Source organism: Gymnoscopelus microlampas, assembly GCF_963454915.1.
Source record: "Gymnoscopelus microlampas genome assembly, chromosome: 3".
NCBI classification, from domain to species: domain Eukaryota; kingdom Metazoa; phylum Chordata; class Actinopteri; order Myctophiformes; family Myctophidae; genus Gymnoscopelus; species Gymnoscopelus microlampas.
The window spans coordinates 5,017,783-5,161,961 of record NC_139940.1 but is presented as its reverse complement, the minus strand read 5'-3'; the positions used below and the strand labels follow the sequence as shown (position 1 = coordinate 5,161,961).

Genomic DNA, 144,179 nt, shown 5'->3' with positions numbered 1-144,179 from the left:
GTATAACATATGAAAATAGCAGATCTACAAGCTCACAATGCGTAGTGATGCGACACATTGTGAGCTTGTAGATGGGCTATTTTCAAATGGCCGAAATGTATATAGGGCTGAAGTGGATGTATTTTGTAATAATAAAAATCGAAATGAAAGCTAAAGTAAAGTTAGTAACTAAAGCTAAAGTAAAGTTAGTAACTAATGTTTTCAAATAATTATAGTGCAGTAAAAGTACAATATTATTTGCCTATCACACAAAGATTTGGCGGACCCCCCGTAGTAACTCTGAGGACCCCCTAGGGGTCCCGGACCCCCTGTTGAAGACCTCTGCTCTAATGGGTTTATAAATATGCACACATGTGTGCACCGATGGATGCCTGTTGATGCTGTTTGCCTAAACCTTGTACGGCACTTTGCACAGCTTCTGATGTTTGGAACCCATTAAGACCTGGAACGCATCTGTGTCACTTTTTCATTTGAGCTTAAAAAGCATCATTTTACACTTTGGCTATTCAAAAATAGCAGATATACAAGCTCATAGCGTGGCACCGAGTGCCGCGCTATGAGCTTGTAGATCTGCTATTTTAGAAAAATCGTGAAAATGTGTGCAAGTCTTTGTGTGTATGTGTATATATATTCTTTTAAAGCAAACATTAACTCAAATCTTTGCTTCTGGGGGGTCCCTGGAACAAAATGTTTTGAGGTGTGTGTGGGGGGGGGGGGGTCCGCGGCCAAATTCATGTCATTTTGGGGGTCCTTCACATGAAAAGGTTTCACTGATATAGAAACATACGTTTTTCAGAGAACCGTTTTTTGCAGAATCGGAACCTCAGGCTTCAATGGGTTAGATGTGCTGTGTGTAAGGGCATGCTGGTGTTCCGTTATGCAGATTACGCATTATTTGGTGTCAGGCCTGGTACCATTTGCAGGCAGGTGTGTGCCAGGCACAGGTGTGTGTGTGCCAGGCACAGGTGTGTGTGTGTGTGTGTGTGTGTGTGTGTGTGTGACTGGCACCTGAGCATGGGTCCTGCAACTTTGACATCTGTCTTTGGTACCGTTGTGCAAATCTTGCCTGTAAATCTATGGTTCCTCAGTGAAGCAATTAAGGGGTCTTTGGTTGTTGTCTTCCTTGTTGACTTCACCAGTCTCACAGAACTTGGTCCTAAGTTTGGAAATGACATTTACTTGTAACTTGTACATTTAGTCCATGAGCCAGAGCCCCAAAATTGAGCAATGATTATCGAAAGAGTGGGCAAAACCATACCTATATTAAATTGTTTATAGGGTCAATATAAGTAAATAAATATATGATAACCTTTCCACAGGAGCAGCTTTTTCCTATTTATCACACATTTTGTTATTTTCCCCATACGTACATAACAGGAGAAAAAATGACAACATTTAAAAAATAGTTATCATAATGAAACTTCCCCAGTTGATTACTTACATGAAGACAATGATTTATTGTACTACAAGTTTTCTGAATTTGTATATTTAAATATGCAAATTGGGCATTTAGTCCATGACCCAGAGCCCCAAAATTTTGCCAGATATTGAATATTCCCTCGTTAAAAACCTTTGACTCCAACATCTTAACAAAATTAAATAAGAATGTTGACTCTGGCTTTGTCCAATGTTGATTCTGGAAGGTTATGCAAATTCGGGCATGTTTTCCTAATGCATAACTTGTAATACGATAAATCATTGTCTTCATGTAAGTGATCAACTGGGGAAGTTTCATTATGATAACTGTTTTAAATTTTGACATTTTTTTCACATGTCATGTACGTATGGGGACAATAACAAAATGTGTGATAAATATGAAAAAGCTGCTCCTGTGGAAAGGTTATCATATATGTATTTACTTATATTGACCCTATAAACAATTTATATAGGTATGGTTTTGCCCACTCTTTCGATAATGAAATCTGGCTCATGGACTAATTGCAGTATTGAAGTGTGATGACATGAAGGCATGAATGCAAATTTGACTTGATTTTAGCAACGTTCCTGAGCTGGAAGAAACATGATTGTACAAACACCTGTCACTTGACCGTTGAAGGACAAAGTGTGCAGTGGTGTAAACCATGGGTCTTCAACGTTTTCAGGCCAAGGACCCCCTAGCTGAGAGAGAGATGAAGCAGGGACCCCCTACTCTACATTGTATAAAATTGTGTTTTAGAGTCAACTTTTTTTGTTTACGTTTACTGTTCTTTTTTCCCTCTACACCAAACAACTCTTTGCCAAAAATACTGCGAGGCGTTGTGAGCTTGTAGATCTGCTATTTTTGGCTAAAGTTCTCCTCAGAAAAGGGATGTTAGGGTTCAAACGGTTATGGTGAAAAAAAAAATCATATCACAAAGATTTGGCGGACCCCCTGTAGTAACTCTGAGGACCCCCTAGGGGTCCCGGACCCCCTGTTGAAGACCCCTGGTGTAAACTAAGTACAAGCTCACAATGCACACAGCGTGTTGTGAGCTTGTAGATCGGCCATTTTTGGCGAATCGATTTGTGTAGAGTGCAAGAAGAGCATACCAAATAAAATGCAGTCTTTACAGGTCTGTGTTATCAAGTACAGAGGGTTTAAGTGGTACTGGATTTGATGCTCAACAAAAGCGAATTCATCCTTGTGTATGACAGAGGACAATTTCACAATAAATTCAAATCTCTACGACTATTGTGAGCGTTTTTAATGATAACGATTATCGCCCCATGCTTTGATTTGATTTTATTAGACGTTATACAGGAAAAAACACATGTTACATCATGTTCATTGTAGAAACGTCAAGGATACAGACACATAAAAGTATTTTCATTGTGGTCCTTGGTCTGAGACAAACAGACAGCACTGCAACAGAATACATACAGTTAGACAGTACAGTAATAAATAAAACGATCAAAAGCTACACTACCTACAGCATAAATACATATAATCGCATTGCTAACACATAGGTGACCCTACTATTCGGCAACATTTTCTAAAAGCCATGCTTTGACCCTTTTCTTAAAAAGGGTCAAAGCGACTCCCTCGCCACTCAACGGTCCTTCTGGTCGATCGACACGGTCACGACTTTTTTCTGTTCTGGCCCCACAGTGGTGGAATGAACTTCCCACTGATGTCAGGACAGCAGAGTCACTGCCCATCTTTCGCCGCAGGCTGAAAACCCACCTCTTCAGGAAACACTACCCTTCCTCTTTGCCTGGCCTACTTGTTGTTAATTAGTTGTACGAATGCTTGTTTTATTGTTGAATTGTTTATTGGATCTTGTTTAGTCAATACAATTATTTGTTTTAGCTCCTGCTCATTTGATTTAGCTATTTTGTCTCATCTGTTTAAGGAAATAGGTAGCTGATATATTGCACTTTTACCTTGGCGCTAGGTATGCTCTTGGTTGCTTGTTATTGCAGAAAATGCACTTATAACCTCTGGTGATTAGTAGCTTTCGTTCCCTACCTTTGTTGATTGCACTTATTGTACTTATTGTAAGTCGCTTTGGATAAAAGCGTCTGCTAAATGACTGTAATGTAATGTAATGAGATGGCTGCTGGTGCTTGTTATAGTCAGGGGTAGAGGGTTCCAGTTGACTGCTCCTCCAAATCTAAATGAGCGTTTTCCCATTTCAGTGGTGAACGTGGGCATGATCAGGTCTGCTATGCTGGCTTTGGTTAGGTTGGAATGGGCTTCGCTACGCTTCTGAAAGAGCTTACATAGGTACACAGGGGCGCTGTTTATGTAGATGTTATGCACCAGGTTCAGCTGTAGTTGAACTGACCTGGCTACCAGAGGGAGCCAACCCAACTGCTGGAAATTATGTTTTCCAACATGGTCCCTTGCAGACAGCCCCAAGACAAGCCTGACCAACCTATTTTGAGAAACCTGCAACTTCTCTTTTAGGGCTTTGGTTAGGCCACTGTACCATGAGCCAATAGCATAGTCGAAACAACATAAAACCAGTGAGTTTGCTAATATGCGAAGACTGGCCGAGTCCAGAAACTGCGATTTCCTGGCTAAGAATTTGGTTCTGCCATTCACCTTACTGATGGTCTTAAGAGCCATGGTTTCACCACCCAGCCTGCGATCTAGCTGACAACTAAGGTAGCTGACTGAGGGTTGGAAAGCTGGAAAGGACAGGCCCCAAGAGTGATACTAGGTGAGGCCAGTTTGTGCGACCTGGGCTGAGAACCAAGTTGTGACAGGATACAGTATATGTATTGCACTTCACTGGCTCCCTGTAAATTTTAGAATTGATTTTGAGGTCCTTTTTATTTGCTTTTAAATCTTTAAACGGGTTAGTAGTAATAGCTCTGCTGAGCTCCTGGAACCATTACACCCTTAGCCAGGGCTCTGAGGTCTTGCCGCTCAGTCGTTACTGGGCGTTGGCAAAGACTAGCAAAAAGACCAGTGGTGGCCGCACTATGAGCTTGTATATCTGCTATTTTTGAATAGCCAAAGAAATCTAAAATGACACAGATGCTTTCCCGGTCTTAATGGGTGAAAACCCACCTATTCTCTTTGGATTTTAATGTCACTAGATCTTCTAACGCAGGGGTCTTCAACATTTTCAGGCCAAGGACCCCCTCTCTGAGAGAGAGGGAGAGATGGAGCAGGGACCCCCTCTATATATAGCATAAACTTGTGTTGCAGATTAAAGCTTTTCATAGATGTTTCATGTCAATGTGTATTTTCAGACATTTAACAACTTAAACCATCAACACTAAGTAAACTTTCACTCTGTACTTAGTCTGCTCTTTTCCCCTCTTCCGGTCTACAAGCTCACAACGCCTCGCAGTGCGAGGCGTTGTGAGCTTGTAGATCGGCTATTTTCGGCTAATGTTCCCCTCAGAATAGGGTTGAAGTGGTTAATGTAAAAACAAAAATCCTATCACAAAGATTTGGCGGACCCCCTGTAGTAACTCTGAGGACCCCCCCCCCTAGGGGTCCCAGACCCCCTGTTGAAGACCTCTGCTCTAATGTGTTAACTATGCACAAATGTGTGTTGATGCTGTGTTTGTCTCAACCTTGTACGGCACTTTTCTCAGCTTCTGTTGTTTATTAAATGTGCTCTATAAATAAAGTTTGATTCCATATACTAGGCTGTATATGTTGTGACAGGATACAATCTACGTATATATCTGGCTCTCGTCTCTCTTGAATTAATATTTGTTACTTTCTTTCTCAGAGTGGAGACGGACTGTGCCGAGGTTGTCCTTGTGCCATAAATGCCTAGAAGACTGAGGCTCTCACCTACAGTATAACACCCTCCCAGACACCAGGAGACTGAGGTTCTCGCCTACAGTACAACAACCTCCCAGACACCAGAAGACTGAGGTTCTCGCCTACAGTATAACACCCTCCCAGAACATCCACCTCTAATGACTCACTATCTGGTGAAGCTACAATGTGCAGGTGAGATCTTTGTGACTACCTGAGGAAATCATGTGTGTGTGTGTGTGTGTGTGTGTATGTATGTATGTATGTATGTATGTATGTATGTATGTGTGTATATATATATATATATATATATATATATATATATATATATATATATATATATATATATATATATATATATATATATATATATATATATATATATAATTTTTATTTTTTTAAGGGTGTCACGATACGTACCGAAATTGAAAGCCGTATCGCGATTCTCACTGTCCCGCGTCCAAGGCAGTGTTGCCAAGTCTGCTTATTATAATCTACTTTGGGCTCGCTTATTTTGGACTTCTTTTTATAGACCTGGTTGCTTGTTTCTCTCACAATATCTTGCAACGCTGGTTCAAGGGAAGCCATGCGTTCGCTGTTGTTTTTTCTGTACATTCCTCCTTCCGACGGAGCAAAGGGAAGCCTCACAGCCGGGTTGACAGAGAGAGAAACCGCGTGTTTCTTCCCAAACTCTCACATAGTTCGACCCGCGGATCTTACTCAAGAAATAACGAAACGAGCGCAGTCTCGTGACATGCAAACCTTTTCAGTGGTGGAGAACGCTGGATTTGAATATTCAAACAGTGTATCTAGAATGTTACAAAGGGCCATGGCAGCAGTTCACATTTCAGCAAAAGTGTGTTCCCTGCGATGTATGAGAAATTAAGGCAAGAGTTACTAAAGGGCTGAGCCATGTAGAATTAATGGACTGTCTTAACTAGAATGCTCCTCCTCAGAGCAGAGATCTCCGCCAATCTCCGCCAGGCCGGGTTGTCTACCCAGGGCCCACAAACTTTGGAATGGGAATAAATCTTAACTTTTCAAAGAATGTTAACTAATCTTCTTAAGGAATAATCAGAAAATGACAGTTGATAAAACCCAAAGTTTATATTGTAACGCTGGGGTACTATTACACATGCGTGTCCTTTTGCTTTGATCGAGGGAGGTGTCACTGATTTGGGTTTTGGCTACATGTGTGCCGGGGAGGGAAAAGAGTTAAGTTGGGCTGTTCTGGGGTGCTTTAAGCGGGACTGAGTGAACTGAGAGACGGCACACGTCCTCATTATTACTAGCCTTGGGCTAGCCACCCTCTTTATTGTTTTATGTCCAGTGACCCTCAACCTTGGGTTAACTTTGTGCCGCGGCAAGGGAATAAATCTGGGCTGGCAACTTGCACATCGTCTCCTCGCCTCGTCTTTCCAGCTGCCCCGCAACGTTACAATATTATTAATATGTTAACAAATTTGTTATTCTAGATTCTCATTTTGAATATCGAATCGTGAGCTTAAAATCTAATTGTGGATTAGGCGTATTGTGACACCCCAAATACACAAATATATATGTGTATATATATATATATATATATATATATATATATATATATATATATATATATATATATATATATATATATATATATATATATATATATATATATATATATATATATATTATTTTTTTAATGTGTTTGACCAAATTTGACTGGGAGACGGTCATCTAGCATTTTTTCTTTTTCATATATGAAAGCAGGGAATCATAGCAAAACAATGATTGGTTAATAAATAAGATTGAGTGAATAGTTTTGAAACTACAGCTTATAGAACTGAAATCAAGTTAAAACTCTTAAGTAGAGAAAACACCATTTCAATGGCTCTCATTCAGAGTAGCACTACTGGGCTATCAATCCCATCATGCATAGCGGGGGATGCAATGATTTTGTTTCCAAGGCCCCCTTTGTTCTGTATGCTCTCTGAGACCAAGCATTTGCTACTGCCCCCTGCTGGCCTGGGTCTTCAGTGGTCTCCGACAGTTTGTAAGTTGCTTGATTCAGTATTTAGATATTGATATTCATTTAATCAGACACGCCCCTTCCTATACAAACCCATTGTAACTTCAAACTCCATTTCAACCATGATAGATTCATGGTTCAACACCCGTCCTTGGTCCTGGTGACTGATATTGACCATCTAGTGTGCGAGTAGACCGGGTTTTTGCAATACGTTTTTTCATGTATTTACTTTTTTTTTTAACCGTTTTGTTCTTTTTGAGAAAAGATTTTGTAAATACATAAAAAAAGTAATTGAAAAAACACGGTCCCACACATTAGAAGGTCCACTTCAGTCACCAGAACCAAGGACGGGTGTTTTCAATGAATCTATCATGGTTAAAATGCAGTTTGAAGTTACAATGGGTTTGTACAGGAAGGGGGTGTGTCTGATACAATGAATATCATTAATATCTAAATACCGAATCAAGCAATTTAAAGTGTCTGGGGTGAATCACAAAAGCAGAGTGGACGTTAAGATGAGCTCAAAGAAGTTTGTAAGTGAAATATCCCCTTACGGTTATTTGTCATGTGCAATTTGTTTTATTACGAAGCCTGAAAGCCAAACAGAAATGACATTTTTATCCATATGCAGTGGTGGGAAAAAAGTACTCAAATGTTTTACTTAAGGAAAAGTATCAATACTGCAGTTTAGAAATACTGTTACAAGTAAAAGTCCTGGAATTCAAAATGTACTTGAGTAAAAGTACAACAGTATTGGCATCAAAATATACTTAAAGTACCAAAAGTAAAAGTACTAAAATGTTTGAAAATAGCAGGTCTACAAGCTCACTACAGCTTGTAGATCGGCTATTTTTAGCGGCGCTAGCCGATCCTGCTCTATACCTGACTTTGTCCGTGTTCACCGTCAACGCTCTGATTGGTCAGACACGTCAACGCTCTGATTGGTCAGACACGTCAACAAAGTGATTGGTCAAGCCTCACGTGACACGTGGCTATAAACACATATCTATGACAAAATGTATCAAAGACGCCGCTACCTTCACACATGGTGTGATTTTTTAAAATATTCTAGGTATAAAATATGGATAAAGCAGTTAATGTATGTTTTATGACATAATAATTTATATATGTAAAGTAACTAGTAAACTAAAGTTTTCAAATAATTGTTGTGGGGTTAAAGTACAATATTTTCCTCTGAGATGTACTGGAGTAGAAGTAAAAGTACTGAAAATTGAAAATACTCCAGTAAAGTAAAAATACCTCGCAACTGTACTTAAGTACAATACTTTTATTCTGTAAAGCACTTTGAATTGCCCTGTGTATGAAAAGTGCTATATAAATAAAGTTGCCTTGCCTACTTGAGTAAATGTACTTACTTACTTTACACCACTGTCCATATGTTCCAATGCCAAAAAACACAACTAAATGGTTAATCACATGTATTTGTATGACAGTCGTCAACTTAAATGTTTTAATTGTCACAGCCCGAGGCATAGCCTACGCCAGGGGTCTTCAACGTTTTTCAGGCTGAGAGATGAAGCAGGGACCCCCACAGCAGGGACCCCCCACTACATATTGTGTAAAATTGTGTTGCAGATTAAAGTTTCTCCATAGATTTCATAGATTCATTGACTCTCAGTGTTTTGTAAATTAGTGGCAGACATTTAACCACTTAAACCGTCAATAGACCATTTTCAAACATCGGCCATATTGCCATTAAGTTAACCCTTTCAGTGCCAGACTTATTTCTGGCTGTGTTTGCCCACTGCCAGCGATTTTTCAATTTTGTTACCGTTTCAAGTAGTCACAGAATATTTATCTCCAGTATGATCGATCCCCTGATGTTAAAACCAGGATACAGTATACGTATCCTAAATGTGGCTCTAGGTCACTTGAATAAATCTTTATTTCTTTGTTTGTTTTCTTTCAGATACTCAAGAATACATCCTGGCAGAGGTGTTGCAGGGGGGGGGGGGCACCCTTCCTCTTCCTTATAAGCTAGAAACTGGAGTGGAGAGAGTTTTGCCGAGGTTGTTCTTGCCTGCACCCTCCTGTGAAACTACCCAGGCTGCACCCTCCTGTGAACCGACCCAGGCTGCACCCTCCTGTGAACCGACCCAGGCTGCACCCTCCTGTGAACCGACCCAGCCTACAAAGTCTTTTGAAGAGGAGCTTCAGTCTGCAAAGTCTTTTGAAGAGGAGCTACTGTCTGTAGACAGAGGATCCTCTTCAAAAGACTTTGTAGACAGAGGATCCTCTTCAAAAAAGTCTTGTGAAGAGCCTCTGTCTACAGTGTAGACAGAGGCTCTTCACAAGACTTTGTAGACAGCGGCTCTTCACAAGACTTACCTTAGTGTAGACTCTACACTAAGGTAAGTCTTGTGAAGAGCCGCTGTCTACAAAATCTTTCGAGGAGGAGCCGCTGTCTACAAAATCTTTCGAGGAGGAGCCGCTGTCTACAAAGTCTTTCGAGGAGGAGCCACTGTCAACAAAGTCTTTCGAAGAGCCGCTGTCTACGTTGTCTTTCGAAGAGCCGCTGTCTACAAAATATTTCGAGGAGGAGCCGCTGTCTACAAAATCTTTCGAGGAGGAGCTGCTGTCTACAAAGTCTTTCGAGGAGGAGCCGCTGTCTACAAAGTCTTTCGAAGAGCCGCTGTCTACGTTGTCTTTCGAAGAACCGCTGTCTACAAAGTCTTTGGATTTAGCTGTCTACAAAGTCCATGGATTTAGCTGCATGGGGGTTTCCTCTGAAGACGCCTTAAGGTAGGAACCTCTTTAGGACTGTCACGATTATGACATTTAACTTGACGCTTGATTGATTGTCGCTCAAATAGTTGCGATTAACTATTTTAATTGCGTCGTAGTAACATTTTGAATAAAGCTTTGTCCGGCTTTTTTAGGCTTCGTAAACAAAAGCCGAACTACAAGCTCAAAACTACAAGCTTTGAGCGTGTAGGTTGGCTATTTCCACTATGATTGGAAAATGTTTGAAATTGTATGAACATTTTTCAACATGGAAACGATTATGACTTATCCCCAAAAAAGTATTGCGATTATCTCAAATACTTGCGATTATGTAATAATTGTGACGGTCCTAAAGACAATGACAATTTTCCTTTTCCTTTGCTGGATGCTGCAGTTGCTTAATGCTGCAGTTTGTAATGGATGCTTGTGGTGGATGCTGCAGTTGCTTCATGTGGCAGTTTGTAATGGATGCTTGTGGTGTATTTCATACTGGTTGGATGTATGAAATACGAATTGTCGGCGGTCTGTTGATGTGGTTAAAGATGTGTGCTCTTTTTTTCAGATTTCAAGGCTGACGTTGAATCTAAGACTATGTTGGTAGTGTAGTTTGTTTAGTTTGCATTCAATATTTATTTTGATGTGGCAAATCCAGGATTTGGACCTGGTGGTCCATAAGACCAAAGGTCACTTTTTGGTAGGTACCAAAAGGACACTGTTTGGTAGGTCCCAAAAGTCACTTTTTGGTCGGTACCAAAGGTCACCTTTTTCTGGCTGGGATGGGGGGGAACTGTATAAATCCGGGCCTGGACCTGGTCATCTTAAAGATCACGTTGTTCAATTTGTAACCAATGCCACTCGCCCACCCGTGGAGTGACATCACAGCAAGGTAACTATAACACACACACACACACACACACACACACACACACACACACACACACACACACACACACACACACACAATCTAATAATGAGCATTTTTCTTTTTTATGTTTGGTAGCTTTCTTTCAGACGAGAAGAAGCCATTCCGGTACACTTCGGCAAAAAATAGAAGGCACATCCTTGGATGTATTCATCACACTGTGAACCGACCCAGGCTGCACCCTCCTGTGAACCGACCCAGACTGCACCCTCCTGTGAACCGACCCAGGCTGCACCCTCCTGTGAACCGACCCAGGCTGCACGCTCCTGTGAAACTACCGCTGGCTCCGCCAAAGACCTCGGCCCGCCGGGGGTTTCCTCTGAAGACTGCTAAAAGTAGGAACCTCTTTAGGGCTGTCATGATTATGATTAACTTGACGCTTGATTAATTGTCGCTCAAATAGTTGCGATTAGCGTTTTTAATTGCGTTGTGGTAACATTTTGAACTATTTTCTGAATTCGTAAACAAAAGCCGAACTACAAGCTCAAAACGCATCACGTGGTGATGCGTTTTGAGCGTGTAGTTTGGCTATTTCCACAATATTTTGAAAATATATCAAAATATTTTTCAACATGGAAACGATTATGACAATTATAACTATTATCCCCAAAAAAGTATTGCGATTATCTGAAATACTTGCGATTATGTAATAATTGTGACGGTCCTAATTTTCCTTTTCCTTTGCTGTATGCTGCAGTTGCTTCATGCTGCAGCATACAGCAAAGGATGAAGTGTTTGTGTTGGATGCTACTTGTGGCGTATGCTGTTCTAACCCTAACCCTAACCTGCTGGGTTTTTTTCCCAGGTTTTTAGACATAGGCCTTTGTAAATCCGGGCCCCTACCTGGTCATTTGAAAAGGTCCAAAAGACCTGGTCATTTGAAAAGTCACTTTTTTTGGGTGTTAAGTCGGGGTGGGGGGAACTGTCTAATTTCTTGCCCAAAGAAGAACAAGAATCACATGAAGCTGCTACATTTTAATCAAGATGATCTATGTTTTTCCATTTAAAAGTTTAATTTCTTGCCCGAAGAAGAACAAGATCAAGATCAAGAACATCATGTCGATGTGTCCCAACATACCTGAACTGAGTCAACGAGATGTACATTTTGAATGACAAATGTCTAACCAATGGAGCAACTATTTTGTATTTCTTGCCCACCTTTGGAGTTACATCATCGCAAGGTAGCTATACAATCCAATAGCTATACAAGTGATCAGCAGTTTGCTCAAGCATACTGTGCTGTCTACCAGGCCCACTTCTTCATGTATGTTTTGAAGTGTCCAACCCCAGTACGCAGTCTGTTCAGCTAGGTCAATTTCCAGCATAGCAGATCTCCCTCCTTTGATGCCGTCTCCTGGGTCCCAGATGTAGCGGTGACAACGTGTGGGCCCATGCAGAAGAGTCCCACTCCTGCTTCCAGGATGCCTCCATCCATGCCTTTGTAGACAGGTCCTCAGGGATAGAACTGAGCATCTCTTGTTGTATGGGTGGCGGGACTTGAGTCTGTTTTGAAGGCAATGCTGTCATAGTGTTGTCATGCAGGATATGCCAGTCATGTTTCTGGGCTATCCTTGGGGCGAGGATGTGAGGGTAGCAGCCTCTCGTTTGAGGCCGGTTGAGGCAATTCCTGCTAGAATTGGGAAGTAGAATATAGGGGTGGGATTCAGGCAACCAGTTATAATCCGGAGAACATTGTTAATGGCAGCATCAACTTTTTTGGCATGTGGGCTTCTACACCGAGCTGAGGCACAGTGTTTGGCTGCAGCAAAGACCAGGGCTTGCGTGGGGATTCGTAGTACTTTGGCAGAGGAATCTCAGGACGTACCAGCGACACATCAGATTGGCGAGACCTTTGATGACACTTTGGCCTCTGGGTGTTGCTTAGAAGACAGTGTCCTATCCAGGTACCTTGGGGCTTGCTGGAACTCCAAGTGATTGTGGTCCATGAACACGTCCAGTTCCCGTTTTGCTTCACTGTTGTTGACGTGATATGCTGCCAACACTGTCCTCCCAATGCTGAGCTGCAGGCGCCACCTACGAAGGTAGGCTCCTAAGATGTCCATGTGGACATGATGGAAGTCATTTGGGGTAGAGCGGCTGAGTTGGATTTGACAGACCAGGAGTGTTGGTATAGGTCGAGGCATGGCCGAAGAGCTTTGCCCATCACTCACTTCTTGCTGATGCCGAGTCAAAACACAGTATTTCCCTCATTGTCATAGCTCTAAGTCTGCAGTAAACCTGACTGGTGGCAATAGCCTGGTTGTGATGCGTATATGTGATCAATCAGGGTAAGCCCTTTGGTCGTTCACAAATAAATCACCACAAGTGCCACAAAATGCCTCAAAGTTAATCAAAAAGACCACAAATGCCGCAACAAATATCTCAACTGTGGTGAGGTTTTAAAGGGTTTAAGGTTTTTAAAGGGTTTAAGGTTTTTAAAGGTTTAAGGTTTTTAAAGGTTTAAGGTTTTTAAAGGTTTAAGGTTTTAAAAGGTTTAAGGTTTTAAAAGGTTTAAGGTTTTAAAGGTTTTAGAGGTTCTAAAGGTTTGAAACATGTAAAAGGTTTAAGAGGTTCTAAAGGTTTGAAACATGTAAAGGTTTGAAAGGTTTAAAGTTTTAAAGGTTTTAGAGGTTCTAAAGGTTTGAAACATGTAAAAGGTTTAAGAGGTTCTAAAGGTTTGAAACATGTAAAGGTTTGACAGGTTTGAAAGGTTCAAAAGGTTTAAAAGTACAAATGATTAAAAAAATTCAAATGGTAGCCGACATGTCCTAAGTAGGCCAAACGTTGTAGAGTTGGAACAGAGTTTGTAGCTAAAATAATTAAGGGCTAGTTTGCCGTCAAAACGGATGGAACGGGTGGAAAATCCCATTCCTTTCAATGGCGAAATTCAAAGTGAAATATCTCTAAAAATTGAAATCAGATTAAAAAAAAATGCAACAACAAATTAGCTTATATCCACTGCAACGGCCAAAGAGCTTACCCTGATTGATCACATCTACGCATCACAACCAGGCAATTGCCACCAGTCAGGTGTACTGCAGACATACAGCTATCACAATGAGGTATATACTGTGTTTTGACTTCGGCATCAGCAAGAAGTGAGTGATGTGCAAAGCTCTTCAGCCATGCCTCTCCCTATACTAACACTCCTGGTCTGTAAAATCCAACTAAGTCGCTCTACCCCAATGACCTCCATCATGTCCACATGGACATCTTGGCAGCCTACTTTTGCTGGTGGCGCCTGCAGCTCAGCATTGGCAAAACGGTGTTGGCAGCATATCACCTCAACAACAGTGAAGCAGAAAGGGAACCGGATGTGTTCATGGACAACAACCAGCTGGAGTTCCAGCAAGCCCTAAGGTATCTGGGTAGGACACTGTCTTTTAAGCAACACCCAGAGGCCAAAGTCTCATCAAGGGTCTCGCCAATCTGATGTCTCGCTGGTACGTCCTGAGATTCCTCTGGCAAGGTACTACGAATCCCCACCCAAGCCCTGGTCTTCGCTGCAGCCAAACACTGTGCCTCAGCCTGGTGTAGGAGCCCACATGCCAAAAAGGTTAATGCTGCCATTTAGCTATGTTCTCCGGATCATAACTGGTTGCCTGAATCCCGCCTGAATGTTCTACTTCCCAATCCTAGCAGGAATTGCCTCAACCGGACTCCAACGAGAGGCTGCTACCCTCACATCCTTGCCCCAAGGAAAGCCCAGAAACATGATTGGCATATCCTGCATTACACCTCTATGACAGCGTTGCCTCCAAACAGACTCAAGTCCCGCCGCCCATTCAACAAGAGATGCTCAGTTCTATCCCTGAGGACCTGTCTACAAAGGCATGGATGGAGGCATCCTGGAAGCAGGAGTGGGGAGTCTTCTGCATGGGCCCACACGTTGTCACCGCTAGATCTGGGACCCAGGAGACTGCATCAAAGGAGGAAGATCTGCCACGCCGGCAATTGACCTAGCTGAACCGACTGCGTACTGGGGTTCGACACTTCAAAACGTGCATGAAGAAGTTGGGCCGGCAGACAGCACAGTATGCTTGAGCAGACTGCTGATCACATAATCACCTCTCTGTGTCCTCTACAGATCACCATCGGAGGCCGGTCTCTTTGATGTGGGACCTGAGACGAGAGCGTTGCTGCACGTGATTGAGCTGGACATCTGATGATGATACACGAAAGAAGACGCCCAAGTCTCATACAATTATGAAATATCTGTTTGATATGTTTGTAATAAATGTTTCATGTTGTCTCGTCCCAATTGTGGATCGCCCCCCTCCCCCCCACAACGGGGGGGGGAGGGGGGTCCCCACTCTCGGCCTGCACCTTGTCGTGGTGAGTGGGCTTTAAACCAAGACAGGCCATTTAACCACAGTTGTAAGGTTTTCACTAGTTTTTCTTCTACTCCACTACATCTCAAATGTAAATATTACATTTTTACTCCACTGCAATTATTTGAAAGCTTTAGATACTTGTTAATTTGTAGATTTTGATCCATTACAAAACATACATTAACCACTTCAGCCCTATATACATTTTGGCCATTTGAAAATAGACGATCTACACGCTCACAATATGCATTGTGAGCTTGTAGATCCACTATTTCCATAATGATTTTATATATTTCATACATTTGAAAACTTGTGACATTCTGCATAAATATTTTCAATAATTTCTATTTTTGGTACTTTAAGTAGATTTTTATACCAATACTTTTCCTCAAGTAAATGTTGAATTCCGGGACTTTTACTTGTAACAGTATTTCTGCATTGCAGTATTGATACTTTTATTTCAGTAAACAATGTGAGCAATGGGCACTTAACCCATTAAAACCCAGAAAGTGTCTGCGTCATTTTGATGATAGATTGATAGACCACCACCTCCTTCCACCACCACCAGAAAACTCTTAGGATTTAGAACGGTGGTTCTCAAAAATGGCAGATATACAAGCTCGCACACATCTGCTATTTTTGAAGATTTAAAAAAAAAATCTTTAAAGTGTTTGAAATATTTTCAATAATTTTGAGCTTTTTAACACATCTCTTCTGGGTGGAGCTCACTACGAGCTCACGTGTCGCAAGCTTGTAGCTATAGCCAAATAGAGCTGAAGTGGATAATGTATGTTTTGTAATGTTTATCAAAATCTACAATGATAATCAAAATCTACAAAGTAACTAGTAACTAAAGTTTTCAAATAATTGCAGTAGAGTAAAAGTATAATATTTGCCTCTGAGATGTAGGGAATAGAAGTAAAAGTATTGAAAATTGGAAATACTCCACAAGTAAAAAATACCTCAACATTGTAGGCCTACTTAAAGGAGGAGTTCACCCAAATAAATGACTTATTTTCTATCAATTGCACACCCCATGAAGCCTTGAATTCATGGATTTATTTTTGTTTTTGTGGCATTCCTAAGCCAATACTTTGATGACCGGGTGTCCTCAAAAGGACAACTTTATTTTCCATCCTCGATGACAAGCCTACTATTATTGCATGTGGAATAACTGCAAGCCAATGTTCAGAGGCATCGTCAGTATTTGTCTTAATTTCTTGAGTTCCTATTTATTTTATTGCCAATAATTCAACTCTAAGCCAGTGTTTTTGAGACATATTGTCTTTTATTGCTATGCAATAAATAGTAAAAAGAAATTCTACATGCATAAATAATAATACAAAATCTAATAATAATCAAATGAAAATAGAAAAGTTAATGTCGAGACCTGTCTTGTTTTAGTAGTGCTGATGATGTCATGATAAACTGTATTTGGTTAGGTCAAAGCTATGCTAAATCCACCCTTGCCCACTATTATAAAAAAACAAACGCAACAAACCAAAACAAAAGGCACTGGTCTGGTTCTCCTGGTTTTACTAAGACGGGGTTCAAATCCCTGTGGTGCCCTGCTCATGGTTTGCGTTGCATTTCCATTTCCATGGTGGATTAGAAGCGACTATAGTTCACATAGCACTTCAAACCTATTTGAGAATAGCCGATCTGTAGATCGGCTAGCTATTTTCACACAGCAATGCAGCGCTCCGGGGAAAAGCTCATTGTGCGTATATGAGCACGAGCGTGAGAAATGTGTTTAGATTAGGGGTTGTAATATTATTCATTTTAAATTGTATTTCTATATGCTGTATTTACTTTGCTCATTTCTTTTCTTGTGTCCCTAATTTTTAATTAAAAATGTATATTCCATTCCGTCTCCCTTTGAGAACGGTGAGAAAGCACTATACTGTTGGTTGACGGTGAGAAAGCACTATACTGTTTGTTGACGGTGAGAAAGCACTATACTGTTTGTTGACGGTGAGAAAGCACTATACTGTTTGTTGACGGTGAGAAAGCACTATACTGTTTGTTGACGGTGAGAAAGCACTATACTGTTTGTTGACGGTGAGAAAGCACTATACTGTTTGTTGGCGGTGAGAAAGCACTATACTGTTTGTTGACGGTGAGAAAGCACTATACTGTTTGTTGACGGTGAGAAAGCACTATACTGTTTGTTGACGGTGAGAAAGCACTATACTGTTTGTTGGCGGTGAGAAAGCACTATACTGTTTGTTGACGGTGAGAAAGCACTATACTGTTTGTTGACGGTGAGAAAGCACTATACTGTTTGTTGACGGTGAGAAAGCACTATACTGTTTGTTGACGGTGAGAAAGCACTATACTGTTTGTTGACGGTGAGAAAGCACTATACTGTTTGTTGGCGGTGAGAAAGCACTATACTGTTTGTTGACGGTGAGAAAGCACTATACTGTTTGTTGACAATGAGAAAGTACTATACTGTTTGTTGACAATTAGAAAGCACTATACTGTTTGTTGACGGTGAGAAAGCACTATACTGTTTGTTGACGGTGAGAAAGCACTATACTGTTTGTTGACGGTGAGAAAGCACTATACTGTTTGTTGACGGTGAGAAAGCACTATATTGTTTGTTGACGGTGAGAAAGCACTATACTCATTCATTCAAGATTTTTTTATTCTCGAAATTGCAGTGTCGTCGAGTAATACAATGCAGTGCAAATTCAACAACATCACAGTCTAAAAATACATTACATCTGGGAATTGGGAAAGAAAAAAAGGCATACAGTACATGTGAGATATAAAAGGTTACAAAAAGAAATCAAGACAGCATTTTCAGAGTTCTAAAAACAATTACACATTGTGGTGACCTGTTTGGTCACCAGAGTTCTAAAACGACTGAAGGGTACTAGAGTGGTTAATTTCAATGTAGTCTGCAGGTCATTCCATGTGGTAGGACCACAGAAGCTAAAAGTAGATCTAATCAAATTCAGAGTTGACCTTGGGCACCTTAAATGTGAGAAAACTACTTGAACGGGTGTGATAGGGTCCAGCGGGGGCCCATTCCAAAAATGATGAGATGTAGCTAGGACAATCTCCAAGTATGGCTTTATATAAGAACAGATGCCAATGCAGTTCTCGTCTCTCTGCCAAGGAGAGCCATCCAACCTTGTTATATAAAATACAATGTGAGTACCATAACTATCACCCGTGAAGAATCTGATTGAGTGGTAGACAGAGTCTAAGGATTTAAGAGTTGATGCTGCTGCATGTCTATAGATTATGTCTCCATAATCCAAGACAGACAGGAACACTGCCTCAACAACTCTCTTCCTGCTGATGATAGGAAGGCTGGCTCTGTTTCGATACAAGAAACCAATTTTCTGTCGCAACTTGCCAGCAAGAACCTCTACATGGTGTTTAAAAGTAATTCTCTCATCTATCCAAACACCAAGGTATTTATACTCTGTGACTCTTTCAATGTCAGCTCCATTCATAGACAATATGTGAAGGTCATTATATGAAATATTTTTGGCTCTGGAGAACAGCATAAATTTAGTTTTACCTATGTTCAGCATCAATCTGAGATCAATGAGAGCATCCTGTAAGACATTAAAAGAAAGTTGTACAATTTCCATTGCGACTTGGATAGAGTCTGCAGTAAAATAAATGACTGTGTCATCCGCATAGAGATGACAGCTACAGTTTCTTAAAAATTAGGTGATATTATTAATATATATATATACTAAACGGGATTGGGCCCAGTATTGATCCTTGTGGGACACCTTTTTTGACTGTTAAAAACTCAGACTGGGTATTTCCCGTTTTTATACACTGACGTCTTTCAGACAAGTAGCTTTGAAACCAATTGCAGACATTTGTGTCAAAACCAATACTATATAATCTCTGCAACAGAAGGGGATGATGAACAGTGTCAAAAGCTTTTGATAAGTCTATAAACAGGGCAGCACAGTGCTTTTTCTTATCTAGGGCTGATACTAAGTCATTTACTACTACGATGGTGGCTGAGATGGTGCTGTGTTTTTCTCTAAAACCGGATTGATGTGGGCTTAGAACAGAGTGTTTTGAGAGAAATATTTTTACCTGATTATTTACAATGGATTCCATAATTTTTGCTAGGCAGGATAGCTTGGAAATCGGTCTGTAATTATTTAAATCGCTTCTATCCCCTCCTTTGTGTAGGGGGGGGTTACATGGGCTGTTTTCCAGGAAATGGGGAATGTGCCTGAAAGTAGAGAAAGATTAAATGTACGTGTTATTTGTTCAAATATTAATGGTACAGCTAGTTTGGGAAAAACAGGATCCAGTCCATCCTCTCCAGTTGCTTTCCTGGTGTCAATCGATTGTAGTGCTTCAAGAACAGCATTACAGGACAAAGGCTGAAAGTGGAATTTGAGGCCATGTCTTACCTCCTGCACCTGATGATTTCCACCAGCAGGGGCCCCCGAGTAGTTAGTGTCAAATAAGTTGCCTGCATTTACAAAATGCTTGTTAAAAGCTTGGTGGATCTCCTTCTGTTCAGTTAATAAGTTATTGTATTTAATTTGTATGGGTAAGGTTGTAGTTGCCTTGCCTTTTGTCAGAATTCACAGCTTTCCAGAATTTTGAGGGGTCAGAGTATGAACTAGTGACCAGGTCTAAATAATAATTTGACTTAGCACTTTTCAATGCAGAAGTGCATTTGTTTCTGATTCGTCTAAATGAGGCCCAATGTGATGGATCTTTAGTTTTCCTTGCATGTAACCAGGTTCTGTTTTTCTCTTTGAATAGAGAAGATAACTCTGGTGTAAACCAAGGTGAAGACCTATTTTGTATTCTTAGTTTCTTTCATGGGGCATGCTAGTCAATAATGGCAATAAGGGTTTTGTTTAAAAAGATCCAGTGCCAATTCAACATCTGGGATTTCTGATGTATAGCGAATATCACTGTGGTGGAGTTCAGCTAAGAAAGCTTGATCATCAAAGTGTTTTCCTTTTGATAATCATATGAGGTTGTGTTTTCTTTAAATTGGTATGTCTAATGCATGCTGTAGGACAGTGGTCGCTGATGCCGACATCGAAAACACTGCAGGAAACTATTTTTTCCCTTCTATTTGAGAAAATCAAATCAATTAATGTAGATCTAGAGCTATTTTTCAGGTTTGGTCTGGTGGGTTCTGTAACCAACTGAGATAGGTTGAGGTTTCCACTAACCTCCTTAAGATATTTGGAGGCATCAGTCAACCAGTCAAGGTTCAGATCCGACATTACAATAGTTTCAGTATTTGAGTGTTTAGAGAGTAAGCATGCTAATGTATCTATAGAGCCAACATCAGGGGTCCAATTCCACCTTCAGTGCAAGATATTCAAAATATTTTGGAACAGAACTAGCAGTCACAATCGTAGCAGAGAGCCAGGTTTTTGTATATATAACAACGCCACCTGCTCGACCAATTCTATCTATTCTAAAAACATTACAATTGTCTAAAGCTAGATCAGAGTCAATATCTGTCTGTTTTAACCAGGATTCTGTCAACACTAAAATATCTGGATCAGCCTGAGAGACCAGAATTTTCAAGTGATCTCATTTATGGCGCTTTAATATGCTTCTGATGTTTAAATGAATTAGACCCAGGCCCTTCCTGTTTTTGAAGCTGTATGGGTCATTTAGAATTGGTGTGGGTAGGCCTACCACGGCAGGTGGTAGAGGTAAAGTAGGTGGTTGTGAAGTGATATTTATAAGATGATTTGCTATAACCCCATGTGGCCTTGATATATGCCGAGGCAGGCGTGGTAAATATGAATCAAGTACAGCAATGCAGGGGTGAGTATATAGTTCAGACATAGCAGATTTCTGATTATTACATAGAGGTATACTGTTTGTTGACGGTGAGAAAGCACTATACTGTTTGTTGACGGTGAGAAAGCACTATACTGTTTGTTGACGGCACACCCCATGAAGCCTTGAATTCATGGATTTATTTTTGTTTTTGTGGCATTCCTAAGCCAATACTTTGATGACCGGGTGTGCATCCGGTAGGAGACGCAAATAATCTACTTTGTGTCTCCTACCGGATACATTAGCCGGTAGGAGACGGGAATCAAATTATTGGCTTAGGAATGCCACAAAAACAAAAAAATATCCATGGATTCAAGGCTTCATGGGGTGTGCAATTGATAGAAAATAAGTCATTTTTTGGGTGAAGAGAAGTTCCACTGCTCCTCAAAAGGACAACTTTATTTTCCATCCTCGATGACGAGCCTACTATTATTATTGCATGTGGAATAACTGCTAGCCAATGTTCAGAGGCATTGTCAGTATTTGTCTTAATTTCTTGAGTTCCTATTTATTTTATTGCCAATAATTCAACTGTAAGCCAGTGTTTTTGAGACATATTGTCTTTTATTGCTATGCAATACATAGTAAAAAGACATTCTACATGCATAAATAATGATACAAAAGCTAATAATAATAATAAAATCAAATGAAAATAGAAAAGTTAATGTCGAGACCTGTCTTGTTTTAGTAGTGCCGATGATGTCATGATAAACTGTATTTGGTTAGGTCAAAGCTATGCTAAATCCACCCTTGCCCACTATTAGCTAATATCCGACGACTAGGTCACTTGTGTTGCGCCATAAAAAAACAAACGCAACAAACCAAAACAAAAGGCACTGGTCTGGTTCTCCTGGTTTTACTAAGACAGGGTTCAAATCCCTGTGGTGCCCTGCTCATGGTTTGCGTTGCATTTCCATTTACATGGTGGATTAGAAGCGACTATAGTTCACATAGCACTTCAAACCTATTTGAGAATAGCCGATCTGTAGATCGGCTAGCTATTTCCACACAGCAATGCAGCGCTCTGGGGAAAAGCTCATTGTGCGTATATGAGCACGAGCGCGAGAAATGTGTTTAGATTAGGGGTTTTAATATTATTAATTTTAAATTGTATTTCCATTTTTGTGTAGGGGGGTTACATGGGCTGTTTTCCAGGAAATGGGGAATGTGCCCGAAAGTAGAGAAAGATTAAATATATGTGTTATTTGTTCAAATATTAATGGTGCAGCTAGTTTGAGAAAAACAGGATCCAGTCCATCCTCTCCAGTTGCTTTCCTGGTGTCAATCCATTGTAGTGCTTCAAGAACAGCATTACAGGACAAAGGCTGAAAGTGGAATTTGAGGTCATGTCTTACCTCCTGCACCTGATGATTTCCACCAGCAGGGGCCCCCGAGTAGTTAGTGTCAAATAAGTTGCCTGCATTTACAAAATGCTTGTTAAAAGCTTGGTGGATCTCCTTCTGTTCAGTTAATAAGTTATTGTATTTAATTTGTATGGGTAAGGTTGTAGTTGCCTTGCCTTTTGTCAGAATTCACAGCTTTCCAGAATTTTGAGGGGTCAGAGTATGAACTAGTGACCAGGTCTAAATAATAATTTGACTTAGCACTTTTCAATGCAGAAGTGCATTTGTTTCTGATTCGTCTAAATGAGGCCCAATGTGATGGATCTTTAGTTTTCCTTGCATGTAACCAGGTTCTGTTTTTCTCTTTGAATAGAGAAGATAACTCTGGTGTAAACCAAGGTGAAGACCTATTTTGTATTCTTAGTTTCTTTCATGGGGCATGCTAGTCAATAATGGCAATAAGGGTTTTGTTTAAAAAGATCCAGTGCCAATTCAACATCTGGGATTTCTGATGTATAGCGAATATCACTGTGGTGGAGTTCAGCTAAGAAAGCTTGATCATCAAAGTGTTTTCCTTTTGATAATCATATGAGGTTGTGTTTTCTTTAAATTGGTATGTCTAATGCATGCTGTAGGACAGTGGTCGCTGATGCCGACATCGAAAACACTGCAGGAAACTATTTTTTCCCTTCTATTTGAGAAAATCAAATCAATTAATGTAGATCTAGAGCTATTTTTCAGGTTTGGTCTGGTGGGTTCTGTAACCAACTGAGATAGGTTGAGGTTTCCACTAACCTCCTTAAGATATTTGGAGGCATCAGTCAACCAGTCAAGGTTCAGATCCGACATTACAATAGTTTCAGTATTTGAGTGTTTAGAGAGTAAGCATGCTAATGTATCTATAGAGCCAACATCAGGGGTCCAATTCCACCTTCAGTGCAAGATATTCAAAATATTTTGGAACAGAACTAGCAGTCACAATCGTAGCAGAGAGCCAGGTTTTTGTATATATAACAACGCCACCTGCTCGACCAATTCTATCTATTCTAAAAACATTACAATTGTCTAAAGCTAGATCAGAGTCAATATCTGTCTGTTTTAACCAGGATTCTGTCAACACTAAAATATCTGGATCAGCCTGAGAGACCAGAATTTTCAAGTGATCTCATTTATGGCGCTTTAATATGCTTCTGATGTTTAAATGAATTAGACCCAGGCCCTTCCTGTTTTTGAAGCTGTATGGGTCATTTAGAATTGGTGTGGGTAGGCCTACCACGGCAGGTGGTAGAGGTAAAGTAGGTGGTTGTGAAGTGATATTTATAAGATGATTTGCTATAACCCCATGTGGCCTTGATATATGCCGAGGCAGGCGTGGTAAATATGAATCAAGTACAGCAATGCAGGGGTGAGTATATAGTTCAGACATAGCAGATTTCTGATTATTACATAGAGGTATACTGTTTGTTGACGGTGAGAAAGCACTATACTGTTTGTTGACGGTGAGAAAGCACTATACTGTTTGTTGACGGCACACCCCATGAAGCCTTGAATTCATGGATTTATTTTTGTTTTTGTGGCATTCCTAAGCCAATACTTTGATGACCGGGTGTGCATCCGGTAGGAGACGCAAATAATCTACTTTGTGTCTCCTACCGGATACATTAGCCGGTAGGAGACGGGAATCAAATTATTGGCTTAGGAATGCCACAAAAACAAAAAAATATCCATGGATTCAAGGCTTCATGGGGTGTGCAATTGATAGAAAATAAGTCATTTTTTGGGTGAAGAGAAGTTCCACTGCTCCTCAAAAGGACAACTTTATTTTCCATCCTCGATGACGAGCCTACTATTATTATTGCATGTGGAATAACTGCTAGCCAATGTTCAGAGGCATTGTCAGTATTTGTCTTAATTTCTTGAGTTCCTATTTATTTTATTGCCAATAATTCAACTGTAAGCCAGTGTTTTTGAGACATATTGTCTTTTATTGCTATGCAATACATAGTAAAAAGACATTCTACATGCATAAATAATGATACAAAAGCTAATAATAATAATAAAATCAAATGAAAATAGAAAAGTTAATGTCGAGACCTGTCTTGTTTTAGTAGTGCCGATGATGTCATGATAAACTGTATTTGGTTAGGTCAAAGCTATGCTAAATCCACCCTTGCCCACTATTAGCTAATATCCGACGACTAGGTCACTTGTGTTGCGCCATAAAAAAACAAACGCAACAAACCAAAACAAAAGGCACTGGTCTGGTTCTCCTGGTTTTACTAAGACAGGGTTCAAATCCCTGTGGTGCCCTGCTCATGGTTTGCGTTGCATTTCCATTTACATGGTGGATTAGAAGCGACTATAGTTCACATAGCACTTCAAACCTATTTGAGAATAGCCGATCTGTAGATCGGCTAGCTATTTCCACACAGCAATGCAGCGCTCTGGGGAAAAGCTCATTGTGCGTATATGAGCACGAGCGCGAGAAATGTGTTTAGATTAGGGGTTTTAATATTATTAATTTTAAATTGTATTTCCATTTTTGTGTAGGGGGGTTACATGGGCTGTTTTCCAGGAAATGGGGAATGTGCCCGAAAGTAGAGAAAGATTAAATATATGTGTTATTTGTTCAAATATTAATGGTGCAGCTAGTTTGAGAAAAACAGGATCCAGTCCATCCTCTCCAGTTGCTTTCCTGGTGTCAATCCATTGTAGTGCTTCAAGAACAGCATTACAGGACAAAGGCTGAAAGTGGAATTTGAGGTCATGTCTTACCTCCTGCACCTGATGATTTCCACCAGCAGGGGCCCCCGAGTAGTTAGTGTCAAATAAGTTGCCTGCATTTACAAAATGCTTGTTAAAAGCTTGGTGGATCTCCTTCTGTTCAGTTAATAAGTTATCATTGTATTTTTATTTGTATGGGTAAGGTTGTAGTTGCCTTGCCTTTTGTCAGAATTCATAGCTTTCCAGAATTTTGAGTGGTCAGAGTATGAACTAGTGACCAGGTCTAAATAATAATTTGACTTAGCACTTTTCAATGCAGAAGTGCATTTGTTCTGATTCGTCTAAATGAGGCCCAATGTGATGGATCTTTAGTTTTCCTGGCATGTAACCAGGTTCTGTTTTTCTCTTTGAATAGAGAAGATAACTCTGGTGTAAACCAAGGTGAAGACCTATTTTTTATTCTTAGCTTCTTCCATGGGGCATGCTAGTCAATAATGGCAATAAGGGCTTTGTTTAAAAAATCCAGTGCCAATTCAACATCTGGGATTTCTGATGTATAGCGAATATCACTGTGGTGTTCAGTTAAGAAAGTTTGATCATCAAAGTGTTTTCCTTTTGATAATCATATCAGGTTGTGTTTTCTTTAAATTGGTATGTCTAATGCATGCTGTAGGACAGTGATCGCTGATGCCGACATCGAAAACACTGCAGGAAACTATTTTTTCCCTCCTATTTGAGAAAATCAAATCAATTAATGTAGATCTAGAGCTATTGTTCAGGTTTGGTCTGGTGGGTTCTGTAACCAACTGAGATAGGTTGAGGTTTCCACTAACCTCCTTAAGATATTTGGAGGCATCAGTCAACCAGTCGAGGTTTGATTGATTGATCAGATCAGACAATACAATAGTTTCAGTATTTGAGTGTTTAGAGAGTAAGCATGCTAATGTATCTATAGAGCCAACATCAGCAGATGGAGGTCTATAGATCCCAACAACAACGAATGAATCATTTGGGCCCAATTCCACCTTCAGTGCAAGTCAAGATATTCAAAATATTTTGGAACAGAACTAGCAGTCACAATCGTAGCAGAGAGCCAGGTTTTTGTATATATAACAATGCCACCTGCTCGACCAATTCTATCTATTCTAAAAAACATTAGAATTGTCTAAAGCTAGATCAGAGTCACTATCTGTCTGTTTTAACCAGGATTCTGTCAACACTAAAATATCTGGATCAGCCTGAGAGCCATGGAAGATAGCAACCAAACAGGTTCATTGGGTTGACTGATGTCTCTGCTATTGATGTGTTGATCAGTCAAACACTTTAAGTGTCCTGACCATTGTGTTAAGTTGAAGAGCTCAGGTCTAGGTGTGAATCACAACAAGTCCCCAGAGAGCTCCAAGTCAAACCTATTGTTCTCCTGTAGACGCATTAAGGCTGAGACCATTGTTCTCTTTGAGTTAATTATCACATCAATGTTCAATCCTATTTTCTTCCGTCAGGAGCTGCCAGTCTATGACAGTCACACTCAAAGTTCACAGGTTTCTCTCTGTGTCACAAACACACATTTAACTGCAGTCTGCTCAAAGCAGGCTGATTACAATTACTATTGTCTTTATGCAAGGGTGATCAATGAAGTGTATGCATCTGTTTCCTCCCTCTCTTCCTCTCTTACAAAATCCTTAAAGCTAATAGACCCAGGTGGAACATATAGTTTGCATGTTCTTTTTACATAAATACACAAATCTAAATCATTCACATACATGTTTGGGCTAATTTTGAAGCTAATACGATGTAATAATATGAGCTTGTGTGAGACTACAGTTTTATAGAGGTTAAAGAAAATTGTCACATGTCAGTGTAAAGGACACATGTGCGTGAAAGGCTGGCCAAGAAGTATTTTGTTCTTAAAGGACGACTTCACACACTCATGATAATATGGTACCATTTTTTTCTACTTGGTCTGTGGTAAATCTCATAGGAGGGCTGTGGACAGTCCAAAAAGCCGTCTACCAGTGATCGCTCTGGACTTAGTATATTTATTTTTTCACCATAGTGACTTTTTTTTTGGTCCCTAACATTCATCGAGCTCTGGACTTAGTCTTTTTTTTTTTCGTTTCGGTAGTGACACTACCGAAACGAAAAAAAAAAATGTTCCCCCAAAAACCTGTTAGGAGTACGTTTCAGGCAATTTAAAGTTGATTGGTAGTGACTTTTTTTTTGGTCCCTAACATTCATCGAGCTCTGGACTTAGTCATTTTTTTTCCGTTTCGGTAGTGACACTACCGAAACGGGAAAAAAAAAGTCAAATCAAATAGGTATTATTAGGAGTGAAATGGTTGTGTTTCTTCACCCCAACTGCACATGACAGCAGTTTTATATCAGTTTACATGTACGTTATTTTCAGTGATGAAGACAAACCGCACAGACGTTCACTGTACTTTAGTACATTTTGTAAACTTATGACTCTGAGTAGAGTATAGCCTGACTTAAACAAACAAATAACAACTTAGTATAGTCAGATTATTTTTTACACAACTTACATTTTGTAATCAAACTGCCGAAACGAAAGTTGGTCACCACCGAAACGAAAGTTAAATCCGAAAAAATCACTAAGTGTGGAGGCCAAAATACTCCCCCCAAAAACCTGTTAGGAGTACGTTTCAGGCAATTTAGAGTTGATTGGTTATTTTCGTTTTGGTAAAATTTATTTTACAGAAACGAAAGTTAAATCCGAAAAACTCACAAAGTGTGGAGGCCAAAATTGTTCCAAATTTTTTTTTCCGTTTCGGTAGTGACACTACCGAAACGAAAAAAAAAAAGTTCAATTTTTTTTTCGTTTCGGTAGTGACACCATTGTGTCACTACCGAAACGAAAAAAAAATTGTTCCCCAAAAAACCTTTTAGGAGTACGTTTCAGGCAATTTAAAGTTGATTGGTAGTGACTTTTTTTTTGGTCCCTAACATTCATCGAGCTCTGGACTTAGTAATTTTTTTTCCGTTTCGGTAGTGACACAATGGTGTCACTACCGAAACAGAAAAAAAATGTTCCCCCAAAAACCTGTTAGGAGTACGTTTCAGGCAATTTAAAGTTGATTGTTAGTGACTTTTTTTTTGGTCCCTAACATTCATCGAGCTCTGGACTTAGTAAATTCACCATTGGGTCACTCACTACCGAAACGAAAGTTGGTCCCTACCGAAACGAAAGTTAAATCCGAAAAAATCACGAAGTGTGGAGGGCAAAATCGTCCCCCCAAAAACCTCTTAGGAGTACGTTTCAGGCAATTTAGAGTTGATTGGTAGTACTTTGTAGTGACTTTTTTTTTGGTCCCTAAAATTCATCGAGCTCTGGACTTTCGTTTCGGTAGTTTGATTACAAAATGTAAGTTGTGTAAAAAATAATCTGACTATACTAAGTTGTTATTTGTTTGTTTAAGTCAGGCTATACTCTACTCAGAGTCATAAGTTTACAAAATGTACTAAAGTACAGTGAACGTCTGTGCGGTTTGTCTTCATCACTGAAAATAACGTACATGTAAACTGATATAAAACTGCTGTCATGTGCAGTTGGGGTGAAGAAACACAACCATTTCACTCCTAATAATACCTATTTGATTTGACATCCTGACTTGCTGCTGTAGCAGAGGCTTGAACCTGTTACCTGCGGCTCACTAGTCAGTGACTCTATCCATTCACCTACAGCTGTTTCCTTGGCATCTGTGGTTCTGAAACGCTTTGTTGTCAACCCCCCAAATTGACATGTATTTGGGCAGTGGACCCCAATGTGAAAAGATGTAGTGTCAGGGCCCCCCATGAAAAAGATTTATATTTATGCTGTAACACATTTTTTTTAAAGTTATTTGTCTTGTTTGTTGTTCAAGTCAAAGCACCAGGAAGGCTGTACTTGTCAGCCATCTGTTAGCTCAATGGGTTGAGACGCAGTATTCATGATCCAGAGGCCATGAGTTCAAATCCCATTGATGTCTTTCGTATGATTCTTTCCTTTGCAGACTGGCTTCCAGAAGATCAACTGAAAACTACCAGGAAGGCTATATTTGTCATCCAACTGTTAGCTCAATGGGTTGAGACGCAGTATACATGATCCAGAGGCCATGAGTTCAAATCCCATTGATGCCTTTCCTATGATTCTTTCCTTTGCAGACTGGCTTCCAGAAGATCAACTGAAAACTACCCGGAAGGCTGTACTTGTCAGCCATCTGTTAGCTCAATGGGTTGAGACGCAGTATTCATGATCCAGAGGCCATGAGTTCAAATCCCATTGATGTCTTTCCTATGATTCTTTCCTTTGCAGACTGGCTTCCAGAAGATCAACTGAAAACTACCAGGAAGGCTGTACTTGTCAGCCATCTGTTAGCTCAATGGGTTGAGACGCAGTATTCATGATCCAGAGGCCATGAGTTCAAATCCCATTGATGTCTTTCCTATGATTCTTTCCTTTGCAGACTGGCTTCCAGAAGATCAACTGAAAACTACCAGGAAGGCTGTACTTGTCAGCCATCTGTTAGCTCAATGGGTTGAGACGCAGTATATATGATCCAGAGGCCATGAGTTCAAATCCCACTGGTGTCTTTACTGTGATGCTTCCCTTTGCAGACTAACTTCTAGAAAACAAGTTAAAACCACCAGGAAACCTGTAACTCTCAGCCAACAGCATAGCTCGACTGGTAGAGCGTCTGTCCAATAACATGACTTGACTTGACTGGGTTCGATTCCCACTCGAGTCAAGTGTCCCCGGTAACTTGGGGCAACGGATAAATTGACTGATATCCTTAGTGATGCTTCCTTTTGCAGACTAACTTCTAGAAAAACAAGTCATAACCACCAGGAAACCTGTAACTCTCAGCCAACAGCATAGCTCAACTGGTAGAGCGTCTGTCCAATAACATGACTTGACTTGACTTGACTGGGTTCGATTCCCACTCGAGTCAAGTGTCCCCGGTAACTTGGGGCAACGGATAAATTGACTGATATCCTTAGTGATGCTTCCCTTTGCAGACTAACTTCTAGAAAAACAAGTTAATTCCCAAAAAAAACAAAAACAAGTTATAACCACCAGGAAACCTGTAACTCTCAGCCAACAGCATAGCTCAACTGGTAGAGCGTCTGTCCAATAACATGACTTGACTTGACTTGACTGGGTTCGATTCCCACTCGAGTCAAGTGTCCCCGGTAACTTGGGGCAACAGATAAATTGACTGATATCCTTAGTGATGCTTCCCTTTGCAGACTAACTTCTAGAAAAACAAGTTAATTCTAAAAAAAAAAAAAAAAAAAGTTATAACCACCAGGAAACCTGTAACTCTCAGCCAACAGCATAGCTCAACTGGTAGAGCGTGTGTCCAATAACATGACTTGACTTGACTTGACTGGGTTCGATTCCCACTCGAGTCAAGTGTCCCCGGTAACTTGGGGCAACGGATAAATTGCCCCAATTTACCGGGAACTTGACGTTAGTGGGAATCGAACCCAGGACCACTCAGTCCTGGGTTGAACTGGATTTGAACCAGCACACTCCTACAAGTTATTCTACGGATATCTGTCAATTTATCCATTGCCCCAAGTTACCGGGGACACTTGACTCGAGTGGGAATCGATCCCAGTCAAGTCAAGTCAAGTCATGTTATTGGACAGACGTTCTACCAGTTGAGCTATGCTGTTGACTGAGAGTTACAGGTTTCCTGGTGGTTATAACTTGTTTTTTTTGTTTTTTAGAATTAACTTGTTTTTCTAGAAGTTATTCTGCAAAGGGAAGCATCACTAAGGATATCAGTCAATTTATCCGTTGCCCCAAGTTACCGGGGACACTTGACTCGAGTGGGAATCGATCCCAGTCAAGTCAAGTCAAGTCATGTTATTGGACAGACGTTGTACCAGTTGAGCTATGCTGTTGACTGAGAGTTACAGGTTTCCTGGTGGTTATAACTTGTTTTGGTCTTTTTTAGAATTAACTTGTTTTTCTAGAAGTTATTCTGCAAAGGGAAGCATCACTAAGGATATCAGTCAATTTATCCGTTGCCCCAAGTTACCGGGGACACTTGACTCGAGTGGGAATCGAACCCAGTCAAGTCAAGTCAAGTCATGTTATAGACGCTCTACCAGTTGAGCTATGCTGTTGGCTGAGAGTTACAGGTTTCCTGGTGGTTATAACTTGTTTTTTTTTTGGGGGGGAATTAACTTGTTTTTCTAGAAGTTAGTCTGCAAAGGGAAGCATCACTAAGGATATCAGTCAATTTATACGTTGCCCCAAGTTACCGGGGACACTTGACTCGAGTGGGAATTGAACCCAGTCAAGTCAAGTCATGTTATTGGACAGACGCTCTACCAGTTGAGCTATGCTGTTGGCTGAGAGTTACAGGTTTCCTGGTGGTTATAACTTGTTTTTTTTATTTTTATAGAATTAACTTGTTTTTCTAGAAGTTAGTCTGCAAAGGGAAGCATCACTAAGGATATCAGTCAATTTATCCGTTGCCCCAAGTTACCGGGGACACTTGACTCGAGTGGGAATCGAACCCAGTCAGGTCAAGTCATGTTATTGGACAGACGCTCTACCAGTCGAGCTATGCTGTTGGCTGAGAGTTACAGGTTTCCTGGTGGTTTTAACTTGTTTTCTAGAAGTTAGTCTGCAAAGGGAAGCATCACAGTAAAGACACCAGTGGGATTTGAACTCATGGCCTCTGGATCATGTATACTGCGTCTCAACCCATTGAGCTAACAGATGGCTGACAAGTACAGCCTTCCTGGTAGTTTTCAGTTGATCTTCTGGAAGCCAGTCTGCAAAGGAAAGAATCATAGGAAAGACATCAATGGGATTTGAACTCATGGCCTCTGGATCATGAATACTGCGTCTCAACCCATTGAGCTAACAGATGGCTGACAAGTACAGCCTTCCTGGTAGTTTTCAGTTGATCTTCTGGAAGCCAGTATGCAAAGGAAAGAATCATAGGAAAGACATCAATGGGATTTGAACTCATGGCCTCTGGATCATGTATACTGCATCTCAACCCATTGAGCTAACAGTTGGATGACAAATATAGCCTTCCTGGTAGTTTTCAGTTGATCTTCTGGAAGCCAGTCTGCAAAGGAAAGAATCATAGGAAAGACATCAATGGGATTTGAACTCATGGCCTCTGGATCATGAATACTGCGTCTCAACCCATTGAGCTAACAGATGGCTGACAAGTACAGCCTTCCTGGTAGTTTTCAGTTGATCTTCTGGAAGCCAGTCTGCAAAGGAAAGAATCATAGGAAAGATATCAATGGGATTTGAACTCATGGCCTCTGGATCATGTATACTGCGTCTCAACCCATTGAGCTAACAGTTGGATGACAAATATAGCCTTCCTGGTGTTTGACTTGAACAACAAACAAGACAAATAATTTAAAAAAAAATGTGTTACAGCATAAATATAAATCTTTTTCATGGGGGGCCCTGACACTACATCTTTTCACATTGGGGTCCACTGCCCAAATACATGTCAATTTGGCGGGTTGACAACAAAAGGTTTCAGAACCACATATGCCAAGGAAACAGCTGTAGGTGAATGGATAGAGTCACTGACTAGTGAGCCGCAGGTAACAGGTTCAAGCCTCAGCCACAGCAGCAAGTCAGAATGTCAAGTCAAATAGGTATTATTAGGAGTGAAATGGTTGTGTTTCTTCACCCCAACTGCACATGACAGCAGTTTTATATCAGTTTACATGTACGTTATTTTCAGTGATGCCAAAAATAGACAATCTATTTTTGGCAATCAGCTTTAAATTGCCTGAAACGTGCTCCTAACAGGTTTTTGGGGGAACAATTTTTTTTCTGTTTTCGTCACTCCCGAAACGGAAAAAAAAAAATCACAAAAAAGTCACTACCAATCAGCTTTAAATTGCCTGAAACGTGCTCCTAACAGGTTTTTGGGGGAACAATTTTTTTTCTGTTTTCGTCACTCGTCACTTTTCGTCACTACCGAAACGGAAAAAAAAAATCACAAAAAAGTCACTACCAATCGGCTTTAAATTGCCTGAAACGTGCTCCTAACAGGTTTTTTGGGGAACATTTTTTTTTCTGTTTTCGTCACTCGTCACTTTTCGTCACTACCGAAACGGGGAAAAAAAATCACAAAAAAGTCACAACCAATCAGCTTTAAATTGCCTGAAACGTGCTCCTAACAGATTTTTGGGGGAACATTTTTTTTTCCGTTTCGGTCTGTGAGTGAGCATCTGTGTGTCCAAGTGAGGCAAAGGTTTCCTTTGAAAATTATGTTTGCCAAGCTGGGAACATTTTTGGAAAATGACATGTAACTCAACAAATATTGCAAATGTCATGTTTTATCGAAACGGGGAAAAAAATTCACAAAAAAATCACTACCAATCAGCTTTAAATTGCCTGAAACGTGCTCCTAACAGGTTTTTTGGGGAACAATTTTTTTTCTGTTTTCGTCACTCGTCACTTTTCGTCAATACCGAAACGGAAAAAAAATCACAAAAAAAGTCACTACCAATCAGCTTTAAATTGCCTGAAACGTGCTCCTAACAGGTTTTTTGGGGAACAATTTTTTTTCTGTTTTCGTTACTCGTCACTTTTCGTCAATACCCAAACGGAAAAAAAAAATCACAAAAAAATCACTACCAATCAGCTTTAAATTGCCTGAAACGTGCTCCTAACAGGTTTTTGGGGGAACAATTTTTTTTCTGTTTTCGTCACTCGTCACTTTTCGTCACTACCGAAACGGAAAAAAAAATTCACAAAAAAGTCACTACCAATCAGCTTTAAATTGCCTGAAACGTGCTCCTAACAGGTTTTTGGGGGAACAATTTGTTTTCTGTTTTCGTCACTCGTCACTTTTCGTCACTACCGAAACGGAAAAAAAAAATCACAAAAAAGTCACCACCAATCACCTTAAATAGCCTGAAACGTGCTCCTAACAGGTTTTTGGGGGAATAATTTTTTTTCTGTTTTCGTCACTCGTCACTTTTCGTCACTACCGAAACGGAAAAAAAAATTCACAAAAAAATCACTACCAATCAGCTTTAAATTGCCTGAAACGTGCTCCTAACAGGTTTTTGGGGGAAAGATTTTTTTTCTGTTTTCGTCACTCGTCACTTTTCGTCACTACCGAAACGAGAAAAAAAAATCACAAAAAAGTCACTACCAATCAGCTTTAAATTGCCTGAAACGTACTCCTAACAGGTTTTTGGGGGAACATTTTTTTTTTCGTTTCGGTAGCGTCACTACCGAAACGGGAAAAAAAAAATCACAAAAAAGTCACTACCAATCAACTTTAAATTGCCTGAAACGTACTCCTAACAGGTTTTTGGGGGAACAATCTTTTTTTTCGTTTCGGTAGTGTCACTACCGAAACGAAAAAAAAAAATCACAAAAAAGTCACTACCAATCAACTTTAAATTGCCTGAAACGTACTCCTAACAGGTTTTTGGGGGAACAATTTTAAGTCCAGAGCTCGATGAATGTTAGGGACCAAAAAAAAAGTCACAGAAAAGTCACTACCAATCAACTTTAAATTGCCTGAAACGTACTCCTAACAGGCTTTTGGGGGAACAATTTTTTTTCTGTTTTCGTCACTCGTCAAAAAAAAAGTTCGTTTCGGTAGTGTCACTACCGAAACGGAAAAAACATTTCTAAGTCCAGAGCTCGATGAATGTTAAGGACCAAAAAAAAAGTCACAAAAAAGTCACTACCAATCAACTTTAAATTGCCTGAAACGTACTCCTAACAGGCTTTTGGGGGAACAATTTTTTTTCTGTTTTCGTCACTCGTCACTACCGAAACGGAAAAAAAAATCCACAAAAAAGTCACCACCAATCAGCTTTAAATAGCCTGAAACGTGCTCCTAACAGGTTTTTGGGGGAACATTTTTTTTTCTGTTTTCGTCACTCGTCACTTTTCGTCACTACCCAAACGGAAAAAAAAAATCACAAAAAAGTCACTACCAATCAGCTTTAAATTGCCTGAAACGTGCTCCTAACAGGTTTTTGGGGGAACAATTTTTTTTTCGTTTCGGTAGCGTCACTACCGAAACGGGAAAAAAAAAATCACAAAAAAGTCATACCAATCAACTTTAAATTGCCTGAAACGTACTCCTAACAGGTTTTTGGGGGAACAATCTTTTTTTTCGTTTCGGTAGTGTCACTACCGAAACGAAAAAAAAAAATCACAAAAAAGTCACTACCAATCAACTTTAAATTGCCTGAAACGTACTCCTAACAGGTTTTTGGGGGAACAATTTTAAGTCCAGAGCTCGATGAATGTTAGGGACCAAAAAAAAGTCACAAAAAAGTCACTACCAATCAACTTTAAATTGCCTGAAACGTACTCCTAACAGGTTTTTGGGGGAACAATTTTTTTTTCGTTTCGGTAGTGTCACTACCGAAACGGAAAAAAAATGTCTAAGTCCAGAGCTCGATGAATTTTAGGGACCAAAAAAAAGTCACAAAAAAGTCACTACCAATCAACTTTAAATTGCCTGAAACGTACTCCTAACAGGTTTTTGGGGGAACATTTTTTTTTTCGTTTCGGTAGTGTCACTACCGAAACGGAAAAAACATTTCTAAGTCCAGAGCTCGATGAATGTTAAGGACCAAAAAAAAAGTCACAAAAAAGTCACTACCAATCAACTTTAAATTGCCTGAAACGTACTCCTAACAGGCTTTTGGGGGAACAATTTTTTTTCTGTTTTCGTCACTCGTCACTACCGAAACGGAAAAAAAAATCCACAAAAAAGTCACCACCAATCAGCTTTAAATAGCCTGAAACGTGCTCCTAACAGGTTTTTGGGGGAACATTTTTTTTTCTGTTTTCGTCACTCGTCACTTTTCGTCACTACCCAAACGGAAAAAAAAAATCACAAAAAAGTCACTACCAATCAGCTTTAAATTGCCTGAAACGTGCTCCTAACAGGTTTTTGGGGGAACATTTTTTTTTTCGTTTCGGTAGCGTCACTACCGAAACGGAAAAAAAAATTCTAAGTCCAGAGCTCGATGAATGTTAGGGACCAAAAAAAAGTCACAAAAAAATCACTACCAATCAGCTTTAAATTGCTTGAAACGTGCTCCTAACAGGTTTTTGGGGGAACAATTTTTTTTCTGTTTTCGTCACTCGTCACTTTTCGTCACTACCGAAACGGAAAAAACAATTCACAAAAAAGTCACTACCAATCAGCTTTAAATTGCCTGAAAGTGCTCCTAACAGATTTTTGGGGGAACAATTCTTTTTTTCGTTTCGGTAGCGTCACTATCGAAACGGGGAAAAACATTCACAAAAAAAGTCACTACCAATCAGCTTTAAATTGCCTGAAACGTGCTCCTAACAGGTTTTTTGGGGAACAATTTTTTTTCTGTTTTCGTCACTCGTCACTTTTCGTCAATACCGAAACGGAAAAAAAAATTCACAAAAAAGTCACTACCAATCAGCTTTAAATTGCCTGAAAGTGCTCCTAACAGATTTTTGGGGGAACAATTCTTTTTTTCGTTTCGGTAGCGTCACTATCGAAACGGGGAAAAACACTCACAAAAAAAGTCACTACCAATCAGCTTTAAATTGCCTGAAACGTGCTCCTAACAGGTTTTTTGGGGAACAATTTTTTTTCTGTTTTCGTCACTCGTCACTTTTCGTCAATACCGAAACGGAAAAAAAAATTCACAAAAAAGTCACTACCAATCAGCTTTAAATTGCCTGAAACGTGCTCCTAACAGGTTTTTGGGGGAACAATTTTTTTTCTGTTTTCGTCACTCGTCACTTTTCGTCACTACCGAAACGGAAAAAAAAAATCACAAAAAAGTCACCACCAATCAGCTTTAAATTGCCTGAAACGTGCTCCTAACAGGTTTTTGGGGGAACATTTTTTTTTTCGTTTCGGTAGCGTCACTACCGAAACGGAAAAAAAAATTCTAAGTCCAGAGCTCGATGAATGTTAGGGACCAAAAAAAAGTCACAAAAAAATCACTACCAATCAGCTTTAAATTGCTTGAAACGTGCTCCTAACAGGTTTTTGGGGGAACAATTTTTTTTCTGTTTTCGTCACTCGTCACTTTTCGTCACTACCGAAACGGAAAAAACAATTCACAAAAAAGTCACTACCAATCAGCTTTAAATTGCCTGAAAGTGCTCCTAACAGATTTTTGGGGGAACAATTCTTTTTTTCGTTTCGGTAGCGTCACTATCGAAACGGGGAAAAACATTCACAAAAAAAGTCACTACCAATCAGCTTTAAATTGCCTGAAACGTGCTCCTAACAGGTTTTTTGGGGAACAATTTTTTTTCTGTTTTCGTCACTCGTCACTTTTCGTCAATACCGAAACGGAAAAAAAAATTCACAAAAAAGTCACTACCAATCAGCTTTAAATTGCCTGAAACGTGCTCCTAACAGGTTTTTGGGGGAACAATTTTTTTTCTGTTTTCGTCACTCGTCACTTTTCGTCACTACCGAAACGGAAAAAAAAAATCACAAAAAAGTCACCACCAATCAGCTTTAAATAGCCTGAAACGTGCTCCTAACAGGTTTTTGGGGGAACAATTTTTTTTCTGTTTTCGTCACTCGTCACTTTTCGTCACTACCGAAACGGAAAAAAAAAATCACAAAAAAATCACTACCAATCAGCTTTATAAATTGCCTGAAACGTGCTCCTAACAGGTTTTTGGGGGAACAATTTTTTTTTTCGTTTCGGTAGCGTCACTACCGAAACGGAAAAAAAAAATCACAAAAAAGTCACCACCAGTCAGCTTTAAATAGTCTGAAACGTGCTCCTAACAGGTTTTTGGGGGAACATTTTTTTTTCTGTTTTCGTCACTCGTCACTTTTCGTCACTACCGAAACGGAAAAAAAAAATCACAAAAAAGTCACTACCAATCAGCTTTAAATTGCCTGAAACGTGCTCCTAACAGGTTTTTGGGGGAACATTTTTTTTTTCGTTTCGGTAGTGTCACTACCGAAACGGTAAAAAAAAAGTCACAAAAAAGTCACTACCAATCAACTTTAAATTGCCTGAAACGTACTCCTAACAGGTTTTTGGGGGAAAATTTTTTTTTTCGTTTCGGTAGTGTCACTACCGAAACGGAAAAAACATTTCTAAGTCCAGAGCTCGATGAATGTTAAGGACCAAAAAAAAAGTCACAAAAAAGTCACTACCAATCAACTTTAAATTGCCTGAAACGTACTCCTAACAGGTTTTTGGGGGAACAATCTTTTTTTTCGTTTCGGTAGTGTCACTACCGAAACGGAAAAAAAAATTCACAAAAAAGTCACTACCAATCAACTTTAAATTGCCTGAAACGTACTCCTAACAGGTTTTTGGGGGAACAATTTTTTTTCTGTTTTCGTCACTCGTCACTTTTCGTCACTACCGAAACGGAAAAAAGAATTCACAAAAAAGTCACTACCAATCAGCTTTAAATTGCCTGAAAGTGCTCCTAACAGATTTTTGGGGGAACAATTCTTTTTTTCGTTTCGGTAGCGTCACTATCGAAACGGGGAAAAACATTCACAAAAAAAGTCACTACCAAACAGCTTTAAATTGCCTGAAACGTGCTCCTAACAGGTTTTTTGGGGAACAATTTTTTTTCTGTTTTCGTCACTCGTCACTTTTCGTCAATACCGAAACGGAAAAAAAAAATCACAAAAAAGTCACTACCAATCAGCTTTAAATTGCCTGAAACGTGCTCCTAACAGGTTTTTGGGGGAACAATTTTTTTTCTGTTTTCGTCACTCGTCACTTTTCGTCACTACCGAAACGGAAAAAAAAAATCACAAAAAAATCACTACCAATCAGCTTTATAAATTGCCTGAAACGTGCTCCTAACAGGTTTTTGGGGGAACAATTTTTTTTTCGTTTCGGTAGCGTCACTACCGAAACGGAAAAAAAAAATCACAAAAAAGTCACCACCAGTCAGCTTTAAATAGTCTGAAACGTGCTCCTAACAGGTTTTTGGGGGAACATTTTTTTTTCTGTTTTCGTCACTCGTCACTTTTCGTCACTACCGAAACGGAAAAAAAAAATCACAAAAAAGTCACTACCAATCAGCTTTAAATTGCCTGAAACGTGCTCCTAACAGGTTTTTGGGGGAACAATCTTTTTTTCGTTTCGGTAGTGTCACTACCGAAACGGGAAAAAAAAGTCACAAAAAAGTCACTACCAATCAACTTTAAATTGCCTGAAACGTACTCCTAACAGGCTTTTGGGGGAACATTTTTTTTTTTCGTTTCGGTAGTGTCACTACCGAAACGGAAAAAAAAAGTCACAAAAAAGTCACTACCAATCAACTTTAAATTGCCTGAAACGTACTCCTAACAGGTTTTTGGGGGAACATTTTTTTTTTCGTTTCGGTAGTGTCACTACCGAAACGGAAAAAACATTTCTAAGTCCAGAGCTCGATGAATGTTAAGGACCAAAAAAAAAGTCACAAAAAAGTCACTACCAATCAACTTTAAATTGCCTGAAACGTACTCCTAACAGGTTTTTGGGGGAAAAAACATTTCTAAGTCCAGAGCTCGATGAATGTTAGGGACCAAAAAAAAAGTCACAAAAAAGTCACTACCAATCAACTTTAAATTGCCTGAAACGTACTCCTAACAGGTTTTTGGGGGAACAATCTTTTTTTTCGTTTCGGTAGTGTCACTACCGAAACGGAAAAAAAAATTCACAAAAAAGTCACTACCAATCAACTTTAAATTGCCTGAAACGTACTCCTAACAGGTTTTTGGGGGAGCAATTTTAAGTCCAGAGCTCGATGAATGTTAGGGACCAAAAAAAAGTCACAAAAAAGTCACTACCAATCAACTTTAAATTGCCTGAAACGTACTCCTAACAGGTTTTTGGGGGAACAATTTTTTTTCCCGTTTCGGTAGTGTCACTACCGAAACGGAAAAAACATTTCTAAGTCGAGAGCTCGATGAATGTTAAGGACCAAAAAAAAAGTCACAAAAAAGTCACTACCAATCAACTTTAAATTGCCTGAAACGTACTCCTAACAGGCTTTTGGGGGAACAATTTTTTTTCTGTTTTCGTCACTCGTCAAAAAAAAAGTTCGTTTCGGTAGTGTCACTACCGAAACGGAAAAAACATTTCTAAGTCCAGAGCTCGATGAATGTTAAGGACCAAAAAAAAAGTCACAAAAAAGTCACTACCAATCAACTTTAAATTGCCTGAAACGTACTCCTAACAGGCTTTTGGGGGAACATTTTTTTTTCTGTTTTCGTCACTCGTCACTTTTCGTCACTACCCAAACGGAAAAAAAAAATCACAAAAAAGTCACTACCAATCAGCTTTAAATTGCCTGAAACGTGCTCCTAACAGGTTTTTGGGGGAACAATTTTTTTTTCGTTTCGGTAGCGTCACTACCGAAACGGGAAAAAAAAATCACAAAAAAGTCATACCAATCAACTTTAAATTGCCTGAAACGTACTCCTTCCTAACAGGTTTTTGGGGGAACAATCTTTTTTTTCGTTTCGGTAGTGTCACTACCGAAACGAAAAAAAAAAATCACAAAAAAGTCACTACCAATCAACTTTAAATTGCCTGAAACGTACTCCTAACAGGTTTTTGGGGGAACAATTTTAAGTCCAGAGCTCGATGAATGTTAGGGACCAAAAAAAAGTCACAAAAAAGTCACTACCAATCAACTTTAAATTGCCTGAAACGTACTCCTAACAGGTTTTTGGGGGAACAATTTTTTTTTCGTTTCGGTAGTGTCACTACCGAAACGGAAAAAACATTTCTAAGTCCAGAGCTCGATGAATGTTAAGGACCAAAAAAAAAGTCACAAAAAAGTCACTACCAATCAACTTTAAATTGCCTGAAACGTACTCCTAACAGGCTTTTGGGGGAACAATTTTTTTTCTGTTTTCGTCACTCGTCACTACCGAAACGGAAAAAAAAATCCACAAAAAAGTCACCACCAATCAGCTTTAAATAGCCTGAAACGTGCTCCTAACAGGTTTTTGGGGGAACATTTTTTTTTCTGTTTTCGTCACTCGTCACTTTTCGTCACTACCCAAACGGAAAAAAAAATTCACAAAAAAGTCACTACCAATCAGCTTTAAATTGCCTGAAACGTGCTCCTAACAGGTTTTTGGGGGAACATTTTTTTTTTCGTTTCGGTAGCGTCACTACCGAAACGGAAAAAAAAATTCTAAGTCCAGAGCTCGATGAATGTTAGGGACCAAAAAAAAGTCACAAAAAAATCACTACCAATCAGCTTTAAATTGCTTGAAACGTGCTCCTAACAGGTTTTTGGGGGAACAATTTTTTTTCTGTTTTCGTCACTCGTCACTTTTCGTCACTACCGAAACGGAAAAAACAATTCACAAAAAAGTCACTACCAATCAGCTTTAAATTGCCTGAAAGTGCTCCTAACAGATTTTTGGGGGAACAATTCTTTTTTTCGTTTCGGTAGCGTCACTATCGAAACGGGGAAAAACATTCACAAAAAAAGTCACTACCAATCAGCTTTAAATTGCCTGAAACGTGCTCCTAACAGGTTTTTTGGGGAACAATTTTTTTTCTGTTTTCGTCACTCGTCACTTTTCGTCAATACCGAAACGGAAAAAAAAATTCACAAAAAAGTCACTACCAATCAGCTTTAAATTGCCTGAAACGTGCTCCTAACAGGTTTTTGGGGGAACAATTTTTTTTCTGTTTTCGTCACTCGTCACTTTTCGTCACTACCGAAACGGAAAAAAAAAATCACAAAAAAGTCACCACCAATCAGCTTTAAATAGCCTGAAACGTGCTCCTAACAGGTTTTTGGGGGAACAATTTTTTTTCTGTTTTCGTCACTCGTCACTTTTCGTCACTACCGAAACGGGAAAAAAAAATCACAAAAAAATCACTACCAATCAGCTTTATAAATTGCCTGAAACGTGCTCCTAACAGGTTTTTGGGGGAACAATTTTTTTTTCGTTTCGGTAGCGTCACTACCGAAACGGAAAAAAAAAATCACAAAAAAGTCACCACCAGTCAGCTTTAAATAGTCTGAAACGTGCTCCTAACAGGTTTTTGGGGGAACATTTTTTTTTCTGTTTTCGTCACTCGTCACTTTTCGTCACTACCGAAACGGAAAAAAAAAATCACAAAAAAGTCACTACCAATCAGCTTTAAATTGCCTGAAACGTGCTCCTAACAGGTTTTTGGGGGAACAATTTTTTTTTCGTTTCGGTAGTGTCACTACCGAAACGGTAAAAAAAAAGTCACAAAAAAGTCACTACCAATCAACTTTAAATTGCCTGAAACGTACTCCTAACAGGTTTTTGGGGGAACATTTTTTTTTTCGTTTCGGTAGTGTCACTACCGAAACGGAAAAAACATTTCTAAGTCCAGAGCTCGATGAATGTTAAGGACCAAAAAAAAAGTCACAAAAAAGTCACTACCAATCAACTTTAAATTGCCTGAAACGTACTCCTAACAGGTTTTTGGGGGAACAATCTTTTTCGTTTCGGTAGTGTCACTACCGAAACGGAAAAAAAAATTCACAAAAAAGTCACTACCAATCAACTTTAAATTGCCTGAAACGTACTCCTAACAGGTTTTTGGGGGAACAATTTTTTTTCTGTTTTCGTCACTCGTCACTTTTCGTCACTACCGAAACGGAAAAAAGAATTCACAAAAAAGTCACTACCAATCAGCTTTAAATTGCCTGAAAGTGCTCCTAACAGATTTTTGGGGGAACAATTCTTTTTTTCGTTTCGGTAGCGTCACTATCGAAACGGGGAAAAACATTCACAAAAAAAGTCACTACCAATCAGCTTTAAATTGCCTGAAACGTGCTCCTAACAGGTTTTTTGGGGAACAATTTTTTTTCTGTTTTCGTCACTCGTCACTTTTCGTCAATACCGAAACGGAAAAAAAAATTCACAAAAAAGTCACTACCAATCAGCTTTAAATTGCCTGAAACGTGCTCCTAACAGGTTTTTGGGGGAACAATTTTTTTTCTGTTTTCGTCACTCGTCACTTTTCGTCACTACCGAAACGGAAAAAAAAAATCACAAAAAAGTCACCACCAATCAGCTTTAAATAGCCTGAAACGTGCTCCTAACAGGTTTTTGGGGGAACAATTTTTTTTCTGTTTTCGTCACTCGTCACTTTTCGTCACTACCGAAACGGAAAAAAAAAATCACAAAAAAATCACTACCAATCAGCTTTATAAATTGCCTGAAACGTGCTCCTAACAGGTTTTTGGGGGAACAATTTTTTTTTTCGTTTCGGTAGCGTCACTACCGAAACGGAAAAAAAAAATCACAAAAAAGTCACCACCAGTCAGCTTTAAATAGTCTGAAACGTGCTCCTAACAGGTTTTTGGGGGAACATTTTTTTTTCTGTTTTCGTCACTCGTCACTTTTCGTCACTACCGAAACGGAAAAAAAAAATCACAAAAAAGTCACTACCAATCAGCTTTAAATTGCCTGAAACGTGCTCCTAACAGGTTTTTGGGGGAACAATTTTTTTTTCGTTTCGGTAGTGTCACTACCGAAACGGGAAAAAAAAGTCACAAAAAAGTCACTACCAATCAACTTTAAATTGCCTGAAACGTACTCCTAACAGGCTTTTGGGGGAACATTTTTTTTTTTCGTTTCGGTAGTGTCACTACCGAAACGGGAAAAAAAAGTCACAAAAAAGTCACTACCAATCAACTTTAAATTGCCTGAAACGTACTCCTAACAGGTTTTTGGGGGAACATTTTTTTTTTCGTTTCGGTAGTGTCACTACCGAAACGGAAAAAACATTTCTAAGTCCAGAGCTCGATGAATGTTAAGGACCAAAAAAAAAGTCACAAAAAAGTCACTACCAATCAACTTTAAATTGCCTGAAACGTACTCCTAACAGGTTTTTGGGGGAAAAAACATTTCTAAGTCCAGAGCTCGATGAATGTTAGGGACCAAAAAAAAAGTCACAAAAAAGTCACTACCAATCAACTTTAAATTGCCTGAAACGTACTCCTAACAGGTTTTTGGGGGAACAATCTTTTTTTTCGTTTCGGTAGTGTCACTACCGAAACGGAAAAAAAAATTCACAAAAAAGTCACTACCAATCAACTTTAAATTGCCTGAAACGTACTCCAAACAGGTTTTTGGGGGAACATTTTTTTTTTCGTTTCGGTAGTGTTACTACCGAAACGGAAAAAACATTTCTAAGTCCAGAGCTCGATGAATGTTAAGGACCAAAAAAAAAGTCACAAAAAAGTCACTACCAATCAACTTTAAATTGCCTGAAAGTGCTCCTAACAGGTTTTTTGGGGAAAAAACATTTCTAAGTCCAGAGCTCGATGAATGTTAGGGACCAAAAAAAAAGGCACAAAAAAGTCACTACCAATCAACTTTAAATTGCCTGAAACGTACTCCTAACAGGTTTTTGGGGGAACAATCTTTTTTTTTCGTTTCGGTAGTGTCACTACCGAAACGGAAAAAAAAAATCACAAAAAAGTCACTACCAATCAACTTTAAATTGCCTGAAACGTACTCCTAACAGGTTTTTGGGGGAACAATTTTAAGTCCAGAGCTCGATGAATGTTAGGGACCAAAAAAAAGTCACAAAAAAGTCACTACCAATCAGCTTTAAATTGCCTGAAACGTACTCCTAACAGGTTTTTGGGGGAACATTTTTTTTTTCGTTTCGGTAGTGTCACTACCGAAACGGAAAAAAAATGTCTAAGTCCAGAGCTCGATGAATTTTAGGGACCAAAAAAAAGTCACAAAAAAGTCACTACCAATCAACTTTAAATTGCCTGAAACGTACTCCTAACAGGTTTTTGGGGGAACAATTTTTTTTCTGTTTTCGTCACTCGTCACTTTTCGTCACTACCGAAACGGAAAAAAGAATTCACAAAAAAGTCACTACCAATCAGCTTTAAATTGCCTGAAAGTGCTCCTAACAGATTTTTGGGGGAACAATTCTTTTTTTCGTTTCGGTAGCGTCACTATCGAAACGGGGAAAAACATTCACAAAAAAAGTCACTACCAATCAGCTTTAAATTGCCTGAAACGTGCTCCTAACAGGTTTTTTGGGGAACAATTTTTTTTCTGTTTTCGTCACTCGTCACTTTTCGTCAATACCGAAACGGAAAAAAAAAATCACAAAAAAGTCACTACCAATCAGCTTTAAATTGCCTGAAACGTGCTCCTAACAGGTTTTTGGGGGAACAATTTTTTTTCTGTTTTCGTCACTCGTCACTTTTCGTCACTACCGAAACGGAAAAAAAAATTCACAAAAAACTCACCACCAATCAGCTTTAAATAGCCTGAAACGTGCTGCTAACAGGTTTTTGGGGGAACAATTTTTTTTCTGTTTTCGTCACTCGTCACTTTTCGTCACTACCGAAACGGAAAAAAAAAATCACAAAAAAATCACTACCAATCAGCTTTATAAATTGCCTGAAACGTGCTCCTAACAGGTTTTTGGGGGAACATTTTTTTTTTCGTTTCGGTAGCGTCACTACCGAAACGGAAAAAAAAAATCACAAAAAAGTCACCACCAGTCAGCTTTAAATAGTCTGAAACGTGCTCCTAACAGGTTTTTGGGGGAACATTTTTTTTTCTGTTTTCGTCACTCGTCACTTTTCGTCACTACCGAAACGGAAAAAAAAAATCACAAAAAAGTCACTACCAATCAGCTTTAAATTGCCTGAAACGTGCTCCTAAAAGGTTTTTGGGGGAACAATTTTTTTTTCGTTTCGGTAGTGTCACTACCGAAACGGGAAAAAAAAGTCACAAAAAAGTCACTACCAATCAACTTTAAATTGCCTGAAACGTACTCCTAACAGGCTTTTGGGGGAACAATTTTTTTTTCGTTTCGGTAGTGTCACTACCGAAACGGAAAAAAAAAGTCACAAAAAAGTCACTACCAATCAACTTTAAATTGCCTGAAACGTACTCCTAACAGGTTTTTGGGGGAACAATCTTTTTTTTCGTTTCGGTAGTGTCACTACCGAAACGGAAAAAAAAAGTCACAAAAAAGTCACTACCAATCAACTTTAAATTGCCTGAAACGTACTCCTAACAGGTTTTTGGGGGAACAATCTTTTTTTTCGTTTCGGTAGTGTCACTACCGAAACGGAAAAAAAAATTCACAAAAAAGTCACTACCAATCAACTTTAAATTGCCTGAAACGTACTCCTAACAGGTTTTTGGGGGAACAATTTTTTTTCTGTTTTCGTCACTCGTCACTTTTCGTCACTACCGAAACGGAAAAAAGAATTCACAAAAAAGTCACTACCAATCAGCTTTAAATTGCCTGAAAGTGCTCCTAACAGATTTTTGGGGGAACAATTCTTTTTTTCGTTTCGGTAGCGTCACTATCGAAACGGGGAAAAACATTCACAAAAAAAGTCACTACCAATCAGCTTTAAATTGCCTGAAACGTGCTCCTAACAGGTTTTTTGGGGAACAATTTTTTTTCTGTTTTCGTCACTCGTCACTTTTCGTCAATACCGAAACGGAAAAAAAAATTCACAAAAAAGTCACTACCAATCAGCTTTAAATTGCCTGAAACGTGCTCCTAACAGGTTTTTGGGGGAACAATTTTTTTTCTGTTTTCGTCACTCGTCACTTTTCGTCACTACCGAAACGGAAAAAAAAAATCACAAAAAAGTCACCACCAATCAGCTTTAAATAGCCTGAAACGTGCTCCTAACAGGTTTTTGGGGGAACAATTTTTTTTCTGTTTTCGTCACTCGTCACTTTTCGTCACTACCGAAACGGAAAAAAAAAATCACAAAAAAATCACTACCAATCAGCTTTATAAATTGCCTGAAACGTGCTCCTAACAGGTTTTTGGGGGAACAATTTTTTTTTCGTTTCGGTAGCGTCACTACCGAAACGGAAAAAAAAAATCACAAAAAAGTCACCACCAGTCAGCTTTAAATAGTCTGAAACGTGCTCCTAACAGGTTTTTGGGGGAACATTTTTTTTTCTGTTTTCGTCACTCGTCACTTTTCGTCACTACCGAAACGGAAAAAAAAAATCACAAAAAAGTCACTACCAATCAGCTTTAAATTGCCTGAAACGTGCTCCTAACAGGTTTTTGGGGGAACAATTTTTTTTTCGTTTCGGTAGTGTCACTACCGAAACGGTAGTGACCGTTTCGGTAGTGTCACTACCGAAACGGGAAAAAAAAGTCACAAAAAAGTCACTACCAATCAACTTTAAATTGCCTGAAACGTACTCCTAACAGGCTTTTGGGGGAACATTTTTTTTTTTCGTTTCGGTAGTGTCACTACCGAAACGGAAAAAAAAAGTCACAAAAAAGTCACTACCAATCAACTTTAAATTGCCTGAAACGTACTCCTAACAGGTTTTTGGGGGAACATTTTTTTTTTCGTTTCGGTAGTGTCACTACCGAAACGGAAAAAACATTTCTAAGTCCAGAGCTCGATGAATGTTAAGGACCAAAAAAAAAGTCACAAAAAAGTCACTACCAATCAACTTTAAATTGCCTGAAACGTACTCCTAACAGGTTTTTGGGGGAAAAAACATTTCTAAGTCCAGAGCTCGATGAATGTTAGGGACCAAAAAAAAAGTCACAAAAAAGTCACTACCAATCAACTTTAAATTGCCTGAAACGTACTCCTAACAGGTTTTTGGGGGAACAATCTTTTTTTTCGTTTCGGTAGTGTCACTACCGAAACGGAAAAAAAAAATCACAAAAAAGTCACTACCAATCAACTTTAAATTGCCTGAAACGTACTCCTAACAGGTTTTTGGGGGAACATTTTTTTTTTCGTTTCGGTAGTGTCACTACCGAAACGGAAAAAACATTTCTAAGTCCAGAGCTCGATGAATGTTAAGGACCAAAAAAAAAGTCACAAAAAAGTCACTACCAATCAACTTTAAATTGCCTGAAACGTACTCCTAACAGGTTTTTTGGGGAAAAAACATTTCTAAGTCCAGAGCTCGATGAATGTTAGGGACCAAAAAAAAAGGCACAAAAAAGTCACTACCAATCAACTTTAAATTGCCTGAAACGTACTCCTAACAGGTTTTTGGGGGAACAATCTTTTTTTTCGTTTCGGTAGTGTCACTACCGAAACGGAAAAAAAAATTCACAAAAAAGTCACTACCAATCAACTTTAAATTGCCTGAAACGTACTCCTAACAGGTTTTTGGGGGAACAATTTTAAGTCCAGAGCTCGATGAATGTTAGGGACCAAAAAAAAGTCACAAAAAAGTCACTACCAATCAACTTTAAATTGCCTGAAACGTACTCCTAACAGGTTTTTGGGGGAACATTTTTTTTTTCGTTTCGGTAGTGTCACTACCGAAACGGAAAAAAAATGTCTAAGTCCAGAGCTCGATGAATTTTAGGGACCAAAAAAAAGTCACAAAAAAGTCACTACCAATCAACTTTAAATTGCCTGAAACGTACTCCTAACAGGTTTTTGGGGGAACAATTTTTTTTCTGTTTTCGTCACTCGTCACTTTTCGTCACTACCGAAACGGAAAAAAGAATTCACAAAAAAGTCACTACCAATCAGCTTTAAATTGCCTGAAAGTGCTCCTAACAGATTTTTGGGGGAACAATTCTTTTTTTCGTTTCGGTAGCGTCACTATCGAAACGGGGAAAAACATTCACAAAAAAAGTCACTACCAATCAGCTTTAAATTGCCTGAAACGTGCTCCTAACAGGTTTTTTGGGGAACAATTTTTTTTCTGTTTTCGTCACTCGTCACTTTTCGTCAATACCGAAACGGAAAAAAAAATTCACAAAAAAGTCACTACCAATCAGCTTTAAATTGCCTGAAACGTGCTCCTAACAGGTTTTTGGGGGAACAATTTTTTTTCTGTTTTCGTCACTCGTCACTTTTCGTCACTACCGAAACGGAAAAAAAAATTCATAAAAAACTCACCACCAATCAGCTTTAAATAGCCTGAAACGTGCTCCTAACAGGTTTTTGGGGGAACAATTTTTTTTCTGTTTTCGTCACTCGTCACTTTTCGTCACTACCGAAACGGAAAAAAAAAATCACAAAAAAATCACTACCAATCAGCTTTATAAATTGCCTGAAACGTGCTCCTAACAGGTTTTTGGGGGAACATTTTTTTTTTCGTTTCGGTAGCGTCACTACCGAAACGGAAAAAAAAAATCACAAAAAAGTCACCACCAGTCAGCTTTAAATAGTCTGAAACGTGCTCCTAACAGGTTTTTGGGGGAACATTTTTTGTTCTGTTTTCGTCACTCGTCACTTTTCGTCACTACCGAAACGGAAAAAAAAAATCACAAAAAAGTCACTACCAATCAGCTTTAAATTGCCTGAAACGTGCTCCTAAAAGGTTTTTGGGGGAACAATTTTTTTTTCGTTTCGGTAGTGTCACTACCGAAACGGTAGTGACCGTTTCGGTAGTGTCACTACCGAAACGGGGAAAAAAAGTCACAAAAAAGTCACTACCAATCAACTTTAAATTGCCTGAAACGTACTCCTAACAGGCTTTTGGGGGAACAATTTTTTTTTCGTTTCGGTAGTGTCACTACCGAAACGGAAAAAAAAATTCTAAGTCCAGAGCTCGATGAATGTTAGGGACCAAAAAAAAGTCACAAAAAAATCACTACCAATCAGCTTTAAATTGCTTGAAACGTGCTCCTAACAGGTTTTTGGGGGAACAATTTTTTTTCTGTTTTCGTCACTCGTCACTTTTCGTCACTACCGAAACGGAAAAAAGAATTCACAAAAAAGTCACTACCAATCAGCTTTAAATTGCCTGAAAGTGCTCCTAACAGATTTTTGGGGGAACAATTCTTTTTTTCGTTTCGGTAGCGTCACTATCGAAACGGGGAAAAACATTCACAAAAAAAGTCACTACCAATCAGCTTTAAATTGCCTGAAACGTGCTCCTAACAGGTTTTTTGGGGAACAATTTTTTTTCTGTTTTCGTCACTCGTCACTTTTCGTCAATACCGAAACGGAAAAAAAAAATCACAAAAAAGTCACTACCAATCAGCTTTAAATTGCCTGAAACGTGCTCCTAACAGGTTTTTGGGGGAACAATTTTTTTTCTGTTTTCGTCACTCGTCACTTTTCGTCACTACCGAAACGGAAAAAAAAATTCACAAAAAACTCACCACCAATCAGCTTTAAATAGCCTGAAACGTGCTCCTAACAGGTTTTTGGGGGAACAATTTTTTTTCTGTTTTCGTCACTCGTCACTTTTCGTCACTGCCGAAACGGAAAAAAAAAATCACAAAAAAATAACTACCAATCAGCTTTATAAATTGCCTGAAACGTGCTCCTAACAGGTTTTTGGGGGAACATTTTTTTTTTCGTTTCGGTAGCGTCACTACCGAAACGGAAAAAAAAAATCACAAAAAAGTCACCACCAGTCAGCTTTAAATAGTCTGAAACGTGCTCCTAACAGGTTTTTGGGGGAACATTTTTTTTTCTGTTTTCGTCACTCGTCACTTTTCGTCACTACCGAAACGGAAAAAAAAAATCACAAAAAAGTCACTACCAATCAGCTTTAAATTGCCTGAAACGTGCTCCTAAAAGGTTTTTGGGGGAACAATTTTTTTTTCGTTTCGGTAGTGTCACTACCGAAACGGTAGTGACCGTTTCGGTAGTGTCACTACCGAAACGGGAAAAAAAAGTCACAAAAAAGTCACTACCAATCAACTTTAAATTGCCTGAAACGTACTCCTAACAGGCTTTTGGGGGAACAATTTTTTTTTCGTTTCGGTAGTGTCACTACCGAAACGGAAAAAAAAAGTCACAAAAAAGTCACTACCAATCAACTTTAAATTGCCTGAAACGTACTCCTAACAGGTTTTTGGGGGAACAATCTTTTTTTTCGTTTCGGTAGTGTCACTACCGAAACGGAAAAAAAAATTCACAAAAAAGTCACTACCAATCAACTTTAAATTGCCTGAAACGTACTCCTAACAGGTTTTTGGGGGAACAATTTTTTTTTTCGTTTCGGTAGTGTCACTACCGAAACGGAAAAAACATTTCTAAGTCCAGAGCTCGATGAATGTTAGGGACCAAAAAAAAGTCACAAAAAAGTCACTACCAATCAACTTTAAATTGCCTGAAAAGTACTCCTAACAGGTTTTTGGGGGAACAATTTTTGTTTCGTTTCGGTAGTGTCACTACCGAAACGGAAAAATAAATTCTAAGTCCAGAGCTCGATGAATGTTAGGGACCAAAAAAAAAGTCACTACCAATCAACTTTCAATTGCCTGAAACGTACTCCTAACAGGTTTTTGGGGGAACAATTTTTTTTCCGTTTCGGTAGTGTCACTACCGGAACGGAAAAAACATTTTTAAGTCCAGAGCTCGATGAATGTTAGGGACCAAAAAAAAAGTCACAAAAAAGTCACTACCAATCAACTTTAAATTGCCTGAAACGTACTCCTAACAGGTTTTTGGGGGAACAATTAGCTGATGTGTTATGGAAATAATCTACACTAAATTATGATTGTGTGTGTTTTCATACCAGTAAATAATGTACAATAAATGATTGTGTGTGTTTTCATACCAGCAGTTCTTCTTCACAGCAACCAAACAAAACCACCTGGCAGGAAGTGAAGCTTACAGAACAGGAAGCCGTTCCTGAATATATAGAGAGTGTATCAGTGTATTGTCTGTGTATTGCCTCCAGTGGAAACAACATGCAACTACACCTCTAATATGTTACACAAAACAATGATTACCAGTGGTGGAAAGTAACTAAACTTACTCAAGTACTGCACTTAAGTACAATTTTGAGGTACTTTTACTTTACTGGAGTATTTCCAAGATGCTTTTACTTTACAATTTACAATTAAAATTACTTGAAAACTTTAGTTACTAGTTACTTTTGATTATCATTACAAAACATACATTAATCACTTCAGCACTATATACATTTTGGGCATTTGAAAATAGCCGAATCTACACGCTCGCAATGCAACGCTTTGTGAGCTTGTAGATCTGCTATTTTCAAAAGATTTTTATACATTTTGTATATTTGAAAACTTGTGAAATGGGACATTCTGCACAATGACTACTTTCTCCTTTTGGTACTTTAAGTACACTTTGATACCAATACTTTTACTCAGGGAAATGTTGAATTCCGGACTTTTACTCGTAACTATTTCTACATTGCAGTATTGATACTTTTAATTAAGTAAAACATTTGAGTACTTTTTCTACCACTGATGATTACTATCACAAATTCATAATATAGAAAGTCAAAATAAAAGGACACGTTTTAGCTTGTAATTAAAGTAAATAAAAGGTGTTACATTTTTTTCATTTACTGCTTTCTATAGTTTAAGCAATTTTCGTGATCTATTTTACAGTGGGCGGGGGCATTCGGGCAGGTGGCTAAATATGATCTACAAGCTCACACGGTGCGATGCAACGCGTTGTGAGCTTGTAGATCGGCTATTTTCAAATAGCCTATAGGTACAAAATAGGGCTAAAGAGGTTAATTTATGTTTCATAATCTCATCATTTATATCTGAAAAGTAACTAGTAACTAAAGTTTTCAAATCATTGCAGTGGAGTAAAAGTACAATATTTGACTCTGAGATGTAGTGGAGTATAAAGTAAAAGTACTGAAAATGGGAAATACTCCAGTAAAGAAAAAAAAATCCTCAAAAGTGTACTTAAGCACAGTACTTTAGTAAATGTACTTAGTTATTTTACACCACTGGTTGTGATTGGTCGAAAAAGATTGTTTCCGGGAAGTCCGTTATAGGTCGTGACCAGGCTCCGAGGAGGAAAAGTGGGTAAAGTGAGTAAACTGGTTGCCTCGTCGTTCAGTGGTCCTTCTGGCCGATCTACACGGTCACAGCTTTTTTCTGTTCTGGCCCCACAGTGGTGGAATGAACTCCCCACTGATGTCAGGACAGCAGAGTCACTGCCCATCTTTCACCGCAGGCTGAAAACCCACCTCTTCAAGAAACATTACCCTTCCTCTTCACCTGGCCTACTTGTTGTTAACTAGTTGTACGAACCAGGGACGTCACAAGCTCTCAGAAGATGGGGGGGGATGGACTTTCGGTGGACTATACCCCTTACTTTACACTTTGGCTATTCAAAAATAGCAGATATACTAGCTTATAGTGCGGCGCCGAGTGCCGTGCTATGAGCTTGTAGATCTGCTATTTTTGAAAAAGCGTGAAAAACATTTGTAACTGTCAAATGTAAACAAATTCTGTATTTAAAAATGTTAGTGTTTTTTTTTTTTTTGTGTGTTTTGGTTACTTTATTTCGGGTTTAGGGTTAGGGTTAGGTTATTTAATTCATATTTTTGCCTGATCTTACCGATTTATTATCATTATCATTTTTTTTTTTTTAAAGTGGGGGGTATGAAATCACGGATCTGTGAGAGTGAGGGTGTCGCGTCGTACGCACAGTGAATGGCCGTGACGCCCCTGGTACGAACTCTTGTCTTATTGTTTTATTGGATCTTGTTTATTCGATACACTTATTTGTTTTAGCTCTTGCTCATTTGATTTTCCTATTAGTCTGTTATCTGTTTATGAAAGTAGGAAGCTGATATATTGCACTTTTACTCTTAGTTGCTTGTTTTAGAAGAGAATGCACTTAATGCTTCTGGTGATTTGTAGTTTTCTTGCCTACTGTACCTATATGTTGAATGCACTTACTGCTGGGAACGAGGCTAAGGTGGAACCAGTCCCTCAAATCAAGGCACACAGAGGGGAGGGGAGGGGAGGAGAGAGGAGAGGAGAGGAGAGGAGAGGAGAGGAGAGGAGAGGAGAGGAGAGGAGAGGAGAGGAGAGGAGAGGAGAGGAGAGGAGAGGAGAGGGGAGGGAGGGAGTATAGTGGGAGGGGGAGGGGGGAACTAGAGAAGAGGTCAGGAGGGACCGGAGAGAGAGATGTGTGGGGAAGGCCCATACAGGGTCAGGGACACCGAGGGAAGGAATGGGGAACACTAGCCAAGGGAGGCAGGACTCACACAAGGATGCCAGGGGGAGGGCAGCCTGGCAGGACCCACTGGGCATGGGCAGAGGTTCAGCTCATGTTATCATCATCATCAGCATTCTATGAGCCACTAGATCTCTGCGCACAGCATCTGTGTCATTTTAAGATTTCTTTGGCTATTCAAAAATAGCAGATCTGCAAGCTCATAGCACGGCACCGTGTGCCGTGCTATGAGCTTGTAGATCTGCTATTTTTGTTTGAAATCGTCAAAACTTTGTGCAAAACTTTGAACATATGTTTTAAGACTTTTTAACTCCGATCTGTGCTTCTGGGGGGGGGTCCCTGGAATAACATATTTTGAGATGGGTTGTCCACGGCCAAATACATGTAATTTTGGGTGGTCCTTGACATGGAAAAGTGATATAGCGACATACGTTTTTCAGAAAACTGTTAGGATTTAGTTGTAGAATTCCCCAGAAGCAAAGATTTGAGTTACATATGTTTAAAAATACATATTCAAAGATTTGCACACATTTTCACGATTTTTCAAAAATAGCAGATCTGCTATTCTTGAAGAGCCAAAGAAATCTAAACATGACACAGATTATTTCCCGGTCTAAATGGGTTAACGGTGTCAGATTTGCGGTGTGAGCTTCGGAGGACCCCTTGATGGAACGTGCCAACATGGTCATTGAGAGGGGGCTTGCGGATCCCGAGAAATCAAAAAACAAACCTGAGGAGGTGGAGGCACATGCATGCAGGATTCAAAACGCGGGTCTGGGGAGGAGACTCTGGTTCTAGGTGGTACCAGTAGGTCTATCAGGCACCATGAGTGATCCCGTTTCTACAACATGTGGTCAATGACAGAAGCGGCCCGACTAGGCCCGGCTCCGTCCTATGCTTACAATAAAGCATTATGAGTACTTTCGAGTCCTTATAACTGTATTTATATCGTGTTATCGAGCAGATTATAATGCATTATATCTATCTATAGAATGATAACCATATACCACATGGGTTCTAATGCTGGCCAGAAGACAGTGAGACCCCACCCGGTTCGAATCCCGGCTGGTCGGACCATTTGCAGGGACGTGCACAGATAGACTCTAGGTGGTGCTACAGCACCTGCCCTTTGCCCTCTTGACCAGAAGTGCCTGTTTTTTTTTTTCCAGTTTACAGCAGGGGTCTTCAACCGGGGGTCCGGGACCCCTAGGGGGTCCTCAGAGTTACTACAGGGGGTCGGCCAAATCTTTATGTGATATATGATTTTTCTTTTTACCATAACCACTCGAAACCTAGCATCCCTTTTCTGAGGAGAACTTTAGCCAAAAATAGCCGATCTACAAGCCCACAACGCCTCGCAGCGCGAGGCGTTGTGGCAGAGGTATATGTGTAGAGGGAAAAAAGAGCAGACCAAGTAAACAAAAAGTATAATTTACTTGAGCACCTGCCCCTCAAAATGTCTGTGCACGCCACTGACCATTTGCTGCATGTCACTCCCGTCCCTCTGTGCTTCCTGTCTCTGTTACCTGTGTCTTAGAAAAATTCAAATACTCAAGTAAAGTACAGATACTCGGAAAAAATATTACCTAAGTACAGTACTCAAGTAAATGTACTTCACGTTATACAGTCCATCACTGGTACTGTACTGCTGTGAGCACGCAGAGACAGTGTGCCTCCACACGTGCACAGCTCTCCCCAGCCAATGAGAGCAGGAGTCAGCTCTCCCCAGCCAATGAGAGCAGGAGTCAGCTCTCCCTAGCCAATGAGAGCATGCAAGAGTTGTCCCAACATAACAGCCTGCTCACCGAGGTTAATTTTAACACCATCACAGTTATGTGTCTGGCCTGCTTCTGGAGGCATCTCTGACTCCACTACAATGTCAAATCCTCTGAGGTAATGTATACATTTGTAACTCGGAGAATGTCACAAACCATTTGGTCACGTTGAGATCCTACTAAGCAAAATATGTTTAACCCATTAAGACCTGAGGCCGGGGTAAAAAATGTCTTCTAAATCCGACCCCCCATCTCAAAATATTTAGTTCCAGGGACCCACGGAAGCAAAGATGTGAATTCAAAATGTTCGCTTTAATATTATATTCAAAGATTTGCACACATTTTCAGGGGGAAAAAAAGCAGATCTACAAGCTCATAGCACAAAGTGACGCACTATGAGCTTGTATATCTGCTATTTTTTAATTGCCAAAGCATAAAGTCTGGTTAAAGTGGTTAAAATGATTGTGATGCCATATTAACTATTTTAGCTGGGGACCCCCTGGTACTACTCCCCTAAGGACCCCTGGGGGTCTAAAATGACACAGGTGCTTTCCCGGATTGAATGGGTTGACACTGACTGATTTTACTGTGTAGATCAGCATGTCCAAATCCAACACATTCCAGCAAATCACACACTTCATAATTGCATTTATAACATGTAGAATACACCATAGGCCAGGGGTGATGCAACTTTAATGATGGAGAGGGCCACTATTATTTCCACTCTCACTCCAGAGGGTCACATTGCATACACTGTCGGGCAGACACCTCTTATGTTCGTATTCTAACTTTTTAAAGGAGTAGTTCACCCCCAAAAAAATATTTATTTTCTATCAATCACACACTCCATGAAGCATTGAATTCATGGAGATTTTTGTGTTTCTGTCGCATCCATGAGCCAATAATTTGATTACCGGTGGAAAGATGCTAATGTATGCGGTAGGAGACTCAGAGGAGTCACTTTGAGTCTCCTACCGGAAATACATACAGTCATCAAATTATTGGCTCAGGAATGTGTCAAAAACAAAAAAATCAGCATAAATTCAAGGCTTTATGGGTTGTGTAATTGATAGAAAATAAGTAATGTTTTGGGTTGAAAATGCCATTCTATGTCACACAAAAGTAGCAAAAATAGCCGATCTACAAGCTCAAAACGTTTTGAGCTTGTAGATCTGCTATTTTTGATGTTCTAATTAGAATCCTGAAAACTAACAGTGTTATTTAATTTCAAATGCATTTAGTTATTAAATGCAATTACTTCATAATTGCATTTATAAAGTGTAGAATACACCCAGTGTTGCATTGCTGAATTGGAACGTGGTTGCACGTCACTTAACACCTACACTACAAGTCACACAATGGACAATTGATATGCATCTAGGCTCATTCCTATGTTAAAGGACGACTTCACCGATTTTCAACCTATCTTCATATAATTGGTCCTCACTAATACTCATGATAAAATGCTAAAAGAAAAATCTACTTGGTCTGTGTCTCAGAGGAGGGCTGTGGACAGTTCAGAGTCCCGTCTACCAGTGACATCATCAATGGGGAATCCAAGCTAATAGAAACTGCAGGCTTTCTATTCCTGGAAAGTTGCAGTGCAATAAAAGAAGCCATTGTTCTCGTGTTAATAAAAATCGAAATAAAAAAGTGAAATCTTGTTGGAAAAAAATCATGCCTAACGATGATGTCACTGGTAGACGGGTTTCTGGACTGTCCACAGTCCTCCTATGAGACACAGACCAAGTAGAAAAAAATGGTACCATTTTATCATGAGTATTAGTGAGGACCAATTATATGAAGATAGGTTGAAAATCGGTGAAGTCGTCCTTTTTAATCCACCTGGTGTGAGTCGGGAGCCTTTGTAAACTTTGTTGAAGTGTGAATTTAAAGTAATGCTAGGTAACTTTTTCAATAAAACTAAAGTTAAATTGTATATCTTTTGTGAGTGGCAAATGTTTCACAACACCCACTCCATGAATTTCACCCCCGAAAGCCTTTTATTTATATATTTTCTATTGAACGTTGTCGGGGTTGACTGTCCCGCGAAAATGACGTCATCTGGCCGGAAAATGGAAGCGGAAATGCACCGGTTTCCTGTTTGGCCAGGAACTACTGCACCGGTTTCCTGTTTGGCCAGGAACTACCGCGCTAATAACAAAAAGGAAACTCACGCTGATTTTAACAGATCGTATAATTTGAAGAACGAAAAAAAAACAGAAAAAGAAAACACAGCTCACAGTAACTAAAGCTCCACTGGCTAAGAGAAACGATCCACAGATCGTATAAAACAATTAAAAGAACGCTTTTTGAAACGCTTCCGTCTTCCGGTGAAAGCGAATGGAATTCTGGGTAACGCAGTAATAAACAAACGGCCTGCAGTGACGGTAATGACCAGCAGAGGCTGCTAAAAATCGTTTTTTTGACATTTGCACTGTACAACTTTAAAGTTGTTTTAAATCTATGCATGCATGTGTGCCTGCACGTGCTCCTGGTCAAAAAAGGTTGTTGCACGGCGTGTTAGGCCGTCCCATGAGCAACGCAACCCTGAATACACCATAGCCTATATATGATAGGGTACGTATGTGACCTATATCATGGATACCGCCGCTCCTCCGGCAGTGTGTATGTGTGTCAGTAGACTCACGTGAGTCTGCAGACAGCTGCTGCACCGCTTCTACAAAATCTCTCCCAACCCGAGCTGTGAGTAATAAGGTCAGCGATAACACAACTCTATGATCTAAGCGATTATCTGAATCAAATAATTTAAAAAAAACGTTACATTTCATATTTAACAGGGGTAGAGAGATGATAAGACTGCTGACTGCTGTTCTCCATTACTGTATACACACTCACTCACACACACACACACACACACACACACACACACACACACACACACACACACACACACACACACACACACACACACACACACACACACACACACACACACACACACACTGTGTGACGCACTCACTCACACTAAGCACTCTGCTGCAGCCTGCCTCACACCATTCCCTCAGTAAGGATTAAGTTATCTTTTCTTAGCAGTGGGTCATGATAACAGCTGCAGCCGGCAGTAAACATGGGCTTGTGTTTCTACTTGAGCCTGCTGCTGCTGCTGGACCCATATCACCCATAGAACCATGGAAGGTTTGTGGAGTCGTGCGGTCCCATCGAAATGGCACAAAATACCAAAGCCTTAAGGGCAAGACAGAAAGAGCTCAAAGAACTGTCTTTTACCAATAAACGATTAGACGTTTGAATAAGGACAAGGGATAACATTCCGATATACAGTACACAAATGTGATGTTTTGGTGAATAATATGAAGATACAGATATAGGCTTTTTCTTTTTAGTACCTTACACCTTTTTGTAATGATATAGTTGTATTCTGTCTATTAATTATCTGCAAGTCTTGAGGAGCCCTGGTAATAATGTCACCCTTCTTTTACTGTAAAGTATTTTTAAAGTGATCTTTAAGGTGATTTTTGGGTCATGATAGCAGCTGCATACAGGCAGTACACACATGGGCTTGCGTTTCTACTTGAACCTGCTGTTTCCTAACTTGGTTTGGCTTTAAGCGTGTCCACACAGTGCATGATGACCTCAGCCAGCCTGGGTTTGTCATTCTACTAGTCTACAGTGTGTAGTTTCCCAAACAGTGGGCCGGGACCCATGTTTGGGTCGCGGACCAATTTCAGGAAATACATTTTAATAAAAAAAGAGTAAATATCTCCTTTTTTCAGTTTCCTAGATGTAAAAGAAACTATTATTTCAAACGATGTAAAAACGTTTAAACAAAATAATTCACAGCTTTTCATCAATTAAAAACAATTCAAATATTTGTCTTAAGTATTTCATAAATAAAATATACTTTTAATAATTTCCATAGATAGACATAAACAACGTTAACGTGGTGAAAATGGCAGATCTACAAGCTCACAATGCGATGCGAAGCGACACGTTGTGAGCTTGTAGATCGGTTATTTTCACTAGTTTGGGTTAACTAATTTCTGTTTTGGGTCTTGAGCTAAAACCTTTGGGAACCCCTGTTCTACAGTACACACATAGTATACAGTACTACAAGTAGAACCCCTGTTCTGTACACACACAGTATACAGTACTACAAGTAGAACCCCTGTTCTACAGTACACACACAGTATACAGTACTACAAGTAGCGGGGAACGCGCGTGGTCCAAACGCAAACGGACAGAACATTGGTTGGGGTCCCTGAGATTTCAACCTCCGCTCTTCAAACACTAACCTCCTAAAACCCCCCAAGACCAACCTACGTAACAAAGCTTTTCTTTTTTGCTACACTGGTCTTACCTCTAGGCTTTATGCCCTCATGTTTTAAATGCTTTGTTTCATTTTCTTAGATGCATTTGCTTATTGTTGCACTTTGAGATTTTCACAATTTTAAAGTGCATTATTATAAATCAAATCCATTATTATTATTAAAAAGGTTCAGAAGCACTGAACTAAACTCTGCTCCGCAGTGCTTATTTAACTCAGAGAGTGTAAATGGAACCAAAAAGGACCCGTAATTTGGTTCCATTCGTAGACTCTCTGATTTATAGACTCGGAATGGTCCATTTGGACTGCTGATGGTCCCCGCGCACCAGACGTTGAGAAACGGTCCAGTACAGAGATGTGCCGTGCTTTGCCGTGACAATCGTTAGGAATCCTTTTCCATAATAGGGTGCCAACATGTCTGCTGGTGCTGGACTGTTTGGAGTGAGGCCAAGCCAAGAGACAGGTTACATTCTACTGGCCTGTGATTGGACTGTCAGCTGTCACACGAGGAAGACGAAATGGTGACAATTTTGACATCCGCTTTTACAATAAAAAATTAAATAAAATGGGGCTATATTTATATAATCTTATTTATACACATATGTATAGCAACAAATACCCTAATGCAGTGGTTCTCAAAGTGGGGTCCGGGGACCCCCAGGGGTCCTTGAGGGAGTTCCAGGGGGTCCCCAGCTAAATGATAGATAGTTAGGAACCAAATGGACCCTTATGAGTCTATAACTCAGAGAGTGTAAAAATGGAACCAAATGGACCCTAACGGGTCCATTTGGTTCCATTTGTACACTCTTTGAGTTAAATTAACATTGATTTTACAATATAAATTGGGGTCCCAGAGATAGAAACAGTACCGCGGGAAGTAGGGGTGAGGGGGGGGCGGCCGCCCCCCCTCCCCCCATCATTTTTTTTATAATAAATCGGTAAAATCAGGCAAAAATATGAATTAAATAACATAACTCTAACCTAACCCTAATCCTAACCCTAAAACCGAAATAAAGACACCAAAAACTGGGGAAAAAACGAACCCAACCCGCCCAGAACCACGTAAAAAATGTGCGCGCGCAATGCGCGCATACCGCACCCCTAACCTAAAAGGTCTTCCCGCGGCTATGGATAGAGATGCCATTAAATGCGGATTCGTAGCCTAATACAGGTCAAACTGGGGGTCCTTGAAATTAAAATGGTTGAAAATCACAGCTAGAGCCATAAAAATCTTCTCTTATTGGGGGCCTTGGCATATCTTCTCAAATGGGGGTCCGCGGGGGTAATAAGTGTCAATTTTGGGGTCCTTGACATGAAAAAGTTTGAGAACCACTGCCCTAATGTATAGGAACAAATGCATTTTCAAAACCTATATTGTAACAATTTGTGGTATTTTGAGTGATGTGTGGGATATGTTGATGTTTGTATTCCACACCTTGAGCGACATAGAGTATGTTTTAGACTGGAATATAAAAGACATAAAACAAGAGGTTAATTTGAAATAATTTATTCTCTGAACGAAAAAAAGCCACAAGGGCATCATATAAAAAACTATTCTTCTGTACAACTTGAATATACAAATACATTTCCTTCATATTGAACAGCACTGTTGTGTCTTTTTCACATGAGTTGCTGACAAAAAGATAATTACACAGCAAAGAAAAAAAAAAGCACAAACAATTTTAACACAGAACTGTGTTAATCTAGTCTAGTCTTCAGCGAGGTGTGTACAATACAAGGACGCACTGATGACAGTGTTACTGAACTAACTAGACCAGTGGTTCTCAACCAGTGGTCCTTGGGGGGGGGGGGGGGGGGGGTACCAGGGGGTCCCCAGCTAAATTAGTTAACGTGGCGTCACAATAATTTTAACCACTTAGCTTTGGCTATTCAAAAATAACAGATCTACAAGCTCATAGCGCGGCACCGAGTGCCGCACTATGAGCTTGTAGATCTGCTATTTTTGAAAAATCTTGAAAATGTGTGCATATCTTTTAATATATATTTTCAAAAGCGACATATTTTAACTCAAATCTTTGCTTCTGGGGGTCCCTGGCACAAAACATTTTCAGATGGGGGTCCTCGGCCAAATATATATCAATTTAGGGGTCCTTGGCATGAAAAAGGCCTAGACCCATGGAATGACTAACATTGTGCACTATCAACTTCAGAAGTACACAGTCTTCCTAAACGCATGTGTGTGTGTGTGTGTGTGTGTGTGTGTGTGTGTGTGTGTGTGTGTGTGTGTGTGTGTGTGTGTGTGTGTGTGTGTGTGTGTGTGTGTGTGTGTGTGTGTGTGTGTGTGTGTGTAGGGGAATGCACGTGTGTCCTCAAATGCCATGGACAGGTTGAGTTCTGCATCTCAGCTCTTCATCGACCTATAAAGACATAACGGACACAGGCAGTAGGTTAATTATACAGTATATATACTGTATCATCACATAGTCTAATAAAACTCACAGTCTTTAATATTCAATATCATAGTTTTTAAAGGCTTGGCCCATCTGATCGTTTTATTTATTCCTTCTACATCACAGCTAAATAACTTTCTAATACAAAGTCTGATGAACTATTGGTCTATCTATCCAAGTGAGGGGTCCTCAACGTTTTTCAGGCCAAGGACCCCCTAGCTGAGAGAGAGATGAAGCAGGGACACCCTCTATATTGTATAACATTATGTCGCAGATTAAACTTTTTTTCCCCTCTAGTCACCATACGCTGCGAGACGTTGTGAGCTTGTAGATCGGCTATTTTTGGCAAAATTTCTCCTCAGAAAAGGGATGCTAGGGTTCAAGTGGTTAATGTAAAGACATATATAGTATCACACACAGATTTGGCCCTATTGTAACTCTTGAGGACCCCCCTTGGGGTCCCGGATCCCTGTTAAAGACCCCTGATCCAAGTTCTCAAAGTGGGCTCCGCGCAAAATATTTTCAGATGGGGGGGTCTGCGCCCTTTAGGTCCTCACCTCTGAGTACGGTGGGGGTGGAGGCGGGTAGGGGGCCACGGGGGGTCTCATGAAGAGCCCCTCCTCCTCCTCCTCCTCCTCGCCTTCCTCGTAGTCGTCCAGGAGGGGCGTGAGGCCGTTGTCCGCCCCCAGCTCTCTGTGGATGTTGCTGTAGCTAGGGGGCGCCGCAGGGAAGGAGACGCAGCTCCCGGAGGCGGACGACGCGTGGCTGACCATGCTGTTGGTCCGGCTGTTGAAGCCGCAGTAAGGGATCGTACCGATCACCAGCGGCAACTCCACCGCCAGCTTCTCACTGCCAGGGATGTGGACGTAGATCTGCAAGGAAGGGTTGTGTTTTTTCCATTTATTTTAAAGATATTTTTGTGACTTTTTCTGCCTTTATTGATAGGATAGTGGGCTGTCAGGAAATGGGGAGAGAGATGGGGGGGGGGTGACACACAGTAAAGGTCGTCGGAATCGGGAGTCGAACCCGCGACACGCTGTCAAGCTGGATTACCGGCATATGTGGTATGCGCCTGGACCGCTAGGCCAGCGGACGCCCCAGGAGTTATGTTTTTAATACATGGAAATCAGAGCTTTTAACCACATGAACCCTAGCATCCCTATTCTGGGCAATAGGAGAATAATACTCCAAAGAAATTTGGTGTAGAGGGATAAAGGACCAAGTATAAAGAGCCCCGATGAACCCGGTCAACAAAGTATTTAAGTGTCTTTTAAATCGACAGATTTATATAAAAATGATCACACATACTGTATAGCCATATTGCGATAGGGTCATAATATAATGTGCCATAAGTAGGGCACGGTCATTTTTCAGATTTAGTTTTGACAGATTATGAAAGTGCAGATCTATCCTATCGTGTACATTGAAAACTGTGGGGAAATAAACTCCCACACTTCAAATAAATAAATAAAAATCAAGGTGTGTTTATTGGGAAACGTTTCAGTTCCGAGACCTTCCTTGAGGTCCTTTAATAACAAAGATTTAGATTTCACACCATACAAGTGGCTCAAACACTACTCATATTATGTACAATAGTCCATACCCGTGGGGGGATACGTGCACATGATCTGGCCACCTGGGAGGCAGTTCGTCCCATAGCTCGTGGGGCCATCCCACAGCTGGGCAGCCGTAACCATGGCGACATTCTTTTACACAAAAACGCTAACAAACAGCTGAGAAAAACGGGCTTCGCTGTTCCGTGCACATGGTGATGGTCAATGGCTGTGTGCAAATTCAGATCAATTGCTCCAGCCGCTGAGGAGAACCGGGCAGAAGAGATTTTGGCCTCATCACCACCCACCACAGAGGTTTCTCGAATTATAGGAGGATATATGAATAGTCTACTAATATCAGTATTCTGTATTAGTAATAGTGTATATACAGATGTGCCACTTCAAAACTTCACACGTTACTGTTCTTTCCCTGAAAGTGCCCTGAAAATGCATTTTTCCTCCCTGTTTTGCCCTTAAAAATGCACTGTTTTGCCCCTGGAAAGAAGTTGTCACTACACACCCCCGTTTTTCCCTTCAACAGACATCCATATACATGAGAACAAAAGAATGTGTGTTGAAGAAGGTGTCAGACTCATTATGAGGCGAAAGGTGATTTGAAGAGGTCCTTGACCAGTTGCTCAAATTAATTAGCATCATAAAAGCAGTGATCATCAAAATAATTCAGCATTTTAAATGCCCTTCTTTGTCCCTCTTATTGCCCTGGGAATCCCCTGAAAATGTACTGTCTTGGCGATGGCAGGACATTTGAAGTTTTGAAATGGCACATCTGTATATATATATATATATATATATATTTTTTTTTTAAAACAATAAGGTGGCTTACAACTCACAACAATTGAGTTTAAAAGTTGAGAGCCCCCTTCTTGTTTTGTTTTTTTGCATAATTCTGCTGGCTCAGCACAAAAGACGGAGGATGTCTGTTATTTATTTTTCTTTTAATACTATATTCCACTCACCATTAGAGCGTAGTCTGCAGTGATGATGTCACAGCCCTTCAGGGAGGGCTTGAGCTTGGGGACGCGGATGGTCTTGCCCTGCCAGATGTCCCCCATCCCCGAGATGATGTGGTCCCCCCGCACCGAGCACAGCTTCTGCCGGAGCACCTTATTCCGCCCGTTGGCCAGGTAGCTGTGCTTGGCCACGATGGCCGCCTTGGGCACCACGATGCGGGAGCACGTGTTCTCGAACTTGGCGTCGATGGTGATCTCCTCGCCCTCGCAGAAGCCCTTCCGGTCGATCTTGGCGGTGATCGACACCTGTCCGTCGGGGATGAACATGCAGGTGACCTTCTTCACCGTGTTGGCAGCCGCCGGAGCCTGGAGGAGAGGAGAGGAGGGGATTTGTTGTTAACAGTGGTGTATAGTAACTAAGTACATTTACTCAAGTACAATTTTTGAGGTACTTTTACTTTACTGGAGTAATTCCAATTATCGGTACTTTTACTTCTACTACACTACATCTCAGAGGCAAATATTGTACTTTTACTCCACTATAATTATTTGAAAACTTTAGTTACTAGTTACTTTGTAGATTTTGATTATTATTACAAAACATGCACTAGCTACTTCAGCCCTATATATATTTTGGCCATTGGAAAATAGCCGATCTACAAGCTCACAATGTGTCGCGATGCGACACATTGTGAGCTTGTAGATCTGCTATTTTCAAAAGTTTTTTTTTTTTTTAACTTATGAAATGGGACATTCTGCATAATGAGTACTTTTACTTTTGGTTCTTTAAGTACATTTCTATGCCAACACTTTTGTATTTTTACTTAAGTCATTTTTTAAATTCCGGACTTTTACTTGGAACACCAGTACTTCTACATTGCAGTATTGATACTTTTACTTAAGTACAACATTTGAGTACTTTTTCCGCCACTGTATTTAATATATACCAGCAGATCAGGGGTGTTGACATCCAGAGGTTCTTCCACGTCAAAGCGCTTCTCACACTGCAGGGTACAGTGGGAAGCCGTCTCCATGACGGCCTTCACGTAGTAGCGAACGTACCCGAACTTCCCCTCGTGGGACGAGGCCAGCCGCCTGGACAAACAACACACACACACACACACACACACACACACACACACACACACACACACACACACATCATCAGTGACACACAAACTCACACCTGCAATGGATTGTGTGTTATGTGTCATGCAGTGTTAATTTCGTCGACAAAAACTATGACAAAAAATGACAATTTTGTCAACAAATAAAAACTAGACTAAAATGTTAGTTACGGACTATAGTGGAGAAGAGATCCAGTAGAACTAAAAGACAAGTCATTTTATGGTTGGTTGCGCTCGGGTGTTGCGCTCTGAAAATAGCAGATCTACAAGCTCACAACGCGTCGCGCTGCGACGCGTTGTGAGCTTGTAGATCGGCTATTTTCAGCATGCAACCAAGTGTAAAATCAGACATTACAACGCCATCAAGACAACGTCAAAATACACATTAGTCGACTAAATCAACTGTAGATTTAGTCGACTATAATCTACTGATATTTAGTCGACTAAAATAAATCAAAACTAAAACCTTTCAGATGACAAAAATATGACTAAAAACTAAATTAAATTGTATTCAAAAGACTACGATTAAAACCATTTCAAAATGTGCTGTCAAAATCAACTCTGGCGTCATGGAGAGTCACGGAGGAAATGCATTCACTGCGTGTGATGTTTGTTATGGATTGATTGTCAATGTATTGATAATGTGATGCCTGTCATTCTCACCCTGGTCCTGGGAGCTCAAATCCAAACAGAAACTCATATTTCTTTCCAGGCGTGAGAGTCGCACTGCCGTTACCATCTGCAGATAGCACAACAAAACACATTTGTATTCATCCAGGTGTTAATTATAAATGCATTTATTCATTATTAAATCATGTCATAGCATGGACAAGGACAGCAGAAATATTAAAGGAGTAGTTCACCCAAAAAATGACTTATTTTCTATCAATTACACACCCCGTGAAGCCTTGAATTCATGGAGATTTCTTTTGTTTTTGTCGCATTCCTAAGCCAATCATTTGATGACCGGCGGTCTCGTCTCTCCGGCAGGAGACTCAAAAGAGTCTCCTTTGAGTCTCCAACCGGAGACATTTAGGTGAACTACTCCTTTAACATGCCATTTGGCTCCGAGTGCCGCGCTACGAGCTTGTAGATCTGCTATTTTAGAAAAAAACTTGAACATTTGTGCAAGTCATTGAATATATATATATATATATATTTTGTTTGAAAGCCAACATTTGTAACTCAAATCTTTGCTTCTGGGGGTCCCACAAAAACATTTTCAGATGGGGGTCCTCGGCCAAATATATATCATATTTCAATATATATATATAATATGAGGTCCCTGGAACAGCATATTTGGAGATGGGGATTATTTTAGTGGTCCTTGACACGAAAAAGTTTGAGAACCGCTGATGAAACAACATCCAAAGACCTTCACAAATTCTCATAATTAACAAAAAAATAGCAGATCTACAATTTACTATTTTTGAACAGCCCAAAGAAAAAAAAAAAAATCACACCCCGTGTGAAGAGAGTGGTGCCTTTGATGAGCCCAATATAGTATTGATGTTGTCATCAATGTTTGTTTATTGGACATACATACATACGGACACACGGACAAAGTCAGATATAGGAGTGGTTGGCACCACTCAAAAATGACACACACGGCTGCGTTCCCGGTCTAAATCGATTAAGAGTAGAACCCATGCTTCATTCCTCTCTCAACCCACCTCTCTTGTCGAGATGAACCTCCTCTTCGTACTTCAGATATTCCACCTCTTCGCGGCACTTCTGCTTGCCTTTGTTGTACGCCACTTTGGCACAGCCCACCCCCAGCACCCTGATGGCGGACACGGCCGTCGCCTCCGCCACCTCCACCACCACGTTGCCGGACACCTTGTCCCCGCTGCAGTAGAACCTCTTGTTGGGGTCGTGGAAGACCACCTCGAAGGTCCTCGGCCTCCTCGTCGTCACAACCATCCTAAAGTCAAAGAAGTCAAAACAGACCCTCTCTTGGATGCGTGTCGGTAAACATTTTGGTTTTTATATAGGCCCCCGCTGACCTCCCCCGCCGGTGTCCCGTTACGGGGGGTGCACGCGTCCGGTGAATGAACACCATGTTTTCAATTGGGGGCAGAAGCGCCGCTTGTTTGTGTGTCGGCTTCAGCCAATCGCTGTCCTAGTGAGAGCTAGTGCACACCTCGTGCACACACAGTCCCCCCTCCAGTGAAATGTTTTGAGAGCGAGTTGGACATAGCTGGAAATAAAGAGTAGAGACTATAAATACAACTGGTAAACGGAGCCTCAAAGGCCGCTGTATACTGACTGCTTCTTTACAGAGCCACTGTCTAAATAATGATCCTGAAATAAACCACAATGACTCAGCAATACAACCAGTATAGCAACGAAAGCGCTGGACTTCGAGTTTCCCCTCGATAATGGGAAACAAAAATATGAAGCAGGTCAAGCTATCGATCTATATATATCTACAGTACAGCTATCACCATCTCTTTATCTAAACAAAACTGTGATTTGGTTGGCTCAGTCAGTACAGCAGGGGTCTTCAAAAAGGGGGTGCGGGACCCCTAGGGGGTCCTCAGAGTTTCTAAAGGGGGTCCGCCAAATCTTTGCGTGATATGATTTTATTTTTTACCTTAACCCACTTGAACCCTAGCATCCATTTTCTGAGGAGAACTTTAGCCAAAAATAGCAGATCTACAAGCTCACAACGCCTCGCGCTGCGAGGCGTTGTGAGCTTATAGATCGGCTATTTTTGGCAAAGAGGTATAGGTGTAGAGGGAAAAAAAGAGCAGACCAAGTAAACAATTTAAAAAGAAATCTGAAACACAATTTTATACTATATAGAGGGGGTCTCTGCTTCATCTCTCTCTCAGCTAGGGGGTCCTTGGCCTGAACACATTGAAGACCCCTGCAGTAGAGTATTTATTTGACTTTGAAACCACAAGGATGTGTGTTTGATCCCTGGCACCGGCCAACTCATCATCGCATCAGTAGCACGGCCTGGGTATAACTACGATGTGCGGTAAGTACCGGGAGCTGATGGTAGGTGTTGAGCTCCACCTCAGCAATCCATCTCCGAGGGGTACAGCCCACCCCTAACCCTGAAAAGGGTTGGGGCTGTTATCAGAGGTGGAAAAAGTACTAATTCTTTTTTTACCTAAGTAAAAGTATCAATGCTGCAATGTAGAAATACTCCGTTACAAGTAAAAGTCTGGCATTCAGAATTTACTTGGGTAAAAGTACAAAAGTATTGGCATCAAAATATACTTAAAAGTAAAAGTACTCATTATGCAGAATGTCCCAGTTCACAGTTGAAAATAGCAGATCGGCTATTTTCAAATGGTCAAATGTAATAATAATCAAAATCTACAAAGTAACAAGTAACTAAAGTTTTCAAATAATTGTAGTGGAGTAAACGTACAATATTTGCCTCTGAGATGTATAGTGGAGTAGAAGTAAAGTACTGGAAATTGGAAATACTCCAGTAAAGTAAAAAAAATACCTGAAAACATTACTTAAGTACAGTACTTAAGTAAATGTACTTGCCACTCTGACCTTATTTACTTTACATGGGTGGAGGTGGATTACAACATCAACATTAGACACACTTAATTTAAAAATGTATGTAACTATAATATGTAATATGCAAATTAAGTGTAATTATTTAAGCAGGCATCCCTATTTTGGCAAATTTGACAATATTTGTCAAACTTTGTCAATTTCTTTATAAAATAAAAAAGTTAATACACAAGCTCACAGCGTCGTGAGCTTGTAGGTCGGCTATTTTCACTATTTTTTGTACGAAGTTTATAGTACTTAAGTGGTTAAGAAAATCTTATATATATATAAATAATGCTACTGTATATAAAAAAGATATATATATATTTGTTCTGTAGCATTCAAAACCTTGGATGAGGCACTTTATTGTTGCTGTCATATTATAGGCCATTGGGTCTTGTGTGAACCTCTTGGTGCTGTTAAGTGTTAGAATTGCCATCGCTGTCGATGGCTGTCACATGTTCTGAAAGGGCAATACATGAATAAATAAATCCATAAATGCAGTAGGCTACTATATATAGTGTTTTATATAAAGTGGGCGGTTTCATGGTGATGCACCAGTTTTCGTGGTGGGTCACAAATGCGTATGAAATCATCCATCATTTTAAATGTATTCAAGGAATTGTTTTTTGCCACTTGAGCCCTATTTTAAACTCCGTATGAAAACAGCCTATATACAAGCTTATAATCTCTCACATCACTCATAGATTGAATTCTTATTGAGCGTTTTCAGAATTGTTTTTCTTTTTTACCTTTTTCTTTTCCCTTTTAAAATCATTATTTTTTTCTGCTCATAATGACATGCCCAGAACAGGGACACCCTGGTTTAAAGTGGTTTAGTTCAAAATGTCCCTCTTCATGATAACAGCCGGCCGTGGTTAGGAAAGCCCACACTTGAGGTAGAGAGCAGAAATCAAACTGATCGCGTTTAGTCTCACAAACCGTTATGTTGGAGGAGGAGACACAAGTATCATATCTAATCATCATCACTTAAAAGAGAGACAGAAAGAGAGAGAGAGAGAGAGAGAGAGAGAGAGAGAGAGAGAGAGAGAGAGAGAGAGAGAGAGAGAGAGAGAGAGAGAGAGAGAGAGAGAGAGAGAGCATGTGACAGCGTGGGAACGCTTCTGTAGGAATCCACCAAGTCAGTTGCCATGGAAACTGTGGTCCATAATAGCAACAGTCAGTGAATTAGTGTCCTCTCTCCATCTCCACGACAACCAACGCACATGAGAGCAGCCCCACACACACACACACACCATGGGTCTATATGACAATGTTGTGTGTAAATGATGGGATAACAATTTGTACACACACACACACACACACACACACACACACACACGCAAGTGTGCACACACACACACACACACTCTCCTCCTTGTTAATTCTGAGAAGTGTGAACGCATCCCCTCCAGCCTCCTGGTGGCGCAAAGGAACCTGAAGGGAGGGGGAGGCGCGCGCGCACACACACACACACACACACACACACACACACACACACACACACACACACACACACACACACACACACACGATAGGATGGTCTTCATGCACCAAGTGGATGCGAACGCGAGACATCTGTGGTAAGGATGCTGCTTTATATTCAGTTTGAATCAAATGTCTTCAATATTATTAACATTATAATGGACTGTCTTAGTGCCTTATATTCTGTGTTATTGCTGCCAGTTGCCACACTGATGACAAAACACATGAAAGAATAGGATCACTTTAGATTATGAAAGCAAGCTAGAATTATTTGAAATTGTTCTTAATTGTGGGTGTCTTTTGAAAGCCAGAGGCTGCATTATAATCCATGATGGGTATTTTATTTTATAAAGCGAGCTCACTGTCTTCTCTGTCTGGGATGCACTCTGAAGGAATGCGACATCAAATCCACAGAACCCATGTGACATTTACCTACAGTACACACATAGTGACGGTTATTACAGCTTCATCGTCTTCAAAACATTGTCGTTTCAACGGTAGAGAAAATCTGTTTCTTCGCAACTCGTGTAATCGCGGAAAGTCCGTGAATTATGGAAATTGTGACACAAAATTATTTTGTTGATGATTTTATGAACCAAAGAACAAATGTTTATTTTAATGATTGTTTCGCTGCGTAGCACGTTGTGATTTTCTCATTTTATCTGCTAGTTTAGGCTGGTTGACAGTGTTTATGTGTTGAATACTAGAATTACATAACTCCATGTGTGACATCATCACAACTTCAGTCAGAGCATAGTGATGGAAGAGGACAACATTGGCTGCGTTGTCATCGATAGAAACGTTTGACAGGATTGCGTCACAACCAGTGTTGCCATGTCGCGAGAGAAATGAGCAATCAGGTCTATGAATACGAGCCTGAAAGAAGCGACTGTAGGCCGCACGAGTGCTTAACCAGTGTTGTGTTCTATTTTTTTTCGGAAGGTATACGCTACGATACGATGCGCGTGGTCGTGGGTATACGCTCTCGCGTTTTCAATGGATGAAACAGTTTTTGAAGGTATACGGTAGTGCCGAAAAAAAATCTCAAGGTATACGCCGTACACAGCATCTGACGGTAGAACACACCACTGTGCTTAACCTATATATAGCCTCCGCGTCGGCCATTTGAAAATAGCCTATCTACATGTGAGCTTGTAGATCTGCTATTTTCAAAGAAAAATCTCGGGGGAAAAGTGAAAATTGTGGAATATCTTTCAAATCCACACAAATCTTGTATGGGGGGTCTCTGGCACAAAACATTTTCAGATTTTTCTGCGGACAAATACATGAATTTGGGGGGTCCTTGACATGAAAATGTTTGAGAGCCACTGATTTAAACAACATTAGGAAAAACAAGCCTAAATAAGCAACCACCAATATTTAAAAGCAACTTTACAGAAAAACAATCCCAAAGTCGCCTATAATAAGCAGACATGGCAACACTGACAACATTAGCTGCGTGGTCATAGATAGAAACATTTGACAGGATTACGTCACAATGCTCAAAGTAATTACCATAAGTGACATACAGTATTATGTCCTCAAACAGACGACTGCTTTATTAATATTATGTTCTAATCTGCTCACATTAGAAAGTAAGTTACAATCCCTTTTCTTCTCTTATTTGAAAACAACATTTAAATGATCTAACTGGCAAAAATTACATCAGCATGTACTATGGCCAGATATGATTTTCAGGATGCAGTAGGATTTGGAAATAATATAGCATTAACCATGTAAACTAAAGCAATATATATATATTTGTCGTAAAACAAATGGAGAAACATTTTATTTTAAAGTGATATTCCTTTGTTAAAATAAGTGTTAAATAACTATACATTCTGATAGCAATCATTGCTAGAGTGTTTGTTCAGTAACAGGGGTCTCCCTGTCTCTCCAGCTCTGTACTAAACAGAAAATACAATGTGGGATACCATATTTAACCAATCAGAATAAAGAACTCAGACAGGATACAGATTAAACAAGTTAAATTGGAAGTGATGACACAAAGAGGTGAGAAGACACAATTAGAACTGGAACACTAGAACATTGAAGCTGATAAATTGGTACTCTCTCCTGATCGGTTGAAAATGTGCAACCCAACTGAAAAAGTATTTTCTGTTTATTAAAACGCTGGAGAGGCGGGGAGACCTCTGTTACTGAACAAAATACTCTAAAATATCACTTACCCCACCTTTACATGTTCATTTGTTTTGAAACTTTTTGCCTATAATGACATTCCCAAAATAGGAAGGGATGCTGGGGTTAATTTGTATATTTTATGGTTTCATTATGTTGTAACTATTGTAACCATTGTGGGGCGGCAGTGGCTGATTGGGATTCAAAAGATTCCCAAGTTTGATTTCCGGTTCCCCCTGGGTTAGTGTCGAAGTGGCCTTGAGCAAGACACTTCACCGCTAGCCTCGCGTAGCCAGACCACTATCCCACAATCTCCGAATGCTATATAGGAGTCTGGAACTAAACGCCTCATGAAATGCCAGACAGGAAGCTGTCATCTGTTCGTCATTTCCGTTCACGAAAATATATCTTAAAATATCTTTAGGTAATTTATTTTTTTTATTTCAATTTCTGCTAAGCAGCAAGCTATACATGCTTAGATGATTTAGATTTATATTCGTATCAGGGGTCATCAATATGTCCGTACACGGACAAATGTGTCGGTGGCAAAGACTTGGTCTTGTCCATGGAACATTTTAGATTTACACACCATTATATAATGTTCTTATTTTGATCATAATTAAGACCCAATTACTGAATGTCAAGTCTCTGGGTTTTCTTCAGAATATGTATGATTTACTATGACACTGTACGGCATATTAGGACTCCTGGCTAGTGGTTCTCAATTGTTTGATTTGCAAGCAGGGCCATAGGAACGGGGGGGGACGGGGGGATTCGTCCCGCGTGGGCCGCGAACCGGTATTTGGGCCGCGAGGCCACAGGGAAAAAGAGGAGGGAAAAAAAGCCTCACGATCAGCTGTGTGAGGTGCTTGAAGGTGGAAGAGCGCCCCCACTACACTCTACATTTTTTGGTACCGAATTAACCGAATTAAAGTAATAAAAAACGCAAATAAAAGGGGAATAACCGCGAAATAAAAGGGGAATAACCGCGAAAAATCGCACGTGCGCGAACGATTGGCCACACGTGCATGTGGGCCGGTACAAATATATCCCCCCCAACTGGGAATGGCTTCCTACGGCGCTGTTTGCAAGGACCACAAAAACTCTGAGAGTGTACAAATGGAACCAGATGGACCCGTAATTTGATTCCATTTGGTTCCATTTGCACACTCTCAGTGTTACAGACCTGTAATATGGTCATTCAGGGCTATCTCTTTATGTGTTCCTGGTAATATTGTTGTCCACTCATTTTGTATGTCCGTGGCAAAACAATAATTTTGACCAAAATGTCCACCACAAAGACAGCATGGTGATGACCCCTGATTCGGATACTGTACATTTGAGCGACTGTAAAGACGAGACGTTAGAAGTGGGGAAGGAGGCGTCGTCACATCCGCTTTATCGCTTGATCATTTTTCAGAGCTTCCGTTGCTCCAGACTGCATGACAGAAGCATTTGAAAATTGTGTGTGAGGCAACAGTCTGGCTTGTGTGACTACTTAACCATTATAACTGCTCCTGAGCAGCAGTTTGGAGCCTCTGCTGTCGGTTAGTGAAAGTGTGTGTGTGTGTGCGTGTGCGTGTGCGTGTGTGTGTGTGTATTACTATACTTGCGAGGACCAAGTATAGTAGAATTTGAAGAAATATACATTGTGAGGAGCGTTTTCCTGGTCCTCACAAGACAAATGGTTGTTTTATAGTTAAAAAAAAAAAACCTTTTTAGAGATACGTTTACAATTAAAAAACATTCAGGTCAGGATTAGACATCTAGAGGTTTGGTTTAGGGTTTGGAATTAGAGTTAAACATGATTTTTTACTTAGTTGCGCGCCAGTGTCATGCACCGAAAAACAGCCGATCTATAAGCTCACAACGCGTCGCAGCGCGACGCGTTGTGAGCTTGTAGATCTGCTGTTTTTCGGCTTTAGGCTTACGGTTAAAAATGGCAATTATTATTTTTAAATGGCATTCATAACATGTCTGTCCTAAAGTGTTGATGTCCTCACAAGTATAGTAATACAAACGTGTGTGTGTGTGTGTGTGTGTGTGTGTGTGTGTGTGTGTGTGTGAAAGGAAGCATGTACGGTATGGACATTCTAATAGGGCTTTGGATGAGTAGCCTTTGGAACCGACGGTTCCAGGGCCATGTGGCCCATAGGTCAGGAGCCCATCTCCTGTTTCTGTAGCGTGAGGCAGCTTGATGCACCCCAGTGAGCCATAGTCGTCTATTAGACCTCCGTCTAAAACTGGGTTATAATTGGTCAACGTCTATTCTTAGCCTAGACGAAGATTAGCTGTTTTTTTAAGCGTCTGTATTTAGACCCTTTATATTATAGACCTCATTTCAACGGCTATGATATAGACGGTCTATGTATAGACGCTTAATAAACAGCTAATCAACGTCTAGGCTAAGAATAGACGTTGAAAAAACGTTCACTTTTAGACCAATTATAACCCGGTTTTAGCCTAGCCCTTAAGACGTATTTTAGACGTCTAATAGCCCCAAAAATGCTCAGTGGGACAAGTACACACCCTGGTCATGACGCTGGTATGTTCAGGGACTTGCCCCTAATCAAACCCTTGACGCTGAATGCCAAACGGGGAGGTATTATCGGGTACCATTTTATATAGTCTAAATCAGGGGTCTTCAACTACTGTAGCATCCCTATTCTGAGTGGAACGTTAGCCAAAAATAGCCGATCTACAAGCTCACAACGCCTCGCGCTGCGAGGCGTTGTGAGCTTGCAGATCGGCTATTTTTGGCCAAGAGGTTTGGTGTAGAGAGGGAAAAAAGAGCAGACTAAGTATTGATGGTTTAAGTGGTTAAATGTCTGAAAATACACATTAATCCAACATACACTGATGACAGTGCTGTCAAAGTCTATGAAAATCTCTAAGGAATCTATGAACATTTTTAATCTGCAACACAATGTTATAGAATATGTAGTAGGGGGGTCCCTGCACCATCTCTCTTTCAGCTAGGGGGTCCTTGGCCTGAAAAATGTTGAAGAGACCCTGGTCTAAATCTTGGTATGACTCGGCCAGGGACTGAGCCCATACCTCCCCGTCTGTGGACAGACACTCTGTAACCACAATGTTTGGTTTCTTGTTCTCTTGTTTTAGTTTCTTCAGATAATTGTTTTCTCAATCACAAATATTAAGAATGTGATTTAGATAGCATGTTGTTTAGACAAAATGCTATGTTCATTGTTTACATGGGATCCAAGCTTTGAGGCACAAAACTGTTCTCTCTGCACTCTACTTATGTGACTATTTACCTTGGTTTCTTTTATTGAATAGAGCTCATGCTTACTCTGCGTACTAGACCCTCTAGAAAAAAGCGGGCAAACTCCTTGATTATGAGGGCTAAAATCCTTGATTATGAGGGCTAAAATCCTTGATTATGTGGGCTAAAATCCTAGATTTTGCGATGAAATATGCGCCGTTGTGAGCTTGTAGATATGCTATTTTCAAACATTGTAGTACTTTTACTTTTATTACTTTAATTACATTTTGCACTTTTACTCAAGTAAATTTTGAATTCCGGACTTTTACTTTTACTTACTCGTAACTCTACATTGCAGTATTGATACTTTTACTTAAGTAAAAAATGTGAGTACTTTTTCCACCACTGCGTACAGTATATAATTGCACCATTTACCAGGGCGCAGCAACTCATGCAGTTCAACAACAGCACTAAGAACACTGCCTTGCTCAAGGGCTCTGTCTAGGTTTATGTAGGGATATATTGACAGTGCTGCTTCCAGGACATAAGCTGTGAGTGAGTGAGTGAGTGAGTGAGTGAGTGTGATTGTGTGAGTGTGAGTGTGAGTGTGAGTGTGATTGTGTGTGTGTGTGTGTGTGTGTGTGTGTGTGTGTGTGTGTGTGTGTGTGTGTGTGTGTGTGTGTGTGTGAGCGCGAGAGCGTCAGGCAACTGCACGTCCTGTATTCTGTGGGAAAGGCTTGAATATTTCTATAGATATGCGTCATCATTTTTGTTCTGAGGATGGATCTGGATCCTCTAGCAGTAATTGCCAATGTTTGTTTAAATTATTTTTGGCTTGTGCGTTTCATTATAATTTAGTTGAGCTGGATTCTGGTCAGAATGCAGTGGGAAAAAAGCAAATAAATACTGCATTACTTTGCATTCCATGATGTCGCTGTCATAAATACCACATCAGTGAGTTTTGCAGTGACAGGTGGTGATCCCGGGGTGTGCCGACTCACTTGGTGAGATTTCTCACACCTGTAGTGTGTTAATTGTACTGAAAAAAATGGTTTACATGGTTTATTGTGGAGGAAGAGCAGGGAGCAGGTTTAAATAAGGATAAGAAGAAGAAAGTCCCCACAAATAAAAACGTACTATTTATTTATGCAACGTTTTGACCGTCTAGGTCTTCATCAGGCACATCAATATTTGCCTGATGAAGATCTAGAAGATTTTAGATTTGAGCGAAAAAGCATTATTTTACACTTAAAGCGAATATTTGTATATATTGCTTCTGGGGGGGCCCTGGAACAAAATATTTAGAGATGGGGGAAGGTCCGCGGGCCAAATACATGTCATTTTGGGGGCCCTTGACATGAAAAGGTTTGAGAACCACTGACACTGGAAACATAAGTCTTTTCAAAAAACAGTTAGGATAGAGAAGACATTTTGTAGAATCGGACCCTCAGGTCTTACTGGGTTATAAGCACAACAGAGGACAATGCTTACATGGTAGTGAGACAGGCAGGGGCCAAAACTGGAGGAGCAGTCCAACTCTGACAAACAAGTCCAAAGGAACAGGAGACAATCCAAATGCCAATGGCACGCCAAAAGGTCAAAACACACTGAAGACAGACAGGTTCTGAATCTGAGATGGGACTCAGAAAGGCTGATGTAACAGTATAACTACCGTAGTGAAAGAAACATCAGAAACATAGCTTATGATCTGACAGAGGAACAGGGGAAACACAGGGAGAAAACAACACAAGTGCTAACAGGAAGGAACACAGGTGACAACAATAGACACATAGATGGGGGCTGATTACACTGACTGAGCAACACACCGAGGACATCTGGTGGACGTGTGGGGAATCACACCGACTAGTGAAACCTTTCCATAGTAAGGACTAAGGAGTCAAGGACCCCCCCACAATCAGTGGTGGAAAGTAACAGTACATGTACATGTACTCAAGTACTGTACTTTAAGTACAATTTTGAGGTACTTGTACTTGAGTATTCCCAATTTCCAATACTTTTACTTCTACTCCACAACATCTCAGAGGCAAGATATTTGTAACTTTACTCCACTACAATTATTTGAAAACTTGAATTACTAAGTTACTTTGTAGATTTTGATTATCATTACAAAACATACATTGACAACTTCAACCCTATACATTTCAGCCATTTGAAAATAGCTGATCTACAAGCTCAGAAGATTTTTTTTTGTACATTTTAAAACTTGAAATGGGACATTCTGCATAATGTGTACTTTCTACTTTCGGTACTTTAAGTACATTTTTGTACTTTTACTCAAGTCAATTTTGAATTCCGGACTTTTAATTGTAACAGAGTATAGCCTCTGGCTGCCCGCCGCCCTGTTGGGAAATGGCTTTAAAAAGCAAAAATAACGGACAGGCAGAGAATCACAGGAGGACGTCAGGGAGGAAGCAAACTGACAGTTCTATGTATGTGAGCTTCCTGTACCCAAGTGTCTTCTTCCTGTCAACCCTCAGCCCACTTGCCATTCCAGTTCTTCAGGTGCTTGACTTAATCATTACCGGCTTCTCATCCATCACCTAAATTGAAGGATTGTCAAGCACCAGCGGAAATCCTGACAAATGATTTATTTTAATAGGCGGGACTTGCACAAAGTTGTCTGGCTTCAGACAGAAACACGGCGAGCAGCAACGCTCGCTCTACATTTATTGTCATTTCTTTGTCTTCCCACAACAAATGTCTCTAGAAAACAGCCAAGTATTCAACAGAATCATTATTTATATAGCATTGTTTTCCAGAGAAAGTCAACAACAGATTCCTTATTTGCAAATTTGGTGGCTGAGGATTTTCCCACACACGCGCACACACACACACACACACACACACACACACACACACACACACACACACACACACACACACACACACACACACACACACACACACACACACACACACACACACACACACACACACACACACACACACACACACACACACAGTGCTACTATAGTTGCTTCCTAACCTGTCTTTCACTGTCATCTTACGCACAGATTGCAGGCTGCAATGTGGGTGTTAACAAGTCATTACAATAGAGCCTAGAGCAGTGGTTCTCAAACATCTTTGGCTCAGGGCACCCCTCTAAATAACGTTTTCATCCACGGCACCCATGAATTACATTGTTACTTTACAGCACCTTACATTTATGTCTTATTAAGGTACGTAAATAATATGCAAACATTTTCCCCTAAAATACAGCATGTCACGTGGAAAACCTGAGAGAATATCATTCTGTTTCCATTAGGACAGATTGAAAATAACTTGACGTTTAACCACTTGAACCCCAGTATCCCTATTCTGGGGGCAACGTTCGCCAAAAATAGCCGATCTACAAGCTCACAACGTTTGCGACACGTTGTGAGCTTGTAGATCGGCTATTTTTGGCGAAGAGATTTTTGGTGTAGATGAATGCACCAAGTACATTGTAATTAATAAGTATAGAGGGTCTCAGTGGTTAAACTGAAGTGATATTGATGAATTCCAAATGTTATCAAAGTATCCTGCGGCACCCCTGGACTTGCATCACGGCACCCACTTTGAGAAACCCTGGCCTAGAGCCACGGAGCGACCCCATAGCAGAGAGGGCTGGTTCCTCGGTTCAATTCCCAGCCAGCTGGGCCATTTTCTGCCATGTCACTCCCCATGCTCTCTAGTCTCTCTTTCTCTCTGTGTTTCCTGACTCTCTTCAATGTATAATTCAATCTTTATTTCAGACTCAAGGTCCATATCACATACCAAATGACAAAATACAAACAATAAATAAGATTTAAAACAAAACAAAACAGATGAAAAACATAAAATCGGTCCAACTACAGCTAGACACAATAAATTGCTCACAGTCTGTAGAGGCTGTTGCGCCAATGTCTCCAAATCATGGAAGAGAACCGAGTATAGAACTCTTCACGGGGTTGATTAAAATCATGATAACATAATTGTCAGACTCTTCTAGACCAGTGGTTCTCAAACTTGTTCATGTCAAGGACCCCCTAATTGACACTTATTACCCCGCGGACCCCCCACTTGAAAAGATAAGCCAGGGACCCCAATAAGAGAAGGTTTTTTATGGCTCTCAGATCTAGCAGTGATTCTCAACCATTTTAATTTCAAGGACCCCCCCAGTTTGACATGGGGGGCGGCCATAGCTGAGTGGCTAGTGAGCCCACCTAGGGAGCCAGAGGCCCTGGTTGCCCCAGGTTCGATTCCAGGCCAGGCCAGCATATGTGTCGATGAAATGAAATTTGTCCCTGAGCAAGACTCTTAACCCCTAATTGCTCACAAGTTCTCATTGGAAACAAGACCGCAAGGACTTTCATGAACGACCTGTTAAAAGGAATTATCCTTATCCTTACATGCATTAGGCTACGGACCCCCATTTAATGGCATTTATACCTCTGGGACCCCAATTCACATTGTAAAACCAATGTTAATTTAACTCTGAGTGTACAAATGGAACCAAATGTACCCGTTAGGGTCCATTTGGTTCCATTTGTACACACTCTCTGAGTTACAGACCCATAAGGGTCCATTTGGTTCCTGTCCATCATTTAGCTGGGGACCCCCTGGAACCCCTGTGAGCTTGTTTATCTGCTATTTTTGAGAATTACTGTTCTAAACCACTGTTCTAAATCCTATAAGAGTTTTCTGTAAAAACGTATTTTGCTCTATGTATAGCTACAATCTAAAACGACACAGATGCTATCCTGGATTGAATGGGTTAAACCCTATATTTGGTTGACCGGGGGTCCAGCAGGGCTCTATTCTAGGTCCGCTTCTATTTCCCTCTACAACAACTCTCTTTGCGAATAGACGATCTACAAGCTCACAAGATAGAGTTGCTATTTTCCAATGAATGTTGGCTCCCCCAGAACAGGGGCGGTACAGGGTTCAAGTGAAGTGAACAGGGACATATTCATTTTGTTGACAAGATGCAGGATCAACACAAACACATGCCTGCGGTGTGGCTGGGGAGGGTGTGACTCATTTCAAGGTTATTTATAGCGCCTACAGTATGTCACTTTAACCCATGCAGACCTGATGGCCGATTCTACAAAATGTCTTCTAAATCCTAACAGTTTTCTGGAAAAAATAAAATAAACGTATGTTAGTGTTACGGGTCCCAGGGCTGCTGGGTACCACAGTGACAAAACTGCTCCTGAATTAAAACAGGAAAAGACACGGAACAATGAAAAGACTTGACTTGTTGTTTCTCTTTCCAGAATGCAACTCACAATCTGTTGGTTTTATTAACCCAACCCAACCCCTAAATCATGGCATCACAATACATTTCACTTCTTTGGTTCAGTAGTGTTCTTAATTTTCACATTAATCACCATTTCAGTTCACCAAGATACATGTCCAGATCACATTAATTCACCTTTGCATATATTCACTCTTATTCAATATTTTAATTGACCCTTACTGTTCAATAATACTCTTTAACATTAAAGTATAATTTCCACAGCATATGACTGGCTTGTACAGTTTACTTGAATATTTCCAATTTCCAATACTTTTACTTCTACTCCACTGCATCTCAGAGGCAAATATTGTACTTTTACTGCACTACAATTATTTGAAAACTTTAGCTACTAGTTACTTTTCAGATATACATTATGATAATGAAACATACATTAACCACTTTAAAGCCTATTTTATACCTAGGCTATTTGAAAATAGCAGATCTACAAGCTCAGCGTTGTGAGCTTGTAGATCGGCTATTTTCAAATATTTAGTACTTTTACTTTTGGTACTTTAAGTACATTTTGATGCCAATACTTTTGCACTTTTACTCAAGTAATTTTTTTATTCTGGACTTTTATTTGTAACAGAGTATTTTTATATTGCAGTATTGGTGCTTTTACTTAAGTAAAGAATTTTAGTACTTTTTCCACCACTGAACAAAACAATAAAACCCCAAATCTAAACATTCACTGTGTACAGGAGCCCCGCCCCTTACAAACACCCCGCTCTGAACAACGGCACGTATAGCCACAAAATGGCGTCACCCGTAGACAGTTTCACTTTCATTCAAACTTTTCCTCCGGTAAAAGACGTCACTTTAAACACTCATTTACCCAATAACATTTAGCGAAAAATATCTAATTACTAAAGCCTGCTCTTATGAGGTACATCATTGGTTTGTTTACATTGTACTGACCTGAATTAAAACAGGAAAAGACACGGAACAACGAAAATACTTGACTTGTTGTTTATCTTTCCAGAATGCTACTGAAAAAAACCGGAAGGGGACGGGGTGCTCCATTATATTGGGTCCCCAGAGAAACTGGGCTAAGAACAAACGTTCCGTTTAAGAACAAACGATCCCGTCCTCACTGCTCCATGGATGTTTGACGTGAAATGTAAACAGTAGTAGGCTACAACGAAAATAATGATCAGACTTTAAAATACATATAAATGGGGTCACACTCTCTTGGGGGGCCACATTAGACATTAGCTATATGAGTGGTGCTCAAACTTTTTCAAGTCAAGGACCCCCAAAATTATATGTATTTGGTCATGGGCCCCCATTTCAAAATATGTTGTTTCAGGGACCCTCCAGAAGCAAAGTTTTGAGTTTTGTTCGCTTTAAAAAAATATATATATTCAAAGATTTGCACACATTTTCACGATAAAAAAAAAGGAGCAGATCTACAAGCTCGTAGCGCGGCGAGCTTGTAGATCTGCTATTTTTGAATAGCCAAAGTATGAAATAATGGTTAAAGAGGTTACACAGATCGTTCCCGGTCTTAAAGGGTTAAGATAGAACTAAAAGCTTTTTTATTCTTGTCACTATAGTGCAGTGCCTGTTCAGGGGTCATGGCTGCTGTTGAGAATGCATGGCCATACAGATTCTGGAGAACCACTAATCTTGACGGACTTCACACTCGACATGCCCTTCATTGGGCCCTCAGCAGTGCAACCGCCAAGTGTGAAGTCGAGGGGAAATGTGTGTGTGTGTACAGTATGTGTGTGTGTGTCCTGGTGTAATGTTGTAGATCTGCTATTTAGGTTGGTGCAACACCGGTGTTAAACTAAGTACTGTACAACTCAGGCTTAAGAGTTTGGGATAAAAATGGCAGAAAAGGTAAAAATGGCAGCTACAAAATTGCTGTTATACATTTGAAAACTTGAAATGGGACATTTCTGCACAATGAGTACTTTTACTTTTGGTACTTTACGTATATTTTGATACCAATACTATAACTCAAGTACATTTTGAATTCCGGACTTTTACTTGTAACAGAGCATTTCTATATTGCAGTATTGATACTTTTACTTAAGTAAAAAAATATGAGGGCTTTTTCCACCACTGCTGTTTTCTAATTCTAATGAGTCATGATTGATCTGCTTTGTTCTCGCAGGTCATGTGACATCTGATGCCGACAGGGACACGGTGTGTGAGAGAAGGAGGGATCATGGGTGACGGAGGCTCCCTCCACATCGAGGGGAACGCCCTCCTCAAAGCCGTCTTCCAGGGAAAGCTGCGCCTGACTCGCTTGCTTCTGGAGGGCGGGGCGTACATCAACGAGGGCAACGAGCGCGGCGAGACGCCCATCTCCGCCGCCTGCATCGCCAGCTACGACGACCCGCTGGCCCGCCAGAGGATGGTCCGCTACCTGCTGGAGAAAGGCGCCGACCCCAACATCCCGGACAAGAGCGGCCGAACGGCGCTGATGCACGCGTGTGCCGAGCGGGCCGGGAAGGAGGCGGTGTGCCTGCTTCTGGAGAACGGAGCCGATCCCAGTCTGAAGGACTACTCCGGCTCCTCCGCCCTGGTGCACGCCATCAACAGGGGAGACCGCGACACGCTGCAGGTCCTGCTGGACGCGTGCAAGGCCAAAGGCAAGGAAGTCATCATCATCACCACGGACACCTCGCCCTCGGGCACCAAGAAGACCAAGCAGTACCTGAACGCCCCTCCCTCCCCGGGCGTGGTGGACAGGCTGTCCCCGCCGGACTGCATGTCTCCGTCCGAGGTGGTGATCGGCACGTCCAGCTCGCCGGTGGAAGGGAGCGCCAAAGAGGAGGGGGAGGGCATCTTCAGCTTTGCTCTGACCTCGGCTCTACCGTTACCCTCCGCCAGACCTCCGGGCGAGAAGAGGCCGCCCCCTCGGAAGCTGCTCAAGAGGCTGAACTCCGAGCCTTGGGGCCTGGTGGCGCCCTCTTTGCTGAGCGGGGGTCCCCAGCAGAGGGTGGACGGGGGTCTGGAGGAGGAGGTGACCCCCAGCCTGAGCGGCGTCGTCAAAGAGATGAACGGCCTGTCCGTCACGGAACCGGCGGCGGCGGCTGCGGCGGCCAGGCCTCTGTTGTCTCGGCGCCACAGCATCGAGACCCACGACCCCTGTTCTCCCAAACTCATCGATCGCTCCTGCTCTGAGGACTGCGCGCAGCTCTACAATTCCTTCTGGGCCGACAAAGTCCAACAGCACCAGAGTCTGTACCGGAGGAACACCGCCCCCGAGTCCCAAGAGAGCACGGTTGTAGGCGGTGGTTTAGCGGTCCGGGCCCTGGCTCATCCCAAACTCACCCGGATGGAACACTACGAGTCGGACACGCACCTGTGTCCCGAGTCCATCCCTGGATCCCCGGACTCGGGACGCATATCGGTAGAGAGGCGGAAGTACAACACCTCGCCTCTCACTTTAATGGTGGGCTCGTCCAGAGAGTCCTTAGAGAACATCCCTAACTCTGTCTCTCCCATCACCATGAGGCGCCGGGCCCCCGGCATCCTGGAGAGAAGAGGGTCCGGGACCCTCCTATTGGACCACATCTCCCACACCCGGCCCGGCTTCCTGCCTCCGCTCAACTTCAACCCGCACAGGCCCATCCCGGTCATCAGGGCCAACGGGAAGCCCACCTCCCCGGTCCACTCCGGGCACAAGATCCTGGTCCCCATGGCACCGGCCTCGCCCAAACGGGGTCCCGACTTCAAGACCAAGAAGAAGCTACTGAGGAGACACTCCATGCAGACGGAGCAGATGAAACAGTTGTACACCTTCCAGGAGCTTCTGGCTGAGAAGGTCAGCGAGTCTAACGGGGATTGATGGTTGGGCGTTTTGTAGGGTATTTTGGCTAAAAGGCGAATGTACACCAGATGCAATCGTGTGGAATGGCTCCAGTTCGGAAGCCTTGATTATGTCGCATCCTTTACAAGTGCATTAGATGCAAGCCGGTCCAGCCAAAATAGACCAGATGCATAAAATTTTGGCCAGATCCGTTTGGGTCTAATGCGCTGGTATAGGGCATAGCCGTGGCGGCCATTTTGTGGTTCCACAGATTAATTTTTCCCAAAGAAATTTCTGAAAATATTGATATAAATTATTTTAAGACTGGAACCAAGCCACCCATCATGACCAATCATGACCATAAAATATGTGAATCATATGTGAATCAATAGGTGAATCTTGACCATAAAATATTAAATGTGTTATGGTCATGATTCACCAGCTGATTCAAACATTTTTGATTCATGATTTACCCAGCTGATACATTTGTTTTGACACAGTATCACATTTTAATTTAATTACAAATATTTTTTGACACAGAATAAAATGTTTTATGGTCATGATTCAGCAGGACCCTGGATGACTTGGTTCCAGGCTTAAAATAATTGATATAAATATTTTCGGAAATCTCGATGGGAAAAATGTATGGGCTTTCTATCCGTGGAACCACAAAATGGCCACCACTGCTACTGTATGCCCTATATGAGTACAGAAGTCCTGACGTCACTCGTTCATCCCCTGGGTCGTCTCATATAAGAATTGTGGTCCAAAAATAAACAAACTGTCTCACCGATATTGTCAGGGAGGTGGCTCTGTATCGTTTATGATAGTCAGTCGCTCATATTTGATATAGCCTACAGTCTGTTTCTGGGGAAAAATAATACTAATTCGGCGGAAGTAACATTAGTGTTTTCTCACCGTCAGTTGATGCTTCATATCCAATAATATTCATATTCACCACCGGGATATTTTTTTTATTTCTGGAACACAGTTCTTATTTGAAGCGATATTAAACACGTCTATGGGAATTCCGAACGGGGAAAAAAAACTGCAACCCAGGTAGGATGCTTAAATTACATCAGACTTCGGTGCTCTATAGGGTGAGGCACATGCACGACTTCGGTACCAGAGCTGTTCTGCATTGTAACGCATAATAGTACACTCGTCCTATAACTGTGTTGACTTGGGGTCAGGTCTTCGTTCTGAACATGTCTATTTAAAATCAATAAACAGTGGCACAATGTTGCTTTTTTTTTTTTTTGGCTTATAGATTATATGCGTGCTCTATCCCTTACCATGTTAAGGAGGCTTGTGTTCTCTGTTCAGTGGGCTTATAGGGATAATATTGCCAGTGATGTTTACGACACTTCCTGTGAAATATCTCACACTTTGTATTCCCACCCAGCTGTCAAAAAGAAAACTAACTGACTCATTATTAGATGTTTACAATTGCACAGTTTGCACGTATCTTTAATTAATTATCACGTTTCAGTTTATACACACTAGAATCGCTGTGTATGATAACATTTACCTAATGGAGAAACATGAAGAACTCATGACACAACTTCATGCAAATGAAGTCAATGTTGAAATTCTGAGCTCCTCTTTAAAGCTATATTCCCTTTATTTATTTATTTACACCTTATTTAATTTCAGAATGTGGAAATTATGTTGCTCTACCTATTAATGTGCTGTATATTTATGTACTGTATGTATCATACTTGCTCCAATGTACATTTATTTGTATTTAAATGCTTCATTTGTTATTATATTGTTAAATATTTTCATTTGGTAGTTTTAAGAATCCACTGCAGCACCTACCTGTTTTGGATCTATAATGTATATACATTGCAGTGTTTACACCAGTGGTTCTCAAAGTGGGATCCGGGGACCCCCAGGGGTTCGTGGGGTGGGGGTGGAGGGGTGGGGGGGGATGTTAAAAGGGGTCTCCAGCAGGAACCGTTTAAACAGTTAAGCCCAATTGTATTTTTCGGGTACTTGAAAAATCTTCCCTTGAACTTGGCAGAACAAAACAATCTAACGGGGGTCTGGGGGCGGAGCTACTACTTGACATGAAAATGTTTGAGAACCACTGCTATTCTTGATAGGACTTGAATTGAAGCTGACCTATAGGGCCTATTATTACATACTTCCAAAGAAACCCAATTAAAGCTGCAATTTGTGACATTTATCTTCTACCTGGGACTCAAACCCTGGTTTGATTGATTGATTGATTGATGTACTTTATTTAGTAAGACATGAGAACAGTACATGGCAGTACATAACAGTACATGGAAGTACAAATTCGCAATACAAGGTCTACTAAACTGGATAGCTCAGTTAAGCACGTAGCTTGTTTAAGATGAGATCCCCATGCACACAAATCATGTTGACATATAAGAGACAGACAGATATACACACTACTATACAGATGGTGGTCTCCTGCACGGGAGACCAAACATCTACCGCTCAACAAAGAGGCAATCCCCACTTGGCCAGCGGTGGGGAGATATAGGCCAGCGGTAGGCAACCTTAGGCTCATGGGTGCCAACTTTGGCAACCCATGGCAGTGGCACACCCACTGGCACACTGGCATAAGTGTGAGAGAGAGTTTTTTTCTTTTAAAATTGAATATTCTAAAAAGGTTTAGTCAGTTAAATCCAGTTACGTCCCTTCACATCCATATACAAATTACATCCTGCACATAATTCTACATTCAAACTCCCAACTCTGACAGGGGGAGGGAGTCTGGGAGATAGGTGGGTTATTGCTCTGAGTCTAATGATTATTACATCCTGTAAATATTTCTTAAGAAGGGAAAAAAATTAAGGTTGTTTTGTATGTGGACAATCAAAATACTATCACATTTTGTCATAATTAAACGTAATGTTGATTCGACACACTGACTAATCAAGAAAATAAAAAAATGCCACTTCATGTCAAAAAGGTTGCCGACCCCTTGCAGTAGGCTGGTTTATTCAGGCAGTACTACTTGTCAACCAGTAGGTGTCACCTGACACCAGGGAGACCACCTCCAACCACTGTAGTATGTGCTAGTCATATTGTTTTAATATATTCTACCATACATACAGATTGGCTAAAATAACATTTTGTTTATTAAGATAAGTTAGAGATTGCAGCTTTAAGCTTTAGTGGCTACCACAGCCAGCAATGAAGAACCTTTCAGTGGCAGTCAGGTCACGGTTATTTAGGGTTGAATCACCAAGAGAACAGTTTCACTGATATGAGATATATTAGCTGGATCCAGATTTTATGTAGATCAAACATATTTCTGACTGCTATTGATCTACTGTAAGTGGTTTAAATCTAACTGGTTTAGATTTGGTCTGTGTGTAGGAAATGTGAACCTTTTGATCGTTGTAATCTTAATGCCGGTATGGCTTCCATTTGACTGCAGTAAAACAATCCCTGGGATGACTTTATTTATGTAGATTACTTGAAGTTTACGATACATTCAAACAAAGTATTTTTGTATGCTTGTTAGGAGATAAAGAATCATTGAATTATGTATTCTATTTTTCTTTTTTCTCTTTGATTGTAATTCAACCGTGGAATAGATATTACAGTAGTTTCCTTTTCAGGCGTGGTTCATATGAAACAGTCTAACCTCTCTGGTGTTTAACCAGTTCCTGTAAAGAAATAAAAGATCTTTGTCAGATGAGTTTGGGGGTGATATTTGACCAGACACGATCACACACACAGACAGACAGACAGACAGATACATTTATTTAGTACAATTTATTTCATTTTATTTTGTTCTCTGACATATCGACCATGAACCAAAAAAACAAAATGCATTGAAAGTGGATATACTGAGACGCTAGACCAGTGGTTCTAAACCTGTGGGTTTGGGACCCCCCCCAGTTGGGTCCCCACATCATTTTGCGGGGGTCCCAAGATGACAGTGAAGTGACAATTTAAGGACTTTTAAGACCTTTTTAATATAAAAAAAAGAAAGAAAAAATACCATTACTGCATCAAAAGTAATCAACAAAATATACTATTAAAACTGGTAAAACATTGGCCAAATTGACAAATAATATATAGAAAATAGCCGATCTTCACAATATTTATCTGTGGAACTAAACTAAATGTAATGCCTCAACTCCTACAATTCCAAGTGCTTGCATGGTGGGGGGGGGTCCCCCGTTCAAATATGACCCTGCCCGTCTGAAGAGCACCCTGGCCTGGCAACATGAACATACACCACATCTGCAGGGGCTCTGCTCAGAGAAGTGTAGTGCTTGGAGTCTTTGGCTCTAACAGCTTCACACACTAACCTCCACCCCCACACCCACCCAAACCAACTCTATATACTGTACGTGAGTCTATAAGTGATATTACACTAATTGTATATCTGTTCTTGAGGTAGTTGTTTACCACACAAAATCACAATGGCTAATTAGACCTTTGGGATACAAAAATAAGTCAGTGTGACCAAAAACGTAGTTACTGCACTTTGGCTCTGTAGGGCAGTTTAATTGGCATTGTCACAAATCAATGTTCTGAATCTAAAACTTCCAAGAGATGTGAGATACTGCTGATTAATTATTTCTAGTCTTCAGACAACATTAGGATCCTGAACAGAAGAGGGTATATTATAAGCGACCAGTGTTGGGACTAACACGTTAGAAAGTAATGCGTTACTGTAACGCAATCAATCAACTTTATCGTCACAACACAGTTACAGGTAAAAGTGAGGTGAAACTCTTGTTTATGCAGGCTTTCACGTTTGCAGTTCAAGGAAGTTCACGCAACTACTTTTTGCGGTGACTAGTAGTGTAACTAGTTACTTTTTCCAGTTACTGACATTTCAGAGTTGTCGTCTTGTGCTGCAGCAACATGAAAATGTACTGTATAAATTAATATTGAAGCTAAATAAATAAATAAAGCAACGCGAAAGTTTTTTAAAAAGCACTCGTTTTGAAAGTAGCAATTATAACGAGTTACTAATTTAAAGTAACCCAACACTGTAAAAGACAAATCAAGGTTTGTCAAACAGCTGTTTATGAAGGTAGGGATCCTTTTCTTTGAGTGCATTGATCATCTCTGAAGATGCTTCGTTCCCTTTACGTTGCACTGTGTCAATTAATTGCCGCGCTTTCTTCTGCTTGGTTTTCTTGGCACTGATAGAGTCCGTCTCTGCATCGTTGAGAACCTTCAAAGTGAATAGTCTGTCCAGCAGACCATCGAGCACGGGATCTGACACTCTTGCAATGAAACCTTCCCGCACAGACAGCAACATCCCCGCTCCCTCTGTTGTCATATTCCTGGTCAATGCGTTTGACTGACTCGGGCCGGCATCTGTCTCTGGAGGAAAACAAATGGGTGTGATGTCACAGAGTGGTGACAGGCAGATACACTCCTGAGGACTCAGGTGCATATGGTTGACTTCAGCGTACCCATTTGGTCCCACCTTAAACTCTGTTAGACAGGACCCTGGGCCCCTGAACTTGAAACTGTAACACACACACAAAAAACAAACATTTAAAAAAATATATATATTGACTTCATTATGTCAATTGCCACATACATCAATTTAATTTACAATCACAGTGTTTGGTTCAATAGAAACAACATGTTACTGGAAACAATAATACTCAGCTGATGGGCTCAAAGACATTTAAATCTATAGGATGAGTTACCTGTGTTTGTTATGTATCTGTTCACTCTGCACACTCTTTGAAGAAGTGGTTGTCTGTTGTGTCTGCGTGCTCTGTGGAGAAGTGGTTGTCTGTTGTGTCTGCGTGCTCTGTGAAGAGGTGGCCTGAAAGAGAAAGAAATTTGGAAACCATCAGTAACTTTCCTGATGTTCAGTCTGTGTGATTATTCTGTAGAGGAGCTGGTTTTACTCACTATGTCCGTGTTCGATTGATGACGATCAGCCTTATCAGAGGAGAGTCTAGAAAGACGAAGACACACGCAAGCACGCACGAACGCACACACACGCGCACACACACGCGCACACGCACACGCACACACACACACACACACACACACACACACACACACACACACACACACACACACACACACACACACACGTACGAGTTGTGAGGCCAATGTATCACCAATGTACATCAATGTGCTGTTTTATTCTCTCTTACTATTGCTGCTATTCTTTTCATTACTGTTTATTATTGCTGCTGTTATTGTATTTCTGTTGTTGCTACAAAGTTGAGGAGCCAAACCAAAATGTTTACTCTCATGTACTTAAGATGCAACACTATACTAATCTTAAAGATCTTGAATCTTGATGCATTGTACATATATGATGGCTATGAGACAGGTACATCAAACATGAATCAGCATCCATGTGGTCGGCTCACAGTGGGTGGGTGGGTGGGTGAGTGTCCACTGCTAATCTTACACACTACTACACATATGAACTTAAAAAGGCATATATATGCATGATACCAGCACTCTAAGGAACCCATTTCCCACCAAAAACTGTGATTTCATAATGTCAGACTTACCGTCCCTCCATGCTATGGGATGTGTGTCTGCAAGGCTCAGAGAGTTCCTTCTCTGATCTGTTGTTTGACATCAGGAACTGTTGCATCTGGGCCACCTGTATTGGGTCGACCCCCAGCTCAATCAAACAGCAGTAGATGTTGGTGGCGCTCTTGATGCCTCTCTCGATGGCTCTCTGGATGATCTCTGGACTGTTCTTTGTCTGACCCAGCAGGCCTCCTAACAGACTCTGATTGGACTCCAGCGAGAGGCCATGAAGGAAGCGGACAAAGAGGTCCAGGTGGCCGTTTATACTCTTCTGGGCTTTAAGCATGGCTCTGGACAGGAAGTCATCCAGGGAACTGGATGAATCAGAATCTTTCAGGAATGACTTCAGTACCTTCATGTTCTTCTCTGTGAAACAGCGGAAAAGGTAGACTGCAGCCAGAAACTCCTGGATGCTCAGATGAACAAAGCTGTAGACCTGTCTCTGGAAGAGCACACCCTCTCTCTTGAAGATCTCTGTGCACACTCCTGAGTACAGCGAGGCCTCTGTGACATCAAGACCACACTCTTCCAGGTCTTCTTGGTAGAACATGATGCTACCTTTCTCCAGATGTTCAAACGCCAGCCTGCCCAGCTTCAGAAGAACTTCCAAATCGCTCTGAATGATCTCCTGTTGATTCACCTCATCGCCATACTTCTGCTTCTTCCTCTTTGTCAGTACCAACAGGAAGTGGCAGAGCATCTGAGTAAGGGTCTTGGGCAGCTGTCCAGTCTCGTCTGTCTTCAACATGTTCTCCAGAACAGTAGCAGTGATCGAACAGAAGAGTGGGATGTGACACATGACGTGGAGGGTCATGGATTTGTTGATGTGTGAGATGATTCTGCTGGCCAGCTTCTCATCACTGAATCTCTTCCAGAAGTACTCCTCCTTCTGGGGGTCTGTGAATCCTCGTACTTCTGTCACCCTGTCGACACATGCAGGAGGGATCTGATTGGCTGCTGCAGGTCTGGTAGTTATCCAGAGGAGAGCTGAGGGGAGCAGATTCCCCTGGATGAGGTTTGTCAACAAAATGCCCACTGATGATGTCACAGTGACGTCAGAAACAATGTCATTGTAGTGGAAGTTCAGTGAAATTCTGCTTTCATCCAGACCATCAAAGATGAACACAGTCTTACAGACAGCAAGCTGCTCTGCTGTCAGCTTCTTTAATGTTGGATGGAAATCATGGATCAGTGTGAGAAGGTTGTACTGCTTATCTCTGACCAAGTTCAGCTTCCGGAACGAGATCAGAATCAGGAGATCGATGTGTTGATTGGCCACGCCCCCCGCCCAGTCCAGAGTGAACTTGTACACAGAGAATGTTTTTCCAATGCCGGCGATGCCCTTTGTCAGAACTATTCGGATTGGTGTCACTGTGCCTGGTAAGGGACAGAAGATGTCAGAACACATGATTGTCGTGTCAAGGAGGGTCGTCTCCATCTTGGATGCCATCTCAAGCTGCCACACCTCATGTTGCTGATTAACCCCCTCCCTGTCTCCCCCTATGAGGTAAAGCTCTGTGTAGATCCTGTTGAAGGGGGTTCCAGTCCCTGGTCCAGTGATGTCTTCTCTCTGACCTTCTAACCGCTCTTCCAGAATGATCATATGTGCCTTTGAAAGATCCTGCAGACTGACATCCACTGTAACAGAACAGTTCATGAATGTGAAACACACGTTCAATCATAGATTTACAGAGTAAAAAAAACGGAATGAAATACAAATAAATCCAGTGGTGGAAGAAGTACTCATATTTTGGACTTAAGTAAAGTAACAATACCACAATGTAACAAATGCTTTGTTACAAGTAAAAGTATTTCATTTAAAATCCTACTTAAGTGAAAGTATAAAAGTATTAACATAAAAATATATTTAAAGTAGTAAAATTACTCATTATGTAGAATGTCCCATTTCAGAATTACATATATAATGTTATTGGACTATAATTATTGATCATTAATGACATAAGCCATATGTTATGTTTTGGCTATTCGAAAATAGTGGGTTTGTATAGGAAGGGGGCGTGTCTGATAACATGAATATCAAATATCTAAATACTGAATCAAGCAACTTAAAAACGGTCTGGGGGGCTCACATAAGCCTGAGTAGATGATAAAATGATCAAAATGTTTCCCTTCGAGTACAGTACTTGAGTAAGTGTACTTAGTTATTTTCCACCACTGAATAAATCACTGTCTGAGTCTGAACAAACAAAAATAGTCTTAAACTGCTTAATTTACACTTTTTTTGTAAAGATAAAAATCTGTTTCAGTCTTTTGAAGCTTATTAGTTTGACTAATTAGCTTGTGATTAAAATAACTGATTTTAAAACAAAAACAATGTGAGTCATCACATTTCCTAGTTGAAAATCTATTCTTTTGGTGAGATACAATGAAGTATAAATTAGGCTTTACTTTGTACAATGATGGGATCTGAAACCGGATCTGTCAGAACTGCACACCTGGGCGGCTCCTCAGTCAGGTCACAGGTACTCCTCTTCCTTCTGTGGACACACACACACACACACACACACACACACACACACACACACACACACACACACACACACACACACACACACACACACACACACACACACACACACACACACACACACACACACACATTACCCCTTACTTACAGTATAGGTAGAGTTGTGACGTGCACAACATAATGATGGCTCAGTATGGTGAGTGAAGCTAGTAACAAGGGATGGGCACAGGTAACACACTAGTTGAGTACTCGTTAAGTTGTAACCACACACACTCACCTAAAATGCTACTGGAAATTCACAAATTTTGCTTTCTCTGAGATGGAATATAAACAATCAATCTATCAATAGGCAAAACTAGTTCAACTGGCCCCAGATACAGACTGTGGGCAACAGTGCCATTATGGTCATTTCAGACGACCACTAGTAATTAATTTTCAATGAGAGGCGATGTTAGTTTAGCTATAACCCATAGAGCATTAAGTGTAACTTAGTGATAATGTGAGAATAATCAGGGATGTATGAGCCAGAAACAAACTGTTTTCTGATTCTGATGATTCCAGAGGTTTCTGATGAGTAAGATCACTCATCAGAAAACGCAATGTTGTGATAGATTGTATTTATTAGCTGACATGAGCTTCACTTTTCCTGATTCTCTCTCGTGTCTCTCGTTACACAAGATATCGTCTCTGTCAGGTGGAAACCTTATATGTCCAAAACTGTTATTTTTCAGGATTCAAATTCAAAAGTAGCAAAAGTAGCAGATCTACAAGCTCAAACGTGTTTTCGATCTGCTACTTTAATGCTTTTGTGTGACACTGTAATATGATCAAGTAGTAGGGCGTTAATTTACGGAAAAACACAAAACTTTGAATATGGAGATAAGAGTTTTCTGCCTGACAGCAAAGATAGTGTATATGACATCTTGTGTGTGGAAGAGAGGAGAATCCAGGCAGCAGTAGTAACAGCACCACTGGACCAATCAGTTACATTCCTTGTGAATGCTGCAGTAGTAGGCCAAGAAAGTATTACTTTTTTTGGGGGGGGGGAATAGGCTGAAACAATGCCCTGATATGGATATGACTGTCATCATAGTACCGTCACCATAGAACTATAATAATGTCATAGATGACAGATGTCATACACTGGCAGTGGCCACACTTCCTGGCAGTATGCACATTCACCTTTCTAGTCAGTACATTAGCATACAACATATGTGTGGCTGCTTTTGGGCTGCCCCTATTTCCTTACTATTCTCTGTTAAGGATAAATGAAGTGCCCACAATTATACTGCTTTCAGACCACTGAACTACCAATTATGTTGTATCAAACATATATATATTTTTTTAAACTATTTGGTGGGATCATTTTCCGAGATCATTAAAAGCAAACATGTGGTATATGGACACTATGGTGTCCATATACAGTATGGTGAAACATTTTAGCATTCAACATGTCCAGGTTCACAAAAGGGCTCTATAGGCAAACAGTCTTAACATCCTTCAATATGCATGGAATTAACTTAAATTTAGACTTCAAGTATAGTGAGCTTACCTCGAGTCTGATGGTTTTGGCATCATTGCAGGGTGCTGCTTGGAGACTTCTCCCCCCATCTTCTGGACTTGACACCTACAGTATGATGCAGATCACACACACACACACACACACACACACACACACACACACACACACACACACACACACACACACACACACACACACACACACACACACACACACACACACACACACACACACACACACACACACACCACACACCATATTTGAAATATTTATTTATGTCCACATAAACAGAAGTACAAGAATACCTTGTACAAAGGACAACGTGCCTATAAGGCAGTACATTGTTACATTCAATACAGTTGACATAATTGTCAAACACAGCAGACATCAATCATGGATAAAGGAAACAACGGCTCCTCCAAATTGAGCGGCTTCCTATAATAGCTGATACTGAGCAGTACCTTACTAACTGTTTGGCCCTCTTTCTGGAGAGGCCTCACAACCAACTTGTGCACATGCCCTAGGCCAGGGATGGGCAGCATTTATTTCCAGAGAGCCATACTGACTTCGATAAAGTGAGTGAAGGGCCATACATTGTACAATTGTTAAATTGTAAAAAAGTTAAAACTGCATGAATTCGGTAGACATGCCAGACTACTTTAGAATAGGTCCTTGCTTTCACAACAAGAAGTTTCTGTTACAAAATGTTTATATTTTTCTTTGCTTTTTTTTCCTTTTATATTTTGTTTTACAGCTGTACTATAGGCAAGACTAGTTCAACTGGCTCCAGATACAGGCTGTGGGCAACAGTGGCATTATGGTCATTTCAGACGACCACTAGTAATTTATTTTCAATGAGAGGCAATGTTGTGTACGACATTCCGCCAGAACAGAATTTAACAGAATTAAAGTACATGTATATGAGCACTCTCTAACTAGGGTTCTAACCAAATACATATATTCTATCCCATCATTGCGTTTTCTGATGAGTGATCTTACTTTGAGTCACCTCTGGAATCATCAGAATCAGAAAACAGTTTGTTTCTGGCTCATACATCCCTGATTATTCTCACATTATCACTAAGTTACACTCTAGACAGATTGTCACATTTTCAATAAGTTACACTTAATGCTCTATGGGTTATAACTAAATCTAAGAGGTTTCTACTGATGATCTTACTTTGAGTCTGAGGGTCCAGGTTCATTACTGGATTCTGGATGTTGTTCCATAGTCAAGTCACTCTTCATAGACACATAGCTGGGTGTTGGACACTCTGGTCTCTGTCTCAGATAGTCACCACTGGAAACATCAGGATCAGAAAACATTTCTGGTTTATACAGTATATTCCTGTTGAGGACATCTTAATAACATGAACTAACATTTAAATTAAGGTTTACAGAGGTCTGGTTCATTAATGAACACTGGAGAACTATTATAGATCAGTCACAGTTCAAGTTACTCTGAGTCTACAGGCTCATACATTCCTAATGAAGACTCCTTAATAATGTGAACTAACATGGTTAATTGACTGTGAGTCTGGGGCTAATCTGTTGAACTACTCATATGTGAACCCCCTTATTTGATCTCTAACAAGTGTTCTAACTAAATATAAATCCAGGTTCATTACTGTCATTACAAGTCTGAATCTTGTTAAACCAGCGTTGTTGCATAGATAGACATTGGTCTCTGTCTCTGGTCGTCACCTCTGGAATAATCAGAATCAGAAAACAGTCAGTTTCTGGCTCATACATCCCTGATTATTCTCACGTTATCACTAGTTACACTTGAGCTCTAAGGGGACATGAAAACCTAAACCATAAATATATGTATTTTAAATATATATAACAGATATATAGTTGTTGCTTGTGATAGGAAACAATAATATAAGACCATTTCTTCACAGTTTTGTGCATAGATGGTTTGCTGCAATTTGTGGAGCAAAATCTTTGTCTATCCGGGGGTGGGGAAAATATTTTAACTGATGTACTGATTAGGAGCCTTCATTGACAACAACATCTGGGCCAGTTGCACCACTTCACACTAAGTTCAAACTTAGCCTAGTTATAGCTTAAACACATTCAATCCGGGAAAGTTTCTCTGTCATTTTAGATTTCTTTGGCTATTCTAAAATAGCAGATATGCAAGCTCATAGTGCGGCACCGAGTGCCGCGCTATGAGCTTGTAGATCTGCTATTTTTTGAAAAATCGTGAAAATTAGTGCAAATCTTTGAATATATATTTGAAAAATATATATCATATATTTAAAGATTTGCACAAATTTTCACATAAAAAACTTAAAAATAGCAGATCTACAAGCTCATAGCGCGGCACTCGGTGCCGCGCTATGAGCTTGTAGATTTGCTATTTTTGAATAGTCAAATAAATCTAAAAATGACACAGATACTTTGCCGGCTAGTTTGCCGGCACGCACGCACGCACGCACACACACACACACACACACACACACACACACACACACACACCGAATATAGGAAACACTTGGCCGACGGCCGAATACCAAATGGCGGAAAAGTATATATATTTTTTAAATATATACAAAAATATATATATACATTTTTTAAAATATTTTTTGTACCTCTTTTGTAGAGCTACATGATTATGGCTATATCATAACTATAATGGGTCCATATTGAGATCAGTTATTTAAAACATATTTTTTTATTGTGTAGAGTTACTCATTTTTCTATTGTGTAGTAATAAAATACAATATGTCTCAAAACATTAGCATGCCATACAGTTGAATTATTGCAAATTAAATAAATATGAATTCAAAAATGTAAAACAAATATTGAATAGCCTAACAAAAGGCAATACAATGTCTGCAGTTGCATTATTGTACACAGCCAAAATGCATAAATAATATTAGGCCATTCCTTCCTTTTGGAGAAGTGACAGACAGACAGACAGACAGACAGACAGACAGACAGACAGACAGACAGACAGACAGACAGACAGACAGACCACGCACGCACGCACGCACGCACGCACGCACGCACGCACGCACGCACGCACGCACGCACACACACACACACACACACACACACACACACACACACACACACACACACACACACACACACACACACACACACACACACACACACACACACACAGCTGGTGTTAATTGTTTTGTTTTGTCCTGCCCTGCGCAGGCCTAGGCTCTTAACTAGCACTAGCTAATTCCTTCCTCACTACTTCAGTTGAGAGACTGACATGGTGTGTGAGGGGAAAGAGAGGAGAGGAGAGGAATAGACCATATTCACACGGCGGCCATGTTTCTATGAAGTCAATGAAAGTAGCCACCCTGGGTGGCGGCACTTTCAATGTTAAATTCCAATATGGCTGCCATGTGAATATGGTCTATAGAGAGGAGAGGGGGGGGGGGGGGGTGGGGAGTGGGAAGTGGGGAGTGGAGGGGGGGAGTGGGGAGTGGAGGGGGGGAGGGAGGAATGCGGCTCAGAGAGAAGTAGCCATGGTTCACGTTACGCTTGTAGTCATGTTTCAGGGCTAAGAGAGAAGCAGCAGCTCCGCAACTGATGTATACTTCTCCATACAACAGTGTTTTACCGGATTTGTGCTGTTTGTGTAGGACTTCTAAACGCCTTGTTTGAACGGCTTTTAGCGCGTCTAGGAACCAATATGCAGAACCGAAAGTACATATATTTTATGGGTACCCAGTACCCACTATTTTTTATTTCGGTAACCAACCCTATGATGACTACCACAGAGACAGAGGGGGAGGGTAAACAAAAGTAAGAAATGCACCTGAATTTTTGTATGTTAGCTTTAGCCAAACTTTTATGGATGATACCAGGTAGTTTTAGTTATAAATTAGTATACAAACACATATTGTACACCTACTGTATAGTACGGTATGTGTGATTTCTTTCTATTATATTAAAAGACTTAGCCCACATTAACTGTGTTCTTCTGTGTTCTGCTTAAGAATGGAGTCAGGACTGAACATGTACTTCCTTGTCTTGGAGTTGTCCCGCCTCTATTGTAGTTTGTTGACACACCTACCCAGTAGGGGGGTGATAATCAGCCATTCTGGTATAATGTGTCCACACTGTCAACAGAGAAGTTATTCAGCAGAATAAACTATTATTAGCCCGTCAAAAGTTATTTCACATTTGATTTTCTGAAGTAAAGTGATCTTAAGTTGTCATTGGTGCTGCCAATGTATGTCCATATATTCAGCATAATTGTGACATAACTCTAAACTCAGTTGCTGTCATATCAGGTTTGTTTTCACTGAAATATTAAATAGTCAGGAGGCAAATCGCAGAGGCATACATTGTGTTTATTGTTCCCATTTCACTTTACAGAACCGGTACAGGATCTATATACTATTGTAATGAAATATGGGTTAAATCTAAATGGGGCACAACTTATAATAGAAGCTAGCCTGGAAACCAGATGAACCTGCCAGAGCTGGAAAGACTTTTATTTGTGTCTATCAACACACAACTCTAAACCAGAGGGTAGAGGGTTCTCCATGCAGCTATTAGCCCTACTACTCATGGTTTTCTACTCAAATACAAACATATAAAACAAATGATTTTATATGTGTGTATGTGTAGATCTGCTATTATTTTTTTATTTTCAGATTTATGTTTTGCTATTTTTTAATTGGATTCCTGAAAAGTAATTATTTTATTTGATTTCAAATCCATTTAGTTATACTTATGTTAACTTTATGAACTTAAATACAAATACATTGGACATAAAAAAGACAATAGAATTGCAATACTAGTAATTAAGCTACTACTAATAGTAGTAATAATTATGGACATAAATCCGATATTAACCTGCGGGCCACATTAAGTGAAGGTGGGGGCCGCATGTGGCACCTGGGCCGCCAGTTGCCCATGTATGCTCTAACCTCACTCTCTCACTTCCTATGTGTACTTTGTGCAGGCTGTGGTTGCAATTCTCATAAATCAGCTGAAGGAAGCAGCTTCTCTTCTGCTCTGACACCAACCCTGAAGGCCCTATCTTGGGTGCCGCCTTACCCCTTATCCCTAAACTTATTAGCCATTTAAAAAATATATATTTTAAAATAGTTCAACTAGCCGATCTACATCGACACCTTGTGAGCTTGTAGATCGTCTATTTGAACTATTTGAAAATGTTTTTCAAAATAGTAAAAAATGGCAAAGAAGTTTAGGGATAAGGAGTAAGGTGGCGCCCAAGATAGGATTTTACGCTCCAATCTACAGCGATGACAGTAAATTACAGTGTACAGTTTCTGAATGAAGCAACACAACTTAACTCACAATGTGCTGTTCAGGTGCAACACTGGTCTAAGTAGTTAAAACCTGCATTTATGATTGACTAACGTGGAGACTGTTGATCTCCTCTGGCCAATAGAAATGGACATATCTAAAAAAAATACTTAATTTCTTGATCATTTAAAAACATGAAAAAACAATAGATGGCATACTGGCAGCATGCACAATAAATTCTGTGAGATTTGCCCAGGGGGGTCCCAAGCTAAATGATTTATAGTTCGGAACCAAATGGACCCTTGCAGGTCTGCAACTAGCCTGGGAACCAGACGATTCTGCCAGTGCAAAAACAAAATAAGCACAATATACAAATGGACACTTAATTGGTGGCTCTATACCAACGCTCCCCAAATGAGTGTACAAATGGAACCAAATGCACCCTTATGGGTTCCATTTGTACTCTCTCAGAGTGAAATTAACAGAGGATTTTACAGTGTAGATTGGGGTTCCTGTATAGCAGGGGTCAGCAACCTTTTTGACATGAAGTGTCATGTTTCTATTTTCTTTATAGTCAGTGTGCCTTATCAACACTATGTTTGATTATGACACCACACCAGAATAAAATATTTCCAACAGATTTGGATTGCCCATATGCATAGCAACCTTTATTTTATTTGGATTTAGAAAATGTCAGGACATTGTAATGATCATTAGACTCAATAGCAATAACCCCACACCTATCTACCAGACTCCCTCCTCAGGCAGAGTTCAGAGTTTGAATGAATGTAGAATTATGTGCAGGATGTCATTTGCATACAGATGTGAGGGGACTTCATTTAATTCAGTGGTTCTCAAACTTTTTCATGTCAAGGACCCCCAAATTGACACTTATTAGCCCGCGGACCCCCATTTCAAAAGATATGCCAGGGACCCCCCATAAGAGAAGATTTTTTACGGCTCTAATGTGTGTACTTACAATATTGCGTGATGATAAGGTGATGAGCATAAAAATAGGTTAGCAAATGCACACAGACACACAGACACACACATCCGGCCACACACACTCAAGGCACTGTCCTGCAGACAGAAACAACCCTGTCTGTCTGTCCTATACTCATCATACCTCATCATAGATCAAATTCATTATGTTTTGAATTTGAAAAATGTCAAAGTTCACTAAAACTAAATATTAATAGTTGACTGTAATACAAAATATAACATTTAAAACTTTTGGGAAAAAAATACTGACAGTGTACTAAATAAAATAATTACAAACATATCTACAGTAGCCAAACGCGCGTGTGCGCGCGTGCACACACACACACACACACACACACACACACACACACACACACACACACACACACACACACACACACACACACACTGCGGCTACCAATAATAAAAGAGATTGCACGGAATTTTGCAAGCCGTTTTTTTGGCTTTCCAAGTTCTTGGAAGCCTCTTACAACCAACCGAACATGTCCTCGGCTGCCAAAGATAAACACAAGTAAATTGCACCTTACAGTAGCGCTGTGATGGTATGGATGAGCGGCTGGTATTTAATGACTTAAATCATAAAAGCTTCCTCTAAGCTAGAATCAAAGGTGCAGGCCACTTCAAGAATGGAAACTGATTTGGAGCCTTCATTGACAACAACAACATCAGCAGAGAGATGTTCAAAGATTTCAGGATTATCAGTACAGAGTTGAAAAATGGAATTCTCTCTCTCTCTCTCTCTCTCTCTCTCTCTCTCTCTCTCTCTCTCTCTCTCTCTCTCTCTCTCTCTCTCTCTCTCTCTCTCTCTCTCTCTCTCTCTCTCTCTCTCTCTCTCTCTCTCTCTCTCTCTCTCTCTCTCTCTCTCTCTCTCTCTCTCTCTCTCTCTCTCTCTCTCTCTCTCTCTCTCATTCTCCGACAGAGAAAGGATATCCATTAAGTTGGAGTGTTAAAGACTGATATCTAGATTAGAATGTGTGTAGATAAAATGTGTCATCACTAAATTAGAACTACACACTTAAATTAGTAAATGTTTACTGGAATTAGCAGTATTTTCATAAGCATAACCAGACTGGTTTTAAATGTCTGTCGACATAGTTAAACAGTAGTTATGTAGATTTATAAGCAGGCAAAATGGGATCACCTGAGCAACAGAAAGTGTGGCTGTTGTAAAATGACATGCCACTTATTATGTCATTTATTATAGCATTAACTAACTCACATGCCTTTAGAACTGTCGTATGTCTGTGTTTCTGTCTTCCAAATATTTTGGTGGTGAGATCATGACCACCACAGAGAGAGAGAGAGGGGAGGGGGAGGGTAAACAAAAGTAAGAAATGCACCTTAATGTTTTGCTTAGATTTAGCCAAACTTTTATGGATGATACCAGGTAGTTTTAGTTATAAATTAGTATACAAAACACATATTGTACACCTATAGTACGGTATGTGTGATTTCTTTCTAGTATATGAAAAGACTTACCCCACATTAACCGTGTTCTTCTGTGTTCTGCTTGAGAATGGACTGGGACTGAACATGCACTTCCTTGTCTTGTAGTTGTCCCGCCTCTATTGTAGGTTGTTGACACACATGCCCAGTAGGGGGGTGATAGCCAACCATTCTGGTATAATGTGTCCACACTGTCAACAGAGAAGTTATTCAGCAGAATAAACTATTATTAGGTATTTCACATTTGATTTTCTGAAGTAAATTGATCTTAGGTTGTCAGTGATGCTACCAATGTATGTCCATATATTCAGCAAAATTGTGACACACACATAACGAAGGTTACGAAGGTAACCACGGTTATGTGACCCTATTGGATCACTCCAATGTGGGTGTGGGTATCACTCCGCAGCGGAGGGATACATTCGAGGTAAGGATTAACTGATTCACTACCGTGCGCACCTGTGCGTGCGTGGGGGTGTGGCCTCCCCTATATAGGCACACCACACCCACGCGCGCCTGCTTGAAGAACATTTCGAGGCGCCTCAAGCACCACGACAGGATTGGAGTGATCCAATAGGGTCACATAACCGTGGTTACCTTCGTAACCTTCGTTATGTTTCCCCTCATTGGATCACTCCAATGTGGGTATAGAATTACCCGATTCACCTGGTGGTTGAGGTAGGAACAGTCAGGCCAACAAGAAGGCTGAAAGCATAGAACCTACCCCGAACTGGCCACCTCGTCTGTGAGGTCAGGAGGAGCTGCCCAGAACTGCCGACACCACTGCATTAGGTGTCGCCACGTTGACATTATAAAATCTGGCAAAGGTGGCAGATGAGGCCCAACTGGCTGCGGCACACACCTCAGAGAGTGGAACCCCCCGCAGGAGGGCTCTAGATGAGGCCATTCCCCTGGTGGAATGAGCCACCACACCAACTGGCCCAGGCCTACCAGCCAGACCATATGCCAACTGGATTGTGTCCACAATCCAATGGGACAGCCTCTGCTTAGACAGACTTGACCCCAGGACCCGCTCTGCATAGCACACAAAGAGCTGGTCTGTCCTGCGCAGCGACTGTGTGCGACTCACATATGCTTGCAGAGCCCTTACAGGGCAAAGCACACTGGGAGCAGAGCCGTGCCCCTCCCCGTCTGCAGATGGGGAGAAAGCAGATAGAGACCAGGGACTGTTGACGTACCCCTCAGACAGGACCTTCGGCAAGAAGGAAGGATTTGGTCGAAGAACCACACTCCTCCGGTCAGGCCCCATCTGGAAGCACTCAGGGCTTACTGAAAGAGCATGCAACTCACCAACCCTCTTGGTGGAAGTGATTGCTAGTAGAAAGGCCACCTTCAAAGAAAGGTGCTTCAACGAAGCAGCCTCGAGGGGTTCGAATGGAGGCCTAGTAAGGGCTGACAAAACAATGTCCAGATCCCAGCGTACAGCCGCCTTAGCTCTGGCTGGACGCAGACGTCTGGCCCCCTTCATGAACCTTGAGACCAAGGGGTGTCTCCCCACCGAACCCTCTGGAAGCTGGACATGACCAGCAGAGATGGCTGCCAAGTACACCCTCACAGTGGAGGCAGACAATCCCTTATCCAGACAGGATTGCAAGAACTGCAATATGGCCTGCACATTGCAGGATTCTGGGTCCAGGCTGCGCGCTGCACACCAAGAACTAAAGATTCGCCAGCGCAAGTGATATGCTGCATTAGTAGAGGGAGCCCTGGCTCCCTGCAAAGTAGCTATCACCCCCTCTTGGAGGCCTAGCTCTGACCACTGGCGCCGCTCAGGGGCCAGGCCCACAGATTGAGCCGCCGTGGTTCGGGGTGCCACAGGGTCCCCCCGGCCTGCGAGAGCAGGTTGGGCATTAGGGGCAACTGCCATGGAGTCCCTGCAAGAAGGGACGCCAGGAGACTGAACCATGGGCGCCTCGGCCAAAACGGGGCAATTAGTATCAACCTGTGACCTGCCTGCTTGGTCCTGTCCAGCACTGCATGGATCAAGGGAATTGGAGGAAAAGCATACAGCAGTTCCTCTGGCCAGTCGTGGGCCAGAGCATCCAGTCCCAGGGGTCCCGGAGGCCCCGTCACTGAGAACCAGAGGGGGCACTGAGAGTTCCCTGAGGCGGCAAAGAGGTCCACCTGGGCCTGGCCAAACCTCATCCACAGCTGCTGCACCACCTGGGGGAGCAGACGCCAGTCCCCCTCTTGCGGCCCTGCCCTCGAGAGCATGTCCGCTGCTGTGTTGTGAGCCCCAGGAATGAACGCTGCATGTAGAGAAGCTAGATGCGCATGAGCCCACAAGAGCAACCTCTCTGCCACTCTGTGCAGACGGGGAGATCTCACCCCCCCCTGGTGGTTGATGTAGGCCACCACTGAGGCATTGTCTGTCCTCACCAACACATGTCTGTCCCTTAGGGACGGGAGGAAACTCTGAAGAGCCAGGTGCACTGCCCTGAGCTCTAAGACATTGATATGTCTGCCCAGCCACGGGGCCTTCCACTGGCCACTCGCTGACCTGCCATTGTGCACTGCTCCCCAACCTGCCAGGGATGCGTCCGTGCACACTAGCTCCCTGCGACACACCCTGTGCAGCTCCACTCCTTGACATAGAAAGGAGCGTGAGCGCCACCTCGACAGCGCCCTCAGGCACTGTGCTGTCACCACAAGGCGACGATGTCTGTGTCGTTTCGGGTGAAATCTGTGGGAGTTGAACCACAGTTGTAGAGGCCTGAGATGGAGCAGGCCTAGAGGAACCAGCAGTGAGGCCGCTGTTAGCAAGCCTAACAGACGCTGGCACTCCCACACTGTCACCTTCTGACCCCGCTGAAAGCGGCTCAGGAATGAGAGGATCGTCTCTACCCTTACCTGCGGTAGAGACGCCCTCATTGTCTGTGCATCCAAAGACATCCCTATGAATGTCACAGCCTGGGATGGAGTCAAGTGACTCTTCTCGTGGTTCAACACCAACCCCAACTGCTGTATGTGGAGCACAACCTTGTGTGTGGCTAAATTCGCTTCCTCCTCGGAGTGAGCGCAAATTAGCCAGTCGTCCAGATAGTTTAATATAGTCAGACCTCTGGCTGCCAGGGGCGCGAGGACTGCCACCATGCATTTGGTAAATGTCCGTGGCGCCAGCGCAAGCCCGAAGGGAAGGACCATGAATTCGTAAGCCGTCCCTTCGAAGGCGAACCGGAGGTACTTCCAACAGGACGGATGGATGGGAATCTGGAAATACGCATCCTTCAAGTCGATCGTCGTGAACCATAGGCCCTTCGACATGGCCTGAAGAACACGAGCTGGGGAAAGCATACGGAACTTTAACCGTTTTAGCCAGCGATTCACCCCTCGCAGATCGAGAATAGGGCGAAGCCCCCCGCCCTTTTTGGGAATGACAAAATAGGTCGAGTAGAACCCACCTAGCCGTTCTAGCGGCCGTAGTATCCTGATGGCGTTCTTGTCCAGCAGCACGGATATCTCCTTCCGCAGCACTTCCCTCTTCAGGGGGTCGGCCACTGTCGTAGGATGGATACCCGTGAATGGAGGCTGCCGGCCTCGGAATTGGAGTCTGTACCCTTGGAGCATGGTAGAAAGAACCCATGGGGACTCCACCCGCTCCTCCCAGATTGCCCTTTGGGCCTGGGAGAAGCGGCCGAGGCCGGTAACACCGTCAGGTTGACTGCTGTGGCCCGCCCCCCCTAGGAGTGGGGCGTCTGGGCCTTCCAGTCTCGTTGCGTCCCCGACGACGGTCCTCCTCTCTGCGCCTGTCGACTCGCCTCTGAGCCGGGTTAGGTGGCGCAGCCTGGGGCTGCCGAGTAGGCAAGGACTCTGCCGTCCTCCTGGATGGTGGAGGGCCACCTCGGTCTTGTCGGCCTGGCCTGAAAGGAGGGGCACGGACCCGAGGTGGAGGCATGAAATGTTTCAGTGTCTCCCGATCTTTCCGGACCCTGTCCGTCTGCCGCAAGATATCATCGACCCCGGGCCCAAAGGTAACACCGGGGGTCAGGGGGAGGTCAGCAAACGTGCTCTGCATAGAGGAAGGCAGCTTGGTCTGTGCCAGCCAAAGGTGGCGCCTAGCAGTCACGATCTGGCCCAAGGCTTTCCCATTAGCCCGGGCCATGTCTCTCTGGATCTGGCCGATCAGGTCAGAAACCAGTTTCACCTCTTGAGTGAGAGGTCCTCCATCCCCTGTGACCTGGGGCAGCAAGCTCTGCAGGTAGGCATGGAGGAGCATCACTGCATTAGACAGGCGTCCCACCGCTGTCAGTGAACCATAGACCGTCTTGAGGTCATCGTCAAACGTCCTGGGAGGACCAGGCTTAAGACGGGGGGTTTTGCCAATGATGTCCTTATCTGGCAGGACCATGGCTGCAATCATGGAGTCCATGGTTGGGTACTCCCGGAGGCCAAGGGAATCAGGCTCTGCCATGAAAGCCCATGGCCCCGAATCAGAGGTAAAGTGGAAGCGGCCTCTTTTTTCAGCCCAGCCTTCCATCATGGCCTCCTTGAAGGCACTGGATATGGGCACCACTGGCGGGCTGCCCGGAGGATCCTCCTGGGCAATGTCCAGGGTAACTCTGATCCTCTCTACAAGGTCCTGGACCCCTTCCTGCATGGCAGGGGCCACATCAGGACGGTCACTGCCCCCCTCAGAGGGCCCCGCTGACTGCTCGGACCTGCGGTTAACAGTGCCGGCGTCATCTCCCAGCCAAAGGCCCTCGCTGGCCTCCACTGAGAGAATGTCATCTGCCTGGTCAGCGTCCACCCGCTGATGCCAGGCCTGCTCTCCATGCCCGCCTGCACTGCGGGCAGGACTACTGTGATGACGGCTCACCACACCAGAGGGAGGCAGAGATCTGCGGTCCTCGGCTGGAGCCAAGGCCTGAGCCACCCAGGCCCGCATGGCCCCCAGTCGGGCCACTCTCAGGCGCTCAGAGAAGACTGCGCAGTACAGGCAGCCATTAGGGCGCCTCACCGCCTCCTCTGCATGGGCCAGCCCCAGGCAGTGCATGCAAGATGCATGCGCATCCCCAGGTGGGATGTCCTCTCTGCACTTGACACAAAGGGCTGACATCCTGTAGTGGACCCGTGCACCTGGCACGCCGTGGCAGGGTCACCTCTCCCTATGCACTGAACCCGGTAAGGGAATTACCAGGGGAGAGGCCCAATGACAATGGCCGCCCCGTAAGGGTCTTACACCTGGGTCACACTTGTAACTGAAAACAATACACTTATTTCTTAAACAGTAATAAAAGTAGTCAGCAAACAACAGACTGACCAGGCGTCCAGGTTATGGAGATGCCTGTCAGCTAAGGGAGAATAACAGTCAGCACCAGGTTATGGGAAAACTGACTGAAAACACAAAACTTGAAATATAAAGCACCGACTGACCAGGCTTCCAGGTTATGGAGATGCCTGTCAGCTAAGGGGGAATAACAGTCAGCACCAGGTTATGGTAAAACTGACTGAAACACAAAACTTGAACTATAAAGCACAACAAACTGACCAGGCTTCCAGGTTAAGGAGACGCCTGTCAGCTAAGGGGGAATAACAGTCAGCACCAGGTTATGGTGAAACTGACTGTAAATACAAACCTTGGAATATAAAGCAGAATTTCCTTTAATTGGGATTCCTGCAAAGCAAGGAAAGAAAGCACAAAAATACCTCAGAACAGCTAGCAAAGCTAGTACAAGCTGAGGCTTGGTTAGTGCAGCCTGCTGCTAACCAGCGCTAACAGCGCTACAAACATTTAGCAACCAGCATAAATGGTACACACGGCACAATAATAAAGAGTTCTCGTGGGGAGGGCTACAAAGTTAGCAGCTCCAGGCTAAACCTAGCCACTGAGAACACTTGGATGTGAAATAATTGAGCTATAGTAGAGGTTACATACCTTCTCTGCTCACTTACCGACCTTGAACCTGAATGTTCCGCCGAGAAATGAAAAAGCAGGCGCGCGTGGGTGTGGTGTGCCTATATAGGGGAGGCCACACCCCCACGCACGCACAGGTGCGCACGGTAGTGAATCAGTTAATCCTTACCTCGAATGTATCCCTCCGCTGCGGAGTGATACCCACACCCACATTGGAGTGATCCAATGAGGGGAAACATAACTCTAAACTCAATTGCTGTCAGACTTGTTTTCACTGAAATATTAAATAGTCTACAGGAGGCAAATCACAGGCAGAAATGGTGTTTATTGTTCCCATTTCACTTTACAGAACTGGTACAGGATCTATACAGACTATTATAATGAACTATGGGTTAAATGGAGCACAACAACTTATAATAGAAGCTAGCCTGGAAACCATGAATCTGCCAGAGCTGGAAACACTTTTATTTGTATCTATCAACACACAACTCTAAACCAGAGGGTAGAGGGTTCTCCATGCAGCTTAATAGCTGCATGGAGAACCCTCTAGGCTAATGCCCAACTACTCATGGTTTTCTCCTCAAATACACACATAAAACAAATGATTATATGAACGCAATCAGGGCCGGACTGGGACCAAAATTCGGCCCTGGCATTTTGGCCCAGACCGGCCCACCACAACCAGCTGATAGCAAACACTCTACCGCAATTTTCCGCCCGCACGCTGCGCGCGGCCGACCCCCCCAGCCTCAAGCCAGATCTCCTAGCCTTCCCAATTGCCAGGCTCACCTGCCGCCTATGGGGCCAATGATGTGAACATTACCGTAACTAATAATTGGGCCGCGCAACCCGGAAATGACCGTAATGATTTTAAAAATATATACATTTTCAAAAAAAAAACATGGCCAGTCTTGGACAGTCCGCCCCTGAACGCAATCCAATGACGTCAATCATAATTAACCTGGGTCAGCTTTAGTCTGTACTTAGTCCGCTGTTTTTTACCCTCTGTGATCTACAAGATCACAACACGTTGTGAGCTTGTAGATCTGCTATTTTCTCCAAATATAAGCCCCTGAATATGGATGCTAGGTTTCAAGTTGTTGACACATCCTATATTAAAATTGCCTAGAGGGTGGGTCGACGGTGGACGGTCATAAACGTAACATGCAGACCTGCCACGTAACGTGTGGACCTGCCACGTGCCATGCAGGCACACTTACCCAAAAAACTAAATTGCACATATGGGGCACTGCAGCAGTGTTTAACACTTCAACTGGCCATAACTCGGTGACCAATTCTTTGTACATATGGTATTTTTATTTCTTTCCTGCATTTTTGTTTTGTTTGTACATATAGTGTTACTTTTTCTGTATTTTTGTGTTGATTTTTGAACTGTTTGGCTGCTACTATATATGTCTATGAATTGAATACCAAGGACCCCAATGGAAACAAGACCGCAAGGATTTTTTTGGACGGACCTTTTAGACAAAGTATTAAAAATGTAATTGTGCTGTTTACATTTTTTTTACGCCTAATAAAATATTCAATCAAACCATTGCTCTGATCAGCACAATATAGGGCTGGATTCGAAGGCCTAGCGGCCAGAAAATCTAGTACAGTACATCCCCCTAATACATTCCCCATATTCCCAGCATAGACATTCTCTAAATCTTTCTAGATCAAATATGGACAATTCAGAAACCCGCCTACCATCATCGATGGCAATCAAAGTTAATAATAACTGCAGGCTATTCGTGGAGTTAGCATGGTATGGTAATAGCCCTCCTATGATGATACACAGACAGATATATATATATATATATATATATATATAACAGATATATATATATATATATGATTCAGCCACAGAAAAGAACGCCGCTCTGGTTTTGGGCTCCATGATTGGTCAAGTTCCAGGATTCTGCTATCGACTTTCATGGCCTTTTATAGGAATATGTGAAGCCTGCATGGCTTTACCATCCTCGCTCGACACAGCCTGGCTTGACAAGGTCTAGCTCGACAAAGTCGCTCCTTTTCAGCCTGGCTTGGCGTTCATGGAACGGAATAAACCAGGCTGTACGGACCCGACTTTGTCAAACCTGGATTTGACTTAAATCCAGGCTTATTTAATTCACCTTTCGTGAAATAGGGCCCTAGTCATCCAGATCCAGATTTGCTCCCCTGTTAACCAGAGAGCACAGAGACTGTGCTTCTCCACCCGCTGATATCTTAACAAACCTCTAACCTCACTTCCTGTGCAGGCTGCGGTTTCACTTCTCATAAACCAGTTGTAGGAAGCAGCTTTTCTTCTGCTCTGATCATTTCATTCTAATGTAAACACAATGTCCAACATGATTGTTTTACTTAACAGAATGATAATTATGGATTTTTAATTTCCTTATTATTGAGGTAGATTCAAGTAGATTTGGAAGTAGCAATACATAAAACAACCGAGTCCAACAGCGTGTACTGCCTGTCAACACTGTAGCATTCTGAGTGTTAATTTAAGTCTGAGACAGTGTACAACTGTAACCAAATAGACCCGTAAAGGATCCATTTGTTGTACAAATTCTCAGAGATAAAAATGGATAAATTAACACTTTTACCGTCCAATCTACCGTTCAGGTTCAATGGCCATACCTAAAAACAATACTTAATTTCTTGGTCATTTAAAAACATGAAACAATATGTGGTCTACTGGCAGCATGCACAATAAATGTAGAGAGAATAGCCCCAGGGCGTCCCCAGCTAATTATATGTATCTAACATATACCTAAATATACACTAATGTGTGTACAATATTGCAAGGTGATGAGCATAAAAAATATGTTAACACACAAAATGTAAACACACACACACACACACACACACACACACACACACACATACACATTCGGGGCACTGTCTGTCTGTCTGTCTGTCTGTCTGTCTGTCTGTCTACAATCATCATAGATCATATTCATTATCTTTATAATATGAAAAATGTCACCCAAAGGAAAAAACAACACTGTCTGACTCAAGGTTATTACAGTTCACTAAAACTACAGGGGTCCTTGAGGGGGTTCCAGCTGGGAAATACAGCCTTCAGTGTGTATGCTCCATATATCCAACAAAACAAAATGCATGGTATTTACTAGGTCTCCAAATATAAATCCCTTTACTGGTATTTACACTCTTAAAGGTGAACAAATTGAGCTGGTCACATCTTATAAATACCTGGGCATTTGGCTAAATGCCAAACTCCCATTTAAGGTTCATGTGGAGAACCTAATCAAAAAAGTAAGTCCCTGAGAGTGAGCTTCATCTCTCACTCTCTCTCAGCTAAGAACTGAAAAACGTTGTGGACCCCTGCTGCAGTAAACTGTATCGGTTTATTCAGGCAGTACTACTTGTCAGCCAGTAGGCGTCACCAGACACCAGGGAAACCACCTCCAATCCCTGTAGCCGTGCTAGTCATTAATGTATTAAATATATTCTACCGTACACAGATTAGATACAATAAAGTTTTGTTGGTTAAAATAACTAACTCTTGTTAGTTTAACGTCCAGGCTATGGGGGCGGGTGACCTGCTGCCCCATAGCCTGGACAAAAGGTTGGATGGAGGGATGACTCTCAATAGATCATTATCATAGCCAGCAGCTACTTATAAAACCCTGCCCCAGAATTATTATATATTCACAATCACATCCAGAGGGGTCTGCCCGTCATCTCTTGGTTATGCCATCACTGTGGCCACACGTATTGTATTCAGATGGCTGAGTTTGACTGTTCCACTGCAAAATAATAATAATAATAATAATAATAATAATAATAATAATGGCAATAATAATAATAATAATAATAAATAAGGGTAAGGGTAATAATAATAAACTTTATTTATTAAGCGCTTTTCAAAACATGGTTACAATGTGCTTTACAATGGCAAAACAAAACACGATAATACAACAACAGTTAATTAAAACAAAAGATAAACAAGTAAAAGCTATAAAAGTGTGTTTTCAGCTGTGATTTAAAAGATGACACTGACCTAGCCAGCCTTAGATTCTCAGGCAGGGCATCCCAGAGCCTACTGTCGCCCGGGCCGGCGAAAGCCCCGGGGACCAGGCGAGTTTTGGGAACAACCAAGAGAGCCCTGCCTGAGGGATCTAACTAAGCGCACAGGCTCATACAGGACCGGCGTATCTGAAATGTAACTGCAGGAAGCCTGGCCTTCTGGCCTCGCAAGGCTTCAAAAGTTGTCAGTAAAAAGTTGTCAGTAAAATCTTAAAGTCAATTCTGAAACTCACCGGCAAAAGAAGTGCATTACGGACTGAACTCAAGCAAGCTGCGCTACATGAATCCTGGCTATGTCCAGTCATCTCTCTCTCTCTGTCTCTCTCTCTCTCTCTCTCTCTCTCTCTCTCTCTCTCTCTCTCTCTCTCTCTCTCTCTCTCTCTCTCTCTCTCCTCTCTCTCTTCTCTCTCTCTCTCTCTCTCTCTCTCTCTCTCTCTCTCTCTCTCTCTCTCTCTCTCTCTCTCTCTCTCTCTCTCTCTCTCTCTCTCTCTCTCTCTCTCTCTCTCATATCATACGTTGGACGGCTCGCCCAAGTATAAACCGAGAATCTGGAAACAAACTACAAATATATGACAGCGGAGCTACAGTAACACTGCAGAGCTCAAGATCCTGATGCTAGACAGCAGGGCAGCGATTCAGGAGTCCCGAGTGGATGTTGACTATATCCAGGGGTGCACATAACTGGTGCGCAGGTGCGCATGCGCACCCAAAATAAAAAATGCGCACCACATCAGGCGACGCGAGGCGCTTTTGCGCACCAACAGCTGGGACAGGAATTTCCAAGCTTTTATTTTTTAGCAAAACTAAAAAATAAAAGCCTAGAGATCGAGGCTAGGAATTTACTTCCTGAAGCCACACTCACACAATCACTCTAAAGCACCCGTCGGCCCCATGTACAGCCATTAGGCGGAGGGGTAGAGATATGACTCGCGTCGCCTCGCATCGCCTCGCATTGCCTCACTGCGTGCACGCAGCCAGCAGCGGCTGTTAGAGGCACTCGTCACCGATGATGAACGCACCGTAATGGTGCAAAATATGCCGTGAACGTCCCAATCTGGCGGATAAAATCAGCGCAGCAGCACAGGGCACCAACCTTGGGGGCTTTATCTAACAGCGTGAAAAAAAATCGGCGAAAATCGGCGGAATTCAGAAGCAGAGCGTCCTTTTTTTCTCGCGCCCCCCCCCCCCCCCCCCGTTGACAAATCTGTCCGGTGGGCACCGTGATGAACCCCCCCCCCCCCCCCCCGTTGACAAAACTGTCCGGGCTGACCCCCCCCCCCCCGTTGACAAAACGGGACGGGCGCCATGCGCACCAAGTCACATGTTCAGGTGCTCTTCTGCGTACCAGACCTAAAAAGTTATGTGCACCCCTGACTATACCACACTCTCGCATCGCACCGTGTGTACTGTAACTGGTTTCAGTAAACTTCAAAACTTGTTGGCATGGTCATTAGGCGAGGAGATGTGACTTGAAATGTTATTTGCAAGGTTACTGTAGGTAGACGGGACATGATAACAACATAGTTTTCTCACTCAACAGTAAAGAAACGAGCATACAGTATAAGTGTATACACGATATCTGTGCATTTCTAAAGTGACAATTTAATGACTTTTAAGACCTTTTAAATACCAAATTGTGGAAATAGACGATCTACAAGCTCACAACGCCTCGGCTATTTTCACAATATCTATATCTGTGGAATCGAGTCAAACTAAATGCCTACAATTCCAAATGCTTGTCAGGGTGGGGGGTCCCCAGTTCAAATATATATATATTTTTTAAGTCCAATGTATTTGTATTTAAGTTCATAAAGCAAAAATAGCAGATCTACAAGCTCAAAACAAGTCGCAGTGCGACGCGTTTTGAGCTTGTAGATCTGCTATTTCTGCTACTTTTGTGTGACATAGAATGGCGAAGTACGGCATTGATTTACGAAAAAGTTAAAATGCGGAGATAAGACTTGTCTGCCCGACAGTATATGCAATGTGGCCCTCTGTCTGGAGTGAGTGTGGAAATATAGTGGCCCTCTCCATCATCAAAGTTGCATCACCCCTGGTCTAGGTGGTCTCTGGGTCCTGGCTCGCTGCTGCCTCTGATCCGGATTCTGTGTTCAAAATGAAAAGAAGATAGAAACACAACAAGTCAAACAACATACATTCATCCCCACGCTGCTGCGGACTTTAACATCGGCTGCAAACGTAAATACACTGTAATATAAACTATTAAAATGATCAGAATTTGAGCCTTTTGAAGGACAAAGAATACTTTTTTCCATTGCAGACAAAATCAGAACATATCATCTAAATAGCTTAATGTCTGTTTGCATCGCATCCTGTGCTTTGATGCTTTTTATTCAACATGTCAACTCTGTACGAGGGTCTTTATAAAAGAGGATTAGTATAGTTTACTACTGTGAGGTTAAAGCACTTTGTGTCAAGAATAATGACACAACACAACCTTCTGACACTGTTGATGAGCTTCACAAAAGCCCTGTGATATACAGTAGTGTTATACAGTGTTATAAAGCTAGGTTAAGAGCGATGTATAGGTCACTGATCAACGTGAGGTCTGGGGACTTCAGGGCCATGTGAGGGTGGGTCCAGAGGGTCCCCAACTAATATTGATAGTTAGGAATCCCCTTAGGATCAGAGAGTGTACAAATGGAACCAAATGTGCCCATAAGGGTCCATTTGGTTCCATTTGTACACTCACAGAGTTAAATTAACACTGCAGATTTTACAGTTTTAGATTGGGATATCACGTCCCAAAGATTAAACACTAAAAATAATTCAAATGGGGGTCCTTGGCCTAATGCATATCATCAAACTGGGGGTCCTTATATAATAATGTCATAATGGTGTTATACTGTTGTTATAATGTGGTAGACTCGAAACACAGCAAAAAATCACAACTAAACAGACCCTTATCCTCTACATACCCTTTTTTTTTATCCCACGATTTTGTAACCCAGTTTTCTCACCCAGTGCCAATTGTCTAAGTAATCCTGGGCGCTACACTTCCTCTGCCAGCCTAGGGAGAGCCTAGAGCCGAGCTCATGCCTCCTTCAATGCAAACCGCTTCTTATCACCTGACATGGGGGATGTTCCCCGGTTAGACGTAGCGCGTGGAAGTTACACTTTATTCCAACCAGTTCCCCTCCATCAGGCGCCCCGGCTGACCAGGGGGAGGCAGTATAGAGACCAGGATTACCGCATGTTTTTTGTGAGGGTACCCACCCTAGGAGACACGGGGAGAACATGCAAACTCCACACAGAAAGGCCCTTTCACCAACCCCACCTAGGCTATGGGCACTGATGACGCGGAAGAGAGAACACGCCCCCAGCGCCCACAGCGTCCCTGGCGGGAATCGAACCCAGGACATGGGTACCAGAAGAGTGACTCTTCTGACATCAATATTCACCTGTACAGTTGACAGACATCATTTCACCAATGCCGTGGCCCAGCACCGTCTCACACTGACCCAGTTTGGACTCAGAGCCCTGGCAACGCATCTGGTAGGCATCTACAGATGACTCAGTTTTACTTAATTCAAAGTGGAGGGCATCGCCGCAGCCCAGCTCCTGGCAAACTAGCTGTGAGTGTTTGATGTCCCAGTGATCATTGAACACCAAGTTGTCGTTGATCTTCACCTCTCCAGAGCAGTTCCCTGACAGCGTAACCACGGGAGCTTCTGGGAAAACAGAAAATAAAATATTGACAATATCAAATAAATCAGTTAAATCTGTCTGAATTAAATGTTTTACCTGGACTCAAGTTGAGATGTTGAGATTAAAATAATCTACTTCAAATAGTCCTGATTTGTGCGTCAACTGGGACCGATGAGGCCTAAATAACCCTCATTCAATAATGCTCAAATCATTAATATGAAGAATAATCTGTTCTTAGATTAAATCTTTTGTAGAATGTACATCAGGGGTCTTCAAATTTTTCAGGCCAAGGACCCCCTAGCTGAGAGAAAGATGAAGCAGGGACCCCCTCTATATTGTATAAAATTGTTTCAGAATAAACTTTTTTTCGTTTACTTGGTCTGCTCTTTTTTCCCCTCTACACCTATACCTCTTTGCCAAAAATAGCCGATCTACAAGCTCACAACGCCTCGCAGCGCGAGGCGTTGTGAGCTTTTAGATCGTCTATTTTTGGCTAAAGTTATCCTCAGAAAAGGGATGCTAGGGTTCAAGTGGTTAGTGTAAAACATAAATCATATCACACAAAGATTTGGCGGACCCCCTGTAGTAACTCTGAGGACCCCCTGGGGGTCCCGGACCCCCTGTTGAAGACCCCTGATGTACATAATACAATCCTGTGTTCATTTAACTCTGAAAGTGTACAAAAATGACTTGTAAAATTCACAGTGTTGATGTTATTGCTATTATTTTCTTTTTCTTTTTTTTTAAATCTTGAATTGGACTATTTGTTAATAATTAGTATTACTCTGGCATTGGAGATAGACCCCTTGGTTCCCGGAGGGTCTCTCTTCACGCTCACAGTCCCAGATGGTCTTGGGTTCCTCCACATCGCTGCAGTTGAAGCTCTTCACCCACATAGGAGAGGAAAGCTCCGATGCCGCATGGCTTTTATAACCACCAAGGTTGAGATGTTGACACAGTTTCTCTCCCTCTTCTTCTGTCCAGCCATGGTTAGACACCATCCTGGAACCTTTCAGGCTGTCAACAAACACAGTTCCCTCAGAGGTTCCTCCTCCCTGTGTTGGATGCTGTAGGCTGATCTTCTGCCAGTCTGAGATGAGAGGTATGAAAGGGACAGAGGCAGAGCACAGATAAAGAAAACCAAGATATATAAAATTAAAGGGCTTCACATACTTTCATTTGAACAAATTTTTTTTTAACTCAAATCTTCTCTTCTTGGGGTCCGCGGCCAAATACATATCATGTTGGGGGTACGCGTCACAAAATAATTTGAGAACTACTGATTTAGAAGGTCAGGTCTTAATGGGCTGTTACTGTAACAATGTACAATACATATTCGGTTAACTACTTAAACCCTATATAGTTGACCGGGGTCCCCCAGGGCTCTATAGAGCACCGAAGTCTGACGTAATTTACACATCCTTTGTTTGTCTACCTGGTTCGCGGTTTTCCACCCCCATTCTGAATCCCCATAGACGTGTTTAATATCGCGTCAAATAAGAACTGTGTTCCAAAAATAAACAAATGACCTTCCTTTTTTACAATCTTACTCCTAGTATAATCATAATATCTGATGATCATGTTTTAGGGGGAGAAAAATCATTGAAAATCACGGCACCCCGTCTTTAAGCAAAAAAATATTTAAGCATTTAAAACATACCATGACACCGGAGGCCACCAAGAGAGCACTGGGCAAAGTTGTGGGCCAGGTTCTCCGTCACTTTATTACACCTCATCAGCGTCCAGCTGTTCGCGGGACAAGTCAGTCCGGTGACACGTGTTTCCGTATCCGGTGACGAAGGTCCGAAGTGCTCGAGATACTCTCCGGTCTCTCCACACTCCAGCTCTCTGCAGATGGCGTTTTGGACGTCGCGATCTTTCAGGGCTTCTTCACAGACTGCCAGTTGTTCGCCTTTGATGGCTATCTTCAGGTTTCCAGAGCAACGATCTCTGGAGTCCTTGAAGTTGGGTACGTGCTTGTGCCAGGTATCGGGGCACACCGGCATGCCATTAACCATCGTCGACCTAGACGCAGAGCAGTCCCCTGAAATGGGCAAAGGCCTTCCTGGGAAAACAGAAATACAATTGATTGATTGATTGATTCATTCATTCATTCATTCATTCATTCATTCATTAAGACCGGGAACGCATCTGTGTCATTTTAGATTTTAGCTGTAACCATTATTTTATACTTTGACTATTCAAAAATAGCAGATCTACAAGCTCATAGCGCGGCACCGAGTGCCGCGCTATGAGCTTGTTCATCTGCTATTTTTGAAAAATCGTGATTTTTTTGCAAATCTTTGAATATATTGTATTTAAAGCCAACATTTGTAATTAAAATCTTTGCTTCTGGGGGTCCTCTGGAACAACATATGTTGAGATGGGGGTCCGCGGCTAAATACATATAACTTTGGGGGTCCTTGACATGAAAAAGTTTGAGAACCACTTTTTCCAAAAACTGTTAGGATTTAGAAGACATTTTGTAGAATCGGCCTCAGGTCTTAATGGGTTAATAAACACTGAGAACTTATTGTGGTCCACCGTCCTTTACGTGCAAATGTGTGTGTAAACTGAGTGCCATGTGGCTTTAGTTTGGGGAGGGGTAGCAGAGACATGCTGTAAAATAAAATCAATAATAAATACATCCATACAATTTCAATGTAGGCAACGAAAACACTGTAAATTGAACCTGTTATAAGTCAACTAATGACGGTTAGGTCCAGCTGCTATTTGCAATTTCTTCAATCTCAACAAAAACAAATAAATCCCCTTCCCACAACCACACAGATCTGAAATGATCTGAGATCATAGAGATGCAATTCAGATAAACTTCTTCAAATAGTTGCACGTTGACAGGGACCGAGGTCTAAATAACTCTCATCTGACTATGCTCAACTTATTATTATATATATATTATTAATATTCTACTACAGGGGTCTTCAACAGGGGGTCCGGGACCCCTAGGGGGTCCTCAGAGCTACTATAGGGAGTCCGCCAAATCAAAATATTTTGTTTAAAAGGTTAAAGCACTATATTCTGATAGTAATCATTGCTATAGAGTGTTTGTTCAGTAACAGGAGTCTCCCCGTCTCTCCAGCTCTTTAATAAACATAAAATACATTTTTCGGTAGGTGACAAAATCTCAGCCAATCAGGAGAAAGTACCCATTTTTAAGCTTCATTTTTATAGTGTTCCAGTTCCAAATTTTGCCTGCTCATTTCTTAGTGTCATCACTTCCAATTTCACTTGGTTAATCTGTATCCTGATTGAGTTCTCTATCCTGATTGGATAAAATTGGAAATGAAACTGAAACTGAAACGAAAATACATTTTCTGTTTTATAAAGAGCTGGAGAGACAAGGAGACTCCTTTTACTGAACAAACACTCTATAGCAATGAGTACTATCAGAATATAGAGCTATTTAACACTTATTTTAACCAAAGAAAATCACTTACCCTACCTTTAACTTACAAAAAGAATGGAGTACTTTTCCCACCACTGTCAGAAGTATAGTGAAAGTATTCACCTGTACAGTTGACAGACACCAGTCCACCGTGGCACTCGCCCCACTCTCTCTCACACTGGCCCAGTTTGGACTCGGAGCCGCCGCAGCGGACGCGGTGAACCTGCGACCAAGTCCTTCCTCGCTGTTGGAAGCTGACCGCATCGCCGCATCTCATCTGCCGGCAAACGATCTGTGTGTGTTTGTCGTCCCAGTGGTCGCTGCACACCCTGATGCCCTCGACCCTCACCACACCGTGGCACCACGCCGATAGCGCCACCTCAGGGCTTTCTGGGGAATCAGAAATTAAAATGTCAGGTTGGAAACAATACGGAGGCCTTGAGGTATAAGTTGCAACCAAACGTTGTGTTCATTCACAAAACACTTAAAGAGCTGGTGCCATGGTTTTGCACTTTTTCAGTTTTTTCTGTGTCTATGAGGTTGATAGAACTTTATTAAGCCCCCTGGTGGTGTTTTTATGGTGTTTATGTTGTTCATGTCTTCTCTGACTACTTTGAGTTTCTTCCTGGAGGCTGAAACCTTGAGGGTCAAACCAATAGAGAAACAGCGCTTTAATGACATAGTAAAAACATACCCTCCCCCTCATTATCGTAACACAGCAGGTGTGGGCATGAGGAGGAGGAGGGACTAGGACAGGTGGGTGGTGCTAAGGTGGTGGAGGAGGTGCTAAGGTGAGGTATACTTAATGAACTGGAGGCGTGTCCACATAAAAGCATAATTTCTAACACTTTCTGTACACTTTTTTGAAATGTTTTAGGGGGGGATCACTGAAAAATCACTGAAAATCATGGCACCCCGTCTTTAAATAAAGGACAAACAGGACATAACAGCAGCCCCTATATGATATGATGGTGGGTGTCCAGCTCTCCACTCACAGCCCTCATTTGTTGTCAACTGGCAGCCCTTTATCCCATTCAATCCGGGAACACATCTGTGTCATTTTTAGATTTATTTGGCTATTCAAAATTAGCAGATCTACAAGCTCTTAGTAGATCAGCTATTTTTTAATAGCCAAAGTATAAAATAATGGTTTATGTGGTTATACAGATGCGTAAATTATCTTAAAACTGTCAATGATATATCGAACAGTAAATAAAATAACCTGAGACCGTTTTTCTATGCATGCGTTGTGAGCTTGTAGATCTGCTATTTTCAAAAGATTTTTATACATTTTGAACTTGTGAAATGGGACATTCTGCACAATGAGTACTTTGACTTTTGGTACTTTAAGTCTATTTTGATGCCAATATTTTTGTTCTTTAACTCAAGTAAATTTAGATTACCGGACTTACTTGAAACAGAGTATTTCGACGCTGCAGTTGATACTTTTACTTAAGCAAAAGATGTGAGTACCATTGCTCCTTTACAAAGTAACAAGATACATACATACATCACTTAAATCAGCCAAGACAAATAGGAAAGCAAGACCCGCCATCTCCTGTTTACTTCCTGTATCTGCATGACGCCCATTTAGGAGACGGTTGGAGTCTATTCATTCCAATGGGAGAGTTAACGTGAACACAGCTTCTGAACCATTCTTATGGTCGCTGAACTAAATATTGGACCCAATCGCCGCCACAAGCCACACAATTTTCCGAACACGTTGACGCGTAAATAGCTTTTGTTAGAGAGACAGATCGGTAGAAAATGTACTTTATCGACCTTTCTTTCTCTTTTCCTGCATCACACTTTAACGAGCTCTAGCACCAGCAGACATAGGACGTGTGTGAGATCTGCCGCCAGACGCCGCCCACTTAGGAGAACATTTTTGCGAACCATTTCGCCTTTCGCCTCCAGTGGCTACAATTGGGATGGTGTATCTTCCTAAATCAGTGGTTCTCAAACTTTTTCATGTCAAGGACCCCCAAATTGACACTTATTAGCCCGCGGACCCCCATTTGAAAAGATATGCCTCAGGGACCCCCATAAGAGAAGATTTTTTACGGCTCTAGCAGTGATTCTCCACCATTTTCATTACAAGGACCCCCAGTTTGACATGCATTAGGCTACGGACCCCCATTTAATGGCATTTCTATCTCTGGGACCCCAAATTGTATTGTAAAATCAATGTTAATTTAACTCAGAGAGTGTACAAATGGAACCAAATGGACCCTAACGGGTCCATTTGGTTCCATTTGTACACTCTCAGAGTTACAGACCCATAAGGGTCCATTTGGTTCCTAACTATCCATCATTTAGCTGGGGACCCCCTGGAACCCCCTCAAGTACCCCTGGGGGTCCCCGGACCCCACTTTGAGAACCAATGTCCTACATCTCCACCATCTTTGACCAGAGGAAGCGGTCAGTTCTCAGGTTTCCTGTCATTGTCATTGGGAACCACAAGCACTGCTCTATGGAACATTTTGTCCTTGTGTGCGCTGTGCCCCCACCCCACCCCCTTTCCTTGAAACTTGAATCTTGTTCTTTCAACAAATTTGAACAGAATGATTGTGTAAACACTCAAACCCCAGCAGCTATATTATTCTGGGGGGGTTAACATTATAGCCAAGAATGGCAGATCTACAAGCTCACAACGTTGTGTACATCGGCTAGTTCTGCCGAAGAGATTTGGTGTAGAGGGAAAAAAGCGATCCAAGTGCAGATGCAATTCAGGTCCATTTGACTAAGACTACAGGGTTTAAGTGGTTAACAGTGGTTAACAACTCCAATCTTGTTCTTTCAACAATTTGAACAGAATGACAGTGTTCTAGTTAAGGCTCTGTGTAGGTGCAGGTTCATGTGTTTGGAGTCAGCAGAGACCAACGTTTGTACAGATTGTTTGTTTGAATTGTGAAAGAACCATGTGTGTGTGTGTGTGTGTGGAAACATTTCTTTCATGCAACTACAAGCAAACTGTTGTGCAGACTATCAAAACTGCATGTGCGCGCGCACTCGCACACATGCAAACTGTCGTGCAGGCAACTTTATATCTAATACAGACATGGCAGCCACACACATACAGTACACACTCTATCTCAGTCCTCATCAATGATCTGATATTGATACTTTTACTTAAGTAAAACATTTGAGCACATTTTCCACCACTGCCGATATACAACGATAACTCTCTTCTCACTGTATTCTTCATAAAACGGCACATTTTCAGTGTTGAATGAAAAGCTGTCACTTGCCTTGTGATGTCACCTGGCCGGTGGCTGCTACGTAGAGCAGCAGCAGAGGGAGGATGGACCACATCGTCACTGTAGATCCTGAGTACAGAGTGACACAGAGGAGTCACCACAGTGGTTTATAAGGTACTGCTGCTGGAAGGGTGAGGGGGATTTACACCTAAAAAAAAGAAATAAATTAGACACGTTGTGAGTGTGTAGATCGGGTATTTCAGGGATTTCAGGAAACCGTGGCGTGACAAAGTATTATATTTTGAGGACTTTACTGTCTAGATCAGTGGTTCCCAAACTTCTAACAGTCATGTACCCCTGAGAGATGGGATAAATCTTAGATATGTCAAAAATACTGTAGGCTTTAGTTATTCTATTGGTTAGGTATTAGACTTTATAGTAGGTATTTAGGTTGGTCACATAATCACCACCTGTCCTCTACAGACCTCCTTCAGAGGCTGGCCTCTTCCAAGTGGGACCAGAGACGAGAGCGTGGCTTTGTGACACGTGAGCTGGACATATGACAACAATATCATAGACGGAAGAAGAAGGTTGTTACTTAGGCTTAAATTACTTAAAAGTACGGTACTTGAGTACATATACTTTACTTTCCACCACTGGTTCATAGTGTATAAATATATATAATCCTTGGTTTCTGCAGGGTGTGTAAACGATAATAAAGCAATTCTCAAAGCAGCTGTCCTCAAAAGCTCCACCTTCAGTCCTATCATCTATGGTTTGCCTGCCTTGAGCCATTACTTGATCTTGGAAAGTGGGATACGTTTCAAGATTCAAGATTTCTTATCGATATATACGAGAAAAGAGTAGAATTATAATATTTTTGATTCCTCAAATTTCTAGCAGCACTAAAAATGAGTAAAGGAACAACTAGGAATAGCAACAGTAAGTAGAATAGTAATTATAGAAAGAAATTTTGCATTTTATAATGCCGAGAGTTAATTATATGGGGTTTAACATTAGTGCACTGTGCATGTATCAACAGGTAAGCAATGGTTCTCAACCTTTTCAGCCCGTGATCCCCCAAAATAATAATCATATTTGAATTTTAGTTTCAAGGACCCCCAGTTTGACATGCATTAGGCCAGTGGTTCTCAACCAGTGGTCCGGGGACCACCATTGGTACTTGGGGGGGGGTACCAGGGGGTCAGAATCATTTTAACCACTTAGCTTTGGCTATTCAAAAATAGCAGATCTACAAGCTCATAGTGCCGCACTATGAACTTGTAGATCTGCTATTTTTGAAAAATTGTGCACATGTGTGCAAATCTTTGAATATATATATTTTTCAAAGCAAACTTCTTTTTTTTTAACTCAAAGCTTTGCTTCTGGGGGTCCCTAGCTGGCACAAAACATTTTTCAGATGGGGGTCCGTGGCCAAATGCATATCAATTTAGGGGTCCTTGGTTGGCATGAAAAATGTTGAAAACCACTGTTGCAGAGAAACATACCTCTGATGTCTGGTGTTCTCTCGCTTCTCCACGCAGCACTTTGTTTTCTTCTCTTTTCTTCTGTTCAGCCTGTTGTTCCTTTTTCCTCCAGTTCGGGTCCAGACAACAACAGGAAATGTTGCGTTAACCTTGATTCCCTGTTAGTGACACAGACTGACTGAGGCTAAAAAGGTATAAATATAAACCATATAAACCATAAAGATGTCACTTCTGTGTCTCTGCCAGCGTTGCCAGATTGTGTGAGAGAAATAAGCAACCAGGTCTAGGAAAACAAGCCCAACAGAAGCAACTATCAGGCCACATGAGGCGAGCTAGCCTGATTATCAGCCTGAAGCTGCGTTCACTCAGAGAGTGGGCGGTGTCTGTGGTCTGGAACCAGGCTGCACATGAGCACTTTTAATCTATGTTATATAATATAGGCCTCCACTGTAGCCTTGATATGCATCTGCTATTTTAATAGAATTAAACCCTCCCACGTGACCGAGAGAGCGAGAGCGAGAGAGAGAGACAGAGACAGACAGACACACACAGCGCGCGCGCGACACACACACACACACACACACACAGACAGACAGACAGACAGACAGACAGACAGACAGACAGACAGAGAGAGAGAGAGAGAGAGAGCGAGAGCGAGAGAGAGAGACAGAGACAGAGACAGACAGACACACACAGCGCGCGCGCGACACGCACACACACACACACAGACAGACAGACAGACAGACAGACAGACAGACAGAGAGAGAGAGAGAGAGAGAGAGAGAGAGAGAGAGAGAGAGAGAGAGAGAGAGAGAGAGAGAGAGAGAGACACACACACACACACACACACACACACACACACACACACACACACACACACACACACACACACACGGGTTTGGTTAGCAGAATGCTGTCCTCAATTGACTTCGATGTAATTGAGCGTTTCCTCATTAGTAAACATCTCTAACACACACACACACCACACACCACACACCACACACCACACACACCACACACCACACACCACACACCACACACCACACACACACACACACACACACACACACACACAAGTTAGGGTTAGGGTCATATGCTGTTTCTGACAGTAATCATTGCTGTTGAGTGTTTGTTCAGCCACATTTCTCCCCGTCTCTCCAGCTCTTTATCAAACAGAAAATACATTTTCAGGTAGGTGGCAGAATTCCAGCCAATCAGGAGAGAGTACCAATTTATCAGCTTCATTTTTATGTTCCACTTACAATTTTGACCGCCCATTTATTTGTGTCATCAGTTCCAAATTCACTGTAATCTGTATCCTGACTGAGTTCTGTATCCTGATTGGACAAAATTGGTATGCCAACCTGAAAATGCCTTATTCTGTTTATTAAAGAGCTGGAGAGACATGGAGACTCTTACAAACAAAAACACTCTCTACAGCAATTGTTTTAACCAAAGAAACCCACTTACCCTACCTTTAATGCTAACACAAACATGATCATATGCATCCAAATACTGCCCTCTTGTGACCAGATAGTATCACTACTGCATCTACATAAGGACAATCAGATGTGTCACTATCGAATATCAGTTAATTTCTTTATAATTACTGGACAAGTAATAAAACATGGCATTCATTTCTTTAGCATTAATGGACAAGTAATAAAACATGGCATTCATTTCTTTAGCATTACTGGACAAGTAATAAAACATGGCATTCATTTCTTTAGCATTACTGTACAAGTAATAAAACATGGCATTTATTTATTTAGCATTACTGGACCAAGTATTAAAACATGGCATTCATTTCTTTAGCATTACTGGACAAGTGTTAAAACATGGCATACACTCGAGGGCACGGTGGCGCAGTCGGTAGAGCTGTCACCTCACAGCTAGAAGGTCCTGGGTTCAAATCCCGCCGGGGATGCTGGGGGCGTGTCTCCTCCTCCGTGTCATCAGCGCCCATTCGGTTCTTAAGTCTGACGTAATTTTGTAGTCCGACGTCACGTCCGGGTCCAAAAGGCACCAGCGCCGTCCACTCTTCATTGTAAACAACATGTTGGAACCCGTAAATCTTTTTACAATAACCTCCTTTTTCAGAAATGAACCATTGAGGGTTAATAAGGGTCTTAATGCTAATATCATAGAAGTACAAAGTATGTATTTATTATTATGATTTAACATTATTATTATTAACATTAAAACACTTGGACCCGGAAGTTATTCTAGCGGGGCGCAACGTCACGTCTTAACAATCGAATACCCTAGGTGGGGTTGGCGAAAGGGCCCACTCTGTGTGGAGTTTGCATGTTCTCCCCGTGTCTCTCAGGGTAGTTGATACCCTCACAAAAACATGTAGTAATCCTGGTCACTAAACTCCTCCCCCATGACAGCCGGGGCGCCTGATGGAGGGGAAGGGAACTGGTTGGAATAACGTGTTCCTTCCACGCGCTACGTCCAATCAGGGAAACTCCCCCCTGTCAGGTGACAAGAAGGTCAGTTGGCTCTCATGCATTGAAGGAGGCATGAGCTCGGCCCTGGCCTCCCTAGGCTGGTGAGGGGAGTGTAGTGCCCAGGATCACTTAGAAAATTGGCACCGGGTGAAAAATAAGGGTTACAAAATCGTGGGATAAAAAAAAAAAAAAAAAAAAAAAAACATGGCATTCAGACTCTTCATCTTATCACATTGTATGAATGTACATGATTGACAACAGATAATTGAACGATGACCCTCCTTTTCACAAAGTTCAAATGAAAGACATAATGTCCTATGAATACAACCACTGTCGTAGAATATCGTCACCTTGCTAAACTAATGGCCTAAGTCATTTTTTGAGGAAAATTATATTTTTGCCTAAATCAGCTCCTCATGCACCTCTGGTAAAATCGCCCAACTCCTAATTGAAAAGGATCATGATGTTCACTCCCCTTTTAGTATAATGGCCTATACTCCCTAGTGTGACTTAGGCCAAAATAGGCCTTTTTTTGGCCTAAGTCAGCATGGTTTTGTGACTTTAGCCAAATTATTTACTGATTTAGGCCATTTTGAAAACATTTTTGCTTTTTTTGGCCTAAGTCAGATGTAATCCTATTTAAACATATTTAAATCTCTTATGTTACATAACTGACAGACAGCGTTATTTCTATTTGAATAGTCATAATTTGTTATAAACATTTTGGGTGAAATGATTAAGAAATATCATATAGTTTTGTTTTGGATCAGTTTTTTATTTTTCCTGAAAAACTTGAAAAAATGACTTAGGCCATTAGTTTAGCAAGGTGATGCTATAATAATATAATGTTACTCACAATTAACAGTGGTACGTCTCTCAGGAAGAGAACGAGGAGAATGTTTCTATGACAGTGGTGCTCAAACTGTCAAGGACCCCCAAAATGATATGTATTTGGCTGCGGACCCCCATCTCAAAATATGTTGCTCCAGGGACCCCCACTAACTCAAAGACTTGAGTTACAAATGTAAAAGAAAATAGCGGATCTACAACCTCATAGTGCGGTTGTAGATCTGCTAAATGTAACACACCTATGAGGTTGTAGATCTGCTATTTTTGAATAGCCAAAAAAAATCAAAAAAATGACACAGATGCGTTCCCGGTCTTAATGGGTTAATTAACACAATACATTTTAACCACTTAACCACTTTTAAACCCCATAGGTTGGGCAGAGTACCTCGGGGCTCTATAGGTCTACTAATGTATTTTCTGTTTTCTGTTATTGTGGGGAAAGCTTTCGCTGAAAATAGCAGATCGACAAGCTCACAACGTTGTGAGCTTGTCGATCTGCTATTTTCAGCGAAAGCTTTCCCCACAATACGGATACTGGGGACTGGGGTATAAGTGGTTAAGCTCTATATAACAAAAAGTTAAAGTAGCCGATCTACAAGCTTGCGAGACAGTGTGAGCTTGTAAATGAGCTACTTTTATGGTTTTGGAAAATTCTTAATTTAAAGAGAACTGACTTTTTGTTTCTTACATTTAACCTGCAATGTCCCAATATGACACCAGGGTTACTGTTTAATTTCATGCTTGTCATCATCACAACAAAAATACAATAAATCATTAATAATTGAATACAGAATAGTAAGGGGAAACTGAATAGTAAGGGGAAAAGTACAATTTAGTTCAACAGGATTACTTGTTTGTGAACTGCTTATATAAAAGTATGGTTTGGTACCTTGACAAAATTTCAGCTGGTTTGACATTCTTGCAGGACTTCATGCTGACAAAAAAAGTACAAATACCTCAAAATTGTACTGAAGTACAGTACTTAAGTAAATGTACTTAGTTACTTTCCACCACTGTGCAGACTGAGGTGTGCAAACAGAAACTGTTTAAAAGCTCATTTATTTATAAATCACATTTCAACAAAAAGGCCCTTATATGGGCATATATTGATGACATCAGGGATCCCCATGGGCATAAAAGAGAAACAGGCAGACAGACAGATACAAAGATCTCCATATGGCCACAAAAGGGACCCAGACAGACAGGTATCAGTGTCCGGCATTTATGAAGTTTTATAATCCTTGACCTTATAAGTCATTACACAGTACAATGTTTTATAATGTATTATGATTATTACTGTAGCATTAATCTTTTTGATTAGCGTATTCAGTAGTGCTTATAACTATACAGTGTTTTAAGCAGATTATAAAGCATTATAGACATGAGATGCATAGGAAGTGTGTTACATTTTACTCTTATATAAGCTACTTGCGTGCAAAATGTAACAATACAAATGTTGAATCTTGAGCACCCAATGACCACTCAATGACCACAATGATCACACTATAATGCCTTATAAGAGTGATTATGATGCAAATTATTAAAATGTATTGCATTACAATAAATGATGAGAATTATTATATACTAAGATCCTTGCAAAGGATCCAGCAATTCCAGACATTTTGAAGCATTATGATACACATTATAAAAGGCTTTATACTGTAAGGTGTTTTAATTATATGAAAACCGTTAAAATTGTTAATGTAATTTGAGCTGTCTTTTCCTATACGTGTTTCAAAGACTGTAGAACTACATTAATGTCTTTTCAGGTGACTTTTCTGATATACAGTAACACTATTTACAGTTTTTTTTCTTAATTTTTATCCCATGATTTTGTAACCACATTTTTTCTTTCTTTTACTATTTACAGTTTTAATTGGTCATAGTTAGGAACATTTTGAATACAAATCAAGCGTGCTTCTCAGCAAATGGTATGGTTTACAGAGTTACCTATTATGCTTATGTAACATATTCAACATCACTTATTTAATATATTATGTGAGAAACTCAGAATTTACTAAATCATCTTTTATGGCCACTCCAAGCACTCCAAGGTGGCTGGCTTGACCAGGTTTTCACAAACAGCGGCTCACTTGACCACTCAGGTTCATCCTCGTCGATGTCCAGAGGACCTTGGTAGTTGGACATCACACATCAGGTGAAACAGAACCTGTGAGAGTTGAACAACAAGACAAGTTTAAAGAGCTTTGGGATCTTTCAAATGTTATTTCAGTCAATCATGCCAAATCCCTAGTCTACAGTATAGTGGAACGATTATCAGTTTAAACCTGAGTGAAAGAATAAATCTTACCGAGGTCTTGGTTGTCTTCAGGCTCCTCCTGTATAGAGATGGTCCTGGATGGTGGATGGGTCACAGTAGAAATGCTTCTCTCTCCAGTATGGATGTGCTGATGAGTTTTTAATGTTCCATACTGAGTAAAAAACTTCCCACATTTATCACAGCAGTAAGGCTTCTCTCCAGTGTGAATTCTCTTGTGTGTTACAAGGGTAGACATTGCAGCGAAGTTTTTCCCACATCGGTCGCACCAGTAAGGCTTCTCTCCAGTGTGAATTCTTTGGTGTCTTCTGAGATCAGACCTGGAAGTGAAGCTTTTCCGACACTGGTCACAGCAGTAGGGCTTTTCTCCGGTGTGAATTCGCTTGTGCTGTATGAGGCTAGACATTGCAGTGAATCTTTTACCACATTGGTCACAGCAGTAACGCTTCTCTCCAGTGTGAATATTCTTGTGTTTTACAAGGTATTCCTTTCGAGTGAAGCTTTGCCCACATTGGTCACAGCAGTAAGGCCTCTCTTCAGTGTGAATGATCTTGTGTTTTATGAGGATAGACATTAAATGGAAGCTTTGCTCACATTGGTCACAGGAGTAAGGCTTCTCTCCAGTGTGAATTCTGTGGTGGTTCCTGAGGGAAGTCATGTCATCAAAGCTTTTTTCACACTGATCACAGCAGTACTTTTCTCTGGAGTGAGTGACCTTGTGTTTTATGAGGGTAGACCTTGCAGTGTAGCTTTTTCCACACTGATCACAGCAGTATGGCTTTTCTCCATTGTGAACTCGCTTGTGTCTACTAAGGTCAGACATTACAGTGAAGCTTTTACCACACTGGCCGCAGCAGTAAGGCTTCTCTCCAGTATGAATTCTCTTGTGTTTTACCAGGTTAGACATTTGAGTAAACCTTTTCTCACACTGGTCACAAGAGTAGGGCTTCTCTCCAGTGTGAATTCTCTGGTGTACTTTGAGAGTAGACATGTTGGTGAACTTTTTCCCACACTGGTCACAGCAGTAAGGCTTCTCTCTGGTGTGAACTCTCTGGTGTATTTTGAAATTAGAAACTGAGGTGAATCTTTTCTGACACTGGTCACAGCAGTAAGGCTTCTCTCCAGTGTGAATTCGCCTGTGTTGTGCGAGGTTAGACACTACAGTGAATCTTTTCCCACATTGGTCACAGCAGTAAGGCTTCTCTCTGTGCGTTATGAGGTCAGATATTTGAGTGAAGCTTTTTTCACATTGGTCAAAGCAATTAGTCTTCTCATTATGGACACGCTGATGAGATTTTAAGTACCCAAACCGAGTAAAACGCTTCCCACATTTTTCACAGCCAAAAGGCTTTTCTCCAGTGTGACTTCTCCTGTGTTGTACGAGAGTAGACATGACAGTGAAGCTTTTACCACATTGTTCACAGCAGTAAGGCTTCTCTCCAGTGTGAATTCTCTTGTGTTTTACGAGGGTAGACATTTCAGTGAAACTTTTCCCACAATGACCACAGCAGTAAGGCTTCTCTCCAGTGTGAATTCTCTTGTGTTTTACAAGGCTACTCATTTCAGTGAAGCTTTGCCCACACTGGCCACAGCAGTAAGGCTTCTCTCCTGTATGAACTTTTTGGTGTCTTTTGAGATGAGACATTACAGTGAAGCTTTTTCCACACTGGTCACAGCAGTAAGGCTTCTCTCCGGTGTGAATTCTCTTGTGTTTTACGAGTGTAGACATTTCAGTGAAGCTTTTACCACACTGGCCACAGCAGTAAGGCTTCTCTCCGGTGTGAATTCTCTTGTGTTGTACGAGGGTAGACATTCGAGCAAAGCTATTCCCACATTGGCCACAGCAGTAAGGCTTCTCTCCGGTGTGAATTCTCTTGTGTTTTACGAGATTAGACATTTCAGTAAAGCTTTTTCCACATTGGTCACAGCAGCAACGTCTTGGTTTAACTGAGGACATGGCACGACAGGGAGAAAATTCAGACCTGATAAGAGCCGGCTTCATGCATAAATGTATTTAAGTTAAGAGCAAAACATTACAACAAAAGTCAGTTTTATTATGCAACGAGTCTACTCATTTTTTTAATTTATTTTACCTTTGTTAGGAGGAAGACCCAGCCAAGGTCTCCAGACCTTAGCTAGGTCTGGAGAGTTCATCTTCACCTGCAGTCTGGACTCCATAGACTGGTCTGGAATGAAGGAATTTAAATATCAGGGGAGTTCATGATGAATTATCTGAACTTCACTGTTTTGGATCGCCATGCACTGTGCAGAGCAAGCGTGCTATTCCCATTTGTTTTTGGGGGTTATCTTGCGTCCAACTAGGGATAGAGATTAAGACCGGTTTCTGGATACTGTATGCACCAACCTGGGAGTACTTGTATGTTCACACTGTTCCCTGATTAACACAGCACACTCCTCCTGCCTACATTTTGATTCATGATGTGGTAATATCAGTAGTAAGTTCCAAATAACATATTGTCTATCCACAAGTAACCTCTTTCAAGAATGTGTGAGGATGAAACCAAATTTAACATTTACAGTATATGTTCAAAATAATCCTCACATTCTGTGGACAGACTGGGTTACATGCTCACCTCACAATGTCTGATCAACCCAGGGCTTTCATTTGTCAGTTAAATGAATGGGCAAGGTTTCAGCTCAAACAGAGCCCCATTGACTTTCATTTTGAAATAAAAGTCAAAATGTTCAAAAATATAACTATATACTGTAAATGTGGGAAAGATAATAGTGGATGTTTTATGACCACCTTACACCAAATGACCAAGTTGATGGGAGTGCGCCGACTCTCCAGCAAAACTGTCTATCATGATTTTATCCCGACATTGACGACAGCATCGAAGCTGCCCTGACAGGGATCAGAACCATCCTGGTTGAGGACCAGTGCACCGACCCTATCTTACAGTAGCAGCATCCTGGTGAGGATGGTTATGAGAGGTCAAGGTCATGAGATCATACAGGCGATGGTGGAAGAAGTATTCCATTTTTGTTTTACTGACGTAAAAGTAGCAATTGCCTACACTCTGTTACAAGTAAAAGGCCTGTATTCAAAAATGTACTTGAGTAAAAGTATAAAAGTAATTACATCAAAATATACTTAAACATTTTCAAAATCATTCAGAAATAGTAGATTTACAAGTTCACATTGCATGGGACACGTTGTGAGGTTAGATAGGATATATTTTTAATAAAATTATAATTATATAAAATATACATTAAGATTTATGTGGTTCTGTTTGTATTAATAATACATCTGAAATGTCACTAGTAATTAAAACTGTCAATGAAGTGTAGTGGACAAAAAAGTGTTTGCCTCAGAGATGTAGTGGAATAGTATAGTAGTAGTAGTAGTAGTAAAAGTAGCTCAAAAGTGTACTTAAAGGACGACTTCACCCATATATCTTCATATCATTGGTCCTAACTATGCTCATGACAAAATGGTAAAACATTTTTCTACTCGATCTGTGTCTCATAGGAGGGCTGTGGACGCCTACCAGTGACATCATCATTAGGCATGTTTCTTTTTTCAGCTTGAATTCCCCATCGATGATGTCACTGGTAGGTTTTTTTTTTAACTGTCCACAGCCCTCCTCTGAGACACAGACGGGGTACACACAAATGGAGCCATCTTATAAATGAGCATGAGGACCAATTATATGAAGATGGGTGATGTCGTCCTTTAAGTACAGTACTTGAATAAACGTACTTAGTTACTTTCCACCACTGCATACAGGAACATCAACAGTCAAACAGACAAACCATGCAGGACACAGGCAGAGAGTTGGATCAGTCTGAAACCTTGAAACCTATTACTTTATTAATTTATCCATGCATGACTCACAGAATGGAATGAGGTGAATAATCTGCTGTTACCTGATGTTGATTCAATCTGGAAATCTGGAAAAGTACAACAGACAAAACATGTGTCATTCAGTGTTCAGAGAGAGAGAGAGAGCGTCACTATGGGAGGTGGCAGCAGTGTTTTGCAAAGTTTTGAGTGTGTGTGTGTGTGTGTGTGTGTGTGTGTGTGTGTGTGTGTGTGTGTGTGTGTGTGTGTGTGTGTGTGTGTGTGTGTGTGTGTGTGTGTGTGTGTGTGTGTGTGTGTGAGTGTGTGTGTGTGGCTATGAGGAAGTGGTCGCAGTGGCTTGCAAAAGGAGAGAGGTAGACATGGATTTAGGGAGCGAAACGGAGTGTTGTAAGACATGTCATGATGAATTCAGTGTAATGAACAGTTGTGCAAATACATTGCAGTGCATTTCAAAACAGTAAATGTTCTCATACTAGCTTACAGCCATACAGTTATCTTACATAATGTAATGCCATCATACATGGCCTGGTGGATCGCTGAGCACATACCACAATGCTATATTAAAATTGCCTAGTGGGTGGACAGTGGAAGTCACAAATGTATAACGTGCCACTATATGTATAACGTGCCACAAATACATATCAAGGAGCCCCACCTTGATATGTATTTGGCTGTGGACCTCCATCTGATAATCTTTTGTGCCAGGGACCCGAGGACATTTGAATTTCAGAAATTCTACATTAAAATTATATATTTTTTTCCCCCAAGATTTTTCAAATATTTTCAAAAATAGCAGATCTATAAACTCACAACTTGTAAAGCTGCTATTTTCGAATTAAAAAGTACAAAAGTATAAAAGGAATTAGTTTTTGTATAAAACACTTACTTGATGACGTGCTGCTTATCTGTTGTGCTGCTTTAATGTGGAATCAGAATACCGGTACAGTAGGTACTTCCCTGAATAAAGATGTGTATGGTAGTTCTTCCGCCTCTAGTGTATGTAGTTCCTACTCCTATACAAATCTAATGTCATAATCGGCTGTTCAAGCACAATGTCCACCAACAGAACAGACTATATTAGTAACATTTCAGATGACTCAAACAAGACTCACAAGTTTTAAACTAGAATATGTAGATGTGGATGCAAATGCAATCAAGAGCAACTGTCATATTTATTACCTAAAATATAAATATTTTATAGTCTAGCTACCAGAGGTCTGTATTTCAGATCAGATTTGTTTCGCCCCCTTGTTTTTAGGGTCTTTTTTTAAGATGTGTTGTTTTTATGCAAATGTTTTTTATTCTGTACTGCAGCACTTTGACATTTGTTCCAAATGTAAAATGCAGTATAAATAAAATGTATCATTATTGTTATTATTATCATTATTATGACTATTTGCTGCCTGGGCTGCCTGCTTTTCTTTTAGTTGCCTGGACGTCACTGGACCACTACTCGCGTATTAATTGAGATAAATTAATAGGCCAGCCTTTAGGAAAATCCAACTCCACGTTGACTGTCGTGAATACGATGACAATAATAGGTTTAATGCACTGTTTTGATAGACAGAAGAGGAGGAGGGACACTGGGTGGTAGTCCGGGGTGTGCGTGCCTCGGTAGCCGCTAGCGGGGCGTGTACACCTCATGTATACCAGTGGTTCTCAAACTTTTTCATGCCAAGGACCCCCAAAATGATATGTATCTGGCCGCGGACCCCCATCTAAAAATATTTTGTTCCAGGGACCCCCCAGAAGCAAAGATTTGAGTTACAAATGTTCGCTTTAAAAAAAAAAGATATATATATATAAAGGTTTGCACACATTTTCACGATTTTTAAAAAATAGCAGATCTACAAGCTCATAGCGCGGCACTCGGCTATTTTTGAATAGCCAAAGTATAAAAGGTCATAATTATTGTGATGCTATATTAACACATTTTGCTGGGGACCCCCTGGAACCCCCTCAAGTACCCCTGGGGGTCCCCGGACCCCACTTTGAGAACCAACGGTGTATACAGTCATGATTGGACAGCTGATAAAAAGCTCTCCACATCATGTGTACATTTCTGAAAAAAGTACTCTGTTAAGCCAGGAAATATGCTTTTTTTTAAAGGGCCGTAGTGTGTATGCTACCTAACACTGGAATCCCCGTATCAGTTAATTAGTTATAGTTGGTTGGTTGGTTGGTTGGTAGGTTAGAATGGCAAATAACCCACAAATCATACGTGTTGGTTAAAAAAAACATTTGATGATCAAATGCAATAAAGACGTATTTCTATTGTGGTCCTCTGACAAACAAACAAAACAAGTGATAACATTGGATATTTGAAAATAGCCGATCTACAAGCTCGCGTCACAGCTATTTTCAAAGCAAAATCTTGAACATTTTGAAAATTGTGGAATATTTCCCAAATCCACACAAATCTTGTATGGGGGTCTATGGCACAACATATTTTCAGAAGGGGGGGGGGGGGGGGTCTGCAGACAATGACATATTATGTGTTGTTTAAACCACTGTTTTAAACAACATTAGGAAACAAGGCCAAATAAGCAACTACACTTTAGAAATATGCCCCAAAAAAAAAACGCATCCCGCAACAATATTTACAAGAAACTCTACAGAAAAACAAGCCCAAAGTCGCTTATAATAAGCGGACATGGCAACACTGTTTCTGAGTTGCATTGCGTATGCACTTTTAAGCTGGTTGACTTGTTTGTTTAATGGAGAGAGAGATAGTAGAGACATAGAGATAAATAGAGAATTAGCCTATTTAATGTCAATCAATAGCGTCCTGTGTCTTGATCTCGCGCATATATCACGGGAGCCTCTCACGTTGCCGTGAGACGTCGGTTAAAATGAATTGGAATAAAAACAAATGTATGCATCGGGTCTGGATCGCATCCTAGTGAACTCTTGCAGTGATCCCTTCGGCGATCAATCGTACAGTATGAAAACCACAACGATATATGACAGCCGATTTCAAGAAAGAGACTCCTAGTGTGAAAGGCCACTGTAAAAGTCCTACCAGTGCATGGCGTGCACAGACATTTTGAGGAGCAGGTGCTCAAGTAAATTATACTTTTTTTTGTTTACTTGGTCTGCTCTTTTTTCCCTCTACACCTATTCCTCTTTGCCAAAAATAGCAGATCTACAAGCACCACAACGCCTCGCAGCGCGAGGCGTTGTGGTGCTTGTAGATATGCTATTTTTGGCTAAAGTTCTCCTCAGAAAAGGGATGCTAGGTCTCGAGTGGTTATGGTAAAAAGAAAAATCATATCACATAAAGATTTGGCGGACCCCCTGTAGTAACTCTGAGGACCCCCTAGGGGTCCCGGACCCCATGTTGAAGACCCCTGCTGTAAACTGAAAAAAAAGGGCACTTCTGGTCAAGAGGGCAAAGGGCACACTGCAAGAAAAGAGGCATTAACGGGCATTTTTTTGGCATTTGCAGTTGCTCAGTGAACCCGCAGTTTGCTGGTGTTTTTGTACGTCATTGGAAATTTACAGTTGAAAATGTTTACTGTGAAATTCGTCTATATACTTTGGAAATCAGTGATTTACCGTTCCTCTGCCAGACAAAGACCCAGCAGGAGACTGGTCATTTCCTTTGACATCCAAATTCACTCTTTGTTTAAAGAGGGGGTCTCTCTCTCCCTCTCCCTCTCTCCATTGCCAAAGCAAAAATGGAACAAAACAAAACTATAATCTTATTTTTTTTTTGTTAAGGGCTTGAAAAAGGGCTTAATTTGTTAATCTTTTTTTATATATATAATCTAAGTGAATAAGAATATTTCCCATATCTGTTCACCGGATAGGTCTTAATTGTGTGTGTGTGTGTGTGTGTGTGTGTGTGTGTGTGTGTGTGTGTGTGTGTGTGTGTGTGTGTGTGTGTGTGTGTGTGTGTGTGTGTGTGTGTGTGTGTGTGTGTGTGTGTGTGTGTGTGTGTGTGTGTGTGAGAGAGAAATGGCAGATCTACAAGCTATTACCCATAAAACATTATAGCATTATGTCATGGAACATTTCTCATATATTTCAGTTGATTGAAGGGGTTAACTTTTCATTTACCTATAACACAGTCCAACATCAGGAATCACTCACAGACTGTGTGACACTGGTCATGGCTGAACCCTCTGTATAAATTGGATGTTTATTGTTTCTAGAATGTGGGAGGAATCGAGGATTGATCTGTTTTAATTGTGAAATGTAAAATGTTGTGTTGTTTTTAAGGAAAGGTGCCTGGAGCATTTTTTTCATGTAAAAAACGTGTCTCTCTCTCTCTCTCTCTCTCTCTCTCTCTCTCTCTCTCTCTCTCTCTCTCTCTCCAAATGAGCTTAATCGGCAATAAAACACAGGTTTGGCAGGTTTACGTTACAAAAATGGAACAAAACAATATATACTTTTTTCAATATCTTTGTTAATCTATGTTTTTTAAATAATCTAAAAAGTAATTTAACTCATCTAAATCTTAACTATGGTCTTTTGACAAAAATCACATTGCAATGCTTTGTATAATGTAGGGCTTAATTTGTTAATCTATGTTTTTTTTTATGTATACTCTAATCTAAATCTAAGTACCTTAACTAAAGTTTTTAATTAATTACATTGTAGTAAAAAGTGCAATAGTTGCCTCTGAGATGTAGAGTATAACAACATTTCCCATTCCAGACAGCTTTGACCAAAGTTGCTAATTATCATGTGAATGCTGCAGTGTCTCTCCACAGCACAGCCATTCACAACCAATGACTTTCCTTCTCAGTTTGGCCAATCAGGTTATCTAATTTTTTAAATCTTAACTGCCATCCACTGCAGCCAGATGAAAATCAGTTGACTTGACTGGCTGACTGACTCAACATACTTGAATTAAGGTAAGCTTCAAGCCTACATGACGTATTTATAAATTGTTAGTAGGATACATTATATTGTATTGCACTAGTATCACAAGAGCATAATATTATATGCCATGGATTACTGTAGCAGGAAACCTGGAACACTTTATGTCATAATTGTGAAATTTGTTTGTTTTTGCAAACTAACTGAATTTGCATTTATCAATTACATGTCTGCAGAGTTGTCAGAAAGAAATAATCCTCTGTTACATTAAGTTTACAGTTTCCCCTTTGTTATATTTGAGTTAATACATACAAGGAGAGAAAGCTTTTATAGTCCAACTAACTTTGTGAATCTTTCTGTTTGCAGGAGGCGGTGAGACGTCTACACAACTCTGAAAACAATGCCATGAGACTTGATCCAAAAGAAAGGTACGTTTTTTTTGTTGTTGTATCACTGTGTAATTTACCCCAGCTAAGTAATAACAATACTTAACATTTATATAGCGATTTTCTTAGTACCCAAAGTTGCTTTACAACAAAACAACAACTTTATTAGGAGATAAATACTTCTAAAAAGGAACCAGTAAGCTAAGGCAGAAACAGAGGTTTGAATTAGGGGGGAGGGGAAGGTGGGTTTTGATGCAGGCTTTGAATAGGGTGGGGTGGAGGTGTGAGCTTCGAATGGAGGGGGTTGGAGTCTGGAACTGGCTTAGACTTTTACAGGGGCCAGTTAAAAATTGCAGTCACATGTAGGTTCTCTTTTAGAGCAGTGTAGATGTGGAATTGTGTTGTTTGTGTAGATAAACAACTAAATAGATCCTAATTGTGTTTTCCTTGTATTTCAGCGGCTTGCAGGACACACTTTGAGAAGCCATCGCCTGGACCAGCCAGAGAATGCTGACCAGAAGAAAAAGATGAATGCCTCAATGAAGACCCGACAGAGAAGATTGAGGGTAAGTTATATGGAACTGTTTGTAAGATGTTTTTTTGTTTTACATTCTGTGTTCCTGTAATAATGGTAATGTAATACATAATTTAATTGCTATTCTATGTTTTACAGTTGATGACCACCAGGACTGCATGTCTGGAGTCTGATGGAGAAAGGGCCGTGTGGGCGCATGCAGTTCCTGAACTAATGTCAGATGAAGAGGACGGCATCGTAGATGGACGGGCGGTGTGGATTGTTTCATCTCCACCCGAGAGAGATGAGGAGCTTTCTGCTTTATGCCAGGTGCTTCAGGAGAGGAAAGACAACCGAAGAGACCCGCGTTCCCTTCATCACCACCGCGTGCGGCGAGACACACTGGCACAGAACAGCTCATTTTTAGCTCTCTTACACAGTAACTGTTAAGTTGCCCAGTTTGGTGGAGGGACTCCAAAGAGAAGCAGAGGCCGTTACTACAATTTATTTTTGTTATTATTGTCCCCTTTGTGGGAGTTTTTTACAACTTCTGGGGGTCCCTGGAAAAAACATTTGGGGATGGGGAGATGGGGATTTTTTACTGTTTTAGAAGATATTTTTGAATAGCCAAAGTATACTGTATACTGTTTTTTTTTATCAATAAACACAATTTACCTGACTGAGATTGTTGCCAATTGTTTTCAGAATCTTGTATGTATATATGTGTGTGTGTGTGTGTGTGTGTGTGTGTGTGTGTGTGTGTGTGTGTGTGTGTGTGTGTGTGTGTGTGTGTGTGTGTGTGTGTGTGTGTGTGTGTGTGTGTATATAACTAAATACATACAAATATACATAAATAAATATATATATATACATAAATAAATAAAAATATATATACATAAATAAATATATATATATATATATATATATATATATATATATATATATATATATATATATATATATATATATATATATATATATATATATATATATATATAATAAGGGAATAAGGGGGGGGGAACCACCCCCCAGATCCCTAGGAGGGGGGTCACCTTGTGAGCCCCCCATCCCCCCCCCCCACACACAATGTGACCCCCAAAATAAGGGAGGGATGCCCACCTACGTCACAGCCAATCATAGGTGGCTTATTGCACATGCTCAGTAGCATTGCTCGAGATAGGGAGGAGGGAGGAGGGATCTCCCCCCTCCCAAATTGTGGAAATCCAGGTTAGGGCTGAAGGTGTGATTTTCTGGCAGCAACCCCAGTCACGCATACTTAATTTGGTACCATACAGGAGTTTACCGACTCACAAAACTTTGAGTTTTCCGAGTGGAAAACTCTTGTAAATTCTTGTAAATTCTCTGAATTTACATCTCATATTCATCGGTTTTCATAGCCGGAAACCTTGTTTTTTTTTGCAGTGGCAGGTGCTCCAGCTCCACCTAGAGTCTATCTGTGCACGTCCCTGAGTCCTACAGTGTGTACCTGCCCTAACATGAATTAAAAAGCCTGTTGAGTTCTTTGACTTGGCTCCTACTGTACCTACAGTATGTGGCCCAAACCTGCATTATAGTGAGAACCTCATTGGTCTATTCTGAGCAGACTTGAGGAGTTTTGTTAAACTCCAAAACTTCAAAGTGCAGGTAAAGTCAAAAACGACAAAAGTAAAGAGTTGACTAAAACTAACCCTATCATGTAACCTAGACTAGAGCAGTGGTTCCCAAACATTTTCCTTGGAGCCCCCCCTAAACAGCTGACAAATCTGAGACTCCCCACACATACATGCAGACAAACCCTATATAAATAGCAAAAATAGCTGAACTTTTTGAAACATTTTACACGCACGCAAGTGCACACGCACACGCACACGCACACGCACACACACACACACACACGCACACGCACACGCACACACACACACACACACACACACACACACACACACACACACACACACACACACACACACAGACAGAGTCTGAAAGTAGTGTATTGCATCACACACAGACAACATTACCAGATCATGAGGACTTCCTCTAGAGGAGATTGTACAATAACCATGTGACGTCCAACACTGTTATCTTCAGGATTGAAATTCAAAAACATCAAAAGTAGCAGATCTACAAGCTCGGAACGCGGCACGAGCGAGCTTGTAGATCTGCTACTTTTTATGCTTTTGTGTGAGGCTGTAGTACGATCAAGTAGGGCGTTAATTTAGCAAAGTTTGTGATAGTAACTTTATTTTTGGGGCGGTGTAGCCGCCCCCTATAAGTGAGTTTCGGACACCGACCAAAAAATGTGTGTACCCCCTAACCCTTCCATTGTTAATGCAAATCGATACTTTTTTCATATCAGCCAATCACATTACAGCTAGTGTCATCACCACTAACTGTAATGTGATTGGCTGACTTTGCAAATTCAGGACTGTGATTCGCTAGCGAAACACATGACACATGTGCAGCCCTATGAATAGCAGTATGGACTTTAAAAAAAGTCATTTATCCTTTTTTTAAAGTGAGTCATGTTGTGATGACCACACACCGCCCACTTCACACTGGGTGTGATTTTTTCTAAATTAATCACTTGAAACCTAGCATCCCTATATTTGGGGGGGAACATTTGCCAAAAAATTGCCAAAAATTGCCGATCTACAAGCTCACAATGCGATGCGTTGTGAGCTTATAGACCGGCTATTTTCAGTGAAGGGGTTTGGTGTAGAGGGGAAAAGAGCAGAACAAGTACAGAGCCGAAGGTCAAGTTTATGTATTGAGGTTTAAGTGGTCAAATGTCTGAAAATACACATAAACATGAATCCAACATATTAATAGAAAAGATAATGTATGTAGATAACGTACTTCGTGCCGTGCTGCGGGCTTGTACATCTGCTGTTTTTGAATGTTTCTTAAAAAATCTTGAAAGAACTACTGGTTTAGACGGCATTTGTAGAATCGGCCTCAGGTCTTAACGAGTTAATGAATGTGACAATTATGTAACTCATTATATTATATGGCCATCAACATGCCCAGACCTCTACACCTATGGGAGATTTGGACCATTGTTAAAGGGACTACACCATGAATTTAAAAAAGAATAATAATATTTAATATCATATTGTTTATGTCCCTCAAACGTTTTTCAAAAGGTTTGAGCCTAAATCAAGCCTCAGATATACTCATTCCAACTAACTTCTCTCTGGCTTATAAAGCACTTTCACCTGCAATACCACATTGTCCTGTTTGGCACGGGGCGCTATTGAGCCAGTTTGTATGCATGTTATCTCCTGGTTCTGTGTGGAAAAAGTAAAAACAAAAAATAAGAAAAAAATAAGAAAAATATTTCTTTAAAAAAAAAGATATATATATTATTATTTTTTTGGTTGGAACTGAAAAACGTGCTTAGTGACATAAATTTGGTGACATCACCAAATTTACCAAATCAGTTTGGCCTGTTTTTAGACCAATTTACAGAAAACCCCAGATTTGCTGTGAAAGCCTGAGTGTTCAAACTGGGGTATTTTTGAGGATAGAAGAGAGGTAGGGGAGACCAAAAACACACAAAAAAGAAGAAAAAGTTAAAATTCATCGTGTAGTCCCTTTAAAT

At 41.2% G+C, this 144,179-nt stretch overlaps 4 protein-coding genes across 5 annotated transcripts; 1 reads left to right on the top strand and 3 right to left on the bottom strand.

Annotated features, from left to right (window-relative positions):
* Window positions 1–61,976: 61,976 nt before the first annotated feature.
* On the bottom strand, window positions 61,977–68,071 carry LOC311042249 (thioredoxin-interacting protein-like). Its single transcript, XM_084052874.1, has 6 exons — window positions 67,783–68,071; window positions 66,773–66,848; window positions 65,930–66,077; window positions 64,989–65,348; window positions 63,016–63,330; window positions 61,977–62,425 (listed from the first exon to the last, which is right to left on the bottom strand). The coding sequence occupies exons 1-6, from the start codon at window positions 68,030–68,032 to the stop codon at window positions 62,378–62,380; spliced, it is 1,197 nt and encodes a 398-aa protein (XP_083909000.1). The 5' UTR covers window positions 68,033–68,071; the 3' UTR covers window positions 61,977–62,377.
* Window positions 68,072–71,135: 3,064 nt separating this feature from the next.
* ankrd34a (ankyrin repeat domain 34A) lies at window positions 71,136–85,564 on the top strand (the record flags this gene model as incomplete). The annotated part of the gene is made up of 2 exons (XM_084052458.1): window positions 71,136–71,214; window positions 83,882–85,564. The coding sequence occupies exon 2, from the start codon at window positions 83,897–83,899 to the stop codon at window positions 85,562–85,564; it is 1,668 nt and encodes a 555-aa protein (XP_083908584.1). The 5' UTR covers window positions 71,136–71,214; window positions 83,882–83,896.
* A 3,533-nt stretch (window positions 85,565–89,097) lies between these two features.
* On the bottom strand, window positions 89,098–103,867 carry LOC311042116 (protein NLRC3-like). The gene is made up of 8 exons (XM_084052675.1): window positions 103,789–103,867; window positions 97,238–97,357; window positions 96,088–96,162; window positions 94,457–94,545; window positions 92,023–93,685; window positions 91,403–91,448; window positions 91,192–91,313; window positions 89,098–91,005 (listed from the first exon to the last, which is right to left on the bottom strand). The coding sequence occupies exons 1-8, from the start codon at window positions 103,842–103,844 to the stop codon at window positions 90,531–90,533; spliced, it is 2,646 nt and encodes an 881-aa protein (XP_083908801.1). The 5' UTR covers window positions 103,845–103,867; the 3' UTR covers window positions 89,098–90,530.
* Window positions 103,868–115,556: 11,689 nt separating this feature from the next.
* On the bottom strand, window positions 115,557–125,884 carry LOC311042340 (antigen WC1.1-like). Of its 2 annotated transcripts, none has more exons than XM_084053019.1 (7): window positions 125,467–125,884; window positions 124,006–124,166; window positions 120,882–121,144; window positions 119,013–119,417; window positions 118,137–118,442; window positions 117,106–117,375; window positions 115,557–115,788 (listed from the first exon to the last, which is right to left on the bottom strand). In XM_084053019.1, exons 2-7 carry the CDS (start codon window positions 124,071–124,073, stop codon window positions 115,742–115,744), a joined length of 1,359 nt encoding a protein of 452 aa, XP_083909145.1. In that variant the 5' UTR covers window positions 124,074–124,166; window positions 125,467–125,884; the 3' UTR covers window positions 115,557–115,741. The 2 variants fall into 2 exon arrangements, with proteins under 2 accessions (XP_083909145.1, XP_083909146.1); XM_084053020.1 differs by having other exon boundaries at window positions 124,006–124,087.
* Window positions 125,885–144,179: the final 18,295 nt, after the last annotated feature.

Excerpts from the sequence above, each read along its gene's own strand:
- LOC311042249 (XM_084052874.1), bottom strand. The coding sequence starts at position 68,032 with ATGGTTGTGACGACGAGGAGGCCGAGGACCTTCGAGGTGGTCTTCCAC. Across the intron at positions 66,849-67,782 it reads GGTTCATCTCGACAAGAGAG|ATGGTAACGGCAGTGCGACT; the intron begins GTGGGTTGAGAG and ends TGCTATCTGCAG. Across the intron at positions 63,331-64,988 it reads CTGCAGACTACGCTCTAATG|ATCTACGTCCACATCCCTGG; the intron begins GTGAGTGGAATA and ends CCTTCCTTGCAG.
- LOC311042116 (XM_084052675.1), bottom strand. The coding sequence starts at position 103,844 with ATGTTCAGTCCCAGTCCATTCTCAAGCAGAACACAGAAGAACACGGTT. Across the intron at positions 96,163-97,237 it reads CCTGGACCCTCAGACTCAAA|GTGTCAAGTCCAGAAGATGG; the intron begins GTAAGATCATCA and ends ATCATACTGTAG. Across the intron at positions 91,006-91,191 it reads CAGATACATAACAAACACAG|TTTCAAGTTCAGGGGCCCAG; the intron begins GTAACTCATCCT and ends TGTGTGTTACAG.
- LOC311042340 (XM_084053019.1), bottom strand. The coding sequence starts at position 124,073 with ATGTGGTCCATCCTCCCTCTGCTGCTGCTCTACGTAGCAGCCACCGGC. Across the intron at positions 119,418-120,881 it reads GGTGTCTGTCAACTGTACAG|GAAGGCCTTTGCCCATTTCA; the intron begins GTGAATACTTTC and ends CTGTTTTCCCAG. Across the intron at positions 118,443-119,012 it reads TGGTGGCCTCCGGTGTCATG|ACTGGCAGAAGATCAGCCTA; the intron begins GTATGTTTTAAA and ends CTCTCATCTCAG.